The sequence below is a fragment of the Ovis canadensis genome, chromosome 17, assembly GCF_042477335.2.
Source record: "Ovis canadensis isolate MfBH-ARS-UI-01 breed Bighorn chromosome 17, ARS-UI_OviCan_v2, whole genome shotgun sequence".
Taxonomy (NCBI): Eukaryota; Metazoa; Chordata; class Mammalia; order Artiodactyla; family Bovidae; genus Ovis; species Ovis canadensis.
The window spans coordinates 28426809-28570987 of NC_091261.1; the positions used below are offsets into that span (position 1 = coordinate 28426809).

General features: G+C 43.0%; 2 protein-coding genes and 1 long non-coding RNA gene across 4 annotated transcripts; 2 read left to right on the forward strand and 1 right to left on the reverse strand.

The window, feature by feature from the left end:
- The first annotated feature begins 25737 nt into the window (after positions 1-25737).
- Positions 25738-76237, forward strand: SETD7 (SET domain containing 7, histone lysine methyltransferase). The gene is made up of 9 exons (XM_069557085.1): positions 25738-26050; positions 26757-26889; positions 36230-36359; positions 49709-49910; positions 54609-54798; positions 60482-60563; positions 62999-63116; positions 64606-64763; positions 70582-76237. The coding sequence occupies exons 1-9, from the start codon at positions 26021-26023 to the stop codon at positions 70760-70762; spliced, it is 1224 nt and encodes a 407-aa protein (XP_069413186.1). The 5' UTR covers positions 25738-26020; the 3' UTR covers positions 70763-76237.
- A 33919-nt stretch (positions 76238-110156) lies between these two features.
- RAB33B (RAB33B, member RAS oncogene family) lies at positions 110157-128864 on the reverse strand. 2 transcript variants are annotated; one of them, XM_069557087.1, is made up of 3 exons: positions 128720-128864; positions 128207-128474; positions 110157-112943 (listed from the first exon to the last, which is right to left on the reverse strand). In XM_069557087.1, exons 2-3 carry the CDS (start codon positions 128453-128455, stop codon positions 112503-112505), a joined length of 690 nt encoding a protein of 229 aa, XP_069413188.1. In that variant the 5' UTR covers positions 128456-128474; positions 128720-128864; the 3' UTR covers positions 110157-112502. The 2 variants fall into 2 exon arrangements, with proteins under 2 accessions (XP_069413188.1, XP_069413187.1); XM_069557086.1 differs by having other exon boundaries at positions 128607-128864.
- Positions 128859-133048, forward strand: LOC138422337 (uncharacterized). Its single transcript, XR_011249838.1, has 3 exons — positions 128859-129992; positions 130087-130219; positions 130773-133048. It is a non-coding gene; the product is annotated as an uncharacterized lncRNA (long non-coding RNA).
- Positions 133049-144179: the final 11131 nt, after the last annotated feature.

Here is a 144179-nt window from a genome sequence, read left to right on the forward strand (position 1 = left end):
ATTCAAAATGGGCAGTTATTGGGTTACCAGTATGAAGTGGCAGAGTCAGGCTTGGATTTTCATCTTCCAAATCCCATTTCCTCTTAAATTGCAATAAAGTACAATGTAACCTTGTTTATCACACAAGTCACAGAGATGCCATTAAAAAGGGCTTTATGGCTTTAATCTACAAAGGTTTAGGAAAAGACAGCAGCTTCCAGAGTAAACTGAGAATAGCAGAGCAAAAGATGATTGCTTCATTTTGTTCAAACCCTTGGAACTTTGTAAGAAAGAGAAGTTAGATAATGTAGCAAATAATGATCAAGAGAACACTGCTTATTAACATCTATGCTGCTAAGCTGCTAAGTCGCTTCAGTCATGTCCAACTCTGTGCGACCCCATAGACGGCAGCCCACCAGGCTCCCCCATCCCTGGGATTCTCCAGGCAAGAATACTGGAGTGGGCTGCCATTTCCTTCTCCAATGCATGAAAGTGAAAAGGGAAAGTGAAGTCGCTCAGTTGTGCCCAACTCTTAGCGATTCCATGGACTGGAGCCCACCAGGCTCCTCCGTCCACAGGATTCTCCGGGCAAGAGTACTGGAGTGGGGTGCCATCGCCTTCTCCTAACATCTATGAGATGTAGTCAAAAATTTATTCAGAGGAAAAGTCATAATCTTAAAACCTTTTAAGCTTAAGGATAAACATGGTACTTCCCTGGTGGTAGAGTGGTTAAGAGTCTACCTGCCAGCGCCGGGGAACATGGGTTCAATCCCTGGTCCAGGAAGCTTCCGCATGCTGTGGAGCAACGAAAGCCTCTGTGCCACAACTACGGAGCCTGTGGGCTCAGAGCCTGTGCTCCGCAGCAAAAGAAGCCACCGGATGAGAAGCCCGTGCACCGCAAGGAAGAACAGCCCCCAGCTGCTGCACCAACCCCCAGCATCAGCACCGTTCAGAGAATATGTTAGAAATGTACTTTCTGGAGCCCCACCCAGAAGCTACTGAGTCACAGACTGTGGGGGTGGTGCCCAACAAACCCAGGTTCCAACAAGCCCTCTGGGTGATTCTGATGCATAGGCAGGCTGGAGAAGTGCTGTAGTAGACCTCATTCGTGTCATCCAATTTAGCATCTATTGGAGCCCACTTCCTGTTGGTTGCATCACAAATGACTCCAAAGGAAAAAAATTCCATTCCTTCGCAGCCCCTCTATTGCTATAAATAGGGAACACTTGCTCACTAGCAGCTGGAGTTCCGGCCCATCCTTGTTGGAGCTCTCCATCTCCTTCAGACAGCTGCTGCAGAATGCCAATAGCCAAAAGCACAAGGATACTCAGCCGTGCTGGGGGAAATTCGACTGTCTTTTAGGTCTTGCCCAATAAAGTCACAACGCAGTTTTGAGGCCTGGAAAGCAAGAGTTGCCCCACTTTTTCTTTTTTAATGAACAAAGTTAAGGCGGAATTGATATCTTCCCTCGTGGCTCAGTGGGAAATAATTTGCCTACCGTTGCAGGAGACACGGGTTCAATCTCTGGGCTGGGAAGATCCCCTGGAGAAGAGAATGACTACCCACTCCAGTGTTCTCACCTGGAGAATTCCACGGACAGAGAAGACTGGTGGGCTAAAGTCCACCAGGTCGCAAAAGAGTCAGACACGACTTAGCAACTAAAACAACAATGAATACACAGCTGCAGACCCTAATCCTAACTACACGTGAAATATAAAGAGACAGCAGGGTCTAATGCTGAGGCAACAAAACTGGAAGAACCAGAAACCCGAATCCTTTCCCTGTCTCGGTTACTAACTCACCACATGACCTTGGGAACACGACTTGTGCATTTTATTCTTTACTATTCCTGTCTCTGGAATATGAGAGATAATAACCCCTCCATATCCCATCACAGACTGATGGGGAGATTCCTTCCAACATCTAGAAAAGAGGTTTTTAAGAAAAAAGAACCATAGGCAGAGCTGATCCTAAGGTACCACAGTCCCATCTCACCCACCTCCTCCCAAACTCAGGGAGAGATGGGGAAGAACTAGGGTTTTAGAGATCGCCTAGCTCACGCACAGGAATAACCTGAACTTCTAACTCAGCACCGACACCCCCAACCAGGCAGACTGGGCCACTTCAGAACCTTGGCTTGTCCCTCTGCTAAAGAGGGTGGGGAGAGGTAGAGAAGGCTTTGTTTGCTTGCTTTTGTTTTTTTAATATTTTGTTTTATTTTTTATTATTATTTTATTTTTGACTATGCCATGTGGCATGTGGGATCTTCCAACCAGGGATCAAGCCTGTGCCCCCTGCAGTGGAAGCTCAGAGCCTTAACCCCTGGACCACTAGGAAAGTCCCCTGACTTGCTCTTTGTAGATGGAACAGCTGCGCCAGGCCATTGAGGAACTTTACTACTCTGAGTTTGTGTGGACGACTTGACAATCTGTGGCTTTGCAGGCTACATGGAGGAGAGTGACTTCCTGCCTCACGGCCACAAAATAGGGCCCTGGACCCATTCGCACTTCCACCTAGAATTCCATGGAGACCAGATTATATTTGGCCAAGTCTCAGTTGGGGGCGTCAAGCCCCACAATTTAAATGAGTTACAACCCCATGAGTTCCTCAACCTCACCCTCACCTACAGTGTGCACTGGTCTGAGACTTCAGCTGAGCCTTAGAGAGACAGGCACCATGGTGACGGTAGCTGTTTCTTTCCCAGGATACGGGAAATCCACTGTCCATCATCAGTTCCATGGTGCTTGTGCTCTTACTGGTGGATTTTGTAGCTGTTATTCTCATGCCTGTGCTCCGAAATATCCTGGCTCCCTACAACTTGACTGAAGAGGCAACCTCTGGAGGTTCTGGTGATGACTTTGACCAAGGTGACAAGGGCTGGGAAATTATCCATACAGATGTCTTCTGCTTCCTCCATCCTGAAGTCTGCTGTATGCTGATCTTGGGGTGGGTGCCCAGTTCCTGGCCCTTGGCACTGGTGAGGGGATACAAACCAATCAGGGATTTCTCTCAAGGGGTAGAAGTAAGCAAGTGGTTTGTTCAGTAAAATATCTGCAGATCTTCTCTTCCATCCAGGTAAAAGGCAGACTTCAGGGGTGGGAAGTCTCTGGCAAGGACGTGTACATCTCTCTGTGCTGTGCTGACCCACAGACTGTTGAGCACTGGCTGCCAGGGTGCTTTGACTGAAGTACAGTTGATTTACAGTGTTATGCTTTTCAGGTAGATAGACAGATAGATGTGTATATATGCATGAATGTATTCTTTTTCAGATTCTTTTCCACTACGGTTTACTACAAGATACTGAGTACGGTTCCCTGCGCCATTCAGTAGGTCCTTGTTGTCTGTGTTATATATAGCAATGTGTATATACGTTAATCCCCAAATCATAATTTACCCCTCCCCTACTCTTTCCCCTTTGGTAACCATCAATTTATTTTCTGTGTCTGTGAGTCTATTTCTGTTTTCTAAGTTCATTTGTATCATTCTTTTAAAATTCCACATATAAGTGCTATCAGATGATATTTGTGGAGGATGCTTTTTCATAACTCTCTCTTACCCCATGGCTACCCTGATCAAATATTTTGAGCCCCAAATAGGGGTACATGCCTCACAAATGAAGGGGACCTATGGGAAATGAGGTGGGATTTCCTAAATCAGAAGGTAAAGATTATAGCCCCTATCACCACCTGGACAACCTCTCCCCCGGCAGTCTGGAAAATAGAGTTGATGCCTTTTGGCTCATACAAATTTGTCTGAATCCCTTCAAGGGTTACAAACTGCCCTTTCCAAAGTCCCAGGGGAGAAGGAAGGTGCCCTAAAGAGTCTCTCTTTTTTTTTTAATTGAAATACAGTTGATTTACAGTGTTGTATTAGTTTCAGATGTACAACAAAGTAATCCAGCCATATATACTATATATAAATTCATGTTCATATTCTTTTCACTATGGTTTATTATAATACATTGAATATAATTCCTTATTATACAGCAGGCCCTTGTTATTCTGTATATAGTAGTTTGCATCTGCTAATCCCAAATTCCCAATTTATCCCTCTCTCATCTCCTTCCCTCTTTGGTAACTATGTTTGTTCTCTGTGTCTCTGAATTGGTTTCTGTTCTGTAGATAAATTCATTCGTGTTATATTTTAGATTCCACATACAAGTAATATCAGACAGTATTTGTCTTTGTCTGACTTCACTTAGTATAACAATCTCTAGGTCCATCCATGTTTCTTCAGATGGTATGATTTCATTCTTTTTCATGGCTGAGTAGTACTCCATCGTGTGTGTGTGTGTGTGTGTGTGTGTGTGTGTGTGTGTGTAAAACTTTATCCAGTCATCTGCTGATGAATACATGGGTTGCATCCGTGTCTTGGCTATTGTAAATAGTGCTGCTATGAACTTGAGGGTGCACGTATCTTTCACATGAGAGATTTCTCTGGATATATACCCAAGAGTGGGCTTGGTGAATCATATGTCAGTTTTAGCTTTAGTTTTTTAAGGAGACTCCACACCGTTTTCCACAGTGGCTGCACCAATTTACATTCCTACCAACAGTGTAGGAGGGGTTCCCTCAAGGGTCTCTTTAAATGTATCCCTTAAGGAATATAATCAAGACTTTTTTAAGCTCTTCTGATCTCTCCTTACATTCTAATCAATGTATGAGGGAGGCCTTGGGTTTTGTCCATCTTAGAGATGAAAAAGTTGGGGCATGGGGACAAGCAACCTGCCCAGGTGGACCAGTCACAATCAGGGGAGGAATTCAAAGCTTAAAATGAAGTCCCCCCAGCAAGGTAGGCCTGGGTGGAATCCTAAGATTCAGAAGCCTGCCCCGTCTTTGTCATCTCCCCTCTCTCTGCTCCTTCTTGTTGTCTTACTTTCTTTGCAGATGTTGTCTCCTCAGCCTCATGCCTGCCCAACACCCCAGTGTCTCGGGTTTGCCCTCTCTTGCCTGAGTCCACGTCTTCTCCAGAACCAACTACATTTTTCTACACAAGGTCTTTCCTGTGCTCTTCACTCCCAGAGAGAACTTGCTTCTTCTGTATGGACTCATTTTTGCAAAGCAACAGATTGCTAGTTCAGATCCAGCAACAATAGACCACAAAGTGGACAGATGCCCAGAGACAGCGCCTCCTTCCTCTGATTGCAAGGTGGGGCCGCATTCAAATCATGCCCCGCGTACTTTGCTAAAGTGGCATGTTTTCCCTTGGAAAGATATATGCAGAAGGCCTCAAGCAAGGAACAGAAAAACGTCCCTGCAAGTCCCCCAAGTGTAACTCTTCAATGATCATAACATCGATATTTGAACACTCTCTACCAGATACCAGACATCGCAAGTCTCACCCCCACCGCAGATGCGAAAACTAAGGCTCTGAGACATTAGTAAATGGCTCAGTGGTGAGACAGCTTGAATCTGAACCCAGGTCTGCTTGACTTAAAAGCTTGGCTTCCTGATTTCTATGTTCTTCCTCATTCAGCTTGACTCTGAGACGGCTGACTCATACCAAGCTGCACTGAGAGCCAGACAGCGTCCTAACAGGCAGAGCTGGGTCATGCTTCTCTTGTCCTCCTCGTCTGCATCCCAGACTCTCAGCCCTGGGGGAAGCGGATTTCCTGCAGTTTTTCTTTCCACCCTGCCCGCACTCCCTTTAAGCTCTCTACCGTTCATGGGTGGTTTCTGATGAAAAGCTATTGACAACTCTTTATAACTATCCTTTAAGTTCTTTAAAAAGCCACACACATTCGTATCTTAAAACGAGAAAATATGGCTCAGTGGTGTAAAAAATTATGTTGGAACAAATAACATAAAAGACAGGACCTTGAGAAGGAGACCTACCAGCCTGTACAACCTGTTGCAAAGCTGTTTTACATATCGAAAAAAATCACAAATGCTCCAAGACCTGCTGTGCCCTGGAAATGCTCTCTGGAACAAGCAGCAGTGAGAGAATCTTTGTGTTCACCTTGCAAACATCACCAGAATTAAAACCCTGGCTCTGGAACTTCCCTGGCAGTTCAGTGGCTGAGACTCTGGGCTTCCAGTGCAGGGGCTGTGGGTTCGATACTTGGTTGGGGAACTAAGATCTCACATGCACAGCCGGGGAAGAAAAAAAAAGGTCCTGGCATCATAGGAGTAGAAAGTCGGACCGTGAACCAGCCCTTAACTAGGAGTCAGTCAACTACTTAATGCCGACCAAGCATGAGGAGTCATACAGCCTTTCTGGGCCTCATTTAGAGAGCTTTTTTAAGGTTCCTCTCTCCCCTACCACTCTGAAGGAACATCTCTCAGATGAAGCCTCGGAACTGCCATGTTTTAAAATTTCCCTGAGTGACCCTTCAGTTCAGTTCAGTTCAGTCACTCAGTTGTGTCCAATGCTTTGTGATCCCATGAACCCCAGCACACCAGGCCTCCCTGTCCATCACCAACTCCCGGAATCCACCCAAACCCATGTCCATCAAGTCGGTGATGCCATCCAACCATCTCATCCTCTGTCATCCCCTTATCCTCCTGCCCTCAATCTTTCCCAGGATCAGGGTCGTTTCCAGTGAGTCAGCTTTTTGCATCAGGTGGCAAAAATATTGGAGTTTCAGCTTCAACATCAGTACTTCCAATGAACACCAGGACTGATTTCCTTTAGATGGACTGGTTGGATCTCCTTGCAGTCCAAGGGACTCTCAACAGTCTTCAACACCACAGTTCAAAAGCATCAATTCTTCTGCACTCAGCTTTCTTTATAGTCCAGCCAGATTTGGGAAAAACTATTGACCCAGATAATCACAATGGTGTGATCACTCATCTAGAGCCAGACATCCTGGAATGTGAAGTCAAGTGGGCCTTAGAAAGCATCATTATGAGCAAAGCTAGTGGAGGTGATGGAATTCCAGTGGAGCTATTTCAAATCCTGAAAGATGATGCTGTGAAAGTGCTGCACTCAATATGCCAGCAAATTTGGAAAACTCAGCAGTGGCCACAGGACTGGAAAAGGTCAGTTTTCATTCCAATCCCAAAGAAAGGCAATGCCAAAGAATGCTCAGACTACCACACAATTGCACTCATCTCACACGCTAGTAAAGTAATGCTCAAAATTCTCCAAGCCAGGCTTCAGCAATACGTGAACCGTGAACTTCCTGATGTTCAAGCTGGTTTTAGAAAAGGCAGAGGAACCAGAGATCAAATTGCCAACATCCACTGGATCATGGAAAAAGCAAGAAAGTTCCAGAAAAACATCTATTTCTGCTTTATTGACTATGCCAAAGCCTTTGACTGTGTGGATCACAAGAAACTGTAGACAATTCTGAAAGAGATGGGAATACCAGACCACCTGACCTGCCTCTTGAGAAATCTGTATGCAGGTCTGGAAGCAACAGTTAGAACTGGACATGGAACAACAGACTGGTTCCAAATAGGAAAAGGAGTACGTCAAGACTGTATACTGTTACCCTGCTTATTTAACTTCTATGCAGAGTACATCATGAGAAATGCTGGACTGGAAGAAACACAATCTGGAATCAAGATTGCCGGGAGAAATATCAATAACTTCAGATATGCAGATGACACCACCCTTATGGCAGAAAATGAAGAGGAACTAAAAAGCCTCTTGATGAAAGTGAAAGAAGAGAGTGAAAAAGTTGGTTTAAAGCTCAACATTCAGAAAACGAAGATCATGGCGTCCGGTTCCATCACTTCATGGGAAATAGATGGGGAAACAGTGGAAACAGTGTCAGACCTTATTTTGGGGGGTCCAAAATCACTGCAGATGGTGACTGCAGCCATGAAATTAAAAGACGCTTACTCCCTGGAAGAAAAGTTATGACCAACCTAGATAACATATTCAAAAGCAGAGACATTACTTTACCGACTAAGGTCCGTCTAGTCAAGGCTATGGTTTTTCCAGTGGTCATGTATGGATGTGAGAGTTGGACTGTGAAGAAGGCTGAGCACCAAAGAATTGATGCTTTTGAACTGTGGTGTTGGAGGAGACTCTTGAGAGTCCCTTGGACTGCAAGGAGATCCAACCAGTCCATTCTGAAGGAGATCAGCCCTGGGATTTCTTTGGAAAAAATGATGCTAAGGCTGAAACTCCAGTACCTTGGCCACCTCATGGGAAGAGTTGACTCATTGGAAAAGACTCTGATGCTAGAGGGGATTGGGGGCAGGAGGAGAAGGGGACGACCGAGGATGAGATGGCTGGATGGCATCACTGACTTGATGGACGTGAGTCTGAGTGAACTCCGGGAGATGGTGATGGACAGGGAGGCCCGGCATGGTGCGATTCATGGGGTCACAAATAGTCGGGCACGACTGAGTGACTGAACTGAACTGACTGAAATGAGATGATCTCTAAGAGATCTTCCAACTAAGAACTTATGATAGTTTCCCTTACTCCACTAAGGGCAACTTGATAACACATCCACAGTCCTGGTACTGCCAAGTACGTTCCAAATGTCACATGAAACAAGGACACCAGTCTCTATTGCAGACCAGAGTCTGCGAGGATGGATTTGGATGACCATTTGAAATCAAGACCTAGGGAGGGGCTTGGCGACCACCCAAGAGAGAATGGGTTTTGGTTCCTGCCTGTCTGGATGGAAGGCCGTGAATAGGGTACTGGTAACGTGTACTGAACAGAATTCTGCTAGAAAGAACATCTCCCTCTTTAAACAAAGCAAATTTCTTATTTTCAAATTGATTGACCAACAGAACCAACGTGAGTTTATGTCTTTATACCTAAACCTCCCTGATGAGAAAAATCTCAGTGATAATAAAATCTTGTGAGGAAAGATTTTAGACATGTGAGACATTTCTTCTTACTCTGGGGATTTTTTTTTTTAACTTGCATTACTGTTATGAGTTGAATTATGTCTCTACCTCTCCCACCTCCACAAAAATAACAGATATGCTGAAGTCTGAATTCCAGGACCTCAGAATGTAACATCATTTAGAAACAAGATCTTTGCAGAAGTCAAATTAAAATGAAGTCATGAATGTAGGCCCTAATCCAGTATGACAGGGTCCTTACAAAAGGGAGAGATTTACACACAAAGATAGACATGCATTCTGGGAAGACCATGTAAAGCACACGCAGAGAAAATGCCTCATGCCTGGGGCGATATACCTATAAGCGAAGGCACTGGAAACCAGGAAGAGACAAAAGATTCTCCTACTCGTTTCAGAGGGAGCAGGCCCCTGCTAACACCCTGATTTCAAACTTCTAAGTCTCCAGAATTGTGAGACAATATATTTCTGTTATTTTAAGCCACTCAGTGTATGGTACTTTGTTACAGCACCCCGTGAAGATTAATACAATTACCAGCCTAGAGTTAAAAATAATAATAATATAACAATAAAGGCCACCATCTAATGCTGGGTTTTACACGCATGATCTCATTTAATCCTCTCAATAACCAATGAAGTAGATCCATCCCTGCCTGTGTGCTAAGTCACTTCAGTCGTGTCCGACTCTTTGCAATCCCATGAACTATAACCCACTAGGCTCTTCTGTCCATGGGATTCTCCAGGCAAGAATACTGGAGTGTATTGCCATGCCCTCCTCCAGGGGATCTTCCCAACCCAGGGATCGAACGCAAGTCTCTTATGTCTAACCTGCATGGGTAGGCAGGTTCTTTACCACTAGCACCACCTGGGAAGCCCAGATTCATCCCTACTTTTATTTTATTCTCATCTCCATTTAAAAAAATAAAGGACAGGTGTGACCAAGTAAGATTAAGAATTTTGCTGAAGATCAGATGGCTGTATGAAAGAATGGGACTTGAACTTGATCTCAGACTATCTGACCCCAAAGCCTTCCACATTATACTACTGCTGACCCTTCAGTAGCCTCTGTGGAAGGACTAAACCTAGAAAAGAAAGCCTAAGCAATTCCTCAACGACCGATGCTAATATTTAGGATCTGGTGTCATTGTTTTGTTTAAAGTAAAATGCCAGGCCAGATACCTACAATTAGGTAAATACCAAAGCACATTAAGTAAAAGTCTTGAATGTTCACTGGAAGGACTGATGTTGAAGCTGAAACTCCAACACTTTGGCCACCTGATGCAAAGAGCTGACTCATTTGAAAAGACCCTGATGATGGGAAAGATTGAAGGCAGGGAAAGGGGACAAGAGGATGAGATGGCTGGATGGCATCACCGACTCAATGGACATGAGTTTGGGTAAACTCCAGGAATTGGTGATGGACAGGGAGGCCTGGCATGCTGTGGTCTATGGGGTTGCAAAGAGTCAGACACTACTGAGTGACTGAATTGAACTGAACTGAAAATGGCTTTAAATTAAATCATCCGAGATTTAAATCAAGTAAACAGGGATAAAGACCCTGCTTCTATTAGTATAAATTAATCAACAATTAAATCTACATATTTATAAGAAAAGGGACAAAAAACAGTGATGTAAGAAGTGTGACTGTTTTTATTTTGTAGTTGATGAAACTGAGCTACTTCAGAGAGCGAGGCTTTGATCTCTGAGAGGCTCTGTCTACAAACTTCCAGAATTAGAGTTGATTGAAGTTGTTTCAGCTTAATAGGTCTTCCCCAAATGGAACACTTTCTTATGCAAAATAATACACAACATTTCAGAAGAACTGCCATCAAAGGAGCCCCCCTGCTTTCTGGGGCTTAATTTTCAGGCAATAAAAGCTTTGGCCTTAAAGTGGCAGCACAAGGATCAGACACAGGGAAAAACAGGCTTGAAATCACCTCGTGGTACTTTCAATGATGAAATGGTGATCTTCGGTGATGAAACCAGCCCTGAACTTACTCTTTTTTAAGCCGTATTGTCATGTTTATACTCAGATAACTCAGGCAGAAATTTTCTGAGAAAGCTCATGGACCACCAGAATGACAGCTTATGGGAACTTGGTCTTATGGGAGAACTCTCACATGCTGACTTTAGCCTCTAGAATTCAGCGTGTGGAAGACAGAATACGTGTTAGCCTCGCCAGCCCTCTGTTGGCACGCAGGCCTGCAGGAATGTTCCCTCAGACAGGCTTGGACCTGTCCACTCCTAGGAGACATGGCTTTTGTCAACATCCTGGGTCCATCAGACCCAGGACTGAGGCATCGGAATCCTCCACAACCTTCACCTACAACCCCGTTCTCCTTTGTTGGATGCGGCTTCTCTGCAAGCACTAGTATTCGAGAGAAACATCTAAACTGTATTTCTTATTCATTTTCCTTGCTTTGTTTCCTAGCTTTTAAACGTATTTTTTTTTCCCCTACTGAGCATGGTAGGTTAAATGGGCTTTTGTGGGCTAGTCTGGGAACATTGTTTTCAGTGAAAAATGCATTCTGTGTTGGAAACAAACAACATACAGAGAGAAATGTTGGGAACACGACCTCTTTTGTAGAGTGGGGACTGCCTGTCCAGTCTCATGCATCAGAGTGAAAGCCTCTAAGGGTTCTCTTTTCAAATCTGGACAGCTCTTTTTTTTTTTTTTTTTTTAAAGTCTCACTCTAGGTTGGAAAGCATGAATCTAGCCACATGTGGGAGACCCTAAGAAATAAATGGTTTTAATGTTTGTATCATCCGTTTTCTAACTGGGAGAAGGGGTTATAAATAAAGTGGGGACTTCCCTGGCGATCTAGTGGTTGAGACTCCGTGCTTTCAGTGCAGGGGGTGCAGGCTCAGTCTCCATGCCATGTGACTTGGCCCCAAAAAAATAAGAAAAGAAAAAGAAATAAAGTGATATGTCTGCCACTGCCTTCTTCCTCTTTAGGAAAACACCAGCCGTCTGAAGAGAAGGTGGTGGGAAGTGATTGAACTGCTCAAAGATAATTTTCACTTAACAAGGATAATTTACTTAGTTAATTAAATCAATCAGCAACTATATATTGAGTGTTTACAACCAGCTGGACACCTTGGTAGGTGTTCTAGAGGAAATTCTGACAAAAAGAAGAACTTCTACGGGGAGACCAACACTAGCAGTAATAGTGTAACGGAGTAACACAAAGAAGCACGAACATGCTGTTGCAAATGCTAAGAGGAAAAGGAAACAGAGGAAGACTTAAACAGGAGAGGTGTGCCCAGGCAGCTCCTTTTGGTTGAGTGGCCAGGAAGGCCTCCCTGAAGAGGGACTATTATACTAACACCAAAACCCAGCTACGAATGAGAACTGACCTATATCCTCTACCATGTGTAAAACAGATAGCTAGTGGGAACCTGCTGTATATCACAGGGAACTCAGCTTGGCGTTCTGTGATGACCTAGAGGGTGCAATGGGAAGCGGGGTTGGGAGGGAGATCCAAGAGAGAGGGGATAGATGTACATCTGTGGCTGATTCACTTCATGGTATAGCAGAAATTAACACAGTATTGTAAAGCAATTTTACTCTGATTTAAAAAAAAACAAACAAACAAAATGAAAACCAGCTGTGAGAGGCTATAGGGAAGAGAATTCCAAGTAAAGGGAACAGTGAGTGCAAAGGCCCTGTGGTAGGAAGGAACTTGATTTTTATCCCAGGAACAAGAGAGTCAGGGAAGGAAGAAGGATGTGGGAGTTGCTTGCAGATCTGACCAGGAACCACATCCTGCAGGGCCTTGCAACCAGGGTAAGCTGTTTAGATCTGATCTCAAGTGCACAGGCAACACTGGGAGACTGTAAGCAGGCCGATGGTGTGTGTGAACTGACCTGAAGGGTCACCCTCCTACTCCATGAGAAGACAGGAGAAGAAGCTGAAGCTTTAACTCACACAATGACAGTTGGGGCGTTCACGGCCAACAGGCACAGTGCACTCACCACGTGCCTGGGACTCTTTAAAAGTGCTTTACCTGCATTAGTTTGATGAATCCACTCTGTGGAATGGAAATTATTAGAAATTATTAGAATTTCTATATGACACATAAAGCCTAAAAAAAGTAAAGAAACTTGCCTCCAGCTAGTAGGTTTTTTTTTAATAACCTCCTTTTATAATTATATAAGTTAATAATAGTTACTATAAGGAAACTATTTTAAGTGAGCAAAAAGAAAAAAACGAAAACACTTGAGACACATAGCCCCGAGATAACGGCTGTGAACATTTCAGCTTATGCTTTTCCAGTCGTTGTGCTGTGCAAATACATTGTCTGGTGCTGGTGGTGGTGGTTTAGTTGAAATCACGTCCAGCTCTTTGCTGTTGCTGCTGCTGCTGCTGCTGCTGCTAAGTCGCTTCAGTCCTGTTCAACTCTGTGCGACCCCATAGACGGCAGCCCACCAGGCTCCCCCGTCCCTGGGATTCTCCAGGCAACAACACTGGAGTGGGTTGCCATTTCCTTCTCCAATGCATGAAAGTGAAAAGTGAAAGTGAAGTCACTCAGTCATGTCTGACTCTTAGTGACCCCATGGACTGCAGCCTACCAGGCTCCTCCGCCCATGGGATTTTCCAGGCAAGAGTACTGGAGTGGGTTGCCATGCCTTCCTCCAGCGGATCTCCCCTACCCACACTCATGTCTCCTGTTTGGCAAGCAGACTCTTTACCACTGAACTACCAGGGAAGCCCCAAATACATTGTCCACTGCTCTCAAAAGCATAAGACCACTTACTTCTATACAGGACATAATTCCTAGATTACAGAGCTTTTTAAAAACATTTTTATTGCTACTTTTAAGATTACTGTCCACAAATCCATTTTGAATGACAGTATGAAAAAATGTTAAATTATGATAAACAGAATCAAGTATACTATTGGATAGTCAACCATTATGAAATATTAATTAAAAATAGTGGTAATTGGGGGAAGGATAAGGTAAGAGTTTGGGATTAACATGTACACACTGCTATATATAAACTAGATAAACAACAAAGACATATGTATAGCACAGGGAACTACATTCAATATCTTATAATAATCTGCAATAGAAAAGAATTTGAAAAAGTATATATATAAATGTATATATGTATTTATATGTGTACCTGAGTCACTTTGCTCTACACCTGAGACTAAAGTAACATTGTAAATCAACTATGACCTGCTCAGTAGCTCAATTGTGTATTACTCTTTGCAGCTCCATGGACTGTAGCTCACCAGGCTCAGTCCACAGGATTCTCTGGGCAAGAATACAAGAAGATCCTCCTCCAGGGGATCTTCCCTGGTTCCCAAGTCTCGAACCTAAGTCTCCTGCATCTCCTGCGTTACAGGTGGATTCTTTACTGCTGAGCCACTGGGGAAGCCAACTGTGCTTCTACATTTTTAGAAAGTGTCTGAAAGAGTACATGTGTTTAGTCACTCGGTCGTGTCTGACTCTGCAACCTCCTGGACTGTGGCCTTCCAGGCTCCTCTGTCCATGAGCTTCTCCAGGCAAGAATACTGGAGTAGGTTGCCATTTCCTCCTCCAGAGGATCTTCCCAACTCAGGAATGGAACCCAGGCCTCCCACACTGCAGGCAGATTCTTTACTGTTTGAGCCGTCATATACCACACTGTTTTTTTTTTATAAGTTACTTATTGTTTGTTATTGGTTGTTAGGATTTCAAGTGAGTTTTTTTATTGGTTGTTAGGATATCAAGTGAGTTTTACTTTCTTCTTTTTGATGTTCTACTTTTTTAATATCTCTACAACGAGTGTTTTGCTTCTTAAAGTAATAAAGTAAGTGGTGATCTAAAATTATAGATTAAGATTGGTTTATCTTTGGGAATCCCCTGACTGTCCAGTAGTTAGGACTTGGCACTCTCACTGCTGGGGCCCCAGGTTTGATCCCTGGTCGGGGAACTAAGATCCCACAAGACACAGCCAAAAAAAAAAAAAAAAAAACCAGACTAGATCATTCTTAACTTGATGAAGTTCTCCAAAAAACATTTTTCAGTCTTCTGCCACATCCCTAGCTCAGAAGTCATCTGTCAGACATAAGTCGCTCCCAAGATGGCCATTCCCAGAAACAGGCTCTTGGTGGGCTTGTTAGAATCAGTCCCTCAATGGTAGAGAGCACCTCCGGGCAACAAGCACACATCTCAACAACACCTACGTGTCCAGACTGTACAAGGCACTAAGAGCCTAGTGCAGCAGCAGCAGCAGACATCACTTCTGCTCTCCATCTCAGCCACCATCACCAGGAAAAGAGAGTAATGTGGGCCCAAGTAGTAGGCCATCTCAGATAAATGAAGGTCACCCAGGTCACCTCCATAAAAGCATACCTCCAAAGGTGGCGGAAAGGTGCAAACCCTCAGCTATAAGGTGAGCAAGGACTAAAGATGCATGGACATGATGACCACATGATGACCACATTAACACTGCTGTATGACCCACAGGAATATTGTTAAGAGAGTAAAACCTAAGAGTCATCGTCACAAGAAAAAAAATTTTTTTGCTTTTTTTTATTGTATCTTATATATATGAGATGACAAATGCTAACTAGCCATACTGTGGTAATCATTTCATACTATATCTAAGTCAAACCACTATGCTGTACACCTTAAACTTATAAAGTGATGTACGTCAGTTATGTCTCAATAAAACTCAGAAGGGTGAGCATACCTTCAGAGATAAAGTCAAAGCTTTCCTCTGCTATCCAAGGTCAACCATGTATATGCTCCTGTGGTTTTATTCCCGTAAATCCATCTTGCAAGACACCATGAAAACTGATGTGCTTTTCCTTTACTCAGTCAACTTCTAGAATTGTTTCTCCACCACTATCCTATCACTTCCCTTTCCTCTGTATGTGGCTCTTCATGGTTTGGATATCTTGGACTCCAGTCCCAAAATCAGTACAGAAATGACTGTAGACAAGTCATTTAGAGTTTCAGGTTTCCTCATCTCTATATGGAGATAATATTCCATAAGGTCATTTCAGGATTAAATGAACTTACATGGGTCAAGGTCCTGGGACATAGCAGACTGTCTCTAAGGACTGTTCTCTTCTCACTTGTCTCCTGCCCTCCTATGCCTATCCTCTGAAGGGTCTCATCACTCTGCATGAGATGTGTGATATGATTGAAGACCCAACGGACCTTGATTTGAGCTCCAGTAAGCCATCACTTCATGGGAAATAGATGGGGAAACAGTGGCAGACTTTATTTTTGGGCTCCAAAATCACTGCAGATGGTGATTGCGGCCATGAAATTAAAAGACGCTTACTCCTTGGAAGGAAAGTTATGAGCAACCTAGATAGCATATTGAAAAACAGAGACATTACTTTTCCAACAAAGGTCCGTCTAGTCAAGGCTATGGTTTTTCCTGTGGTCATGTATGGATGTGAGAGTTGGACTGTGAAGAAAGCTGAGCACCAAAAAACTGATGCTTTTTAACTGTGGTGTTGGAGAAGACTCTTGAGAGTCCCTTGGACTGCAAGGAGATCCAACCAGTCCATTCTGAAGGAGATCAGCCCTGGGATTTCTTTGGAAGGAATGATGCTAAGGCTGAAACTCCAGTACTTTGGCCACCTGATGCGAAGAGCTGACTCATTGGAGAAGACCCTGATGCTGGGAGGGATTGGGGGCAGGAGGAGAAGGGGACGACAGAGGATGAGATGGCTGGATGGCATCACTGACTCGATGGACGTGAGTCTGAGTGAACTCCGGGAGTTGGTGATGGACAGGGAGGCCTGGTGTGCTGTGATTCATGGGGTCGCAAAGAGTCGGACACGACTGAGCGACTGAACTGAACTGAACTGAAGCTATGTTTTTTGTTGTGGGATCCTGGGCAAGTCTTTAAATCATCATGGTCTTGAGGATTATTTTGAGATATTGGGCTTCCCTAATGGCTCAGATGGTAAATAATCCGCCTACTATGCAGGAGACTTGGGTTTGATCCCTGGGTTGGGAAGATCCCCTGGAGAATGGAATGGATACCTACTCCAGTATTCTGGCCTGGAGAATTCCATGGACTGTATAGGCCATGGGGTCGCAAAGAGTCAGACATGACTGAGCAACTTTCACTTTCTTTCTTTCTTTGAGATACTAATGAGATCATAGATAACAAATTGCTTTCTATTCAACATAAAATTCTCCATATACTAGACGAGTATGGTAACAAAAGGGCTTCCCAGGTGACTCAATGGTGAAGAATCTGCCTGCCAAGCAGAAGACACAGGAGATGTGGGTTCAGTCCCTGGGTTGGGAAGATCCCCTGGAGGAGGAAACGGCAACCCACTTTAGTATCTTGCCTGGGAAATCCCATGGACTGAGGAGCCTGGTGGGCCACAATCCACGCGGTCACAACGAGTCAGTCACAACTTATTGATTAAGCAATGACAACAACATGGTAACAAGACAAATAAGCCCTTAGAAAAATGAATGTATAAATGAGATGCATCCATTTTATAACCCCAAATTTTTCAATAGGTATTTTCAGAAGGATTCTTTTGAAATAGGAAAGTTAATTACAAAATACCCAAATTATATAGGATTGGTGGGAGGGAAAAGAAATTTGACTTCCCCATCTCTCTTATATACAACTTACAAAGAAATTAGCCTGCTTTATATCACAATCTTTTGTCACTCCTGAATGGGTAGAGAAGCCCAGGAGAAGCCAGTCCAGAGATGGGGAGCACAGGCAAGGTGGAGGACATGCCCTGTCTTCCTAGCTGAGCAATAACTAGACAGCCCACCTCCATAGTGAACTGATGCCCAGCACAGGCGTGGGGCACCGCCCAGATGCCAGGTTGGGAAAAGATGATCAGGGCTTATAGAAGACCTGCCCCCACAACACAGCTGCTCAGCTAGCACTGCTCTCCAAGGAGACAGTACAGGGCCTGCCCCTGGGCTTCTCCTTTATGTTCCTCTATCTTGAGCACAAGAGTATTTGAGCTGGGCTCTTTAAGTTGGACCAAAAGATAATTCAAAAGTTAGCCACAGCATCTTTTCCTGGGACTTGACTTATGGGCTCAGCAAGGAGGATCAATAGGACCTTAAGTGACCTGAAGGGACACTCTAGAGTCAAAAGGACTGCAAGGCAGGTAGCAGTGAAGTCCATCTCAACAAGGGATGGCTTAGCATCCAGCTTCTCTGGGTGGGGATACTTATGGGTCAAGGATGTCATTTCAATGCCAGATTTCAGAAACACTTTGTCAATCTGCCCTTGCTTACAACTTAAGTTAGTGAAGCCACGTGAATATTTTCATTTCTGAATATTGAGCTCAAAAATCAGAGTCCTGTTTGCTCTCCATCTATGCTAGAGTAGATAGGACCTGCACCCTCAAGGTGGAATTCCACAACCTAAGTCATCATGGGAAAAGGCTAGTCTCTCTATTCCCACACAGAAGAGGAAAAATAGCCTTCAGTTGGGTGCCCAGGAAAAGATGGACAACTCTATCACATCCCAGGACCTCTTGACCTTAATAAGCCTGATACCTTTATTAAAAGTCCATGATAACCAAAAGAAGGTTAGGTCACTGTCAGTACCCCATGAAGCAAAAATGAGCGGCTTTTCCAAGAACTTGTAAACCAGGTCACCCTCAGAAAGTCAGACTAGCAAAATCTACATGTATGGTGGATTTGACTAGAGTTCAGTCAGAGTAAACCAACACATTAACTGAAATTGTGACTGAAGAATTTGGGGCTCAAATTCCCATCGAAGTGACTTGACCATAATACCAGGAAGGTAGACATGGAATGGTCATCTGAGTTAAATTCACCCATTCCAGTCCATTATAGTTCGCTGATTCCTAGACAAAAGAGTCCGAAATGCAGCACTTGGATGCAATCTCAAAAACAACAGAATGATCTCTGTTCGTTTCCAAGGCAAACCATTCAATATCACAGTAATCCAAGTCTATGCCCCAACCAGTAATGCTGAAGAAGCTGAAGTTGAATGGTTCTATGAAGACCTGCAAGACTTTTTAGAACTAACACCCAAAAAAGATGTCCTTTTCATTATAGGGGACTGGAATGCAAAAGTAGGAAGTCAAAAAACACCGGGAGTAACAGGCAAATTTGGCCTTAGAATGCGGAATGAAGCAGGGCAAAGGCTAATAGAGTTTTGCCAAGAGAATGCACTGGTCATAGCAAACACCCTCTTTCAACAACACAGGAGAAGACTCTACACATGGACATCACCAGATGGTCAACAGTGAAATCACATTGATTATATTCTTTGCAGCCAAAGATGGAGAAGCTCTATACAGTCAGCAAAAACAAGACTGGGAGCTGACTGTGGCTCAGATCATGAACTCCTTATTGCCAAATTCAGACTTAAATTGAAGAAAGTAGGGAAAACCACTAGACCATTCAGGTATGACCTAAATCAAATCCCTTATGATTATACAGAGAAAGTGAGAAATAGATATAAGGGACTAGATCTGATAGACAGAGTGCCTGATGAACTATGGAATGAGGTTCGTGACATTGTACAGGAGACAGGGATCAAGACCATCCCCATGGAAAAGAAATGCAAAAAAGCAAAATGGCTGTCTGGGAGGCCTTACAAATAACTGTGAAAAGAAGAGAAGTGAAAAGCAAAGGAGAAAAGGAAAGATAAAAGCATCTGAATGCAGAGTTCAAAGAATAGCAAGGAGAGATAAGAAAGCCTTCCTCAGTGATCAGTGCAAAGAAATAGAGGAAAACAACAGAATGGGAAAGACTAGAGAGCTCTTCAAGAAAATTAGAGATACCAAGGGAACATTTCATGCAAAGACGGGTTCGATAAAGGACAGAAATGGTATGGATCTAACAGAAGCAGAAGATATTAAGAAGACGTGGCAAGAATACACAGAAGAACTGTACAAAAAAGGATCTTCACGACCAAGATAATCACAATGGTATGATCACTCACCTAGAGCCAGACATCCTGGAATGTGAACTCAAGTGGGCCTTAGAAAGCATCACTACGAATAAAGCTAGTGGAGGTGATGGAATTCCAGTGGAGCTATTTCAAATCCTGAAAGATGATGCTGTGAAAGTGCTGCACTCAGTATGCCAGCAAATTTGCAAAACTCAGCAGTGGCCACAGGACTGGAAAAGGTCAGTTTTCATTCCAATCCCAAAGAAAGGCAATGCCAAAGAATGCTCAAACTACTGCACAATTGCACTCATCTCACACGCTAGTAAAGTAATGCTCAAAATTCTCTAAGCCAGGCTTTAGCAATACGTGAACCGTGAACTTCCAGATGTTCAAGCTGGTTTTAAAAAAGGCAGAGGAACCAGAGATCAAATTGGCAACATCTGCTGGATCATGGAAAAAGCAAGAGTTCCAGAAAAACATCTATTTCTGCTTTCTTGACTATGCCAAAGCCTTTGACTGTGTGGATCACAATAAACTGTGGAAAATTCTGAAGGAGATGGGACTACCAGACCACCTGACCTGCCTCTTAAGAAACCTGTATGCAGGTCAGGAAGCAACAGTTAGAACTGGACATGGAACAACAGACTGGTTCCAAATAGGAAAAGGAGTACGTCAAGGCTGTATATTATCATCCTGCTTATTTAACTTCTATGCAGAGTACATCATGAGAAACACTGGGCTAGAAGAAGCACAATCTGGAATCAAGATTGCTGGGAGAAATATCAATCACCTCAGATATGCAGATGACACCACCCTTATGGCAGAAAGTGAAGAGGAACTAAAAAGCCTCTTGATGAAAGAGGAGAGTGGGAAAGTTGGCTTAAAGCTCAACATTCATAAAACGAAGATCATGGCATCCGATCCCATCACTTCATGGGAAATAGAGGGGAAAACAGTGGAAACAGTGTCAGACCTTATTTTGCGGGGCTCCAAAATCACTGCAGATGGTGACTGCAGCCATGAAATTAAAAGACACTTACCCCTTGGAAGGAAAGTTATGACCAACCTAGATAGCATATTAAAAAGCAGAGACATTACTTTGCCAAAAAAGGTCCGTCTAGTCAAGGCTATGGTTTTTCCTGTGGTCATGTATGGATGTGAGAGCTGGACTGTGAAGAAAGCTGAGTGCCAAAGAATTGATGCTTTTGAACTGTAGTATTGGCGAAGACTCTTAAAAGTCCCTTGGACTGCAAGGAGATCCAACCAGTCCATCCTAAAGGAGATCAGTCCTGGGTGTTCCTTGGAAAAACTGATGCTAAAGCTGAAATTCCAGTACTTTGGCCACCTCATGCGAAGAGTTGACTCATTGGAAAAGACCCTGATGCTGGGAGGGACTGGGGGCAGGAGGAGAAGGGGACAACAGAGGATGAAATGGCTTGATGGCATCACCAACTCGATGGATATGAGTTTGAGTGAACTGTGGGAGTTGGTGATGGACAGGGAGGCCTGGTGTGCTGTGATTCATGGGGTCGCAAAGAGTCAGACACAACAGAGTGACTGAACTGAACTGAACTGAAACACGGAATGTGATTATAACTTTAAAAGTGTAACTCCACCTAGTTGGCCATATAGGATGTTGTGTGGGAGAAACTGGTTTGAAGAGACACATGCATATGGAAAGGAAGGCTAAACTCTCAGAAGCTGGCAGGCCCATCTAGCAAGCATGGGTGGGGTGGGTGGGCTGCCTCAGTCTTTCAGGGACTTGTGTCAGGGGTATTTCTCTGTGACCATACAACTAATTTCATTTATTCTCAATCCCGTTTAACCAAACATCTGGATAGAATTTGTCTTCTCAAGTATCTTTATTTATAGAGACTGTGCTTGCCACGGCAGCGTGAGTATTCTGGTCTGTTGCTCATAATTCAGGTATGTACATCAGTCTCTGGGGGTCTGTTTAATGTGAGCTTATTTGAGGAATTTCAGCATCTGGGCCTTGATGAATGTTGTTACGTTTGTGGTAAATAAGACAACTGGAGATGCCCTTCCATTCACTCTGTGGACAGTAATGTTAAAAGATACACAAGGTACCCATGCCCAGCAATGTTGGCATTTGCACATGACTGATTATGGGACCCAATAACCTTAACTGCAGCCCACTAAAATATTTTTTAAAAAGCAACACAATAACATGATACTTAAGAAAACCCATTTAGTTTTGATGGTCGTTATTTTTCAAATTCCTGCACCTTATTGATTTTTCTAAAGCAGTCACCTCTTTGAAATCGTTTCCAATTTTTTTTTTTAATTATGTCATTCAGTAGCTTCACAGAACCCAAGACTGACAAAGGTTTTCATAACCCATAATGCAAAGACCAAAAGAACTAGGCACACGGCAGAGGAAGACCATGTGCTCAGAGTGGACCCAGACAGGGAGACCTGGGCTTCATCTTCCCTTCCTCCATGCTCCAAAAGGTCTAAATTTAGTTTACCGTATATACTGCAATGACATTAACATGTTGCAAGAACAAGAATCAAGCCAAAGAGAGAAAAAGAAGCTTAATGTGGTGCGAGATATTTAAATGCCATGGCAACAACGATGTCTTCTCCATTACTTAATTCACTTCGTCGGGTCAGGCTGTCCTGCCCTCTCTCCCCTGCGCTCCCTGTTGCAGTGATCAAATCAGGTCACCCTGAATCTGTGAGTCCTCCTCACGACTGCAGTCATGTCTATTTCCAGCAGAATGAATTTTCTCCATCTCTTCCTTTGCTCCCGGACCTTTATTTTGGTGCCCTTGATGTTCCCAGTTGCTCTTCACTGAGCTCCACAAGCTGTAAAAGCTTCCCTTTCATCCACGTCTCCTCCCCCACACCCTTCCCCCAGGGCTGCTTTCTGCCCCTCCCTCCAGCTTCTGCAGTTGTCTCTAACACAGTTAGCCACTTGATTAGCAACTCAGTGATTCAGAAGCCAAGAACCTTAGCTCTCCGCAGAGGCCTCTGCTTCTCTTTTCAGAATCAGATCAAGTCCATGACCCCCCAGATCTCTGTACCATTCAGTATAGATGACCAGGGGCCTTGAAGATTCCATTTGCCAAGTTTAGCCCCCCGCCACGCTTCTTCTCTTTTCTTTTTCTGTGTGTGTCCCTGGAGCTCTTCACGCTCTATTTAACTTTTCCCCAGGAAAGGTGGACAGAGAAGGTTTAAGTTTAGGATTTTGATGGATGACCAACCTCCTCCTTTACAGATGGGAAAACCAAGGTCCAGAGGGTTTAACTGAGCAGCTGCATGGCTAGCCCTTGGAGGAACCAAAACAAATGGGGTGAAAACTCAAGTACAGTGGCAGATTTGGTGGGGAAAAAAGTCTTATTAAGGGGTGAGCAGTGCCAAGACAAGACTTGATGATTACCTCAGAGTTCCTTCACTCACTCTGCTCTGTCTCCCTGCCAGCAGTGCAAGCAAAAGATCAAAGCAGAGCATGCACACCGGTCATAGACCCGCCGGGACACCTGGGGAGGCTCCGCCCCCTAGGAGCTTGGAGACCCTGAAGACCGCCTGCGCCCCTCCAGCCCGGATCAGCGGGACAAGACGAGGGCTCAGAGACAGCCAGGCTAATGAACTCCACTCGAGTCCCACATCCACTAGGCTTTTTCCCTATTAGCCGGCACACACAGCGGTAAACTGACAGAAAAGTTCCCCCTCAGTGTAGGAAGATGCATAAAATACATGATGCCTGTGAAAATATATTTATTGCAAAAGTTATATCAGTCTTGTAAGAAAGCACCAGCCTTCTCTGGGGAAAGGCATGGGTGGGAAAATGAATAAAATAACTCAGTATTTTGACTGTTTGCTGCAGTGGAAGAGGGACTTCTGTTTCTCAAGCTGAGTGGGAAGAGAGGGATTTATCCTTGGATGCCTAGGAACAAGGCAGAGTAGCGTAGAAAAGTCATTCCTTGGTGTGAGCATGGGAGCAAGTCCCCAACCCAACCCCCAGGCCTGGTCGATGGTTGTTCCGAGCCAGCCATTCCTCCCCGGTCGGGCTTGTTCTGGCGCGTTGGGATCTGCTGAGTGAGGCACTGAGCCTGGCTGCTGCTGCTGCCGCCCAGCACTGTGATTAAGAGCTCAATGATTGATTTTCTAGCCCATGACCACATTGGTGGGGACAGAGTATGGCAGAGGAGGCTGGCGGGAAGCCAAGTGGAAAGAGGGTTTATGAAATGAGCTCTCAATGAAGAAAACTGTGGGAAAGAATGCAATGGAAGCAGATCTGGGGCCAGTAGATGTGGGAAAGTAGAACAACTCAAAAATGCTCTTCAAACTCGAACTAAGAACACAGCATTTTAGCAAACACAGGAAGAGGATCCAGTGTATGAGAAAGGCTCAGCGCTGTTTGTATAAAGCAGACTATTCCTCTTTGCACAACCATCACGGACAAGGCTTAACCTCCCTTCTGTACTGGGCACTGTGCTGGGTTCTGAGGCTAGAAAGAAGAATCAGTCAGTCTAGAGAAGGGGATTGAAAACACACGGAACGAGGTGTTAAAATGCAAATGGCTCTTAGGGGAGTCATCAAAACATTTTGCCTAAACTTTGGGCCCAGAGCCAGTAGGCAGGAGTGGGGCAGGGAGGGCTTGGGACTGGGCCCTGGGTGCTGCCTGCCTCCTGTGCAAACCTGAGGGAGGTTTTAGCAGGAAGACCCTGGTTGCTTCCCCCCCACTCCCACCCCCCTTACATCCAGATGAGGTCTGCTGAAGTGATGGGAGTTGGGAAAACCTCCCAGCACCAAGGGGCAGTTAGACATCCTCCTTATAAGCCTCAAGCTGTGGACACTTGCAACATGATTCCTTCCCCTCCCCCCACCACACCCCCCACCACCCACCTGGAACTTGGGTCTCAGTTGACTCGCCCTGTGTGTTTTGAGGGAAGATTTCTTTTAACCTACTATGCCCCTGTTTCAACCCCCTTTGACTAAATAAATAAATTATTTGTGTTTCCTTTAGCTTTCAGCATCTTTCCCCCCACCACCCCCGGAAAATAAACTGGAAACTGAAGAAGATGAGTATCTGTGTGTTTTTGTGCATCAGTGTTTAATATGTAAGAGAGGAGATGATATGTTTTAAAAGGGAAAATAAGAAAAAAAAAAATCATACAACTCAAAACTAGTGCTTGACCAAGCTCAGTACCTGATGGTTTTATTTTTTTAATATCAGAAATAAAATCCTATTTCTGCAGTTCATGTCTGAAAATGGTGTAATCCAAAGTGGCTCTTTCATCTTCCACTGCAGAAACTGGTTCTTTGTGTAGCTTTGGAGCCCAGGTGTCTGCCCTGGAGGACTTTAAGAAGGTTATATTTAAGCCAGAAGACTTTAGAAAAGTATAGACTAGGCTGAAGGACCTCTGATCAGTCTAGCCTGAGCTGGCAGACCTGATACCAGTGTAGCCTAAGCCTCTTATCTCCTAGGGGAGGAATTCAAGCTGTGAAAAGGTGGCTTGCCCAAGCCCTTCTGCAGGTGAGCATCACCAGGACACAACCTTCTTAACCCCTGGCTCAGGGGCCTTCCCTCTCTTTCTCAGCCAAAACAGACTGAAATTTCTGGCAGTGCTGAGACAAATGTCCCTAACATTGTGCTCTTTTTCACCGAATAAAAACTGAGTTTAAGAAGAAACACAGTACTCGATTAAAAAATATATATATACCTGGCATTTAAGCACAAAGCCCCAAAACAAGACGTGGTCTCCCGGGTACTGGAAGTACTCCGAAATCCGCAAAGTCTCATTCGTGGTTCAGAAAACAAAACAGAACAACTTTCTCTGCTCCCTCCTCTCCGCTCCCCGCCCTCGCCCGCTGCGTGCAGTAGCTGTTCTTGGCAGATGCCCAGAGCGGCACCCGGTAATTCCACGGTACATTGTGTACATTTGCATCCATTTAACCAGCTATTTACAGCCGCCCTTTACCGCCACCTGTAAGAGGCAACGCCGTAATGACACTAAGTGGCGGGGCCGGGAAGCGGGGGCCCCGTGATGTTCTACACTTCAAGAGCAGGAATCTGTGAAGGGCTGGCACTTGGAGAAACCAAGAGACGGCTGGGGACATCACACGTACTGGGCGGGAGGCGACAGGAGGAGGCGCGCCAGACGGAGGGTCCTTCCTCGGGAGCTCCACTCGGTGGCTCCTTTTCCGTTACCACCACCGCGAGGAGGGACCTGCCAGGCCTTCCGCGCGGCTTATTTCCTGCCTGATAAAGAGCCCGCTGCCATTTGGATTTGCTGAAGCTCTGAATCACTCGAGACGACACGCCTGATGGTCCCGAGGAGGGTGGGGACGCAGCGCGCTAGGGTGGGAGCCGCAGTCCGGCGGCATCCGGGCTGGATGTCACCCCCTGGCGCCTGGGAAACCTGCTCGCGGATGTGATGCTGCAACGCGGGGACACCTGCGCTCCCGTGCGTGCCGCACTCGTGCAGCTCCGGGTGGCAAACGGGATGAAGTGGGGGCGAGGGCGAGAGGAAGTTGAGGCGCTGGAGTATCAGGAACGCTGCCTGAGCTTGCCCGGCTCTTTGGAGGCTGTCCGGAGGAGCCGGGGCGGGGAGGGGAGGGCTGCTACGGCTGGCGAGCACTGAACGCGGACTTCCAAGGGGTCCCTGGCATAGTTGGAGGTCGAGCATTCTGAGCCCTCCCCACCCCCAAGGGTGGCTACCCGGAGGTCCCAAGTGCCGCGAGGAGAGCGCTCGGAGCGCACCCAACCTCGCAGAAGCAAAAGCTAAACCCGTAATGGGCCGGGGGACTGGAGGGGTGGGGCGCAGAGCCAGCGCGGACCGGGAGCGCCTTTCGTTTTAAGGAGCCTTACTTCTGGGAAGGGACAGGGAACTGTCAATCAGCGAGGGAGGGAGCGCACCGGCGCTGGGTGATGTCAGCGGATCAGCTGCTCGATAACAAAGAGGGGGTATTACAGGAGAAAGTTGCAGCGGCGGCGGCGGCGGCCACCGCGGCACCCCGGAGCCTGGGAGGCAAGGGGGCCAGTGGGCGAAGGGGAGGAGGGACGGCTGCCGACGGAGCAGCTTAAGGCCAAGGAATTGAAAGGGCTGTAGGGGGAGGCAGTGCGAGCCAGCCCCGACTGCTCCTCCTCTTCCTCCTCCTCCAAACTCGCAGGGTTCAGCCCCAGCGCTCGCTCAGCCGCCGCGAGCACCCGGAGGGACGCGAGGCAGCCGCGCGGCCCCGAGCTGGGCAGGGTCCCCAGCCGCCATGGATAGCGACGATGAGATGGTGGAGGAGGCGGTGGAAGGTACAAGCATCTCTGCGGGGCCCCGGGAGGAGGCGCCGGAGGGGGCACGGGACGCGGAAGGAGTGGCGGGCTGCGACCGGCGCGGCTGCGGGCCCCCAGCGGCCGCCACCGTCCCCTACGCGGGTGGCCGGGTTCGCGCAGGGGCCGGACGGCCACGGCCACGCCACCGGCGACGCGCACTGAGCGGCGGGGCGCAGGCCGGGAACCGGGCTCAGCGGGGCCGGGGTCCCCGGGGGGTCGGGAGAGGGGCACGGCTGCTCCATCCTGCCCGGCCACCGCCTGCATCCGCCCTCGGAGTTACAAAACCTGCCCGGCACTCCGGCCTTCCCCTTTTCGGGGATGGGGGATGGAGGTGCGCAGGAGGACAGACCCCCCCGGGCCCCCTCCCCCGCCGCCGCTGGCGATCTCGGCGGAGCAATCCTGAGCCCCTCTCCCGGCGCCAGCCCTTTCGTTCGGCTTGCCGCTGCGATCCGCGGTGACCGCGGTCGCGTCCGGGTCCGTCCCCCGGCGCAGCGCACAGGGCTGGACCAGGCACGTGGCAGCCGCGGCTCGGGCGGTCGCTCCTCCGAAAAGATGAAATCATTGCAGGGCCGGGGACAAGGCTCCGGACCCGGGGCTTGAACGCACGCCGACCTGGCCTCCGCTGCCCCGGAGCGCACTCGGCCACACCGCCCCTCCCCCTTCCTGCTTCCCCGGCGGCTGCCGCCGCCACACTGTGCAGGCGCCCCGCAAGCCCGGACCCAAATTGCTGGGTGACACTTAACTTTCTGAATTCCATGCAGTTGGCTGTGGGTGATATCACCGCCTCTGTGTCGTGTTTCTCCGCCCCTTCGCTTCCAGCGCCCCTCCCCCGACTTTTCTCGCCACTTTGTTTTGCTGAGTTTCTCCACCTCTTTTTTCTTTTTTCTTTTTTTTTTTTGGCTAGTTCTAAAAAAACGAGGTGGGGACGTTATACAATCTAGTTGTTTGTATCCTGAGACGTTATGATTTTGTAACAGTGAATACTGGAAAATACACGTTAGCGTTATTTATTTCTATGATTCTACCCTGGACGGTACGTCGTGATGTTTTGCAGTGTTGCGTGGTATTATTCCAGAATATTTTAACCAAACAGCTAAGTAAACATTTTTTAGCTTTTGGTTGAATCTGCTTTCTATCTAATTTGTATAAACAAGTTCTTAGAAATGGTAAAGAAAAACAAAGTGACAAGGCTTACAGACTCATGAGAATGCAGTTACTGCTACTTTGGGAGGAAAAAAAAACAATTTTTATATCAACATAATTGACTCCGTTTGCAATGCTCCCAAGGTCTTAGGGAGAGACTAAGTTGGATAATATTTTTGAATTCTCTAAAAGTTGTCTTCATGTAAGTGTTGAAACTTCTTTCTTTATCGTGCTTCAGAGAGTGTTGGTTTTGTTTTAAATTCACAATGCCCTGAACTATTTCTCTCTAAGTAAAGCCAATGCTGGAACTTCCTGGGGCCCAAAGACGTTGATTGGTAATCTTCTTTAAATTATTGACTACCTATGCCTTCATGTTATGAAAGATAATTGAAAAATGCTACTCTCATATTGTTAGGACTTGCTCTCATTCTTCAAAGTTTACTTAGACTCGTAAAAATAATGCAAACCCTTGATCACAGGTAGTGCTCCCAAGGTTAAACTACCTTACCCTTTGAAGCTGTTTGGAAACCTAAGACTCAGTTGTCCACAGTCCCAGGCTCCTTGCAGAATGTGAACAAGCCACTTTAGAAATACATCGATGCTTTTGAGTTTGCTCAATGGGTGGAAGCAGAGAAACTTCTTTATATAAGCAAGGAAGTTTCTGTTATATAGAATGTGGGGGTATGTTAATAGACATTATATCCAAAGTCAGAATATACTTGAGAAGGGTCACTATTTAATACTTATGCTGGCACAACTGGCTTAAACCTTGAATGTCTGGAGCAATCCAGGACACATGGTTACTCAGTAATACCAACAGTAAACAAAGTAACCCAGAGTCTTTAAGTCCTTAGAGGCGCACAAGGCTCTGACTCACACAGTGTCTAGAGCATGCATGTGTATAAGTAGGCTTTTTTCCAGCCATTCCTGGCCTTTTAAAGTGCTGTCTGTAATAGTGTCAAGATCTAACGCACGCACGGGGGACTGGTAAAAGGCTAGTCTGAGCATCTTGGTGTTGAAGAACCAGCTAACCTACCTCTGTCCATATATAGAGCATGTGTTCTCTGTAATTTCATTGTCTTAGCTATCATTCTTGCTCTAATTATTTAGTTCTTACCATGTGCAGGCTCTGTGCTAAGTGTTTCACACACACATTATGCGTTCAGTCTCATGATGTGGGTACTCATACTGTCCTAATTTTACAGAGGAGGAAACTGAGGCTTAGAGGAGTTAAGAACTGATCCAAGGACCCTCAGCCATGCAGGGGACAGGCTGGGACCCCAGAACCCTGCTCCACCATACTACATTGTCTCCCTGTGTGTGTGTGTGAATTGCTCAGTCATGTCTGACTCTTGGCAACCCCACGGACTGTAGCCTGCCAGGCTCCTCTGTCCATGGAATTCTCCAGGCAAGAATACCAGAGTGGATTGCCATTCGCTTCTCCAGATAGTCTTCCTCCACCCTTCTTATTTTTTATTTCTTAATGAGCCAGTCACATATAGGAAACAGTTGGTAGCTGAGTTTGAAAGCAACAGTTAAAGGTTGTGTCAGTGTCCTTCTTTATCAGTGTCACTCTTTAGAGACTGGTTCTGAAAGAGTTCAGTGACTTTCAGAAAAAAATATATTTGGGGAAAGAGAATTCAACTTATAGCCTCTGCCAGCGACATCCTTTTTCTTCCTCCTTGGAAATTTACTCTGGGGAAGAAACTGGTCTCTTCAGGACTGAAGTTTGAGTGTTGATCGTCGTATCTTTTAGTTGCCTCTCTGTTAGGGTGGAACTGCAGCTTAGCTGGAGTTCTAAGCTCTGGTGGAGGAATCCCTGAGGGCAGGTGGGTGGAGGGGAGGGAGTTTCTGTTTATGATGTTGGCTGTGCTTCCATGGGAAGGCTGCCCTGGGCCTCAGCAGGCCTGCAAACATCACCTGAGCTCCCGCTGTGGGTTTTATTCTTTTATATTATTATTATTTTAAAGGTTTTCTTCTCTGCACTGCACAGCATGCGGGATCTTAGTTCCTACAAGGGATCGAATCCATGCCCTTGGCATTGGAAGCGCAGAGTCTCAACCACTGGACGGCCAAGGAAGTCCCCTTGCTGTGGTTTTTTTTCTTTGAGACTCATTGGTTCAGCGAAGGGTGATGTTTAGCTTTGGGAATAGAATTTTTTTTTTATTACATCTATTTCTTTGCCTGCCAGTAGACACAAAGATGAATATAAGGTGGTCCCTAATGTAATTTGAAATAAATATATCATATCTAATCAGATGAGTGATGGTGGTTGAGAGCAAGTGGGAATTGCATGCAGCTTATGGAAGTAGCTGGGGAAGGAATTCCCCAAGAGCTGGTGTGGAATTAAGTCCAGTTAAAAGAGGCACTTTGTGAGAAAAAAGAGGTGTGGAACAAAACAACAATTCACAGGGAAAAAGAAAACAAATGACCAACAAGCATTTGAAAAGAAACAACTTCACTAAATAAATACAAATGCAAATGCTGAGATAAAGGTTTTCTCTAATTAGGTTGGCAAAATTCAATAAGACTAGTATCATCCTGCAAAGAAGGGGACTTATGTATGATTCATTAGTATCATCAAGGAATTTCAGCTAATCAAATGTTAACCCAGGTGCACCAAAACAAAAAAGGAAAAGAAAAAAGAGAGGGGGAGAGTGGAATTATTGCAGGCACATTCAGAGACAACCACTGGCTTCTACTATAACAGAAAGTCGAGGAGGAGAAAAGTGGAGGGTAACACAGGAACGGAGTCTTGTCACAGGCCCAGACCGTGAACTGTCCTAGAAGCTCTTTAGAGCTCAGAGTGGAAGGATGGGCGCTCTGCTCTGGGAGGATGAACAGGCAGTGGGGAGCAGGTGAAGCGATCATCTAGAAGGCTCTTTGAAGTAGCAGTTATGAGGGCAGGAAAAATCAGACAGGCCTGGAAGCATAAAGGCGACATGGAGGAAGCAAAAGAGGGGAAAGAGCAGCATCACTAGAACGAAGAAGCCAGAATGAAAACAAGAATCTCCGTGTCTCACTGCCCCAGTCCCCTCAAATAGTAAGAGGATTTTTTCCCCCTTAAAATATATTTATTTTTAATTGATTGATGATTGCCTTACAATATTGGTTTGATTTCTGCCATACATCAAAATGAATTAGCCATAGGTGTACACGTATCCCTTCCGTCTTAAACCTCCCCCCCCACCTCCCACCCTTTCGCACCCCTCTAGGTCATGACAGAGCCCAGGTTTGAGTTCCCTGAGTCATACAGCGAATTTCTATTTGCTCTCTGTCTTACATATGTTAATGTATATGCTCCCATGCTGTGTGTGTGCTTAGTCACTCAGTCGGGTCTGATTGTTTTCGACCCCATGAACTTGTAGCCTGCCATGGAATTCTCCAGGCAAGAATACTGCAGTGGGTTGCCATGCCCTCTTTCAGGGGATCTTCCCGATCCAGGGATTGAACCCAGGTCTTCCACATTGCTGGTGGATTCTTTACCGTCTGAGCCACCATGGGAAGTCCCATGCTTCCATGCTGCTCTCTCAAATATTAAGAGTATTTTTAACTGTCCTTCTAATCACTTATCCTACCTGTCTCTAACAAGACTGCTGATGCTTTGAACTTGGGAAGAATACAGGTGAGGTGTTCTGGTAACACCCTTTGTATGTGGGCCTCACATTAAAACTATGACCCTCACAACTAATACCTGAGCTTTTGCAAAGGATGACTTTCAAAAATCAAATTGTGTTTTTAACCACAAGCATAAGTGCTTCATCATGAAGGCACATTCTTGCACTAAACAGAATAAGTTTGCCTTTTTAATGATTATTACCTTTTTAAAAATAATTCTGTTCTACAAAACCAACAATGCATGTAAGGGTCTTTGGTTCTGAGAGGAACACACACACACTCTCTCTTTCTCTCTCTCTCTCACACACACGCACACATACACACTCAGATCTCCTGTGAGAAAGCCTGCGGCTGTAAGCAGCACAGTGTCTGATCCAGAGGGAATTTCCTCTGCTGAGAGGAACCATCACTGCATAAAATACAGCCCTCGCTCTCATCAGGTTCAGGAAAAAAACTCTGAAGGAACCCGAGGGGGAAAAAAAATTGAACTTCTGTCTGTTCAGTAGATAATGATCTTGAGAGCAAAGTGAAAAAGTAGATTTGTGAGACGGTTCCTTTTTTTCCCCTTTCTCTAACTTCTGTCAATATTTGAACACCGTGCTGCAGACAGATATACAACACAAGAGCTGGGGCTGCTCTCGCAACACACAGCTGCCGTTCAAGCGGGTTTTCCTTGTTTGGGTCTGGCCCTCAACCTCTGTTGAGTGGGAACTGGCCTGGAAGGCTGTCGGCTGACTTGGCACATTGCACAGGCTGACCCCGATCCGAGCAGGCAGGACTAGTGTTGCTCTTTGCGTTGGGTGACACGTGGACGAGACAGGCATTTGCCATCAGGATATGCTGGTGCTGTGAGAACTCTCTTAACTCTGAAGGCCTCTTCCATTTCTCTGCCTGGGACGTGAGATCACCTCTCTTTAGAGGTCACCACTTCTGCCATTGGCAGGAAAGGATACCCTGCCAGTTTGCTCTTATCCCAGGATTGAAGGAGTGGGGGAAGGAGTTCTTAGCATCCATTAGCTCCTTCAGGGTAGCTGTTAATGTGCTTCTTGGGCAATAAGATGACTTTCTCATCTGTAAGACTGGAATTCAAGGGATGGTTGTGAGGTTTAATTTTGATAATAGGAAATTACATAACTCAGTGCCTGATGCATAGTAGGTATACAGATGTTTTTTTCATCTCTGTGTTTCAGTCTCCCTCTCCGTTAAATTGACTTACTGGCAAGATAAATAGTACATGATCTAATTGTCCAAATGGCTTTGGAACAAGAGTTGTACCAGAAGCTCCTGTAGCACTAGTTGGTAGGAGATGTGAGGTCATAGCAACCCAGCCTCTTCTCTTCCTGACATTTCTTTTCTTGGAAAGTCTCTTAACTGTTATTGTTTTGGTTGTGGGTGTTGTTTTAAACATAAAGTTCTGCTGCCAGAAACACCACCCCAGGCTATTAAATATTCAGGATGGAAGTCTTGAATGATCATAAGCCGTATTAACTTTTAGCTCCTTTTCATTGATCCTGGTCATTGATCACATCCTGGTCATTGATCACATCGTCCTGCTTTTGGAAGGATGAGAAGAGAACAGACAAGCCAACCACGGGACCCTGCTGTGATCTGATAGAAGGCGATTTCAGAGATTTCTTGCAGCACGAGCACGCAACCTGAACAGCTTTGGAAAGGCAATAAAGGGTCACCCATCCCAGCCTTCTTCCTAGACACGTGGTATCATCAGAAAAATGGCCATCATTCAGCAGCCCCTCTGTTCCTTTCTCCCTAGAGACTAAGAAAGCAATGGGACTTCTCTCCACTGGCCTGCACAGAGGCAAGCATCCTTCATGGAGCGTGGTTGATGTTACCGCTTTCATCTCAGTAGGATTCAGGACTGTCCCTCAGGTGTTTTTATTGTGTTCTGTGATGCTTCCAATTTTCTCTAATATCTAAATGCCACTGCTGAGGGTGCACCTGCAATGTTTTGCTCAGAAATAGGACAGGACCATTGCAACTGAGGAAAAGTGGAAATGAATTTACATTGCGGTTTTTTTTCCCCTTAGTGTTCATATTTATCATAATACTTCTCTTGATCCAAAGTAGAATAGGGACTTCCACAGTGGTCCAGTGACTCTGTGTTCCCAACACAAGGGGCCCAGTTTTGATCCTTGGTCAGGAAACTATTACTAGATCCCACATGCTACAGCTAAGACAGCATGGCCAAATAAATTTTTTAAATATATTAAAAAAAAAAAAAAACGAGGCAGAGTCACTAATTTCATCAAACATTAGTTTTATAATGTCTGAAATATGTGACCTGTTTTATATGGAGAAAGCATTTTCAACAAATTAGTAGGTACTTCAATATAAGGCTAAAATGGTTATTCTGATAGTTATACCTAAATCAAAAGTGGGGTGCTACATTCGTAGGAATGCTAACAGCTAAATTTAATTTGATCTGAGCAACATTTCATTAAAAAAAGCTTTTAACTACACACTGAGTGGGTTTTTTATGAAAAAAGAAAAAGATTTAATTTATTTCAATGAGAAAAATGTCATCAGTAGATATTTAGAAAATAATTGTCCAAATTATATCATATGATTCAAGTGTCATTGAATCATGTCACATACAGTTTTTGAGCAAGGAAGCAAATGTGGCCTGGTTCCCTCCTAATCATTAACCTCCTGGCCCTTGGTGAAGGAAAAAAATGTGTTAAGAGAAAAGGATCCTTATTGATTGTGATTTATTTAAATAGCCATGTTTTCTTGTGATATATTCTAGGTAATTCATTCTATACAGAATGAGATATAGCAATAAAACCATCTTTGTTCATTTGTATTTTATGTTTATGTAATCAATAATACAAATAAACAGGTTTTTCTGTTCTTCATAAGAGTGCTTGCTTACTATCCCTTCTAAGGGATGATATTCTTTTATCACTTTAAAAGAAATTATTTTAGGAGAGTAAAGCATTCATTGTGGTGTTATGGTCTGTGTTCCTTTTTTTTTTTTAATGTCTGTGAGCCATCTGGAAGCCATATTTATGTGTTTAATGTCCTTGCATTGCACAGTATTTCATTATTTTATACCTTTTCATCCATGGCTCAGGTCATTAACCCAGGAAAAAGTCAGCAGATTAACTGCTGCCTTTATTTTCAACCCACCTCTGCAAAATTAGCTCAGCAAAATGACTGGGGAGACACCAAGGAGGTGACTCCTGGGTTTTGTGAAATATGTGGATAATAATAAGAAACCTAAATGTTGACTGGAAACATAAATGTTAAAATATACCAGTTGGTGACACGAGAAGAACCAGCAATTTAAAGATCACAGTGTAATCATGGCTACTGATGTTCAAAATCACTGCCTAAATGGTCATGTGGATACTTCTGGCTACCTTTAAAGGACAAACCCTCTGAACCCAATGGGCAGAAGGTATATGACAAGGTTATTACTGAACATTGAAAGCTGAAAGATTTTTATAAGGTAAAGCAGTAAGTTCAATGTTAAGCTTAAGTTCAAGCTTAGAAGGACTCTGAGTTTGTGTGTTTGTACAATGAGGTGCTGACGTTAGGGCAGTTGTAGAGACTAGGTGGGTCGAGCTCTTGTTGTCAGAAGATAACAAAGAACAGGGGGGTTTTCAGAGGGTGCTTGGCCAGCAGAGCTCCACATCAGACCGTATCAGTTCAGTTCAGTCACTCAGTCATGTCTGACTCTTTGTGACCCCATGAACTGCAGCACGCCAGGCCTCCCTGTCCATCACCAACTCCTGGAGTCCACCCAAACCCATGTCTACTGAGTCGGTGATGCCATCCAGCCATCTCATCCTCTGTCTTCCCCTTCTCCTCCTGCCCCCAATCCCTCCCAGCATCAGGGTCTTCTCCAGTGAGTCAGCTCTTCACATCAGGTAGCCAGAGTATCGGAGTTTCAGCTTCAACATCAGTCCTTCCAATGAACACCCAGGACTGATCTCCCTTAGGATGGACTGGTTGGATCTCCTTGCAGTCCAAGGGACTCTCAAGAGTCTTTTCCACAGCTCAAAAGCATCAATTCTTCTACGCTCAGCTTTCTTTATGGTCCAACTGTCACATCCATACATGACCACTGGAAAAACCACAGCCATATAATGGTGTATAAAAGTGCGTTGTGCTTGGTTCTAGAATCACATCACACATGTGCCCTCTCAACCACATTTCGGTTAAGCATGGCCATTCAGGGGCATTAATTCCAAACCTGAGGAGTACCATGCGGTTTGGTACTGAATCAACTGAAACTCACACTGCAGATGTTGTTATTGAGAATAGCTTTCAGTCCCTAGTAAAATATGAGTGTGGTTTGGGTTCTTATTCTTACATGTGTCTAAGGTGCTCTATCGTGGACCCGTCCTTTTGAAAGAGTATCTGACTGGAATTGATGGTGCTGATACAGGCTGAGAAAGCTTGGCATTCGCCCTTCCCTGAGCAAGGAAGGGACCCCCAGGCTGCTCAGGGCACTTGCTGGCAGCGCCTAAGCACAGACCTGAGGGTGGGGGAGCATGGAAGATGTTAAGGTTTGCCTCGTGTTTTCCTTTCCCAGGGCACCTGGACGACGATGGGTTGCCTCACGGCTTCTGCACAGTCACCTACTCCTCCACGGACAGATTCGAGGGCAACTTCATTCACGGAGAAAAGAATGGACGGGGCAAGTTCTTCTTCTTTGATGGCAGGTAGCACTCACGGTTTGGTTTTGTTTCATTTTGGGGGTAGGAGGTAGGTACCAAACTATTTGGAAGAATGATATGAATGAGAGGATTTCAGTATTTTAGTACAATGTATAGAAAAGGTCAGGGTAAGCCCAACATGCGTGTACTGCTTTGGGGCCCAGGGAATTCAGCCCCTGTTACAGAACTCAAGTGGCCTGCACACAGTGAAGCCAGTCTGCTGACACCAGGGGGTGGAGAAGGAAAGTGTTTTGTGCAGGGCACCAAGCAAGCAGGCCAGGGCACCTAGTGCTGCCTGTTACACTCCGGCACGGGTTTCAGGAAAGCATTTTTAAAGACAAGGTAAGGCCGGGGCATCCCAGGATATGTAATGAGCTTGTGTACAATTCTCTGATTGATGGTGAGATAACGGGCGGTGTCACGGGGGTTAGCTTTACCAACCCAGAGGCGCCAGTAAGTCTGGGGGCTACTCACTCATGGTCATCACGGGGTCCATTTCTTCCATTTGGTGAGGGATTTAGCATCTGTAAGTCAACTTGGGAAATGTGCATCAGTACTGTTTATCCAGGTACTTCAGAGGGGAGCTACCGCAGAGGATATGAGGGAGGGGTCTGTCCCGGGAAGATCCCATAGGGTCCTGCTTGGTTACCCCCCCACCATGGCTATGGCCTGAGACTCAGCTCTGCCATCTCACCTCCGAGGGTGCACTTGTCAAAGACACCCTCTGCCGTGCCAGATTCAGGGGCCCTCATCTTAAACAGGTTGGTGGGTCTTTGATGGATTTCACCTGTTTGTTCAGGTAATGCGTCTCCATAAAGTTACACAAGTGGGGATCGTTCTTCATCAGGGACCAGTGTGTGCCATCCCAGTAGTGACTGACCCACGCTCTTTTTCGAGTGCAGTGCACACTTACTCTGTTACATTCAGCCCATTCTCAGATATCATGGTCCAGTTTCTTGATTTCCTGAAAGAAGCTTCAGCCACCCCATTGCTCCTGCAGCTTCATCATTTTCTCAGCGTATTCTCTCTCCTCCTGAGATTAGTCAAGAGAATATTTAGCAGAGGTCCTCAAAGCCCCGTCATTACGGTTCACACAGTAAGATGCGTGAACATAGGCAGGGCCAGCTCCAGGCCCAATGTTGTAAACGCTTGTCTTTGGGGTGACTAGACACTGCATGTGATACCTTAATGCTGACGTTGTAATAGTGTTTCCTATGTTCTCCCTCTAGTTAAAATATTTTTCTCAGCAGGATTCTTTCACTTTGCTTTCACCTCCTGTATGAGAACACCATGAGGCAGAAGTTCTTCACCCTCTTGAGACAGGTGGGAATAGCTAGGACTAGTCTCTTTCAAAAGAGATGGGTTACACAGGCCCAGCTTGCCAGTAGTGACTTTTAAGCCATGTCATCTTCAGAAATGAGGAGTGGCTGGGTGAATTTCTCCAGCAATTAGAAGAATTCAGAGGCACGGAAGAACCGGCTCTTTTCATACCACTTGACTGAGTAATACAGAAATGGATTTTTTTTGGCTGCATGTGGGATCTTAGTTCCCTGAACAGGGATCCAACCCACGTCCCCCTGAGTGGAAGCTCAGAGTCCTAACCACTGGACTTCCAGGGAAGACCCCAGAAGTGGATTTAGCTAAAGCAGATTATAGAATTCTGTGGGACAAGACCCTGAAAGCTCAGCTTTGTACACCAGTGCTAAATCAAATCTTGGAGACAGAATTTTGGGTGAACTAGAAAAGAGTAGCTTTATTGCTTTGCCAGACAGAGGGGAACACAGTGGGCTAATGCCCTCAAAACCAAGTGTCCCAGCTTGGGGAAGACAGTGACACGTTTTATCTTAATTGTTCAAATAGGGAGTGACCAACTCATAGATATTCTTCCGATGGGTTGGCAGTGAGATAAGTAGGAGTCCATATGGTCAACCTTCAGGTCCAACTGGTCTGGGGTCTACATTGCTTGTGGGCAGCATATTGTCATTAATTGCTAACTTCTCCCACCTGGAGGGGGTTTCAGTCTCTGCAGAATGGCTCAAAGATATTGTCTGTCACCTGTATCTGTTGATGGGAAAATAGGACTTTGCCCCAAGGCTGCTCTGGACTGTTTCTCCCTGGTCTTGCATCCCCTCCCTTCCCTAATTAACAACTGCTTGAATCTGCCCCTTGAAACTCAGGGGAGGTCATGGAGGCTGAATGAAGGTTATTGCCCGTAATCAAAGAAATGGGAGCACAGAAAGGTCTTCCGCCCAGGAGCCCCACAGGGTCCTGCTCAGTATCAGACATAGCACCGCTTGCTAAATTCTTGACATTGGTAATAAGCTGAAGCTTCCACAAACCTTGAAATTCCTTCAGGAGAGAAATTGTCTAAGCTGATAGCTGAAGGGTGATCATAGACACTGGCTTGTGACCCAGCAGCATCCCATCCCTTTTCTGTAGGTGGAGTGAGTTGCTTTTTAAAAAAAATATTAATACGTCCTCAGGCTCTCAATTATCTCAAATAAGGAGGGGTGAGGAAAGCAATAAAAGCCTCAGAGAACTTTTGTAAACTTTTAACTCCAACCTTCTCTTTCCCATTGTCCCCAGCCCCACACTCAACCTCATTTTAGCAGAAACTGGCTTCCAAACTATTCATGTTCATCAGTATTCTCCTTCCTTTTTTCTGCCCTGGTGGATACCCAAAGCCTGTAGTGGCCTCTTACTGGATTTGGTATCAGTGCTTTTCTCTCTCACAACCCCTTTAAGCCATCCAGAAGGAGATTTTTCCTGCCTTGTTTCCACAGAGTTTATTTATAACTCTTTTTTGGAAAGTGTCACTGTTTACCTCATGCAGTTATACTTTTATTCATTCAACAAATATATATTTATATGAATGTCTTATTTCCACGGACTTCTCTGGCAGTCCAGGGGTTAAGACTCCTCACTTCCAGTGCACGGGGTGCAGGTTCAATCCCTGGTTAGGGACTGAGATCCCACAAGCAACAAGCGCAGCCCAAAATGAGTCTTATTTCCCCTACAGAAGTGAGGTTTCCTTGAGGGCAAAATCTGTGTCTGTTTCATCTTCCATGCTTAATAGCACTTTCTCTTAATTTGATACTAGGAAAAAAGTTCTTGCTGAATGAGCATAGGAGATGAAAAAGAGGGTAGAATTCTCACACACATAGACACACACACACAAGTATTTAAAGAATGCTTTAAATCTCTTACTTTAAAGGTCATACCTAATTAATTGATTGACTCTGGGAAAACAGTCCAGCAGGTTTGGTTAAATTTAGTGTTGGTTGTGGGCTTGCTTTGGGCTTCCCAGGTGGCTCAGTGGTAAGGAATCCACCTGCCAGCACAGGAGACTTAGGTTTGATCCCAGGGGATCTACTTGACAATGGCAACCTGCTTCAGTATTTTTGCCTGGAGAATTCCATGGACAGAAGAGCTTGATGGGCTAGAGTCTGTGGGGTCACAAAGAGTCTGACATGACAGAGTGACTGAGCACATGGGCTTGCTCTGTACTCAAGAGTTAGGCTAAGTTTCCCAACCAGTGTGCCAGGAATGAGGCCTGGGGTGCTGAGTGGGACCTTGAGACTTCCAGATGCATCCCTCCTTCTGTCAAGCTAGTCACGTCCAGCTCTGACCAGCTTCATGCAGTTCCTCCAGTGTGCCTTACTAATGCAGCGATCTGCCTATGGGTCCAGACCAGGGCAAACTGGAGCACCAGGTAAGGCTGAAGCATTAGGTCAGTAACTATCTCAGGAATAGAAAGAAATTCACTTTTTTCTTTTTTTCTTTTGGGGGCACAAATTCACTGATTTTTATACCTACCACTCAAACACCTGAAGAGACTTAGGTCCAATGGGAGACTCAAAGAATGATGGTATTAGCAAGGACCTGGAAAGCTCACCCTTGTTAGCCCTGTGCACGTGGCAGGTAATCCCTTGAGGGGAGAAGGTCAGTCTCACTGCCTTTGTGACATGGGATGAAGTCGTGTGGTGACAGGTTCTCAAAAGATCATAATCAACCTTCTTTCTTAAGCCCAATAACGATCATATTAGGAGACATCTATTAGAAGGATTTGTGAAAGAACAGATATATGGTCACGGTGGGGGAGGGAAAAGGTGGGGTGACTTGAGAGAGTAGCCCTGCAACATACGTTACCGTATGTGAAGTGGACAGTCAAGGGGAATTTGCTATATGATCCAGGGAACTGAAAGCTGGTGCAATGTGATGACTTGGAGCGGGCGATGGGGAGAGAGGTGGGAGGGTGCTTTAGGAGACGGGCTGGAGGGGCGTATGTATGCCTATGACTGATTCATGTTAATGTATGGCGGATACCATCCCAATACTGTAATAATAGAGTAATTATTCTCCAGTTAAAACTAAAATTAAAAAAGAATTTGTGGAAAAATTAGTGAGTCTTATGACTGAAATAAAATGCTATGTAATCTATTAGATCTAATGGAGAGGTGCAGGAAGTGGTCATAAAGAAGTCAGTTTCTACCTGGAGCAGCACCTTAGTTTACATTGCTTTATTAATTACTCTCCCTATTACTGCTTCCAATTTTGGGGGATCTGATGTATTGAGTAAAATAAAGTGGGCATTCAAGGTTTTTTACTAGCAGTCAGGAGGCGTTAGTCTGGAAAAATTCCTCCAAAAAGGGTGAAATTAAGGTTTGGAAAGAACCACTGAGGAAACAAAAGGTTTCTGAAAAAGTTTTTTAAAGTTGTGCAAACCTGTAGTACTAGCTTATGTCCCCATCAAAGGCTTTGTTTGCAGTTACAGGAGCCTGTGTTTGGAAAATTCCAGGGTAGTGACAGAAGAGTTAGCTTGATGCATTTTTAATCTTATATAAAACCTGAACCTGGGTGTATGATTTTTTTTTAACTTGAGGCATGATTCATATACAAAAATCTGTACATGTTTAACGTACACAACTTGAATTTGGCATAGTCTGCATTCATGAAACCATCACCACAATCTGTGCCGTAGACTGGGTGTATGATTTATGAGACGGTTTCAAACAAATAAAAACTTATACCAAGAAAGGTCTGGAATCAGTTTTTCCCGTTACACAGAATATGATAAATCTGAATAAGAATTTTAAATATGCAGATTGCCAGGAAAGATGGCCTGGAAGAATAGAAGCAGAATATTTTATTTTGATTTTAAATTACATAGATAGCAAATACTAGGTGGAAAAAAGAACTTCAAGAAATACAGAAATGTAAAAAGTGAATATCCTCAGTTGCTTCAGTCATGTTGACCCTGTGGACTGTAGCCTGCCAGGCTCCTCTGCCCATGGGAATTCACAGGCAAGAATACTGGAGTGGGTTACCATTCCCTTTTCCAGGGAATCTTCCCAACCCAGGGATTGAACCCAGGTCTACTACATTGCAGGCAGATTCTTTACCGTCTGAGACACCGGAAACTAGCTATCTGAATCAGTATAAATAGCCAACATGTACATTTTTACTGCTATCTTAGCTTCAGAGGCTTCAGAATTGTCGCCAGCTTTGAGATCTTGACAAACAGTTGACCTGTCTTTTCTTAAGTTAAATCTGGCTTATTATGTCAGAAACCTAAAGTCTGACCAACCAGATAGTTTATCCCACAAATGAGGAATGAATGAGAAAACTGACCTGATTTTTTAAACTGTCTTTTCAAGCAGCTGTTGTTTTCTAGTCTGCCCCTCCCGCCCCCACCCCCGCCCCAGCCTTTTTTTTGGGGGGGGGGGTGGGGCCACATCATGCTACTTGCAGAATCTTAGTTCCCTGACCAGGGATTAAACTCAAGCCCCACCATGAAAGCACCAAGTCCTAAACCACTGGGCTACCAAGCAGTTCCCCATTTTCCCCCCTTTCTAATGGAAAGAAGAGGATTGTCCTAAGATTAGGTAATTGGGACTCCCTAAACGACTTCACTTTCACTTTTTACTTTAATGCATTGGAGAAGGAAATGGCAACCCACACCAGTGTTCTTGCCTGGAGAATCCCAGGGATGGGGGAGCCTGGTGGGCTGCTGTCCGTTGGGTCACACAGAGTCGGACACGACTGAAGTGACTTAGCAGCAGCAGCAACATCTGCTCTGGTCCTGACACAAAGGTATATATGTGGTGAGGAGAAAGGAATCTTGAGGCTTTGTTGGTGTGGTTCTGGAGTCTCTCTGGCACCAGTAATTCGCTGGAGTTCTGTAGGGGATTACAAAATGTTTAGTATGCAAAATGCTTCAATATACACATCTCTGATTTTTATACAGTAATAATCCCAGATTCTGGGACATCTTAATGTCCCAATTGTTCTCATCTCAACCAAGATTTGTGGATGTAAAGACAATTTAGCAGAACTTCTTGAAATCTTAGAACAGTTACAAGAAAAAGATATTTCAATGTAGAGTGGCTTTGGGCTGTGTGATATTAGGACATCATGTGGTTTTTAGCCTGATTATGAAATAGAGATAAGTGAATTCATTCAGTTTTTTTTTAACATTACTAATGCTTCCTCCTGACCTGCCAATTAGATTTCAAAGTATTATTTGTTACTCCATGACTTCATCCTCCTCTGCCCAAGTCATTTTCTGATGCTGATTTGTTCCTAATGAATCTGGCTAAGAGGGCTCCTTGTAGTTAATCACTGACCAGATAACTTAAGAGAAGCTGCCCATCTGATGAGCCACTGAGAAGGGTGATATTTTCCAGGTGACAGGTCCGCAGAGGAGTTCTTTTGTTTGGTTTTCAGAAAGCACTTGGTTGCATTTCAGAGAAACTGGAGTTGGAACAGACTTCTGAAGTCATGTATCCCAACCTCCCACACAAGGCGAAAGTCCCTTCTATGATGCTTTTGTTGGAACCAGGCTCCACAAATACATTCATCTGTATTCTAAGGAACAGTTCTGACTGAGGCAAAGTGTTTTGTGATGTATGAGAAGAAAGGGAGAGGGAATGAGATGGAGAACTTGGAATACCTGCCATTTGTTCAGCACTGGGCACAGCCTTCACAACAATCTGTGAAGTAGGTTTCATAGTCCTTTTTTACTTGTGAAGAAACTAAAGCACAGAGAGGTGAAGTGACCTGCCCGAGGTGACCTCATTGGTAGAAGCTCGAGCTGAGAGTCAAGCCAAGGTGAGTTCAATTCTGAAGCCACCCCTCTCCTCCCTGAACCTGCTCCCTTCCTCTCACAGGAAGCGAGGATATAGCTCCAAACTTCCCTGGCAGACCAGTGGTTAAGGCTTCGCACTTCCACTGCAGGGAGCCCAGGTTCAATCCCTGGTCAGGGAACTAAGATCCCACATGCCAAGGGGAAAAAAAAAAGCTCTGATCCTGACAGTCCTTGTTTCACACCTTCATTTTACTTGAGGTTACTCATTAGCTTTAATTGTGGAAAATTCAAAGGAGTCCTGGGGTGAATTCAGTTACTTTCTTGTAGGAGCTTAAACAACTTGGGAGCTGGGCACATTGACGGGAGATTTTCCTGAGGAATCACCTCAGAAGAGCCCTGCCTTAGCGAGTTGGCCTCCCTAAACTTGTTTCCTCATTTGAAAAATGGGGATAATTATTATCAGCTTCTCCTAGTTGTGAAGACTGAGTGAAAAAACCTGTAATGACCTTAGGAGGGTACCTAGAAGGAGCTCTACTAGTAATTTTTTAAAAACTAGATCACCAGTCTGTTAAAAAAAGGATATAACTCAGTTTAGGATATAACCCTTTATAACGGGTTTCCCTGGTAGCCAGTCAGTAAAGAATCCACCTGCAATGCAGGAGATCTGGGTTCAGTCCCTGGGTCGGGAAGATCCCCTGGAGCAGGAAATGGCAACCCACTCCAATATTCTTGCCTGGAAAATTCCATGGACAGAGGAGCCTGGCGGGCAACAGTCCATGGGGTCGCAAAGAGTCAGACACGACTTAGCAACCAAACTCAGACACAGCCAGAGGGAAGAGATGCATTGAGCAAAGTAAGAGGAAGAGGCATGGGGCTCCCAGACCCCCTCCAAGGGCAGCACTCTCCCAGCGTCTTCACAAGCTCACCAACCCAGAAGCTCCCTGCTTTTTGCCTTTACTCTGTGTCTGCATTTTTTTCCACACAATCAGATAACACCTCCACTTCCCCACATCATTGCCTTTTGTGTGTGTGTGTGTGGTGATAATGCTTAAGATCTAACTCTCTTGGGGGTTCCCTGGTAGCCTAGTGGTTAAGATTCCAGACTTTGACTGTCAAGGCCCAGGTTCAATCCCTGGTCAGGGAACTGAGAGCCCACAGCTATGCGGCATGGGCAAGAAAAAAGATCTACTCTCTTAGCAACTTTCGAGTATAAAAGTATTGTTAATTATAGCCACTATGCTGTATATACTCAGAACCTCTAGGTTCTGGACCAGACAGAAGGAAGGGAACATGGTGCTGGAGAGAGCAGAGCTTATGCCCCCCAAACCTTCTAGAGCCCAAAATGTGAAGGAAAAGCCAAAGCTGTTTCCTCTCCTAAGAACACTTTTGTGTATTCAGATACTAAAGAGAATTCTTCAGTGAAAAATAGTTGAATAGATTGCAGATGTATCTGCCTAGGTAAACAGCCATAAAATTTTTTCATTTCTTTGTAAGTTAGGTTTTCTCATTTAACTTAATACTGGAAAGTTAAGTACAAGAGCTTTGATAAAACAGATTAAAAATGGTCTGTGTGTATATGGGAAGAAAGAAATCTCATTAAAACTGATTTTTAAATTTTCTCCATGTTTTCAAGTTATTTGACTCAAGTACTGGTACCAGATACATCAAACCATTTTTTTGTAGCTTCTTAACATACTAAAATATCTGCCAAGTGTTCAAAGAAATTTTAAGAAAATACAAGTCAAGAACATTGGGTATGGTATGATCCCATTTTTGTTAAAACAGCAACCACGCAAGGTTGGAAAATGCATAATGTATTAATGGAAAAAAGTCTTAAATGATATATGCCAAACTGAGGAAGAGTCCGGGGGGTTTCTGCTTTCCACATCTTTGTAGTGTTTGATTTGCTTTATGTTTGTTTGTTCATTTTACAATGAATATGTTTTACTTTTTTCACTTAAAGAAGCATTTATTCCATCCTTCCCCCAGAGAGGACTCTTTCTAGCTGGTTTTTTTAAAAGTAAATCTAGAGCAGTGTTGTTAATTTCTTTGTCTACTCCAGTGTCTCATAACCAGTTCCCTAGTGCTGCTGTTTTAAGCTAAGCTTCTCAGTAAAAAGCTCACCGTCATATAAATGAAAGTGCATGCCTAATAATATTAGTTGTTATTCAAGCAGCCATTATGTCCTAACATCTTCTGAGCACTTGCTATGTATTAAACCTTGTAATCCTGAATAGCCTCATGAGTAGCTGCAGTTTACAAATGGAGAAATAAACCGCAGAGTTTAAGAAACTTTCCTCACTTGCAATTGAGTGGCTACCAGATAATGCCATTTTCTCATAGTTGATTTCTTTTTTAAATGCACATACACTTCATATAAAAAAATTCTCCCTGCACTTGAGAAATACTCTTAACATGGTTATGTTCCCTCTCAATTGTCTCTTCTCAGAGCAAGACTATCCCAGTTCCACTCTTTCATTTAGGAAACAGCGCTTGAAGATATGCTGTGTTTATGTGTGAGGGGAGAAATGCATAATGCCTGATTTGTTCCTGTAAAGGGCTTACAATCTATTTAGAGAAATAGGACCCATAAGCTGATCATGGATAACACGTGGCACATCCTGTACTAGGCCATGACTAGGCTCCGGTGACTGTGGTTGCAGAGGTCAAGGTAGCCTCCTTCGGAAGCAGGGCTCCATGTGGCTGAAGGGTAGGCTCCAGGGAGGCCAGTGATGAGCACCCTTCTCTATAGCATTTACAGAATGGCACCCTTCTCTGTGCCATTTCAGCAAGAAAGATTAGAAAGTTTTCCCTCCATAGCTACTTCTCAAATATGACCAGATACTAACAATCGAGTGCAACATAATGCCACTTTCTCATAGTTTATTTCTTTTAAATAGAAAAAGACCAGAGGTTGGAGAATATTCATTCTTTTCCCAAAGTTATTTTTGTTTTGAATGATAAAAAGGCAAATATGACCCATAACTTTTTTTTTTCCTAAAGGCATCCTCAGGAATTTTTAAAGTTTAGTTACATATATTTTAAGGGAAGAACCAGGGAAAACAGAGTATAGAAGCTAAGATCCATAGAGGTGTGCTTGATGCCAGTGAATAATGTAAGCAGGGGCTTCTAGAGCAGAAGTCGGGCAAACCTTTTCTGTCCAGGGGGAGATAATATTTTAGACTTTGGGGCCACATATGGCCTCTGTTGCAACTATTCAACTCGCTGTTGTGATATGAGAGCAGCCACAGAGGATACGGAAAGGAATGTTCGTGGCCGCGTTCCAGTAAAACTGTATTTACAAAAACAGGCAGCCAGCTACGGTTTGCCAACCTCTTCGGGAGGAAAAAGTTAGAGAAAGAAGTGGTGCCTTTAACACCAGACTAAGAAGTTTTTTTATTTTATTTCCTCAGTGACAGAGGATTTCAGAGCCTTAACATTTTTTATTGCCTTGGAGATCACAGTTCCTATGATAACATGTCCCATTTTGTTATCAGATTCCACCCAAGTTATCAAAAAAATTTACCAAGGAAGCTAAGCTGTTTCCTCAGGCAGGGGCTGGAAAACAATGCAGTAAGTTTTGCTCTCCAAAATCTTGAGACTTTGCATTCGGGAATCTCAGGTTTATTGAGCTACAGGAAATAGCAGTTTGTTCTTAGGATTATGATACTAATAAGGGTGGGCTCTGCTGTAAGGGAGGGGGAGACAAGCTACTGGACATGACCAGGGGAAATATGTGCAAATCCGCATGATCGTTTAACTGATTCTTGAGACCCATGCCTTGTAGATTTCATCATAAACCTAAGAAATATTGGCAGACTAGTCTGTCAGGGGATAATTCTGCCCAAACACACACAGTAACATTTTGAATGCCACTGAGAATTCAGTCAATGGGGTTGCCAGGTTTAACAAATAAAAATCCAGGCCACCCAGTTAAAATGGTATTCCAAGTGGCTCACTGGTAAAGAATCTGCCTGCAAAACAGGAGACCTGGGTTCAATCCCTGGGTTGGGAAGATCCCCTGGAATAGGAAATGGCGACCCATCCCAAACTTCTTGCCTGGAAAATTCCATGGATAGAGGAGCCTGGCAGGCTACAGTCCATGGGGTCACAAAGAGTCAGACATGACTGACCACACACACACACACACACACACAGAAAGATAAGCAGCAAAAAATGTTTTAGTATAACTATGTCCTGTCCAATATTTGAGACATAATTATGCTAAAAAAGTTATTTGTTATTTATCTGAAACTCCACTGAGCATCCCGTATTTTATCTGGTAATTCCCCAAGTCCAAATGGATAATTAAATAGTTTTTTGTCCTGTCTGTTGCGTCATTATATCGGTTGATTAGTTATCCTTCACTACGATTGTTCTTTTCTTTTTTTTTTTTCGTGGTTGGAATCTAAGGACAGTGTAATCTCATTAATTCCAATCTCACTAATTTAGAATTTTGATTACTTATGCAAGGGCTATGCTGAAGTACACCTTCGTCTCTACAGGAATTTACTAGGCCTATTTATCATTGATCGTACAAACAAAACTGAAAGAGAATGATTTATCTCTTTGGGAGACTACAGATAGTCTAATTACATTGTAATCAGAGGGTATCGTTATTTCAACTGCGCTTTTCTTTTAATAATTATAGATCATGCTGTCATTCATTAACAGCAAGATAAGACTGTTCCGGGCAGAGTCAGGTGCAGCCGCATCCGTCCCATGGCTCCCTCCTATCCCCAGTATCTGTCTCCTGGTTTTGTGGTTGCTTGTTCATAATGCTTCCTAGATCCTCATACAACTGTACTCACTACTTGAAGGCATTGTATAAATATCTGTTAGTTGAATTAATGAATGAATGTTATCTGTGCATGTTAAAATAATCAAACTCTTTGTTGCTAAGCATCTTATGTTTTAATTGTTAAAAAAAATAATAATTTGAGTTGGTCTTTCCCTTTATTCCAAATTTCAGTTCATGAAGGAGTTTTTGGATAAAGTTAGCTTTGTTGCATAATGGCCTTTGCAAGGCTGACACTCAAAATATGTTATGAAATCCAAAAAGTATTTTATGAGGAGAGGAAAAAAAGGTTCTTATAAAATCACCATAAACACCCCTGTGAGCTTTCTTCAGTTTTGGGACTATGGATCTCAAACTTTCTATCAAGCTGCTAATGAATCCACCTACAATGCAGGAGACTCAAATAACTGGATTTGATCTCTGGATCAGGAAGATCCCCTGGAGAATGAAATGGAAACCCACTCCAGTATTCTTGCTTCGAGAATCCCATGGACAGAGGAGCCTGGCACGCTACAGTCTATGGGGTCACAAAAGAGTTGGACATGACTAAAGGGACTAAACAACAGCAATTGATGTTAGTCAGGTTTAGCCTGCCATCTTCCATCCTTTACCCCCATTGCCCATGATTACACACACACATCACACATGGACACACACACACAGGTACCTCCCCATATATCTTCCAAAGAGATGCAAGGGGATTCTTTTGATTGGGTACTAATCATGGTTGTCACCAATAAATAATGCATTAATAGTGTAAGACAGATAGGTAGACATCTACACTTTCTAAACCACGTTTGTATTATTGGAGACCACTCTATACACGCCATCTAAAGACCCTTGAGAACTCCCAGTGAATTCTGAACCACTCTTGAGGGAAGTTAAGCAGGAGTGGCGTATGTGTGGCAAGGGTAACACCAGCATTTCTGTTGCCTGGTATTGGTCAGCAACTAGCCTTGGAAACACGTGTGCTTAGTCACTCAGTCGTATCCAATTCTTTGTGACCCCATGGACTGTAGGCCACCATGCCCCTCTGTCCAAGGGGATTCTCCAGGCAAGAATACTGGAGCGGGTTGCCATGCATTCCTCCTGCGGATCTTCCCAACCCAGGGATCAAACCAGGTCTCCTGCACTGCTGGCGGGTTCTTTAGCATCTGAGCCCCCAGGGAAGCCCCAGGAAACACAACTTAGATGAGGCTTATTCGGTTTCCACTTGTGGTTTCTTTCTCTTATGTTTCTTTCAGTAGAGAAACTAGATTTAATAGAAGCTAGATTAGGAATTAAATCTTCCTCTGTTTCTAATCCTACCCATATCTCAGGAGTATTTTCCCCTAGCAGTCGCAGAGAACTCGGGAAGATGTACTGAATGCAGGTGGGCATTGGAACAGAGGTGGGCATGATACAGTTCTTTCTTTTAGGAGAGTTGAGTCGCGGTCTCACTCTCCTCTTTGGTTCTCCCTTCTTTCACAGCACCCTGGAGGGATATTATGTGGACGACGCCCTGCAGGGCCAGGGAGTTTACACTTATGAGGATGGAGGAGTTCTCCAGGGCACGTATGTAGACGGAGAGCTGAATGGACCGGCCCAGGAGTACGACACAGATGGGAGACTGATCTTCAAGGGACAATACAAAGATAACATTCGGCATGGAGTGTGCTGGATATACTACCCAGTAAGTCTTGTCACTGCTCATTTTGCTGAAAAATAGCATGTTTTAAGACAAGGCTTTGAGTCTTCCCAGTGAAGAATAAAATGTATTCTCTATGTTAGAAAATGTGAGGCTGTGAAAACTTGAGAGCCAGTAGCTGAAGCCAACAACTTAGGGGGGTTGTCCTCTCACAGTGAAACAGTTGACTTAAATTGTCCTCCGATCTGCTGTAAATTCCTCTTCAGGGTGGCTTTGGAAATGATTAGTCACAATTAAAACAAAATGGAGGAGACTTCCCTGGTGGTCGAGTGGCCAAGACTCCATGCTCCCAATGCAGGGGAACTGAGTTTGATCCCACAGTAAATATCTTTTAAAAAATTAAAACCAAACTGAGACAAACTGGCTTGATTGTACCACCAATAAAAACAGAAGTACACTGATTTTAAAAAATATTTATTTGGGATATAGAAAGAATGTTGGAATGTTTCATTGTTGCAATTTTATTCTGTCTCATATGTAAGAATGATTCGAACAATTTCACATCTTTTGGGACTTATTACACTATTGTTACTTGACTTTCCAATCCCCCTCCCCATTTTTTGGTTTATATTGCTTAAATTAAGGTGATTAAAATTAACTAGCCTTTGAATATTTGATAATATTTTATGATCTTTCTGGAGTTGACTAGAGCGGAAAGATGCAGCAAAAACCCATGGCTGGGAATTAATGCTGCAATTTGTGTTTGCATTTCAAATACCCCATCTGTTCTTAGTGAGTTTCCAGAAAATGTTTCAGAAAAGAGACCTGCAAAAAATTTTATCTAATATTTTATTTTGTCCGGAGCTTAAGTCAAAATATGTTTTTTCTTACTCTTAATACTTTCCTTTTATGATTTAAAAGTATCAATAAAAACAAAGTCGCTATTATATGTATAACAAGAAAAGTAATGCCAGGAAAATCTACTTACACATTATTGTTGCTGAAAAATAAGTTATACTCTACCCAAAGAAAAAGGTTGTGAAACATTTTTTTTTAATAATTATTAAAGCATTTACACATTCTCTTGGTAGGATCTGCAATAGCTCAGAAGTTTCTATCACAGAGGGAGAAGAGGTGGAGGTACTTACCAGATTAGGAAGCCTGACACTTCTGTTGCTTCGCCACTAGGCAGGAGAAGCTTCCTACTGCCCCGTGCTAGGGAGCTGCCCATAGCACAGTGAATCTTGAAGTCAGGCAAAGTGGCATTCTTCCTGGGGGTTGAAATGAGGGAAATGCAACGGATTACAAGATTCTCCCACTACTTGTAATTTTACTTGTAACTATGATCAATTTAAGTCCCTAGAGGAGAGCAAAGAGGCACTAAGGTGAATGGACCTGATTCACTCAATGCAGTTGCAGTCTGAAACCTAAAATGAGCAGCTGCCTTTTAGCCTTCAGCTTGAATTAGTGTCCTTTTAAACACCAGGAGAGGACTCCACCTTAGGAAGGAAGAAGCACTGGGGAGTTACAAGCTGTCAAAATTAACTTGGTTGATGACATTTTGTGTATAGTATCTGCTGGCATTGGGGCCAGGCACGAGGCTGGTGATCACATCCCACTGCTCTGATCTCCTGGTTGAGAATCAATTAAGAAGTGGGCTTCCCTGATGGCTCAGACAGTACAGAGTCTGCCTGCAATGCAGGAGATCCAGATTCAGTCCCTGGGTATGGCAACCCACTCTAGCATTCTTACCTGGAGAATTCCATGGACAGAGGAGCCCGAAGGACTACAGTCCATAAGGTCACAAAGAATCAGACTCAACTGAGCAGTTGAGAAATGGACATAGGTGTCAGGGATCAGGACTTCACTATGGCAGAGTTAGAATGCAGAGGTGTCGTGGGTTTCTACTTCTGCCCCACTGAACTAAACAGATGGGCCAGGCGCCCATAGCGCAGCTGGAAAGCTGCAGGTTTCCCTTGGGGAGTAGGGCTGCCTGGGGGAGCTTCCCCAAGGAGAAGAGAGGGTGAGAGGGGAGCAGGTGCAGCCCATGGGCACTGCCAATTCTCAGAACAGGTGAGCGAAAGTGCAGAACACGTGAGAGCTTTATCCTGTTAACCCCTGTCGGTAGAGATGGGTGTCAGATCCTGCCTTCTCACCGACCAAGTGAAGGATTCCTCTTCCCATGGTGGGGGGGCCACTCAGCAGAGGAGAGAGGGGAGCAGCTTTCCCTCTGCTCCCCCGGTACAGCCAACAAGGAAGTGTTTGTGACATGAGGTCAAAGTAGGAACAAAGCGAGGCAAAAAATAATGATCCTCCATGCAGGATTTGTAAGCTCATTCTAAGGGTAGTTTATGTCTTTCAAAAGTTTACCTTGCAACAGTGATGGAGAGTTTTAATTAAAAACTCATAACTCCTTTCCCTGCTAGCTCAGTCGGTAAAGAATCTGCCTGGAGCAATGCAAGAGACCCGAGTTCAATCCATGGGTTGGGAAGATCCCCTGGAGAAGGAAATGGCATTCTGCTCCAGTATTCTTGCCTGGAGAATCCCATGGACAGAGGAGCCTGGAGGGCTACAGTCCATGAGGTCGTGAAGTCAGACACGACTTAGCAACTAAAACCACCAGCTCCTTCCTAAAATAAAAGAAGAATCTCTGCTTTATTGTTCTAGGCAAATAAAATCACTTGCCCCCAAAACGAAGTTTAAGGCACGTAAGGGGGAAGAAAACCTGAGACCCTAGAAAGAATGCTGAATAAATAGTAATCTTGATGGTTTAATTAGTTACGGTGTGTGAGGAGCGCATGTGCTCTAACACCACTCAGCTGTCATCATCACTGAAAGTCTGAAGGCAGATCTTGCAGAAAATACATCTCTGTTCAGGCTGGGTTATTAAGAATTAACTCAGGGAGGAGGCAGAGCAATAATACATCCCTAATGTCCTCTCTATCTGGGAAAAATGCTCCCAAGTATTTTTCTTTCTATGGAAGTGCTGTGATTCATTTTTAAATTTATAACTTTTTTTTTCTCCAAAGAGCAATTAGACTACAGTGAACTGTGGAGATCCTGTACCTGGTGGTTATTTCTTCCTGCTCTCTCTCAGTAAACAGCATTTGAAATCACTCAGAAGTCATCCCACACCACTGACTCTGAGTAGCTGCTTCTAGAACCTTTCAGTTGAGGAAATAACCAAGTTTTAGAAGATGTCATGGCCTTACTAGCCTTAGGTCAAACCCACAAAGGTCTTAGATTTCTATTTATACCATGAGGCCCCCCTAGATGGGAAGGAAAAAGAAGGAAACATATCTTATACCCTAGGTTCGATTTTTAAAAATTAACTCTTTTATTTAATAATATATAATATTTATTTATGTAATTTAATAATATTTAATAATAATTAACTATTGGTTTATTTTTAGTGTCCCAATGCAATTTACAGAGTATTTATATCACCTCCTGTGTCCCTAACACTGGTACCAGGACACAGAATTCTACGATAGCCTCTGCCCTAAAGCATTTACGGACCCTTGGGAATGAAGCAAGTGACAGTAAAACAGGAAGCGCAGCTGGCTCCTCTCCTGGAAGGAGGCAGAAGGGAGCAGTAAATAAAGAAGAGTGGGAAGAGAGAAGTGATGGGCAAAGGAGGAGAATTTAGTTGTTCTTTTTTCACTTTGCATTCTAGCTCAAAAAAATTTTTAAAAGCCATGGTATAGGACTCTCAGAAAGACAGTATCTCAAAGCTCTTTTGTTTATTCCTTAGAAAACACAGACAACTCTCTGCTCATGTACACTGAACTAATTCTTAAGTATCTTTGGACTAAAGATTTTCTTAATAGACCAGAAATTCAGAATTCAATATTTGAAAAGCGAATTTCTAAGCATAGTGAGTAAGACCGTTTTGCTACAGATCCTCATCACATTTTATACTGGCCCAGAGTAACCCTTGTTACATTTCCTTTCAATGTTTATGACATATTACAAATGGGTGGCTCAGTGAGTAAAGAATCCGCCTGCAACGCAGGAGACATAGTTTCCGTCCCTGGGCGGGAACGATCTGGAGGAGGACATGGCAACCCAGTCCAGCATTCTTGCCTGGAGAATCCCAGGGACGGAGGAGCCTGGTGGGCTACAGTCCATGGGATCGCAAAGAGTCAGACACGACTGAAGGGACTGAGCATGCACACACGCACAAATACAGCATGTTTGTTTCTTAGATAAGAAACCAAGTTAGAATCAGTAACTTGTCCAGGATTATAAAGTACAGCTCCATCTCTGACTCTGTAAATCAGGTTTATACACTCCCTGTGCATATAGCCTATAGGGGGCTGGGTGGGGAGGGATGATATGCCTCATGCTGTTCATGCTCATGTGAAAAGCTGAGTTCTTAAACTGTTGTGATCCATATTAGTGCTACTAACAGTGGGCGTGCATAAGAGAAATATCTTTTTTTTTTAAGAGAAATATCTTGAACTCGTGTCATATGAGTGAGTGAGTGAAAGTCGCTCAGTCGTGTCTGCCTCTTTGGGACCCCATGGACTATACAGTCCATGGAATTCTCCAGGCCAGAATACTGGAGTGGATAGCCACTCTCCAGGGGATCTTCCCAACCCAGGGATCGGACTCAGGTCTCCTGCGTTGCAGGCAGATTCTTTACCAGCTAAGCCACCAGGGAAGCCCAAGAATACTGGTCGTGTCCTATAGATAAATACTATAATATAATATTTTCTGGTTTGGGGTTTCTCCCATCAGGATGGAGGCAGCCTTGTAGGAGAAGTCAATGAAGATGGGGAGATGACGGGAGAGAAGATAGCCTACGTGTACCCTGATGAAAGGACTGCCCTGTATGGAAAATTCATCGATGGAGAGATGATAGAAGGGAAGCTGGCTACTCTTCTGTCCGCTGAAGAAGGAAGGCCTCACTTTGAACTGATGCCTGGAAGTAAGTTGAATCTGCTTCGGATGGGTTGCTTTAATTCCAAAACAGGTTGTTACTGGGGAGAAGTTAATGTCCTTGTCTTGTCTGCTGTATCAGCTTGGCTGCTTATGAGACACCTCAGCACCTCAGTGGTTTACAATAGCAAACACAAGTCTGATAAGCAGCTGTATCCAACTGGTCCAGGTGGGACGTGGCCAGGCCAGGTGCGACTCCAGGCTTCTAATCAGCTCGGTGGTGGCGATGGTGGTTTAGTTGCTGAGTTGTGTCCGACTCTTTGCGACCCCATGGACTGAAGTCCAGCCAGGCCCTTCTGTCCATGGAATTTCCCAGGCAAGAATACTGGAGTCAGTTCAGTTCAGTTCAGTCACTCAGTCGTGTCCGACTCTTTGAGACCCCATGAATCACAATTCCACTGCAGCGAGCATGGGTTCAACCCCTGATTGGCTAAGATCTCACATGCTGAGCGATGCAAAAGGGGGGAGGGGAAGGTCTAGCATCTTCTTGGAAGACATGCTCCATGCACAAATGAACCTGTTGGTCTCCATGTTAGGAAAAGTCCTGTTTCCTTTTAGAAATACAGGATGGCACAAAGCTTTATTTCTTATTACAAAATTATTTACTGTAGAAAATCTGGAAAATATACAAAGAAAGAAATCAAGGTTTTGTATTCTGAGTGGCACAATATTAAGAAAGCTAAATTGGTCTGATTCCTGAGAAAACAATGTATGAAAGTAAAGTCAAGTGCGCAGTCGTGTCTGATTCTTTGCGACCCCATGGACTGTAGCCCACCAGACTCCTCTGTCCATGGGATTTTCCAGGCAAGAATACTGGAGTGGGTTGCTATTTCCTTCTCCAGGGGATCTTCCCGACATATATGCATTTCCAATCTAAGTTAAGGTATAAGAAGAATAAAGTAGAAAAGATAGTGCATCTAGGCATTGCTGGGCCTAGATAATATTTAGCTCTGTGGATTGGAAGGAGATTCTCCAAAGGGTGGTTGTCCAAAAATAGGAAAGCTAGCACTTTACATTTAGCTGCAACTTGGGTTGTTATAAATGTCTCCGTTTTTGTTTTTTTAAGTTAAAAACTGAGGCATTTTAAATGCAGTATGGGAATCTGGATTGGATCCTGGAACAGAAAAAGGACATTCGTGGAAAAACTGGTGAAATCTGAATAAAGTCTGGAGTTCACTCAATAGTAATGCTATGTTGGTTTCTTAATTTGGACAAATGTACCATGTAACATAAGAAATTAACATTAGGAGAACAGTGAGGGGCATCAGGAGCTCTCTGTACTATGTTTGCAACTTTTATGTAAATTTAAAATCATTCCACAATGAAGTGGTTTTTTTTTTTTAAGTGTGAAGGTAATCTTTGAACTTTAAACTCTAATATCTGCACTCTTCATGTCCATTTCAATAGGAGACAGTGTTACAATGTTTAGAAATGAGGAGACTCCGGCCAGGGGGAGATCCCAGTTGGTGATGCAGATTTTAAAGCTTCAGAACTGGCAACACTTCTAGACTCAAGAGTCTTGAACTTGAGAGTCACCTCCTTAGAGTCTTGGCTCCAGCATTTACTGTATTGTGGCTTGGGGCAGGTTACTTATCCTTTTAGAACCTGTTTCTTCCTTATAAAATACAGATATTGGCACCTACCATAAAGCCCCATCAGGGAAGTTATTGTGGTTATTACACTCTTCATGGTATAAGTATGAAACACATTTTGGAAAGTGAGAATGATCAGTCTCAGGGGAATTATGGTTTTTCTTAGAACTCCTGATGCAAATAGCAAGCACCTTCCTCAAACTCACTTAAGACCAGAAAAGGAGGGGTGGGTTTATTGGCAAGATTCCAGCAGGCCTCAGTTCTTTTAAGGCTGGGTTGAACAATTTGGGTCTCAAAAGAGTCAGAAGGCACAGTTGCTCTGGGTTGCTGGGAGGAACCAGGCCCAGTCTTTGCTCTGTGTTCCGCCCCTTTTGTTTCTGTCTCCTTCCTCTTCCACTTACAAGTACTGAGCCGCCGACTGGCCGACAGATGAGGGCTTTCGGGTCATGCGGCTTCTGGCCCAGCGGTTGGGGGAGGGGCAAACAGAATGCAAGTGTCTCACCTCAAACCCCCCTCACGCCTTCTCCTGACTCTGTGCTCTCGGGTCAACAAACTGCTTCTCTCTCTCCACGCTTCTTGCTGAGTTTCCTTGTGCCTCTGCCTGGAATTTCTTCTCTCCTCATTTCTTCTTCTCCTCTTTACATGGCAATTCCATTACCTGGCTAATGCCTACTCCGTCTCTTCTTTGGTGCAATTTATCAGCATCGCTTGAATGTTTCTTAGAAATGCAGGTTGTCAGGCCCCCTTCAGGACTATTAAATCAGAAGTTTCATCTTTTAAATTTAATTCTTTAAATGTTTATCAGAGTATAGTTGATTTACAGCGTTGTTTTAGTTTCAGGTGTACAATAAAGTGAATCAGTTATGCCCACACATGTATCCACTCATTTTTAGATTGTTTGGCCATATAGGCCATTAGAGTATTGAGTAGAGTTCCCTGTGATGTACAATAGGTCCTTACTGGGGTTTTTATTTGGAGGGGGGAGCATTCCATGCAGCTTGCAGGATCTTAGTTCCCCAACCAGGGGTTGAACCTGGGCCCTCGGCAGTGAAAATGCAGAGTCCCAACCACTGGACTGTAAGGGAAATCCTTGCCTGTTCCATCCTTATGGCTTGGCTCACCTCTTAGAAGTAATGTTCGTCAAGTGAATGGATGAATTGCAGTCCCAGATCATAGTACCAATGACAGGGGAATAGAGGGAGGAGAGGGTGCCTTCAGTCTGTCTAAGCGAGCAGAGGGAGGGACGGTCAGCGTTGGAGAAGACACATTGACTCCTTGAAAGCAGGAAGAGATATGATATGACTGCTTGTATCTGCACAGCCCCAAACATGGTGTTTTATGTGTAGCTGGCACTTAGCACATTGGTGAGGAAAGTTTTAGTCTAAGGAAAGGAGATGAGAGTTCTTAGGAGAATTTGTGCACAATAGGATGCCTGTTCCACAGAAATGTTTGGTTTGGGAATGTGAGGTTTTGGGGTTTTGTTTTTTTTTTTTCTTTTCTTATTTGAACTTCCTTTAATCGGTTGTGTGCTGGTTCTCAGCCTTTCCTGCCCTGCTTTACTGCAGGCGGGGGTGTCTGCCCCTTGCCTGGTGCATTTCCCAGGCTCCGTGCCTCCAGCTTCTGTCTGGGTTTGGCCACAGACCTGGGACAGGAGCAGGGAGAAGCCCTCAGTGTGTCCCGTAGAGTCCCCAGCAGGGGCCTGTCTCCTGATTCCATCTCCTAGCAGGACGGTTCCCCTCGGATCCAGCTTCCCTGGGCTCCTCCAGCTCCAGAGGTCCAGGAATGTCTCTGTGGCTCAGACGGTAAAGAATCTGCCTGCCAATGGAGGAGACCTGGGTTTGATCCCTGGGTGGGGAAGATCCCCTGAAGAAGGGCATGGCAACCCACTCCAGTATCCTTGCCTGGAGAATTCCATGGACAGAGGAGCCTGCCAGGCTACAGTCCATGGGGTCACAGTGTTGAACACGACTGAGTGACTAACACTGCTCCTGTGACTCAGGGTTATGGCTTTCTGCTCTTGACAGTTTCTGGGCTCTTCATTGCCTTCTTTGGCTTCTCAGCTCTTCTCTCTTCTGTGTAACCAATTCCCTGTATTAAATTCTCTCTCTTGAAAATACTCAAATGGTCTGTGACATGGACTGATCTGGATTGTGACATGGACTGATCTCAGACTTTTAGTCTGAGACATTAATTTGGGTTTTGATTGTATTAAAAAGAAAGAAAGAAAGAAAGAGGGCCCGGTAACCATTGGTAACTACTTAGGAACTGCTTAATGGATAATTTATGATGCCTTAGTGCCTAAAATATTGACTTTTCAGGAGTAAACTTATTTCTTTACTTATTAGCCTTTGGAACACCGTATGTCTTCCTCGTGCTCTGGGAGGGTTCTTGGAGGCTAATTCTTTGCAGAGAAGTAATGTTAATTCTCACAGAAGGCAATGGCACCCCACTCTAGTACCCTTGCCTGGAAAATTCCATGGATGGCAGAGCCTGGAAGGCTGCAGTCCATGGGGTCGCTGAGGGTCGGACACGACTGAGCAACTTCACTTTCACTTTTCACTTTCATGCATTGGAGAAAGAAATGGCAACCCACTCCAGTGTTCTTGCCTAGAGAATCCCAAGGACAAGGGAGCCTGGTGGGCTGCCGTCTATGAGGTCGCACAGAGTCGGACACGACTGAAGCAACTTAGCAGCTTAGCAGCAATGTTAATTCTAGAGTGGCTGTGTGCCTTCATTTCTGAAATAAATTACTAATTGGTTTCTGAACCACTTTAATAGAAATAAGATGACTTTGTTAATGCTTTATCAAAAGCAGTCTGTTCTCCTTAATTCTAGTGAGGCTGAATGTTTATTTTTAGTGAAAGAGACAATTGCCAAGGGTGGGTGGTTGGATTCTACAGACTGTGTCTAGTATGAAAAAAACCACAAGGAAAATTTAAAACTATTATCCAATCTTATCCAACCAGAGAGAGATCTCAAGTTTTCATGACAAAGCCTTTTCTCGATTAAAAATTTTAATTACACAAGCAGCTTTTAAATCATGTGAATAAAGAAAAATGTGAATCAAAAGCAAAAATGGAATTTTAGGAGATATTCCTGATGGCTGTGAAGACCTGATAACAAAACTCCAGAGCAAATCGGAAAACCAACCATTTATATTTTGCACAGCAGTTTGTAATTACTGGTGTAAACCTGCTTGTAAGAAGCATGTTATCTAGCCAGCCAGCAACTATTTCATCCTATCACATATTTTAATTAGAATTAACATTATCACCTGTACCCATGCCATCTACTAAGCATCCAATTGCTGTATTCAATGATAACCGAAAAATATCTTTTAGCAGCTCAATTCAGCATCACAAAGTTCAACAAACGAACCATCAGATTTTAATCCCCTAGTATAAGAATATTTGATGTTATAACAATATTTGTTATACTTAACGATTCTCAAATCAGGAATGATCTTAGAAGTATAACATGAGTTCTACCAATGGGTTGGATGATGCTTAGATGTAGGTCACTCATGTAATTGCAGATATTTAAAGAATGAAGGAGTGAAAGTTAATTATGCTTTGTAACATGGTATCCATCTTCATTATTATATTCCTGAACATAACGAAAGCATTTCAGGAGTAATAAAAAATTATTACTTAAGATTAACTTTTTCCATGGTATCTCTGTATTTTTTCCACTTGGATATTCAGCAAAAGAAAGAAACCCCGTATGTGCATCTTTTACTAGGTGACAAAATGGGTTGGGATTTATGTATTCACTAATAAATTATCTTAAAAATAATGAATGTTATTATAGTCACCAAGAGATGCATAATGAATATGATGGAGAATGAAGCTAAGAATTTTATTGTGTTTGCACACTCAGAATAAGTAAACTTTCTTATCATGAAAAACTATTATTTAAAAAAAGCTCTCCGTTTATACTGAAGAATTTCGTTCTAGTTGGTCTAACTTGAGTAAAACATTTCGCATTATTTAACTTATGCTGGTCCCATTGATGAGAGAAATGTTCTTGATGCACTTCCCTAACTCTGGGCCTGTACTGAAATTTTTGTTTGTTTTTTAGGTTCGGTGTACCACTTTGATAAGTCAACTTCATCTTGCATTTCTACCAATGCTCTTCTTCCAGACCCATATGAATCAGAGAGGTAATTGTTCCCTTGTGGGTTTAATGGCATCATTTATGTGAGATTAAATAACTCTTGTGGTGGGAATTATTGCTCCTTGGTGGCCCTCTACTCAGGCTGAGTTCCCTAGCAGAAAAAAAATGTATATTCTGAGAAAGAGCGTTTTTATGGTCATACAGCATCTGTCCCTGTAAGAGAGTTTCTCTGTCCATAAAGCACAGAACAGCCTGTGTGTCGGTCCCAGAATGAAGCTTCTACAAAGGGACAGCAGTTGGGTCAGGCAGCCCAATATAACCCTGCCCAGGTGTCTGCTTTCTTGGGGCTCTTGGCGTGGGAGGCTCTATTAGCCCCTTGGGAGCATTTCACACTCTTGAAAGCTCTAGTCGAGGCAGGACCAGATGTCTGCTGCTTTACTTAGCCCAGCTGAGAGGGTCTGGAGCACAAGATAATTTCTTTATTCACTACGGGAAGACAGGAGTAAATAAAATGTAAGAAGCATAAAAACATTCCGGCTTACAAACTACAATTCTATTATAAGCTCCGTTCTAGAGTGTCAAGCTCCATTCCATTTGACATGCTAGCTAAACTCTAGCTCTGGATTCCTGAAATGGCTTTCTCTCATCTCTTGACTGTGGTTCATATCCCCCAGTGACTGGCCTGTTTGTGGGTAAGAGTGCCATCTGCACTTGACTTTCTCCTGGCCTCACTCTAATCATGCCTTCCATTTCTTTTCTGTCCGCATCTGAGAAAAGGCCTCTTCCCTGGTGTAACTGACAGGGCTGACACTACAATGTCACAATGAATGAATGGCCCCTTTCTTGAGATGAGGCTCTGGCCTGTTTGCAGAGAGAAAGATTTGGTCTTTGTTAGCCCCCCAAACACAACAGTCCCCTAACCGTATGGATCTGTCTTTTTTTGTTACTGTCATTCTGATAATGCCACCTAACAGTGGCCTCAGACTACCAGCGATTTATGAAAGCAAATATTTTCTTTTGCGCTCATACTTCTGTAGATTGGCTGAGGCTCAGCCACTTTTGACTGGGTTCCACTCGGCTCAGCTGGACTAGGCTGTGATCCAGGTTTCAAGTTGGGTTCCGGTCTGTCTCACATGCCTTCATTCCAAGACTCAGGCTAAGCAAACAACAGCCCCCTGGGGCATCTTCTCCTTGTGGAGATGAATGGAAGCTCAAGGAAGCTGGCAGAAACTTGCCATGCTTCTTAACACCCGAGACCTAGCTTTGCAGTCACTTCTGCCTAGTGACAAAGCAGATCACACAGCCAGGACCAAGTCAGGCAGGGACATTATCCTCCATTTAAGCAGAAGGGCAGTCACATGACCAAGAATCAGACTGACTGTCCCAGGGAGGGAGTCGGGAGGTGGAAGCAGTAATTCAGCCTTCCAGGCCATCTAATAAGCAGGAGATCTACATAACAGAAATCCCAAATGACCATTTCCACCAGACTCTTTATCCACCACAGGGGCTGGAATAATTGAAATTATGTGATTGGGGCATGTATTCTCCGAATAAGGGGCTTTCCAGGTGGTGGAGGGGTAAAGAATCTGCCTGCCAGTGCAGGAGCCATAGGGCATGTGAGTTCGATTCCTGGATCGGGAAGATCCCCTAGAGAAGGAAATGGCAACCCAGTCCACTATTCTTACCTGGGAAATCCTGTGGACAGGGGAGCCTGGCAGGCTACAGTCCTTGGGGTCATGAAGAGTCCAACACAACTGAGCAACTTAACATGCGCGCCCTCACTCTCTTAATAAATCTTGTTCTGTAATCATGAGTTCTATCGTCTTAAAACCAGCACTTGGCAAACTTGTTCTGTAAAGGACCATGTGGTCAATGTTTTAGGCTTTGTGAGTTTCTAAGCAGCTACTTAAGTCAGCCTTTGTAACCTCGAAGCAGTCATAGATAATACTGAACAAATAGGTGTGGGTATGTCCCAATAAAATTTTATTTACAAAAACAGACAACAGCCAGATTTGATCCTTGGGCCAGAGTTAGCTAATCTGTTATAAACTCCTTTGTTGGGAAGTACTTATTGAGTATCTTTTATTAATTATTTGTCACTCTTTTATGTAGAAGGTTCATCTCAGGGTTGGTAACCTTGGGTATAGCTTTAATTAGCTTTGAGAAATGTTTTAGTCCAAGAAGACAGTGGAAATTGTCATTAATTAAAACATACAAATTTTTAAAAACCTTATATCAAGCACTTAGTTACTTTGTGGATGTATACTAATAATCCCTTTATTAGAGAGCAATGAGAGTCATAAGTATACACCATTCTCCAGTTTTCAGTGCCAAAATCTGTATTTCACTTTTTCTTTCTTCCTCATTGGATTACTATGAACTGACATTTTGGATTCTATAGCTATGCCGGTATTTGGGTGGTTAGTAAGGGATGATATCATCAAACTAAAACAAATCATTTGCTTTTTTTTTTCTTTTTAGGGTTTATGTTGCTGAATCTCTCATTTCCAGTGCTGGAGAAGGACTATTTTCAAAGGTAGCTGCGGGACCCAATACTGTTATGTCTTTTTACAATGGAGTCCGAATTACACACCAAGAGGTGAGTGGGGTAGAAGTGGGAACTCAGTTTGATTGGTTTAAGGGCTTTGTTTCACACACCCTTAATTTTCTCATTAGTCCTTTTACTTTAATGTTCACTAAGAATATAAAGGAACAAAAGACCAGGCTTTTTATAAAATTGGTCAGATATTCTATGGCCAACCTCAGACTACTGTAGTAAAGACATTGTACATTAGGTAGCTTATGAACAACGGAAACTTCTTTCTCACAGTTCTAGAAGCCAGGAAGTCAGAGATCAAGGTGCCAACAGATTCAGTGTCTGGTGAGAGCCTGCGTCCTGCTTCGTTGATGTCCCTTTTTTTGCTGTAACTACACATGGCAGGAGGGATGAGGGAGTCTCAGGGGTCTCTTATAAGAACTCTGGTCTTATTCATAAAGGCTCTACCTGCCCCCATGACCTAAACACCTTCCAAATTCCTTTTTTATATATGATAGGGGAAAGTTAATTAGTAGTAAGTTGAAGACTTCTCTGGTGGCTCATGGGCTTCCCTGTGGCTCAGACGGTGAAGAATCTGCCTGCAATGCAGGAGATCCAGGTTTGATCCCTGAGTGGGGAAGATCCCCTGAAGAAGGGATTGGCAACTGATTCCAGCATTCTTGCCTGGGAAATTCACATGGACAGAGGAGCCTGGTGGGCTATAGTCCATGGGGTCGCAAAGAGTCAGACATGACTGAGCAACTAACACTTTCACTTTTCACTTTCTGGTGGCTCAGGGGTGAAGAACCCACCTGCAAATGCAGGAGACATAGGTTCTATCCCTGATCTGGGAAGATCCCACATGCCACAGAATGACTAAACCTGGTGCCGCAACTACTGAGCCTGTGCTCTAGAGTGCAGGAGCCACAACTGCTGAGCCCATGTGCCCACCTGCTGACGTCCGCTTGCCTTAGAGCCTGTGCTCAGCAAAAAGAGATGCCACCGCAATGAGAAGCCTGCACACCGCAGCTGGAGAGAACCCCCTGCTCCCTGTAGCGGGAGAAAAGCCCTCGCAGCAGCGAAGACCCAGCACAGGCAAAAATCAATCAATCAATCAATCAATCTAATTACTTAAAAAATAAGTAGTAAGTTGAGCTGCCCTGCACTGCTCATGTATGCCCTTCCCACCATCAATGTGTGCAGTATGCACCATCAAAGTGCAAGGGATGCCTTAGGCCAGGGGTCCCCGACCTCCAGGGTCTATTGCCTGATGATCTGCAGTGGAGGTGCTGTAATAATGACAGAAATAAAGTGCACAATAAGTGTAATACACTTGAATCATCCTGAAACCATCCCCCCACTCTGACCCATGGAAAGATTGGCTTCTACAAAACTGGTCCCCGTTGCCAGAAAGGTTGGGGACCACTGCCGTGGGCTTTTGCCATATACGTGGCACTCGTGAGGTTAGGGATAAACGAGTTAATATCTTCAGTGTCCTTTGAGTTCCTGGGAGGAAGCTCGTTTCCAGCATTCACTTTCTTGTTTTCTGCAGGTTGACAGCAGGGACTGGGCTCTCAACGGGAACACCCTCTCCCTTGACGAGGAAACAGTCATTGATGTGCCTGAGCCCTACAACCATGTATCCAAGTACTGTGCCTCCTTGGGACACAAGGCAAATCACTCCTTCACTCCAAACTGCATCTATGACATGTGAGTAGGACACCAAGCTGCCGGTGCCGCGGGGCCCCGAGAATGAGGAGGGCGCCTCAGAGGTGTTATCCCGCCCCAAGAAAGGTGGCTCCCTCAGAATATCAGAGGGTCCTCTGCCAGGGGGCTGCTCATGCTTATTGCTTGAAACTCAGAAATAGAAAAGTGCTTCAAAGTGTAGACATGCTGTGGAAATACTATACTTCGTGGAAATACTATACTTTGTGGGAATACACTATACTTCATGATTGCTGTTTTATTGTGGGGTTTTTTTTTCTGTTCTTCAGCTCTCTCATTCTGGAAAATTAAGGATAGTGTCATTGGAAGTAATAGTACAAATTGAAATTGCACTGTAGAGGTTAGGGAATCCTTTTATTATGTGAAAAGAAGGAGAACTGTAAAATCCTAAAACTAGGGCGTGAGGTCTCCGTGTTAGGAAAAAAAAAAAACCCATAAAGTCAGAGTCCCTATCATTTGACAGCCAAGAGGAATGAAATACTGCCACGTGCAACAACATGGATGAGCCTTTGAAAACACGCAAGGAGCCAGTCACTAAAGACCGAGTGGTGTGTGACTCCATTTGTATGAACAGTCCGCTGTAGCCCCAGACACAGAATGCCCATCAGTGCTTGCCTAGAGCTGGGGGCCGGGGTTGGGGGAGCGAAAGTTGATAGCTAATGAGCGTGGAAGTTCCTTTTTATAATTTTATATTGGAGTATAGCTGATTAGCAGGTTGTGGTAGTTTCAATTGGGCAGCAAAGGGACTCAGCCATACATATACATGTATCCATTCTCCCCCAAAGTCCCCTCCCGTCCAGGCTGCCGCATAACCTTGAACAGAGTTCAGGTGCTATACAGCAGGTCCTTGTTGGTTATCCACTTGAAATATAGCCGTGTGCACATGGCAGTCTCCACCTCCCTAACTGTCCCTTCCCCTCACCTTTCCCCTCTGGTAACCATAAGTTCATTCTCTAAGTCTGGGAGTCCATTTCTGTTTTGTAAATAAGTTTTCATGTGTATCACCTGTTTAGATTTCATGTGTAAGTGATATCATATCATATTCCTCTTTCTCTGTCTGACTTACTTCGCTCACTATGACAATCTCTAGGCCACCCATGTTGCTACAGATGACCTTATTTCATTCTTTTCCAACAGCCCATTGTATATATGTACTGTGTCTTCTTTATTCATCACTCTGTTGATAGACATTTAGGTTGTGGGAAGTTCCTTTTGAGGCTTCCAAAGTTAGTGGCTGTGGCTGCACAACTGAAAACCACTGAATAGTACACATTAAATGGGTGCATTTTACGAAGCATGAGTTACATCTCACCACAGTCACTAGTTTTAAAACTTCAAATAATCTCTTTCAGTTTGAGCCTCCCCTTCCAATGGCACACTGAACCTCTTGGAAACCTCCATGGATAAGAACCTTACCGTTATCCACAAAGGCAGCTGTCTGGACAAACAAATACGTACTATGGAGTTAGCTGTTGGGCTCTGGTGACTAGAAAGTTCTTTCTATTGAGCCCCAGTGGGTTTCCCTGTACTCTCCAGCCCTTGGCCCTAATTATCCCTTTTCTGCTTGTGTACAATGTCAATGTCTCTTCCACATAGTAGTCCTACATACATCATAGTAGTTTTCATGCGCTCCCAAACTGTCTTCCCAAAGTCAAGCATCTCTGACTATTCCTTAAAGGGATAGCTGGCTGAGATTCCATGTCACAGCTGTCTCTAGCTCAGCCTGAGGATGACAGTTCCTCCTAGCAGCCAGGAGCCGTGTGCAGTCTTTCCTGCTCACCTGTAGTTTGCTGTGCTTGGTCCTCTTGCTCGTTAACATAAGCAGGATCAGATCGTGTGCGTTTAATCTGTAGGAGCAGTGCCAGGATTCGAGTGTCCCTTCTTGCATCCCTGAGATGGCTTTAAAATTGTTCTGGCAGTCGCTTGCTCTCCTTGGCAGCCAGCACCAAGCACTGAAGCTACAAGTTCTGTTTAAAGGGCGAGTAGAAATGGCAAAGGACATGCGTCATGTGAAATGAAACTGACACTGTTATTAACTCCAAGGCTTTCGTGGCCAATGTAAATTAGGCCAAAGCATCGTTCCAGGCTGCACACAGCTGAACGGCAACCATTTAAACCCGTGGTAACGAAGGATTATAAATGCTACCCCTTAAAACGAACAAGTTTTGTGATTTCATGGCAAGGATATGACTGTTCTCATCAAAAGTAAGAGAGCATAGGAGAAAAGAGAAGGCACCGTTTGTGCAAAATCAAGTCTCTCCTCAGAAAAAAATTATTTTTCAAGCCCAATGTGAATGATTAATTATTTGGGGTCATGGAGAGACTGTGCCAAGTCACTTCAGGTGTGTCCAACTCTGCGACCCTATGGACTGTAGCCTGCCAGGCTCCTCTGTCCATGGGATTCTCCAGGCAAGAACACTGGAGTGGATTGCCATGCCCTCCTGCAGGGGATCTGACCCAGGGCTCAAACCCGCATCTCTTATGTCTCCTGCCTTAGCAGGTGGGTTCTTTACCACGAGCACCACCTGAGAAGCCCTGGGAAAGACTCCCTGAGCAATAATCAGATAGAACGTTCAGATACCAGTGCATGGGATTCACTGGTTTCTGAAATCACTGGTACTGTTAGCACACTCTAACACAGAACAGCAACTTCTGTAAGCTGTTTTACCTGTAGTCCAGCACAGTGTGCCAGATGGACAGACAGGAACTGCTTCCCTTGCCGTAGATACAGGTTCCTCATCAACAGGGAGCCGGACTGCGTGGTCAGAGGTTTGGTCTGAGGGCTGGTCTTGCCTATTGTTTCCTGAGCGCTTCCTCCAGGCCAGTACTGTGGTACAGGCTTCTGTGCACGATGTCATTCAATCTTCCCAGTAGCTTCGTGGGGCCACCAGTATTACTGGTGAGTATTACCAGTATCCCAGATCAGGGACAAGAAACACAGGGCTCTTGTCAAAGTGAAGTGCTCTTAACCTCTGTGCTTAAGGGCTGCCTTGAAGCATCGGCACCTGAGACTGAGTTCTTTCCTTTCAGTCTATTTTCTACTCTGAAAATAATGAAAATGAGTAGGAAAATGAAAATGCAAGAGGATAATAAGAGAAATCTCAGGCTTCTTGTGGGATTTTTTTGTGTACCACAAGGTTAACTAGAGCTCCATTTCAGGAGTATTTTTTTCTTTTTTTTTGAAGTATCTGATTTACAATATTGTGTTAGTTTCAGGTGTAGGACAAAATGATTCATATATATATATGTATGTATTCTTTTTCGGATGCTTTTCCTTTGTAGGTTATTATAAGATATTGAATATAGTTCCCTATAGTGTACAGTAGGTTCTTATTGTTTCTTTTCTACATAGTAGTGTGTATCTATTAATATTAATATTAATAGTGTGTATTTATTAATATTAATCCCATACTCCTAATTTATCCCTCCTCCGTCCCCACCTTTCCCCTTTGGTAGCCATAAGTTGTTTTTTGTTTTTTTTTTTTATGTCTGTGAGTCTGTGTTTTGTAAATTAAGTTCATTTGTATCATTTTTTTCAATTCTATGTATAAGCGATATCATATGATATTTGTCTTTGTCTGACTTACTTCACTTAGTATAATAAGCTCTAGGTCTGTCCGCATGGCTGCAAATGGCAATTTTTCTTCCTTTTTTATGGCTGAGTAATATTCTGCTATAAGGAGTACTGTTTTTTTAGTGAAATATTTTAGAGACCAAGAGTTGTGATTTTCATAAGTAATTCCCACATCCCTGGTCCAGGAATATCTTTCGTGCCAGAGCACATTCGGGAATTCTGTGCATGTGGGCAATCTCGCACACCCACAGGCTTGCTTACATGCTTAGTCACTGAAGAGGGTCTTCAGTTGTGCCAGGGACATGTGGTGGTGAGGAACCTACCTGCCTGCCAGTGCAAGAGACACAGGAGATGCAGGTTCAGTCCCTGGCTCAGGAAGAGCCCCTGGAGAAGGAAATAGCAACCCACTCCAGTATTCTTGCCTGAAGAATCCCATGGACAGAGGAGCCTGGCGGGCTACAGAGGGTCACAGAGAGACAGCTATGACTGAAGTGACTGAGCAGAGCTCAGCACTTGGTCACCGCAGGAACTCTTAGAGGATAAGAATCACTAGTCTTATGATTGCAGAGGAGGAAAGTGAGACTCAGAGGTGCAGAGGTGAATTTCCAGAAGGAGGCAGGAACAACGCGTGGAACCAGGACTCACACCAGAGCCTTCAGCCCCAAATCAAGTGTGGTTGCCAGGGAGCAGGACACCCAGGACGGATAGACATTGAGGCCCCTTGAAGTGAGGGTGCGGTTGTTCCTCTTCATCCCACACAAAGTATGTCCATGCGCCGCAGACACACCTCTCCCGCCAAGTGCTTGCCGTCATGCACCATGTGCCGCCTAACCTAGGGTCTAGGACCTTTGTGATGTGTCAGTGCCCTTTGTTCAAAATGTAACTGTAAGTGAACCAGACAGACTCAGCCATATGCATACAAAAACAGAAGATTTTTTCTGGCCCTGCCTTCCATGTATCTGCAGCCCTCCAGGCTCCTCTCTCCATGGGATTCTCCAGGCAAGAATACTGGGGTGGACTGCCGTGCCCTCCTCCAGGGGATCTTCCCAACCCAGGAATCAAACCCAGGTCTCTTACATCTCCTGCATTGGCAGGCAGGTTCTTTACCACTAGCACCACTTGGGAGTCCCTTGTTAGAGGAGACGAATCTATTAATACTTATTTAGCCCCTGCTCCCCTGCAGGGAGCTGTGCAGGTGAGCCAGGCTGGGAGACTTCCGCAGATGAGCATAATCCTAGCATGAGCCCACCCTCTCCCTTCACAGCGGTGGGTCAGCGGGAAATCTGAAAGAAGCAGGATGGCAGGACTTCCCTCTTGGAAAGAAATCTTCATTTACTTTCAAAACTACAAAATAACGCTTCCTCAAGAGGTACAGGATGGAATACAGCATTTTTTGCTTTTTAAAATCCACAGGGCTCTCTCTTAAAACTCCAGAAGTGCCCTTGTCCTGAGACACAGCCAAGTAATCTGATGCCACAGGCCGGATGAGCTGAAATGCTGACAGACTACACTGAATCTGATTTCTCATTAAAGACAGATTTTGGGGGTAGATCTGGCTGTTGATTTATAAATACAGAGTGCCAAATATGCTCAAAAAGGAAGATAGGGCCATACTTTTTATTTACTTACTTCCTTATTTTGGCCATCCCAAATGGCAGGTGGGATCTTAGTTGGAACCGGGGATCCAACCCAGCCTCTTGCATTGGAAGCAGAGAGTCGTAACAGCTGGACGCCAGGGAAGTCCCAGGGCCGTGCTTTTTAAGCCGCAATGCAGCGGTAAAGAATCTGCCCGCAGTGCAGGAGGCAGGAGATGAGGGTTCAATCCCTGGATCAGGAACATCCCCTGGGGGAAGAAATGTCAACCCACTCCAGCATTCTTGCCTGGAGAATCCCAAGGACAGAGGAGACTGGCGGGCTACGGTTCATGCGGCCACAGAGAGTCAGACATGCCTGAGCGACTGAGCATGCGCACATTAGAGTCGGCTTGGGGAGGGGGAGGTGGTGTGCAAATGCAGACTCCGCTGCCGGGTCTGGGTCGGGTAGCCTGTGTCACCGTGAGCACCAGGCTCCCAGGGAACGCTGATGCTGGCTCCTCTGTGACCCTCACCCCGAGGACCTGCCCCTGGTGTCCAGGCCACCGCATGTGGGTGATTCCGTCTCAGCCCTTCTAGGCTTTGCGTCTGACCTTCTGGTCCACCCGGGAATGACTGTCTGCATCTTGATGTCTAGGTTTGTCCACCCCCGGTTCGGGCCCATCAAATGCATCCGCACCCTCCGAGCTGTGGAGGCGGACGAGGAACTCACCGTTGCCTACGGCTACGACCACAGCCCCCCAGGGAAGAGCGGGCCGGAAGCCCCCGAGTGGTACCAGGTGGAGCTGAAGGCCTTCCAGGCCACCCAGCAGAAGTGAAAGGCCTGGCTCCGGGCTTCAGGGGACCTGGAATAGAAACTTGGATCTATGCACTACGTTTATCCGACAACGGGACAACCAGGGACTGCTCATGCTGTGACATCACACCCTCTCACTCTGCGTTCGCTACGACTTTCTCGAATACTAACTAGGTCTGACTGTATTACTCATACCAGATTTAAAATTAGCTAGCCTCGCAACAACACCCTCCTGAGAGGTACTGTCGAGCACTTGACAGAAGACAGCATGATGTTCTTGGGTGGTTCAAGTCTAAATCTGTACCACTTCAGAGATGCCAAATGATTAGACTGAAAAAAGGGAAAATAAGGGGGTTTTTCAGTCATTTTTAGTCAGTGGTTTTTCCATGAGGTTTATTTCTATGGCCAATGCAAAGTGTGCTGCCACACTTGCATATGCGCCATACGAAGGGGAGAATTACTACATTTTTATTCTCTAAATGTAGTATAATTTGCCTTTTAACCTTTGATCTGTCTCTTGCAATAGAATGGCTTTGTTTTTTCCCCCCTAGCGAACAGAACCCCACTTTTTGGGTCAGTTCACCCCTTAGTCCTCTTCTCTCTCTTAGGTATCTTTCACAAGAGAAAACTTCCAAACAGATTCCGTGTCAGCGCCAGCGTGTAGGTCTCTCTGGCTCTTTCTATCAATCTGTCATTGATTCATTATTATGTCCTAATATAAAGACCTGGCTCCTAGGGCCAGGCTATTATTATAGAATTATTATTCTCGCATGTAAACAAAGATATCTTTGCTTTAAGATGTGAGAAGAAATGAATTTACTTTGTTTGCATTAAGTTATGGAAGAGTTGTAATATATACTTTAAGGAAGAAGAGAGGGAAATTAGTATTTCTAAGCAGTAACTGTGGCGATTCTGCAGTATCTTCAATAGTGCTAGTCATTTTTTTTCTCCTTAGATACACATTAAATGTACATAACATAGAGCAGTCTGGCTTGTGGCGCAGTGCATTGAATTCAAAAGTCAAATAGCCAACTTGAATTCTAATCCAGAATTTGAAAGTCCTTTGTTTCGTTTCTTTTTAAATCGCTACTGTTAAGAGAGACGTACTGATCACTAGGTACAAATCAAACCTTAACCGCTAAAACTCTTCATCATTGTAATTTCAAAGCATTTACCTGCTTCTAAGCCTTGTGAATTAAGATTAACACCTGTATAGTTTAAAAGCAACAGTATCGATAGCATTTCAGTCATTTTGCTAGCCATGTGTAATCACAACTGCAGAAATAAAGAGAAAACCCCCTATTTTTTAGTTTAGCTAATTAGGTGTGTAATTTAACTGGGATTGCTCTGAATGGAGTCTGAGAGTTTGGGGGTTATGGCAAGCGCCCTCGCCACATGCCACAGCTATGCCTTCCCTAGATGCCTCGCTGTGGAGCTGGGCATCTAGAGATTAACATTTGTTCCAAGTCGCAGCTGTCAGCGGCGGGGCACCTGTCACCAAGTCAGTCTGGTCTTGAAAGCTGAAGCCTTCCACGCTGTAGCTCCTGTAACTAGGGAAGGCTCAGGAAGCAGAAGAGAAACAGGCAGGAGGAAGTTTTCTGTTTTGTGTCAGTTACACGTGCTCTGGGAAGAACTTCACAAAAGTGCTTGACCCAGCGCTGCTCACAGCCTTCAGTTCTGGCAGTTTGCTCCAGGCACAGGATTCAGCCTTTCCCTCGGGCAGGCTTTCCCAGAGCCCCTGTGTCCCGCCCGGCAGACCGGCTAAGTGGCCTTGGTTTCAGGGAGATATGCTGCTGGTTCGCTTGTGAGAAGTTCTGAGGGCTGCCAGAAAGATCTTCCAGGAAGGGAGCTGAGAAGTTTTCAGATTAAAAGGCACCAGGATAGGATCGCTTCTATTCTGTAGAAAGAGACTGTTCAGTGAACTGTGACAGACGGACGGAGACTTGGGACTTGTATTCCGACAGGTGCTTTCATTCAGACGTGTCCCAAAGTGAGTGACTGTCTCCAGAGAAAGATGGCTTGAACTAACCCTGGTCAGTGGCGTTGGGAGTGAGGTCAGGGGGAAGCCTGGCACAGGACCGACCCCACAGCAAGGACTTCAGGCTGCCCTGGGGTGTCATTTCTATATCAATGGGCTACCCCCTTCAAATGGAATTTCCCTTTTTTTTGATAAAAGCTATTGAAGTGAATTAAATAGTAGTGATTAACCAGCACAAATCCATTTTTCAGATGAGATCGTGAATGACAACATTTTGAGTTCAGAGCCCGGCAGTGTGTCTGTGACATTCAGACACATCAGAGGAGGCAGTGCCCCATCCCGAGCCTCTCTGCATCTCCGGGCTCTTCTTTCTCCTGCCCTCCGCTTTCTTCTCTCTCTGTCATCTGTGAGAATGCCCTAGTGTGCCTACATAACAACCTACCAGCTGATTCCCCCCTCCCACCAGCTGATCCCCCCCCCACCAGCTGATCCCCCCCACCACCAGCTGATCCCTCCCTCCTGCTCCCTCTGTGTGCACCCATGGGGACCTGTCTGTCTGTCTTTCCCTCTGGGAGTACCTCTCTCCATCACTCTGCATCCATGTCTGAATCTACCGCTCCTCCTGTCCCCTGCCCTCCCCCGACACACTCCTAAATGTAAGACTTCGTCACAGGGTGGGGTCAGAGGGCGCCTTAAGATTCACTGTGTTCTGTAGGTAGACAAAACTGCCAAGGGGGTCGGGGTCCCCTAGGGAATGAACTGCTGAGGGAATAAGGGTGTTTTTTCCCTGTTTGAGCCAAAGCTGAGGGATGTATTTTTCTACTGAGTCTTGATATCCGCTGTGGAAGGAGCTGTGTCAAGCAGGTAGTTTCACGAGCAACAGCACAGAAATGTGGAAGAATCCATGTAGTGGGGATAGAGGACTAAATTTCTGGCTCCCCAAAAAGGGCCAGCGCTGAGATGGGTGTGTGATGCCATGGTCCCAGGAGACTCACTCAGAGCCATCTCTGTCCAACGCCTGCATGACTAGATTTTTCCTTAGCCGCTTTTCTATGACAAAATATTATCTTGTGTTAGAGTTAGGAATAGGAACTAATCTGTAGGAGTATGTCCCCAAATGGGCATTTGAATGGACTCAGAAAAAAAACAAAAGTAAGGACGGAATTTCTGAAAAAGGAATGATGAGATTAAAAAGCAACTGGCGTGGAAGACTTGAGTTTTGCAGTACCTATTCTTATTTTAACCTGCTTCATCCCTGGTCTCCCTGAGAAACTGAGAAGAAAATTTGTTGTTGAAGACCCCTTTGAACCTGTCTGAGGCTGTCTTTAAACTTATCTGCCCTCTGGGGGTTCTTCACACTTGAAAAACAATTTCCTCATCACCAACAACCTGAAAAAAGCCAGCGTGAAGGCCAAGTGTAACCATTGACGATATTTAGTTGTAACCATAAAATTGCAGTAACTGTGAACAGTGAGTTCAAGGGTTGTCTTCTCCGTGAGTCATATGTGGCACTTTAGTAACTTTCCTTTAATCTATGAAATTTTAAATCACTCAATGCAAACTGCATTTAAGATCTTCCAGAAAGGTATCGTTTTTCTGTTGTGCTTTGTTTTAAAACAGTTGCCTCAAGTTTCTGTCTTAAGAGTAGTGATTTAGAATCCAGACATCTTCTGTTTTAGAAAAACAAGCAAAACTGTGTTGCAAGACTGATAGTGGTAATGTTTATTTGCCGCAGATCAAAGGTTCACAAAATATATGAAATTTTTACATCTACTTGAGGTACCTTGATAGTTTTTTTTTTTTCTGTTCTTTCAGGAATTTGGAACTTCGGTGTCTGTTTTAATTTAAAAAATACTAAATTGTTAAGGTTTTATTTTGCCAAATGTGTGCAGACATATTCAAAGCAATGAAAACGATTTCAAGCCATACAACCACAGGGATGGAAACCCTTTTCACAAATTTTAATGTGTTTGTATGTAAATAGATGTTTGTATGAACTATTTTCATGGTAGAATGAATATATTTAAATGAAGTTGAATTATTCCAGTGCTATTTAAACAAATTGCAAAAATTTTTGGTGAGAATTCTCTGAGTCTATTGAGATATAATGCAGATCAATTTTGATTTTTAAAGAATCAAAAGCCTACAAATAACTCTGACGCGTGGCAACTTCCCCGCGTTGTTGCCCCCGACGTGGAGAGAGCTCGTAGGCTTCCCCAGTGCCTCAGCCGCTTCCTGGTGGAAGTTAGGTGCTCGTGGAGTTGCGTCCACCCTTTAGTGACATCGCTCCAGGCCTTCAGGGGCCGGGGAGTGACTCAGAGGCATTAGAGACACCGGTGCAGTTATCTGGAGCACAATTTCTTTGCAGGGCAGCAGAATCAGAAGCCAGACGTGGCCGGGGGAACCTTGGAACAGGTTTTCTGGCCACCGTCCACCGCCACCCTTACTGCCTAGTCACACACGTCAGGGAGGCTGCCCTCAGTGGAGTTGGGGTTCAGATCCCCCGGGTGGGGCTTCTTCGGTTTTGCCAGCAGTCCCTGCCTCCGGGCCTTCACCTCGAGAGAGGATGGAGGAGGGTCCTGCTGGCAAAGCAGGGCCCATTTCTCAGCACAGTCCACTTCCTGTCTCGGCTCTGGGCGACTATGCACCCAAGCACCGAACTTTCCACCAGAGAGAGACATCCTTGGATAACGCAGATCATTGCTTCCTCTGTCTGTGACTTGACACACCATCGTTAGAAGTCGTTTTAACATCAAGACCAGTCACCTCCCTAGGACATACCTCCCAACTGCCCTGACTCTTAACTAGAACACTCCTTTATAATGATAGTCAGCTTGAGTGGGTTTTGTTTTTTTCCACTTTGGTCCTGGATGAAATGATAAATATGATGACAGATTTTCACTGTGTATACTAGCAATATGTACACACGTACTGATGTATCTTAATATACAACTTGGTTACATTTTGGATGACTGTCATTCATCTCGATTCATGCATTGGGAAGCTACAGGGACTACGACGTGTCTACTTATCATAGAAGAGAGCTGGGTTCATGGTTCCAAGCTCCCTACTTCAAGAGTTTTTTCTCCTGCGTTTTCTGTGTTCTCTTTTTATCCTGAAACAAATCAATTAGGTTGTGAGGTATGTTTAAGGATTGGAAGCCAAGGGAATGCTTTCAGCATTTATTGCAACCAAAAGTTAACCTCATCACAGTTAATGAGCATCTTTGATTGGTCTTTTGTGGAATTTGAACTAAATCAATGAGCCTTATTCAATATCTATAATTCTATGGTTTTTTTTAAATTATGGGAAATTAATGAAAGATGTTTACATGAATAATGTTTGCCCTTACTGTGTTATGAATGAGTTTTTTGTAGTGTGTCTGGGTGCATGTGCAAGAGAGTAGGAAAAATGTTTCTGAAACAAAACTTGACAAATATTTGTAATGAGAAGTCAATTTAAAGATTGCTATAATTGCGCTATAGAAACAATGCAAGTATTAAACAAAATATACAATCACCTGTCATTGTCTTCCTTTGGTTGCCTGAGACAGGAAAGCGGTAACATTTCTCATGGCATGTCTCTCTATATATTTAAATTACTGTGCAAACTTTACATTTGAACTCGTTTCAAAATGGAATTCACCTTTTACCATTTTCAAAGCATTGTAGTAAGAACTGAGAGAGGGCTATGGAAAGATTAGAAGCATGCCATGTATTTGGCATAATACCACATACACCCATGAATCCAGAAAAATTAGCAACATCGGCCAAATATACCTGATCGACTCCATAAACGTTAGGAGTATTGAACGGAAAAGAGAAAAATCAGGGAAAAGGTAAGAAGAATGGGAAACCCATGGTTAAGATACAGGAATGTTGTCAGATGTCATGATAGATATTGGTGATCTTAGGATAGCTTTGATCCAAGGAAGCCAGGAGCCCCTTATTGCTTTAAAAAAAAAAAAGTTTTATTTTAAATTGGAGTATAGCCAATTAACAATGTTGTGATAATTTCATGCGACCAGCAAAGGGATTCAGCCAGGAGAAGAAGGGGACGACAGAGGATGAGATGGCTGGATGACATCACTGACTCGATGGACCTGAGTCTGAGTGAACTCCGGGAGTTGGTGATGGACAGGGAGGCCTGGCATGCTGCGATTCATGGAGTCGCAAACAGTCGGACACGACTGAGCGACTGAACTGAACTGATGCACGTATCGAAACTCCCCTCCCATCCAGGCTGCCACGCAACATTGAGCAGAGTTCCCTGTGCTATACCACAGGTCCTTGTTGGGTGTCCATTTTAAATGTAGCAGTGTATACATGTCCATCTCAGACTCCCTAACTCTTCTCCCTGCCCACCCCCCCAAACAACCATAAATCATTTTCTACATCTGTGCATCTGTTCCTGTTTGTAAATAAGTTCATTGGTATCATATCTTTTCAGGTTCTGCATATGGAGGATGTCATACAGTAGTTCTCCTTCTCTGACTTATTTCACTCAGTTGGAACCCCTTATTTTTGCCTAATCACAATCAACTTGCCCAAATTCTCCCCTACAACATTCCCAAAGCACAAAAGCCAGTGACAAAGGGGATAAAAATGGTACTTCGCTATCGACTGCACCATCTGCCCAGGGTCCCAAAGCAGTGAATTCCAGCAAGTTGGGCCAAGCTATGTGAGTCAGTTGGGTGTCAAACTAAAGCAATACGTGAGCACGCCTGCTTTCCCTTAGCCCCCTTGGCTGCCCATTCCTAGCTCTTATCACACTTCCTTCCATTGAAGCAACTGAGATGACTCAGTCCAAACCAGCCCTGGACCAGCTTTACCACTTGGATGAAGACACATCCATACCCTGGCTCCTTAAGGCAGAGTTTCACTCACCAACGCACAGTATTCTTCCTGTGTGTGAGGAAGAGGACTATGAGATTAAAATGAATAAAACTGGAATAAATCTAAGAAGCTAAACTCTCAAAAGTGAAGGATCAGGCAATTTTTTGTGGGTTTAAGATGGATGTGGGCTAAAGGGTTGTAGAATAAGGGATTGTGAGGAAGATTGAGACCAAATTGTTTTATGCTCAGTAATCGCCCCACATATACTGCTTATAAAATATCTGCTTTGGGGCTTTAATGTTCCAGATCACTCAGGCTGATAATTCATACTAAATTTGAAATTATTGCAGGGGTCATCTCTAGAACTAGAGTTAGATAACAGTCATTCAGAAGATTGAGGGTTGGGGTTGTTCAACTAGAAAGTTTTGCCCCAAGTATTTTAGAAAGCAGCTTATAAAAAGATGATGCAAACTCCCCTGCAATGTATTGGTGTGAAACCAAAAGCCATGATTTTTAATTTAGAGCTTCACTTCTTACAATATACATACCAAAGGATGAATGGCTCCATCTACATTGCTACCAAATTTTTACTTTTGCAAGTATCAGAATGTTTCTAGCTTTAAGAAACATAGAAACCTGCCTCAATATAGCTGATGCAATTCAGATTTACTCTTTCACATAACAAGAAGTGTTGAGTGGCCCTGGAGTTGGTTAATTCTAACAAAATTTCTGTCTTTCTGCTTTGCAATTCTTAGCAGGTCAGGTTTGCCTTTAGGGACCAGTTCACCCTACGGTCACAAAGTGGCTGTCACAGTTCCAAACATCACAGCCAGATTTTGCAATATACTGTGGGTGAAAAGGTAAGTCTCTTGTATGGTCTCTACCATGGAGGAAACCTTGGTCCTCCATGGGAGGACCCTAGGAGCATCGTTAGTATCTGAGGGAAGCATATAGCTGTGAGGGGAAGGATAGCAGGGCCTGAACAAAGCTGAGATTCTCCCAGCAAGGAAGGAAAGAGAAATAAGGGTTGGGCTGACCACCCACAGTGTCTGTCTCTTTTGCAACACAGATTTTGTCTTATTTTCTTCCGAGAAGAAAGGAGGTTAGTCTCTTCAAATAAATAAATGGGTTTTCTTTGCTTTCTTTTTTAAAAATTATTTGGCTGCACCTGGTCTTAGTTGCAGCACGTGGGATCTTTACTTGAATATGGGAACTAGTTCTCTGACCAGAAATCAAACCCGCGCTGCCTGCACTAGGAGCATGTTTTCTTGGCCACTGGACCAGTAGGGAAATCCCCAAATGGATTTTCTAATTCATCAAATCAACTCAGAATTTTCCAGTGACTAGTGTGGGAGAGGTTCTACAAAGATACATGTAGGTCAAGTTTACAAGGCAGTTTAAAATGTTTAGGTTATTCGTTTATTTCTCAAACAGCCATGTGTATAGGTACTGCTAATCACCCCATTTTAGAGAAGGAAAGACCGAGGCATAGAGATGTTACCGTAGCATCTCTATGTTGAGAGATGTTACTTAACTGCAGTTAAGTAAGCAGTCACAGAACTAACAAGGAAGCCGCAGAGGCAAAGCGTGAAGCCAGACCTCTGGGCTCCAGGCTGCTTTCCAGACCATACAGAAGGAGCTCCTTTCTCCTTCTGCCCTTCACTTCTTCATGCTCTCCACAGGGTAAAGCCAGCTTCTATCCCCTTGAACATTTACTTAGCTGCCCGATGAACTGATGTCCCAGGACCCAGGACCTACTTGGTCCAATTCATGCAATAGTGAAACCAAGTTTGGGCCCTATGGGGCTCCCAGGCAAGGAGGCCTTTTTTTATAGGCAGTACTCCAGCCTCCGTGAACTTCCCTGTGTCCCAAAGGGCAGATTCAAACCATTACTAACCAAGGGAGAAGCAGCTACTTGAGGAGAGATTAAAGGAGTCTGAGAAGCTCTTCAAGACTAGGAGACCAACCACCTGAGACCTTGCACACACCCTAATCTTGTCAGCAACCCCTCCCTTGAACTATTGCTGTAAAACTCCTCCTGGATTGGGACATGTGATTTTCAAAGACAGGAACTCACTGTATCCCCCTTCAGCTGGCAAAGCAATAAAACTATCCTTTTTTCACTTCACCTAAAGCTCTTGTTTCTGATTTGATTCAGCACTGGTGTGCAGAGAAGCTGAGCTTTTGGCATCTATACCCGGACCAGCTTCCCATGCTTTTACACACATCGCCTTCTGCCCTGATCCAGAACTTCCACATCCTCTGCCTGGATTCCTGTCGTAGCTTCTCCAGTTCAGTTCAGTTCAGTTCAGTCGCTCAGTCATGTCCCACTCTTTGCGACCCCATGAATCGCAGCACACCAGGCCTCCCTGTCCATCACCAACTCCCGGAGTTCACTCAGACTCAGGTCCACCGAGTCAGTGATGCCACCCAGCCATCTCATCCTCTGTCGTCCCCTTCTCCTCCTGCCCCCAATCCCTCCCAGCTTCAGAGTCTTTTCCAATGAGTCAGCTCTTCACATGAGGTGGCAAAAATACTGGAGTTTCAGCTTTAGCATCATTCCTTCCAAAGAAATCCCAGGGCTGATCTCCTTCAGAATGGACTGATTGGATCTCCTTGCAGTCCAAGGGACTCTCAAGAGTCTTCTCCAACACCACAATTCAAACGCATCAATTCTTCGGCGCTCAGCCTTCTTCACAGTCCAACTCTCACATCCATACATGACCCCTGGAAAAACCATAGCCTTGACTAGACGGACCTTTGTTGGCAAAGTAATGTCTCTGTTTTTCAATACACTATCTAGGTTGATCATAACTTTTCTTCCAAGGAGTAAGCGTCTTTTAATTTCATGGCTGCAGTCACCATCTGCAGTGATTTTGGAGCCCATAAAAATAGTCTGACACTGTTTCCCGTTTCCCCATCTATTTCCCATGAAGTGATGGGACCAGATGCCATGATCTTCGTTTTCTGAATGTTGAGCTTTAAACCAACTTTTTCACTCTCTTCTTTCAGTTTCATCAAGAGGCTTTTTAGTTCCTCTTCATTTTCTGCCATAAGGGTGGTGTCATCTACATATCTGAGGTTATTGATATTTCTCCCAGCAATCTTGATTCTAGCTAGTGCTTCTTCCAGTCCAGCATTTCTCGTGATGTACTCTGCATATAAGTTAAATAGGCAGGGTGACAATATACAGCCTTGGTGTACTCCTTTTCCTATGGAACCAGTCTGTTTTTCCATGTCCAGTTCTAACTGTTGCTTCCTGACCTGCATACAAATTTCTCAAGAGGCAGGTCAGGTGGTCTGGTATTCCCATCTCTTTCAGAATTTTCCACAGTTTATTGTGATCCACACAGTCAAAGGCTTCGGCATAGTCACTAAAGCAGAAATAGATGTTTTTCTGGAACTCTCTTGCTTTTTCGATGATCCAGCAGATGTTGCCAATTTGATCTCTGGTTCCTCTGCCTTTTCCAAAACCAGCTTGAACATAAGTTCACAGTTCATATATTGCTGAAGCCTGGCTTGGAGAATTTTGAGCATTACTTTACTAGCGTGTGAGGTGAGTGCAATTGTGCGGTAGTTTGAGCATTCTTTGGCATTACCTTTCTTTGGGATTGAAATGAAAACTGACCTTTTCCAGTCCTGTGGCCACTGCTGAGTTTTCCAAATTTACTGGCATATTGAGTGCAACACTTTCACAGAATCATCTTTCAGGGATTTGAAATAGCTCAACTGGAATGCCATCACCTCCACTAACTTTGTTCCTTGTGATGCTTTCTAAGGCCCACTTGACTTCACATTCCAGGATGTCTGGCTCTAGGTGAGTGATCACACCATCGTTGATTATCTTGGTCGTGAAGATCTTTTTTGTGCAGTTCTTCTGTGTATTCTTGCCACCTCTTCTTAATATCTTCTGCTTCTGTTAGGTCCATACCATTTCTGTCCTTTATTGAGCCCATCTTTGCATGAAATATTCCCTTGGTATCTCTAATTTTCTTGAAGAGATCTTTCCTCCGCCCATGGGATTTTCCAGGCAAGAGTACTGAAATGGGGTGCCATTAGTCTTTCCCATTCTGTTGTTTTCCTCTATTTCTTTGCATTGATCACTGAGGAAGGCTTTCTTATCTCTTCTTGCTATTCTTTGGAACTCTGCATTCAGATACTTATATCTTTCCTTTTCGCCTCTCTTCTTTTCACAGCTATTTGTAAGGCCTCCCCAGACAGCCATTTTGCTTTTTTGCTTTTCTTTTCCATGGGGATGGTCTTGATCCCTGTCTCCTGTACAATGTCACGAACCTCATTCCATAGTTCATCAGGCACTCTATCTATCAGATCTAGGCCCTTAAATCTATTTCTCACTTCCACTGTACTATCATAAGGGATTTGATTTAGGTCATACCTGACCGGTCTAGTGGTTTTCCCTACTTTCTTCAGTTCTCCACCCCAGCCTATTTCTCATTCCTCACCTTCACTACCTGAAGCTCCCTTAGGGATGGTTCACTATTCCCACCTCTCCGTGGTGGCAGCAGGGAGAATTATGAGGTGGGGGGGACCTGGCTCTGGAGTTAGACTGGTTTGTATCAGCTCTGCCCACAGGACAGTGGACTTTAGACTGCTGTCTAGCAAAAGTGGATAACACCTGTGGCACAGAGTTGCTCGGAGGTGGTGAAGATTGAACCTTTGCAAGCCCTGTTCTTCCCCTGACCCTCTTACTTCCTCTCCAGCCACTCTCACTGTCTTCCAGTTCAATAGGGGCCCCCAAAGCCATTTTAAGGACTTGGTTTTTAACTCAGAATGGATGAAAAGTCAACCAATGACATAAACTACTTCTGTGTTTTTTTAAAAAAAAAACAAAACAGCTTTATCCAATCTTAGTTTTCTGACGGTTCTATCAATTAAAAGATTCACAACTTGAGAGTTGCGAGTTAAGTTTTCCTCCGGGCAAGATGAGGACTGCAGCCTGGGAGATGGCACCTCAGAGAGACTGCTCCAAAGAGGCAGTGGGGGAAGGTCAATATATAAGGTTTTTGAGAAAGGGGAGTTCAAAGCAATCAAGTGCTTACTTTACAAAAGGTTTTCTGCTAGTCACAAGGAGCTGATGTCAAGAAGGGATTTAGTGATTTTCTAGATATGAGGAGATGCAAGGATTGGGGTCATGAAATCAGTTCCCGAAAATATCCAGTTATCTAAAGACCTGTTCCATCAATTTCCCCAGAGCACAGAATGCCTCGCTCTCTGCCCTGAATCCCCCTGAGGGGGGGTCAAAGGTCAGCAGGCGCAGCAGCACAGGGTTCAGTCTCCGTAGAGGCAGATGGAAGTGCCCTTGTTGTTCAGCCTCTGGCGACGAGCTTGGCAAGCGCCCATCTGTAGCTGACAGTTCCAAAAATGCTGTTGAAACTGTAATTGCGGTTAGCCCTTCAATTGGAGGGCTCCAAAGAGAAGAGTGATAAGACTGGCCTTACCTGTGTAACAGGTTCAGCTTAACTGCACACAGGGTGGGGAACAGACTAAATGGGGGGCGGGGACCCAGGTGGGAGCTGAAAGAACAAGACACAGAAGGGGCGCTGACGATGAGGAGGGCTTGACTTGAGGGTATGCCGTAAAGACAGTGGCAATAGGATTTGCTGAGATGCGAGGCTAGAGATTTTAAGGTGTTGGTTTTATTATCTCTCAGGTGATGAGGCCAACTGATCAGTGCTGTCAACTCACAGTTCCCAAGGGGAGGGGGTACCAAGCCGTGGTGTGTATGTGGCGGCGGGGGTTGGAGGAGGGGGGAGCCAGGGTGGATCAGGAGGCAGAGAGGACCAGGGAAAATGGGGACTAGAGGCTGGACCGTGGTTTCTGGGGGAAGGAACAGGCACGGAAGGTTTAGAATTAACTATTTTGAATAATTTCAGTGGGCTCTGGGGTGTGGCTTAGCGGTGAAGAATCTGCCTGCCAATGCGAAACACACATAGGGTGGGATAAGTAACCCAGATTTAGGAAGATCAAGGACTGCTTCATGGAGAAAGTGCTGAATAAGCGGAGACCTTACATGTAAGTGTGAATTATGAGGAGAAGGGACAAAAAGCAAGGGAAGAGAGAGTATTTTAGGCAGGGAACGGCATATTCAAAGTCTGAGAGGCAGAGTAAGAAAGGGAGAGACATGGAAAAAAGGCTGCTTCCTGTCTTATACGGTGGTTGTGAGATTTAGCTCTTAGAACAGTGTCTGTCACAGAGTATTCCACAAATGGGGCTTCCCAGGTGGCTCAGAGGATAAAGCGTCTGTCTGCAATGCAGAACACCCGGAAGATCCCCTGGAGAAGGAAATGGCAACCCATTCCAGTATTCTTGCCTGAAGAATCCCACGGACAGAGGAGCCTGGCGGGCCACAGTCCATGGGGTCACAGAGTCAGACACACCTTAGCAACTAAACCAGTTTGAATAATTTCAGCAGGCTCTGGAGTGTCAGGGGGCTTTCAGTTGCTCAGTACCTGGCCCTGGGGTGATGGAGGTCTGGAGTGTAAGAGCCAACAAGAAAGCTGGTTTGTAAAGCAACTAGGCTCCAATAAAAACTAATTTAAATAAATTTTTAAAATAACATATATCATAAATATATTTCCATTGAAAAATTTGGGTTCTAGGCTTCCCAGATGGTGCTAGTGGTAAAGAACACACCTCCCAGTGCAGGAAACTTAAAGAGACCCAGGTTTGATCCCTGGGTGGGGAAGAAACCCTGGAGGAGGGCGCGGCTACCCACTCCAGTATTCTTGCCTGGAGAATCCCATGGATAGAGGAGCCTGGTGGGCTACAGTCCATGGGTTCACAAAGAGTCAGGTACAACTGAAGTGGCTTAGCACGCAGGCATAATTTTTAAAAGCTACACTGTACTATATTATATGACAGTAGCATGATTTCTTTAACCTATCCCCTATTGAATATTCAAGTTGCTTAGCACTATGGAATTATAAATAACACTGCAATGAGCATCTTTATGGATTAAAAAATAAGACGAAGAAGCGGGTTGCAGGATGGGCTCTGGATGGGTTGGTTTGCATATGAAAGGACAAATTGTTTGCTAAAGGAATCGGTGGCCCAGCTCAGCAAGGCCTCAAGATGTCAACAGCATCAGAAGAGAAAGACACTCTTAACTCATTGGGAAGTAAGGAATCAAGGACGACTCTGCTCTCAGTCTGAACAACTACAAGAATGAAATAATTGCTTGTGAAAATCGCTTCTGTCACCACTGCTGATGCTGACGGTCTTGCCATGAAACACCAGCACTCTCCCAGTTTTTATTTCTATTTCCAAAACAACCCGTTAGTTTCTTCGTGATCCAGCTCCCTCTTGTGGTAAGGATTTATTCTCATACTGTTTCTGACCTGAGGCTGTAGAACAGAAAGAACTTCAGCAAGAAGATGATTTAATACATTTTAAAAACAAACATGAAAACTGAGCTGATATTTATTCCCATCATCAGGTTGAACACTGAACAGACAAATGAAGACACAATTTCCAGGGCTTTTTTTAATTTTTCAAATACACCCAAATTACGCAAGGGCTTCCCTGGTAGCTCAGATGGTAAAGAATCTGCCTGCAATGCTGGAGTCTTGGGTTTGACCATGGCAACCCACTCCAATAATCTTTCCTGGAAAATCCGCACGAATTTCCAGGAGCCTGGCGGGCTACAGTCTTTGGGGTCACAGAGTCGGACATGACTGAGTGACTAAGCACAGAATAGCACTTTTGGAACTCGCAATAAACTATGTTGAACAAAGCTTGTTTTCCTTTCAAACTAAAACAAAATCTAAAAAGCATTTTAAGGTCATATAGCTCTTTAAAAGCACTGTTTTCTGCAAAATATGGGTTGTGAGTTCATTCGTCCTAAATCAATCTTATCTTGTATTTCCCTGACATATCTTTTTATTTTTTTTTTAATGAGTCACCCCATGGTGTCATGAGAGGGTCATGGATCAGCAGGGGAAGTTATCTCCCAGCCATCCACTTGCACAAACTACACTCTTTCTGAGACCCCGTGGACTGTAGCCCACCAGGCTCCTCTGTCCATGTGATTTCCCAGGTAAGATTACTGAAGTGAGTTGCCATTTCCTCCTCAAGGGGATCTTTCCAACCCAGGGATGAAATCCGAGTCTCCTGCATTGCAGGCGGATTCTTTACCGCTGAGCCACCGGGGAGTCTACAGAGGAATATAGTTTCTCCAAAACAAGGAAATCTTAAGAAGCTTGAAATAAAAAACAGAGTCAGGACTGGGATGAATACTTTGGGGAGTATGAGTGTTCATCCCATGCTACTGAATCTGGTCACTCAAAGGAAAATTTATCCCAGGAGAACCGAGATATTAGAGAAATTTCTCAAAATGGTGCTATATAGGAGAACCATTCAAAATATAACACTCTAGTAGCATGTGATCCAGAAATCCCAGTCCTGGGCACATTCCAGGGAAGACTCTAATTTGAAAAGATACATGCACCCCAATGTTCATAGCAACACTATTTACAATAGCCAAGATGTCCATCGACAGAGGAATGGATAAGAAGATATGGTACATGTATGTAATAGAATGTTACTTAGCCATAAAAAAGAATAAGATGATGCCATTTGCAGCAACATGGATAGACCTAGAGATTCTCAGACTCAGTGAAGTACATCAGACAGAGACAGGCAAATATCATATGATATCACTTATGGGTAGGATCTTAAAAAATGATACAAGTGAACTTATTTACAAAATGCAAACAGCCTCACAGACAGAGACAACAAACCTATGGTTATCAAAGGGGAAGGGGAAGGGGCTGAAGGGAGAGATAAATTAGGAGTGTGGGATTAGCTGATACATGCTACTGAATATAGAATATATAAACAACAAGGACCTATAGAACAAGGAGATATATTCAATGTCTTATAGTAAACTATAATGGAAAATAAAGGGAAAAGAATATAGCTGAATCACTTTGCTGTACACTTGAAACTACCTCAACATTAATAATCAACAATACTTCAGTTTTTTTAAAAAGCAAATCTAGTACTCAGCCTGTGTGTGTTTGTGTGTGTATTCAGTTGCTCAGTCATGTCCAACTCTTTGCGACCCCATGGACTGTAAAGTGCCAGGCTCCTCTGTCCACGGGCTTCCCCTCCAGGAGATCTGCCCAACCCAGGGATCGAACCCGGGTCTCTTGCATTGGCAGGCTGATACTTTACCACCAAGGAACACCACTTAACTAGGGAAGACCTACAGCACCCACAGCTACGTAGGACACAGCCAGGAACTTGAAATCAGGGATTTCTAAGCAGCCAATCGCTATTTCGAAGTTCATGCACTTTGCTCCGCAGAACTACCTTGGCACAGCCACCAAGGAATAGATTCCAGCCTCAGGGCCTCTGACCCAAGAGGTGTGACAACTAGCAACAGAAGGGAGAAGGAAGCACCAGAAAAATGCAGCTGGTTTTCTAAAAGTCTCTTTCAGTTTTTCAGCACCGTGGCTGGAAACCTAAGTACTTTGAAGCCCTAGCAAACTCTGACAGCATTCTCCAACCTCAAGGGCAGAGTCACCTGGGAATTCATTATGGATGCAGTTTCCTGGACCCAGCTCTCAGAGACCCTGCATGTGGATCCAGTCCCCTGGGCAAAGCGCAGACGTCTGGCATGTCTGCTTTGCCATGCAGTCCAGTAAGTGATTCTCAGAGTGATCAGTTCAGTTGACTTCAGTCGCTCAGGCGTGTCCGACTCTTTGCGACCCCATGGACTGCAGCAGGCCAGGCTTCCCTGTCCATCACCAACTCCCGGGGCTTACTCAGATTCATATCCATCGAGTCGGTGATGCCATCCAACCACCTCATCCTCTGTCATCCCCTTCTCCTGCCTTTAATCTTTCCCTCAGGGTCTTTTCCAATGAGTCAGTTCTTCGCATCAGGTGGCCAAAAGATCAGAGCTTTGGCTTCAGCATCAGTCCTTCCAATGAATATACAGGACTGATTTCCTTTAGGATTGACAGGTTTGATCTACTTGCAGCTGAAGGAACTCTCAAGAGTCTTCTCCAACACCATAGCTCAAAAGCATCAATTCTTCTGCATTCAGCTTTCTTTGTGGTCCAATTCCCACATCTATACATGACTACTGGAAAAACCATAGCTTTGACTAAATGGACCTTTGTCGGTAAAGTGATGTCTCTGCTCTTTAATATGCTCTCTAGGTTGGTCATAGCTTTTCTTCCAAGGAGCAAGCATCATTTAATTTCATGGCTGCAGTCACCATCTACAGTGATCTTGAAACCCAAGAAAATAAAATCTGTCACTGTTTCCATTGTTTCCCCATCTGTTTGCCATAAAGTGATGGGACCAGATGCCATGATCTTAGTTTTTTGAATGCTGAGTTTTAAGCCAGCTTTTTCACTCTCCTCTTTCATTTTCATCAAGAGGGTCTTTACTTCTTCACTTCCTGCCATAAGGGTGTTGTCATCTGCATATCTGAAGTTATTGACATTTCTCCCTGAAATCTTGATTCCAGCTTGTGCTTCATCCAGCCTGGCATTTCACATGATGTACTCTGGATATAAGTTAAATAAGCAAGGTGACAATATACAGCCTTGTCATACTCCTTCCCCAATTTGGAACCAGTGCATTGTTCCATGTCCGGTTCTAACTGTTGCTTCTTGACCTGCATACACATTTCTCAAGAGGCAGGTAAGGTGGTCTGGTTTTTCCTTCTCTTTAAGAATTTTTCACAGCTTGTTGTGATCCACACAGTCAAAGACTTTGGTGTAGTCGACAAAGCAGAAGTAGACATTTTTCTGGAACTGTCTTGTTTTTTCTATAATCCAGTAGATGTTGTCAATTTGATCTCTGGTACCTCTGCCTTTTCTAAATCCAGCTTGAACATCTGGAAGTTCATGGTTCATGTACTGTTGAAGCCTAGCTTGGAGAATTTTGAGCATTACTTTGCTAGCGTGTGAGATGAGTTCAATTGTGAGATAGTTTGAACATTCTTTGGCATTGCCTTTCTTTGGGATTGGAATGAAAATTTACCTTGTCCAGTCCTGTGGCCACTGCTGAGTTTTCCAGATTTGCTGGCATATTGAGTGCAGCACTTTCACAGCATCATGTTTTAGGATTTGCATAGGATCCTGAAATGTTAGGTCCATGAATCAAGGTAAATTGGAAATTGTTAAACAGGAGATGGCAAGAGTGAACATAGACATTTTAGGAATCAATGAACTAAGATGGACCAGAATGGGGAAATTTAATTCAGATGACCATTACATCTATTACTGTGGGCAAGAATCCTTTAGAAGAAATGGAGTAGCCCTCAGAGTCAACAAAAGAGTCTGAAATGCAGTACTTGGGTGCAATCTCAAAAACAACAGAATGATCTCTGTTCATGTCCAAGGCAAACGATTCAATGTCACAGTAATCCTAGTCTATGCCCCAACCACTAACGCCAAAGAAGTTGAAGTTGAACAGTTCTATAATGACCTACAAGACCTTCTAGAACCAACACCAAGAAAAGGTGTCCTTTTCATCATAGGGGACAGGAATGCGAAAGTAGGAAGTTAAGAGCTAGCTGGAGTAAAAGGCAAGTTTGGCCTTGGAGTACAAAATGAAGCAGGGAAAAGGTTAACAGAGTTTTGCCAAGAGACCATACTAGTTATAGCAAATACCAACATTGTTTTCCAACAACACAAGAGACGACTCTACACATGGACATCACCAGATGGTCAATGTGGAAATCAGATTGATTATATTCTTTGCAGCCAAAGATGGAGAAGCTCTATACAGTCAGCAAAAACAAGACTGGGAGCTGACTGTGGTTCAGATCATGAACTCCTATTGCCAAATTCAGACTTAAATTGAAGAAAGTAGGGAATACCACTAGGCCATTCAGGTATACATAAATCAAATCCCTTATGATTATACAGTGGAAGTGACAAATAGATTCAAGGGATTAGATCTGATAGACAGAGTGCCTGAAGAACTATGGACAGAGGTTCATGACATTGTACAGGAGGCAGTGATCAAGACCATCCCCAAGAAAAAGAAATGCAAAAAGGCAAATGGTTGTCTGAGGAGGCCTTACAAATAGCTGAGAAAAGAAGAGAAGATAATGGCAAAGGAGAAAAGGAAAGATAAACCCATTGGAATGCAGAGTTCCAAAGAATAGCAAGGAGAGATAAGAAAGCCTTCCTCAGTGATCAGTGCAAAGAAATAGAGGAAAACAATAGGATGGGAAAGACTAGAGATCTCTTCAAGAAAATTAGAGACACCAAGGGAACATTTCAGGCAAAGATGGGCTCAATAAAGGACAGAAATGGTATGGACCTAACAGAAGCAGAAGATAATAAGAAGAGGTGGCAAGAATACGCAGAACTATACAAAAAAAGATCTTCATGACCCAGATAACCACAATGGTGTGATCACTCACCTAGAGCCAGACATCCTGGAATGCAAAGCCAAGTGGGCCTTAGGAAGCATCACAAGGAACAAAGCTAGTGGAGGTGATGGAATTCCAGTTGAGCTATTTCAAATCCTAAAAGATGATGCTCAGAGTGATATCTCTGTGTAATTAAGGAAAGATAAAAGTAAGTGGAATGTACCCTGCATAAAGATAATGGTAATTGTTTTCAGAACCTTAAGCTTCCCTTGAGAACTAAACACTCACTCTCTGGGAGGCACTTTAAGATCGGAGCAGAGATAACTAAAGTCACCAGAAAAAGAAAAAAATAAAAATGGTGCTCAAACCAGCAGAACTTGATTCAATAACATATCTTTAAAACCAATCAGGATGTTTTGAATTTTCTTCCAATTCCAGTATAGAAGGTTAGCAGACGTTGGTGAGGATGTAAATAAAACCTGACTGACTGAGCATGTGTGAATAGAGATTGCAGCTAGGTGATGGGTACATGCGGCTCATTAACTTACACTGTGTATGTTTTAGAATCTCCATAATAAAGAGTTAAAGGAGAAAAAAGGAACTGAAAAAGAAAATGTTATTAGTCATAAACATGTTGTCAAGGAGGACGAAATCTTCCTCTATCCTTCTAAGTTCTTCTGGCTGGTCTAAAGAGTTGACATGAGACAGTAACAGGAGAAAAATCAGTCCAACAAGTTTAATAGCATGTATACACGGGGACTTCCCAGGTGTCTCAGTAGTAAAGAATCCACCTGCCAGTGCAGGAGACTTAAGAGACACAGGTTCCGTCCCTGGCTCTGGAAGATCCCCTGGAGGAGGAAATGGCAACCCACTCCAGTATTCGTGCCTGGAAAATTCCATGGACAGAGGTGCCTGGTGGGCTGCAGTTCAGGGGGTCACAAAGAGTCAGACACAAGTGAGCGACTGAGCAGGCATGTTCATGGGAGAGACCCAGGGGGACTGAGTGACTTACCAAAAGAAATGGCTGAATCCCTGACCCTAAATATCACCCTTGCTAAAGACAAGAGGGTGGGAAGAGACAGTTAGGGAGAGTTAACTGGAAAAGCACAGTAAGCGAGTGTGAGGTTCTTACGCAGATTTAAGTCATTGCCTTCTCCGTTCATTAAAGTGTCTAGAGATCTGGTCATTCTCATCCTGGTACAGCCAGGGAAAACCCCTCCACATGGAGGTTTCTTTTATAAATCAGAGTGTTTCTTACCAAAGGGTAACGTCTACTTGGTTTTCAGAGTTTTTCCTATGTCTGATGTTTCCTAGAAAATAACCAATTTAATATGATGAATATACCAAAGAGACACGTTTGGGGGTGGCATGTCTTGTTCCCCTACAATTTCAAAATCAAGTGCCACAGAGGCAAACACATTACCTGCCCTGATCCTGTCCAAGGAATTGCCTGCCTTGAATTTCCTGAGTGTATTGGCAAATTAATCCCTATTGTGAAATGAATCTATCAGAGGGCATTAAACAGGACATGTGTATAAGTGAAAGCTCCCCTTGTTCTTCACCAAGCGCTCTTTGATTGTCAGTCCACCTTCAGGGAGAAAATATTCTGATCATGCTAGCATCACTTCACAATCCATGTGACAGTCGTATTATCCGTCACTAAACTCGGATTCAAGAGATGCAAGAAACACAAGGTTCGATCCTTGAGTCGGGAAGATCCCCTGGAGGAGGTCATGGCAACCCACTCCAGTATTCTTGCCTCGAGAATCCCATGGACAGAGGAGCCTGGCTGGCTACAGTCCATGGGTTTGCAAAGAGTCGGACACGACTTAGTGGCTGAGCATGTAAGCAAACTCAGATTCTGGGTTTGATTCTGGTCTTGTAAGCTTGATTAATTAATCTGTCCTGAAAGGTGAAGCTATTAATAGTTTGCTGACAAAATATCCAGGGTCTGAACCCAGGAAAAGCATTAAGCCAAGGAAAACTTCCCAAGGAATATCTTCTGATGTATCCACTAAGAGGCCAGCCAGGTGAAAAACACTCTAGCCAGTTTGTGATTGTTTTTCTTGATTAATTGAATGTTTACGAAAATACATACTAGGCAGGCATTGTACAAGGTGCTTTCTGTTAGCTGTCTTAATTTTCATAGTAGAAAACACTGTGGTATGTAATTACATTCACACCTGTGTATATGACATACCTATGTTGAATTCTTACTGCATAGAATCCATAATGATTGTCTGGCTATATGTAACTATATACATGTATACATATGTAATGATTGTTAAGCATTGTTCTCCTAAGTATAATTTCACTGAAACTCTCCATCTCATTAAAAAAAAAATATGAAGAGTTTACCGTTTAAGATAACATTACTAGTAAATCCACATAATCAGGCACTTGGCAACCCCTGATGCCACAATCCTTTGACAGTGAATAAATAAACAGTGAGAGTACTGCTGTTAACTTCACCATAGTATAGACTGTAGAATAAGGATATGATTTGAATCCCACACGTATAAGGCATGTGCCTGTCTGACACCCAGTGTCAATTCATGTATTAAATGTTAGCGATGCTGGGACTTCCCTGGTAGTCCAGTGGTTAAGACTCTATGCTTCCAATGCAGGGGGCTCGGGTTCAGTGCCTGAGCTAGAGCCACGTGCTGCCACTAGGAGCCAGCGCAGCCTAATAAAAATAAATAGATATTAGCAGCGCTGAGCTCCTGTGTCTATAGGGGTATCATCTTTATTCATGCAAGCACAGAATTCTCAGTGTCCTTCCCACACTCCAGTGGACTGCCTCCCACATCTCCCGGGGCATGTGCTCTTTCCACCTGATCATTCTGTTTGGTGGGACAATTTTTCCTAATATAACAGAAGACATTATTTATTATTTTATTTTTCTTTCTTCTTTTTTAGAAGGTTTCTTTCCATTTCAAAAATTTGTTTTGCTGAACTGATCTCCCTCCAGTGTCCATTCAGCTGTGATAATTGCTCAGGGACAATGGACACTGAGTTGTAACAGGACATGTGGTGACTAGGTTCAGTCATTTATGGGGCCCAGAATAATGAAAAGTATTGAAAACAGCACATTCAATTTGAGGTCCAAAGATCGAGATCCGAGCCTTTTGAATTTTGTGCTTTTTAATGCTGTCTTCCTTTTATAAATGAGTCCAATAAAAACTGGCCTACCCAGGGACTTCTCTGGTGGTCCCGTGGCTAAGACTCCACACTCTTAATGCAGAAGACCCAACTCCGTCCCTGGTTGCAGAACTAAGATCCCGAGTGTTGTGTGGTGTGACAAAGAAAGAAAGGATGTCTACCACATTTATTTAAAAAAAAAAGATTGCCCCACCTATTTCACAGGCTCTTTTTAGGAATAATACAGATGACCCTACTGATAGACTAGAATGGCTACCAAAAAGTAATTTACAAGCCATTTTCCTCCTTGCCTTCCTGTGCCTAAAATACTCATATTTTAAGAATTCCTTTGCACCTCAATGTTTACAGTAGCACTATTTACAATTGCCAAGATGTGGAAGCAAACTAAATGTCCATAAACCAATGAATGGATAAAGAGCTTGTAGTCTATGTATAAACAATGGGATACAACTCAGTCAGAAAAAGAGAATGAAAGTTTGCCATTTGCAACAACATGGATGAACTTGGAGAGTATTATGCTAAATGAAATAAGTCAGAGAAAGACAAATACTGTATAGTATCACTTATATGTGGAACCTTAAAAATAAAACACTCAAACATAACAATACAGACACAGACTTACAGATAGAGAGAACAAATGTGGTTACCAGTGGGGAGAAGGAAGGAGGGAGGGATAAAACAGGGATAGGAGGCCTAAGAGGTACAAACTACTGTGTATAAAATAAACAGGTAATAAGGATATACTATGCAGCACAGAAAATACAGCCAATATTTTGCTGGAATATAACCTTCAAATGTTTGTAACTGAGTCAACTCTTAGGTAGATTGATAAGAAGTCTGGGGTCCCCAAAGAGGAGAAAGAGGTCTGGGGCTCTCAAGGAAGAGAGAAGGACAAACCTCTTTTTTTCAAGCCCAGAGCTGATGATTGAACAACAAACAACTCATCTTGCTCAAGGATGTGTTTTTCCTTAAACTCTGTACCAATGATTATATAACAACAATGTATCCTGCTTGAGGACATGTTTCTCCTTCTTGAGAACTTCTGACTAATCCTGTCATCTTAAAGTGTGTATTATGTGAGTGGGTCTGGTAAGATCTTTCTATTGTTATTTTTAATCCCATTATCTTAAAATGTAAATTGTGGGAGTGGGTCTGGTAAGAGCTTTACAACGTTGAGACATTCTTTCGATTTACTGCCATAACCAATTGAAAAAGTATTTAGTGAGACCAGCAAGGGGGCACTCTCTGTCCTCCTTCTGATGTCTATGTCAGAAGCTTTCTCTGTCTCTTTTCATGCTTTGATAAAACTCTGCTACTCAAAAGCTCTTGAGTGATCAAGACTGGTCCCTGGTCCCGAAGCTAAATCTTCTTCTTTGGAGATCACAGATCCGACACTGTCCACCGTCAGCTATCATAACCTTTAAACATTATTATGCTGTACACTTCAAACATATGATATTATATATCAACTATACCTCAATAAAACAAAAATTAAAATGCTCTATTATGGCAATTCCAAAAGAAAAAAGGAAATAATCCTTCAAACTCTTTGAGACCCCGTGGACTGTAGCCCACCAGGCTCCTCCGTCCATGGGATTCTCCAGGCAAGAATACTGGAGTGGGTTGCCATTTCCTTCTCCAGCGGATCTTTCCGACCCAGGGATCAAACCCAAGTCTCCCACATTGCAGGCAGATGCTTTAACCTCTGAGCCACCAGGGAAGCCCTCAAAGACTTAGAGAACAGATTTACGGTTCCTAACAGGGAGGAATGGATTGGGAGTTTGGAATTAGCAGATGCAAACTGTCATATATAAAATGGAAAAGCAAAAAGGCCCTATTATATAGCACAAGGAACTGTATTCAATATTCTCTAATAAACCATGATGAAAAATAATACAAAATATATGACATGCAAATTCATGAAGCGTTCCTTATTTTTAAGGGTTGCAAGAGGGCATCAGAGGGCAGACACACTGAAACCATACTCACAGAAAACGAGTCAATCTAATCACACTAGGACCACAGCCTTGTCTAACTCAATGAAACCAAGCCATGCCTGCGGGGCAACCCAAGACAGGCGGGTCATGGTGGAGAGGTCTGACAGAATTCGGTCCACTGGAGAAGGGAATGGCAAGCCACTTCAGCATTCTTGCCTTGAGAACCCCATGAACAGTAGGAAAAGGCAAAATGATAGGATACCAAAAGAGGAACTCCCCAGGTCATTAGGTAGATGGCTAGATGGCATCACGGACTCAATGGAGATGAGTCTGGGTGAACTCCGGGAGATGGTGATGGACAGGGAGGCCTGGCGTGCTGCCATTCATGGGGTCGCAAAGAGTCGGACACGACTGAGCGACTGAACTGAACCGAACTAATATAGATAGATAGATATGTATATGGGTTTCCCAGGTTGCTCAGTGGTAAAGAATCCACCTGCTAATGCAGGAGATGCAGGTTGGATCCCACGGTCAGGAAACTCCCCTGGAGAAGGGAATGGCAACCCACTCCAGTATTCTTGCCTGGGAAATCCCATGAACAGAGGGGCCTGGTGGCCTGTAGCCCATGGGGTCACAAAAGAGTTGGATACGACTTAGTGACTAAACAATACTTAAAATAAGTAGATATGTATAACATTCATTTTGCTGCTCACCAGAAACCAACACAACACTGTAAATCAACTACATTTCAATTAAAATAAATTTAAAAACAAAAACAAAAAGAATCCCTTGCAGCTAGGGCTGGCCAGAAGACCCAGTTCTGGCCCAAGAGATACTGGCGGCAAGTGGTGAGTCAGTGAGTCAAGCCTCTGGGAAACTACGTGAAAGAGACTCTAGCAGGCGTGCTGCCTTCATCTGCTGAAGGTGAAAGTGAAGTCGCTCACTCGTGTCTGGCTCTTTGCAACCCTATGGACTGTAGCCCGCCAGACTCCTTCTTCCATGAGATTTTCCAGCCAAGAGTACTGGAGTGAGTTCCCATTTTCTTCTCCAGGAGATCGTCCTGACCCAGGGATTGAACTCAGGCCTGCAACATTGCAGGCAGATTCTTTACCCTCTGAGCCACCAGGGACTCCTAACATTCTCCACTTTTCACCCAGCAACCAGAGACGAGCTTTTCAAGTAATGATGTGGGTCATTCCATTGCCTTATTGAATCCCTTTCCATTGCATTTAGAATAAAATCCAAACTATGCACACTGGCCTGGCTCCCTCTGCATCCCCCAGTGTCAGCCAGCCCATTCCCCCGCTCCCATCCTCCAGTCGGACCTTCTGTCCCTCAGACTTGCCAAGTGTAGCCCTGGCTCGAGGCCTTGACCCCTGCTGATTCCTCTGCCCAGGGCGCTGCTCCAGGTCTTTGCGCGGCTAGTGTAACCCGTCAGCCCTTCACTCACGGGTCTGCCTTTGAGATGCCTTCTTGACCATCTTCCACTCAGCCTCTCTATCTCCCGACCCAATTTGTTTCATTGTTATCTAGTATCCCAACCCAGTTATGTTGTTTCTTTGCTTATGTTAGTTGTCTGTCTTCTATCACTAGAATAAAGGCATTCCTGAGGTACAGCCTTTTGTCTCATTTATTGCTCTGTCTTTAGCTCCTTGCCTGGTACATGAAATATAGCAGACACTCATTCAGTACTTGCTGAATAAGTGAATGGGTTTTGCCTATCCATCTCCATCTTCTATTCACTTGTCGCTGTTCAGTCGCTAAGTCGTGTCTGACTCTTTGTGACCCCATGGACTGCAGCACGCCAGGTTTCCCTAACTTTCACTGTCTTCCAGGGTTTGCTCAAATTCATGTCCACTGAGTCATGGCACTAACAATTCATAGTGGGAATAACAAGTGCCTAACACAGAACATGTATAACCACTGGATGAACTCTAGGAACGGATAATCAGGAAAGCCAGTTTGGTAGCCAAAAAAAAACCCAAAACTGTAAGGGAACAATTGTGATTGGCCAAGAATGGAATGTAGTAAAAAAATACTGTGTTACTATCATTGCCCAATATCTGTTTGGGTTTTTTGATTGTTGTTTGATTTTGCTTTTTCACTTTTGTAAAAAATTGAAGTATGGATGGTTTACAGTGTTGCCCAATATCTGTGTGGATTGCCCCAGCTCTGAGCACCACAGGGGTTCTTGGGAGGAGACATTTGGAAGTGAAGGTGACCCAGCCAGTCAAAATGAAATGCCTGCTTTTGGCAAACTCAGCATCACATGCCTGTGAGGTGTCATTCACTGTCTGTTTAAATTTCCATTCCTCTTTACTTCCCCTCCTAATAGGCCTCCTTTTTTCAAACCACTGCTCTGATTCATCTCCTTAGGATTCCCTGTACTGAGCAAATTTCAACTCAAGAGGTAGCAAAGATTTCTGGGATGAAAAGAGCCTGCAAAGTTAGACAAGCTTCGATCAATCCCCTTGTAGCATATAGTTTTATGAAAGTTACTTCTCTAAGAGAAGGAATAATACCTACCTCATAAGGGTTATTGTCAAGATTGAAGGAAATAATACTTAAAGCACCTGGCCCAGGATGGACCAGAATAATAAAGTTATAAACTGAAAACAAACAGGTGACCTTGGAGGGAATTTAATGAGGAAACGAAGGGGGAAAACGTGTGATGTTTGATTTATAACAAGAAATGTATATTTGGTCTTCATTCCCAGTTCCTGGCTCACAGATCCCCAAGCTCTAGGGATTTCCTAAGTGATAAAAACAGAGGGAGCATCTTTTGTTATCATATTTGATCTTTTGCCCTCAGTTCCTAAACAACAAAGGTAAAATTGGTGTCTTGTTATTAATAACAAGTCTCTTTTAACCACATTTACGTTTATGTCAATGCAAGGTGACTTCTGGACACCTGGAGGTCATCTAATATGGAGGCTGGTTCCCAGTGGAAATAGCCATGTGATTAGAGGGTTGGAACTTTCAGGCCCATCCCCTAACCTCCAGGGAGGAGACAGGGGCTGATTGATTCACCATCAATCACCCATGGTCCATGATTTAATCAATTGTGCTTATGTAATTAGGCCTTAATAAAATTTCCTAAACTATGGGGTTCAGAGAGCTTCAGGGTTGGCGAATCAGAATGGATCCATGTGACCAGAGGCTGGCCCATCTTGAACTCCACAGGACAGAAGCTCCTGTGTTCAAGAACACTGCAGACCTTACCCCATGTATCTCTTCATTCCCTTAAGATCCTGTCATAAACTAGAAAGTAATCTAGAAAGTAAAATGGTTTTCCTGAGTACTATGAGTGTCTCTAGCAATTTAACTGAAGCCGAGGAGGGGTCACGGGAACGTCCAGTTTATCGCCAGTTGGCCAGAAGCACAGGTAACGACCTGGACTTGCTTCTGATTGGCATGTGAAGTGGGGGCTGTCTTCAGAGACTGAGCTCCTAACCTGTGAGACCTATCTCCAGACTGAGAATGTCAGGATTTAGTTAAATTTGTAGGACAACTTGTCAGTGTCTGCTGAGAATTGGAGAATTGCTTGGTGGTGTTGGAAAACACACATTAGAAAAAGTTTCCATGGAAAACCTACAGCAGACCTCATATTCTGTGAAATGCCTGAAGCGTTTTCTTTAAGATCAGGAATAAGACATATATGTCAGCTGTCACCTCCCTATTTAATATTGCGTTGGACATCTCGGTCAGTGCAATAAGAAAAAAATAAAGGTTAAATATGTATATGAATTGGAAATAATGATAAAGGTTGTTCTCATTTGCAAGTTATTATTTATGTAAAACACCAAAAAGAATCTATAATAATTAGAATTATTGTTTTACCTGGTTCCTAGATAAAATCGATCCACAGATATCGGTTACATTTTCAAACAACAGCAAAAAACAGTTAGAAGCTGTGTAAAGATAACCTTCAAAAAAATGAAGTTCTTAGACCTATTAAGTCCTTTAAGAAAAAAATTATAAATTATGGAAAGACTAAAGAAAAATCTGGGGACTTCCCTGGTGGGTCAGTGGTTAAGAATCTGCCCTCTAATGCAGGGGGCCCAAGTTCAATCCCTGGTCAGAGAACTAAGACCCCACATGCCTTGGAGCAGCTATGCCGGTGTGCCACAACACTAAGCCCACAGCCCACAACTTGGAGAGAAGCCTGCCAGCTGCAAGGAAGGCCTCCCCCGCAGCAACTACAGACCCAATGCAGCCAAATAAATGAATAAATTTAAAAAAATAAAAAATCTAAATAAATAGAAAGACGTACCATTCCGAAGACTCAACACTGTTAAGATGTCAATTCCCTTAAGTTCAGAGCATTCCAATCAAAATCCAAACAGAGCTTTTCATAGAACTTGGCAAGCTGAATGGAAATTTTAGGTAGAAGAACAAAGGTCAAAAAATAACCAAGACTCCGCATAAAGGCAAGGGACTTGCCTCACCAAGTATCAAGATATAAAGCTCTAGAAATTAAGACAAGTAGTCTTAATTGGTCCAATAACAGCCAAATAGATGAATGGAATAAAATTAGCCCAGAAACAGATCCAAGAATATATTGAGCCCTTATTGACAAAGAGTGATCACTACAGATCATTAGAGAGAGAGTGACTACTTAATACATAGTGCCAGAAAAATTAGATATTCAATATACAAAAAATACAAAAGTGGGTTCTCACCTTTTACTGTATAAAAATCAATTTTAGGCAGATTAAAGACATCAGTGTGAAAAACAATGATAAAACACTTAGAGTAGCTTAGTGGGACGTCTTTTTTCACTTCAGGGTAAGAAAAATGGTCTTAATTAAGACACAAAAATGCACACCATAGATCAAATGACTGCTAAACTCAGTGGAATTAAAATTAACAGCACCTATTCCTTGAAAGATGCCCTAAAAAGACAGAAAAGATCCATAAATAGGAAGAAGATAATGCCACACAAATAATGGGCAAAGGAGTCATTATCCAGAATATAAGGATTATAGACCAATAATAAAAAGACAACCCAATAGAACAATAAACAAAAGATAAGAATTTCACACAAAAAATGAAGCACACATGAAAATAAATATGCTAAAAATGTCTTATTAGTAAACAGGGAAATACAAATTTAAAATAATTAAAGTCTGTTTCACTGTCATTAGATAAACAACAGCAAAAAATTTGTTGGACAGTATCAGGTGTTTTGAAGTCCTGCCTCAGGGTCTTTGCATATCCCTGACAAATACTTCCAGAGAAGGCAGGGGCACCCCACTCCAGTGCTCTTGCCTGGAAAATCCCGTGGATGGAGGAGCCTGGGAGGCTGCAGTCTATGGGGTCACTAAGAGTCGGACACAACTGAGTGACGTCACTTTGACTTTTCACTTACATGCATTGGAGAAGGAAATGGCAACCCACTCCAGTGTTCTTGCCTGGAGAATCCCAGGGATGGGGGAGACTGGTGGGCTGCCGTTTATGGGGTTGCACAGAGTCAGACATGACTGAAGTGACTTAGCAGCAGCAGCGACAACAAATACTTCCTTCAAATCTTCATGTATCTTGTTCATTCATATCTGACTCAGGTCCAGTTCAGATGTCACTCCTCCCAAAGGCTTCCTGATTGTGCTATCCAAACCATGCCCCTTGGCTTCCATCCTTCTTATTCCTCTAACCTGCTTTTCTAGTCTTCAGAACACTTATTAACATTTCACCGCATTTATCCTGTACATGCGTGTGTATATAAACACACATATATTTGCTATTATCATTTTTCAGAAACTTTTGAAAGTGGGTGGCTGACATGCTGAGTAATTTTCAAATGACAAACACCCAAGAGAAAAGGATGACTGTGTAGAAAACAAATGACATTCAAATAAAAGATACTGACCACAAAGATACATAAATTTTTATCCATAATCAAGGCTACCCATAAGCAGAAGAAATGGAATTAGTGCTTCCTTCTTTCCATCATATAGTTTTTATTTTTCAGTACACTTTGATGGCAAGTTGCTAATATCAAGGTACTTTACCCCTAAATATACTTCCATAAGTAGCTCCTCAGATTCTTCCACTTAATCTCAATATCATTATCACAACTAAGAAAATTAACAATCATTCTGTAATGCCATCTAGTATATATATATAGTCTTCATTCAAATTCCCAAGCCCTCTACATCATATCAAATATATTAAAATGCACCTACAGTACTGTTTTTCTGAGATAAAAAAGTTTTAACAGTTTAGCTACTGTTAAAGTCAGCCATTTCATTTGTAATCAATTTCTCAGCAAGCATGGTACATGGTCCTTTTGAAGGGGAATAATCTAACCTCCTTTTTTTTTAAATTATTATGATTTTTGAATATTAACATTTTGCCAATAATAGCCTAATTATTAGTTTGTAGACATTTAATTAAATGCTTCTTAGTTGTGCTTTATTTCGTATTTTGGGGTCAATCCCTTTTTTTTCTAGGTCTCAAAAATTGTCATTGGTCTTCAGAAATCTCTTTGTCCTAGGCTCCATTTAGTGGCTGCCTAAAGAGTAAAGAGCCTGTGGAGGCAGGAGTTAGAAATGGGTGACTCAGCGAAGGGCCTCCAAAACAGAGATCCATTTAAGCCTGGGAAGTCCCTCCTTCTGAGACAGCTGCCATTGCACAAGTTCCAAAGCTTGGGCTGAAGTAAGAAGTCCTGAGTTTCCAAGGGCGGCAAGGGTGAGAGAGTCCTGCCTATGCAGTCCAGTGTTAATGAGCCACCTCCGAGGAAAACAGCCTTTAAGACAGCAGCCAAATAGAGCAAATTCCCATTGGCTACCTAGTTTCACATGGTAATGTATGTTTCAGTGCTGGTTTGCTGTACGACACAGGAAGCCCAGATCTGGTGCTCTGTGACAACCTAGAGGGATGTGATGGGCAGGAAGTGGGAGGGAGGTTCAACAGGGAGGAGATATATATTATCTATGGCTGATTCGTGATGATGTATGGCAGAAACCAACACAATATTGTAAAGCAATTATCCTCCAATTAAGAATAAATAATTTTTAAATTAAAAAATAAATACCATATACACTAAAAAAAAAAAAAAAAACCAGTAACCAGATATAATCTGAGCAAGGCTCTGTGCTGGTCAGGAACTCCAGACTGGCACAACCAGTTTGGAAGAGTCTGATGGCTTTTTGTTTGTTTCATTCCATTTCTGCAGTGGAGGATATCCATTGCAGAAATCAAGAGTATCTGGTCTAAATTCAATTCATAAGGCTAAAAGAGACTCTGGCTGTAGGAAATGTGGGGACAATGGTTCACACCAGACAAAATACAATACAAATCAGAGAAGTTTGTATCAGAAACAACTTTGTCAACAGCAGAAGAAAGAAGTCTTACACTTCTAAGAGGATTTTATTGGCATATATCAATTTAATAACAACTATGTTAAGGCATAAAAGGGAGTAGGTATTATTACAGACTGTTACTGGCCCCATTTTACAGATGGGGAAACTGAGGCTGAGGGACGTGTAACACGGCTTGTAGGGTCTTGCCCAGGTTCAGCTGGCAGAACCTAATCTCACTTGCCATCACGATACAAGAGAAAAACATGAGGACCTCAGTGTTTTTAAGTTTACTAACATTAAGAAAGCCTGCTTTGATTTTGTTTTGTTTTTGTTTTTTTACCTTAGCAAAGGAGTTAAAAGCAGAGTGACTTCATTTTTACTTTCATGTAACAAAATTCCCAGAAGACACATGTTCTCGCCAAACTCTGAATGCAGTATTGCTCTAGCATCGTGCCAGGCTGGAACTGCTCATTTCACCAGGCATGACTCAACCATCATATCAGGAATATTTTTTTCCTTTTGAAAGCCCTTGGAGTCAAATCATTAACGAATCAAGAAGAATTGTTTGAATATGAGTGATTTTCAAATGGCGAGCACTTCGGGAAAGTGGGTGACTGTGGAGGAAACAAATGACATTCAAAGACTAGATGCTGACTGTGAAAATGCGGAGATTATTATAGATAATCAAGGCTACCATCAGCAGAATTAAGGCAAGTGGTTCCTTCTCATTCCCCCTGTGATATCCTAGGGAGGGATGAATTAAGGGGAGTATGCCTAGCACAAATCCCCAGCCAGTGGCTCCTGCCTCTTCCCACGTCGTTGAGAGTTAGTGCTGTTCAGTCACTAAGTCACGTCCAGCTCTTTGTGACTCCATAAACTGCAGCACAGCAGGCTTCTCTGTCCTCCACTATCTTCCAGAGTTTGCTCAAATTCATGTCCATTGAGTCGTGATGCCATCCAGCCATCTCATCCTCTGTCATCCCCTTCTCTCCCTGCCCTCAATCTTTCCCAGCTGCTGGTGCTGCTAAGTCCCTTCAGTCGTGTCCGACTGTGTGCAACCCCATAGACGGCAGCCCCCCAGGCTCCCCCCATCCATGGGATTCTCCAGGCAAGAACACTGGAGTGGGTTGCCATTTCCTTCTCCAATGCATGAAAGTGAAAGTGAAGTCACTCAGTCATGTCCAACTATTAGTTGACCCCATGGACTGCAGCCTACCAGGCTCCTCCATCCATGGGATTTTCCAGGCAAGAGTACTGGAGTGGGATGCCATTGCCTTCTCCGATCTTTCCCAGCATTAGAGTTTTTTCCCAATGATTATCTCTTTGCATCAGGTGGCCAAAAAGGATCAGAGCTTCAGAATCAGTCCATCCAATGAATATTCAGCATTGAGTTCCTTTAGAATTGACTGGTTTGATCTCCTGGCTGTCCAAAGGACTTTCAAGAGTTTTCTCCACAACACAATTCAAAAGCATCAATTACTCGGCGTTCAGCCTTCTTTCATAAAGAGACACAGCTCAAATCCACAACGTGCAGGAGGACATGCGTGCCAGCAGCTCAGGGTGTTTCACAGACGCTGATGGAAGTGTGCGCCTCAGTGGTCTTCAAACTCTTCAGACCAGACACTCTTATCAGAAAGAGTGTGTGACCAGCACTTCTGTAACTAAGCAGGACCCTCTGAGGCCTTCCCCAAATAGATTTCCCCCCATGTCCTCCGCTGACCTTCTGTCTGTATAAAAAAGCTTTAGTCAAAGGAAAACTTCATCAGAGAAGTAAGAAAATGCAGGGGGAAAAAAAAGGAAAACAGTCAAGCAAGGCGAAAAAAAATTTTTTTTTAGCCCATTAAGCCAAGCCAAGGACTTTTAGTTCCTCCTCAAGGGTTATAAACAATATTCTGAGTCATGCCCTTTGAGGTATTTTGTAGACAATGAAACCCCCCAACAGGGGGAAGAAGTCAACTGACCCCAGAGAAAGAACACAGATCCCAGATTAGTTGGAACCGGAAGGTTGATGACATTCTCTCTCACTACCAATCAGAAGGATGTCCATAAGTTGATCAAAACCCCACAATCCCCTTCTCACTCTGTCTTTAAAAATCTTGAAAGCCTTTGGGGAGTGTGAGTCTTTTAAATACTAGCTACCCTGGACTCCACGCTTGGCACCCTGCACTGAACACTGCACTTTTTTTCACCGCAGCCTTGTGTTGGTAAACTGGCTTTAGTGTGCACGTAGGCGAGCACACCCAAGATCGCTTTGGTAACACTTCCAGTGACTATCCATTGGTTCCCCTAAAACTATAGCCACAATCAAGGGACTTCCCTGGCAGTCCAACAGTTACAGCTCCATGCTCCCACTGCTGTGGGCACAGGTTCAATTCCTGGTCAGGAAACAAAGATCCTTCACACCACATGGTCAAAAAATAATAAATAAAAATGTTAAAAATAAAAAACAAAGGAATTTGCAACTGTTTAATAAGAAAACTGTACTGATAACCTTAAGTAGATTAAGAAACATACACAAAATAGAAATTTAAGAAATGAGATGAAGTATAGTTTTAAATAATTACTGTTGTTTTTCACATAGTCTTAAAGAGCCTTTTTATTCTGTCTCTCACACAGCCCTATTTAGCTGAAAATAATTTTCAGTGAAATTGGTAGGATTAAATATGCTTCATTATTTTGAAAATCTTTAATACTTCAACATAAAGCATGGCAAAAGTCTATTTAGAAACTGAGTCTACATTGATACTCACATTTTATGACTACCAAAGTTAAGAAAAAAATGAAAAACCCATGAAGATCCTTAGGTCCAAACAGAAGAACATCATTCACAGGCCTAATTAAACCTTGATGCTGAGTTCTCAATTCCACCTACCAGATATGCAAAGGTTTTTACTGGAAACCATTTACTAGATATCCATCTCCCCAATTCATTCTTGCAAACTAATTGTTTCATTTTAACAAAGAGATCCAAAGTCTAGTGTAAGTCTTAGTTTGGAAGAACTTTAAACAGAATGGAAAATTCCAACTTTCAGAATGCTCAGATAGAATTTGTAGAGGTGACACAGACTTTAGAAATAAAAGCACGTCAGAGAAAAACATTTCCAGACACCCTCTAGGAAGAAATAGTGCTTTTCTAAAAACAACTATTAAGGTAGCATATTCTTTAGTATGAAACACATTCCAGACACTCATCATTACAGAAATGGCCAGGAATTTGGATCGTATCTTTTTGTGACAGAAAATCATACAGCACATCTCAGTCCCAGTCTTTTAATAAGACTGCCATGAGGTATGCAGTGAGTCATCTGAACAAAACACTCATGGGCACTCTCTGTGATGGTTTTAAGAAAGGTCCACAGGTGTGCTGACAGGCCTCCGTGCAGAGTTGGAGTCTATGTCTCCCCACTTTCAATCCTGGCAGGTTTCTCGTGGGGTTTTTGTTTTACAGCATTCCACCAGTGCCTCTTTGATTCATCATTTTATCCTCTATATTTGTCCTTTAGGATTCCTACTATTCCCTTCCCTGCCTCCCTTTTATTCTCTTTGTTGTTGTTCAGTTACTAAGTCGTGTCCAACTCTTTGTGACGCCAGGCTTCCCTGTCCTTCACTGTCTCCCGGAGCCTGCTCAAACTCATGTTCACTGAGTCAGTGATGCCATCCAGCCATCTCATCCTCTTGCCTTCAATGTTTCCTGGCATCAGGGTCCCTTCCAATGAGTCAGCTCTTATTCTAATCCATCTTCATTCTTTCTCTTTCTTTAGATCTTCTTTCCCCAGCAGGTTTTCCTCTATCAAGACAATAGAGCAGGACTTCTGAGCTAAGTGAGAAGAGACCCTGGGCATTTGCAGGTATATCTGGGGCTGTTGCTCAGGGTACCTCTTGCCATCCTAGCAGAAGTCTGGCTACCATGAGGCCACCATGTGGGGACACCAGACAGAAGGAGATGTCTGGGGAGTGCCAACTGTTCCAGCCCCAGCTGTTAGATGCCTACAGCCTCATGAGAGACCCAAGCTAGAACTGCCTTGCTGGACAGCTCCCCAACTCCTAACTCACCAGAACAGTTGAGAGGTAACACACGAGTGTGGTTTTATTAAGTTGTGGAAACATTTGTTATATAACAACTGGAGAACACACATACTAACTCGTTGAGCAATGGATCCTGGTGGGGGACCAGACACAGGAGGTGCAGGAAAGGACGCCTCAAACAGAGCCTTGGGGTTTTGAGGAAACAAAGGGGGGAAAAAAAGTTTAGGGCAGAGGATTATAAGTTTGGATTTTGACGTATCTAGTTGCGTGTGTCACTGGTACCCTAAAAGGAAGATGGCCCACAGGAATTCAGGGGCCAAGTCAAGGCCCTGGAAGTGGGTTGGGGAATCAAGAGCCCTCTGAAGATGAGCTCATAAAGGGAAAGGGTGTTCAGCTAGAAGAGAAGAGCAAGAAGGACGAAGGCTTAGGGAGTGCCTCCTTGTCCAGTTTACGATACACGTGACCTTCTGTGATTAAGTTCCCAGAGTTTTCAGAACGTTTAAATGTGTGCAATACAGCGTCTGTGGATATACAGTGAACTAATAGACTCCACAAAGCAGATAACATTTACTAATCCTATATTTGCTCAAGAAGTTTGTGAATTGCGGGCCTGAGAAACTGGAGGCTCTCTGTCAGTAAGCCAAACCTAGAGGACACGTGATGGAATGGGACTGGCAGACATAAACGCTAGGAACACTGATGAACCATTTGTGTGTTTCAAGTATCCCGCAGAGTGAATACACCACTTCAGATAAGTATCCGGGTTTGGGGAGACCTGATTTCTTTTTGGTGGATTTTACTTTGGTCGACCCTTTCTTTAAGCAAATGACTACATGACAACAAAAGCAAAAATAAGCCAGTGGGACTCCCTGAAACTAAACAGCTTCTGTACAGCAAAGGAAACCATCAACAAATTAAAAGACAACCTGTGGAATGGCAGAAACTTTACACACCTCGTATCCAGTAAGGAGTTAATATCCAAAATACACAAGAATCTCATGCAACTCAATAGCAAAAGTAAGTAAATAGTGTAAAAGTAGAAGAGCAGCCTGAACATGCTTCCAAAGAAGAAATACCAGAGGCTGACAGGTACCTGAGAAGGTGCTCAATATCACTAATCATCAGGGAAATGCAAATCAAAACCACAATGAGATATCACCTCACATCTCTTAGGAGGATTATGTGGAGAAAAGAGAGCCTTTGTGTACTGCTGCTGGGAAAGTAAACTCTATAGCTACTGTGGACAACAGTATGGAGATATCTCAAGAAATTAAACATGGACCCACCATATGATCCAATAATCCCACTTCTGGGTATACAAAGCAAAGAAATCACTATCTCAAAAGGATCTGTACTAACATACTCATTGGATCCTTAATTCACAATAGCCAAGGCATGGAAACAATCTAAGTGCCCACTGACAAATGAATAAAGAAAATGATACTTATACTCCCATGCAGGAATATTATTGTCTTAGAAAGACGGAAATCCGGACATTTGAGACAACATGGATAAATCTGGAAGGCCTCGTGCGAAGTGAAATAAGCCAGCCAGAGGGAGATAAGTGCTGTATGGCATATTGTTCTGTCAACATCCCAGTTGAAAGTTCTTTCTTCTAGGCTACTACAGTAAACTGGCCCCCGTGTCTCCATTCTCAATGTTCCCCTTGCCAATGGAATTTTAGGCATAAATCTGATTATTTTACTTACTTCCTTGCTAAAATGCTTTCATGCTTTCTTAAGCATTTCATGTTTAAATGCTTTTTCTACCAATAGCATCGCCAACTCAATGGACGTGAGTTTGAGCAAACTCTGGGAGATAGTGAAGGACAGGGAAGCCTGGCATGCTACAGTCTATGGGGTCATAAGGAGTCAGACACGACTTAGCAACTGAACAACCCATTGTCTCAACAGTAAAGCTCAAATGATTTTGTGTGGCTTTTTCCCTTCAGTTCTCCAAAATTCCTTCTTCCCCAAACATGGAAATTTGCTAACTGATCTTTTCTTAGCTACTGGTCTTACGCTGGGCTCCTGAATCTAGCCAAGTCATCCTAGACATTTTAACTTGGGACTGACAGTCAGTTTCTCTTTGGATTTCTGCAGCATGCAAAAGCTCAGAAGCTGTCAGTGGCCATGTTTTCTGCCAAGTGAACCAGAAAAGTGGAGAAATCCAGTAACAAAGGAGAGAGAGAATGAAGGTATGGAGAGAGAGAGAATTAAGGTATGCAGCAAGTTGAGACCACAGATAGGAAACTGCTCCATCCCAGCTCTTCTTTAGACTCCAGGACAAGGATGCAGCTTGACCCAAGGTCAGACAAGTCAGACTCTGGCCATAAATGTCCCCTTGTAGACTGATGTGTGGAGAAGGCAATGGCACCCCACTCCAGTACTCTTGCCTGGAAAATCCCATGGATGGAGGAGCCTGGTAGGCTGCAGTCCATGAGGTCGCTAAGAGTCAGACATGACTGAGCAACTTCACTTTGACTTTTCACTTTCATGCATTGGAGAAGGAAGTGGCAACCCACTCCAGTATTCTTGCCTAGAGAATCCCAGGGATGGGGTCGCACAGAATCAGACACAACTGAAGTGACTTAGCAGCAGCAGCAGGCTGATGTGAACTGAGCTTCTGATACCTGCACCCACGTCAGTCCTAATTCCACTACATATGGCAACTTGGAGGTTCAACCACACCCTGCCTTGCTGGTTTCATTTCCCAGTGTTCCGACCACCCCTTCATTTCACCACACACTCACTCCTCTGCACCAGAGCCACAAGGTCATGCCATTTCTGTGCTCACTGTCTTTCCTATCTGCCTCTTTAATTACATCTACCACATGACATTGTAGAATCCCTACTGGTTTATGTATTATTTTCTAAGTTCTTCAAGGACAATCTTGTCTATCTATGCAGCTCACCGCCTAACACAACTGGAAAGTGCATAGCAGGTACTTGACAAATGTTTGACAAATCAGGTTATTTCAGCAAACGCAGTGTTAGCGTTTGCCACAGAGGCTTCCCAGGTGGCGCAGTGGTAAAGAATCAGCTTGGAAATGCAGGAGAGGCAGGAGACTCGGGTTTGATCCCTGGTTGGGAAGACTGATCGCCTGGGAGAGGAAATGGCAACCCACTCCAGTATTCTTGCCTGGACAATTCCATGGACAGAGGTGCCTGGCAGGCTACAATATCCAGGGGGTCGCAAAGAGTCGGACACGATGAGTGACTGAACGAGCACATACACAGGCTCTAGTAAGTCTGCCCCCAAAAGACCAACCTACTGTCTTATTATTCACTTAAAAAAGCAGTCTTTCATGAATAATGCAGTTTTGTGTTTGAACAGAAGAGGAACATATATGAGATAAACTGACCAGGGAAAGCAGTATGAGCTGCAGAGGCCCCAAGCCCCAGTCCACACTCTCCTAAAGCAGTTATCTGATACAGAGACTGTAATTTCACATTTGGCACATCTTCTTTCTCACTCGTTTTATAGTTATTCACTCTTCTAAATCCTCTGGCCTCTAAATCTAGAAATGTCAATCACTCCTGTGGTATCTGCCAACCGCACTGAAGTGTTTGTTCTTGAACAAGGTGGACTACTCAGCCTCACAAATCAAAAAGCTACCCTATCAGCTCATTTTAAAATTTAGGGATTTTACCTGAAACCTTCTTTAACCTCGAATGTATTTCCAAATAAATTTTCAAATGAAATGTTTTTGTTTGTTTAATATATTACACATTACCTAGAAGCCAAAGGAAAAAAAAGAAACTTTTTTTTTGTTTATTTTCTACTTAACCAAAGAAAGAAAATAAGCTACAATTTCCTTATGTCAAAGCTGGTTTATTGAACTTCATGAGGGCAAAATTACAGTGACGCTACTCCACAACAAAATTATTTAACTCTGGTTTAGATTTCATGAAATGTATTAGCAACATACTGTCAATAAAGCACTGTCATTAAGAACTAACTTTATTACAGCCTGGATTAGCTTCCTTTGGTGTTCTCCCAAACTATGACTTTTCCAAAACATATCTGAGGTTTTTAACTATAGGACACAGTTAAAATAAACTCACATTGAAGTTATAAAACTTGTGATTTGTGCTTTAAAAATTAATAATAGCCACCATTTTGGAAGTGATTTGTCAATAGTTGGTGAAGTGTTTTATAAATATTTTGGAAAATACCTAAAAGCTTCATCCCCATTCAACTGATAAGTATGTTCTTTTAAAAAATGAAAACATGTATCGAAAAAATTAAAACAACAAATCACCACCAATGGGGTACAAATATTTTTAAATTAATAAATATTAAAGTGGAAAAAATAAGTCCTTTCAGAGAACTTTAAAGGATATTTACTACTAACGCCTTACAAAAAGAAATGAAATTAAATTACTTTTAAAAAATTATTAACAACAGCACTGAAAAAACATAAATGTGCTTGGAAAGTCTGTAAACTTTCTTGCCCCACTTTAGAAAATGTTTTGATAAGCAATAAACAGATTCCCTTCTTTTTAAAAAACTGTTAACACCCACAACAATTGTAACAGCTGTCATTGTTTTACTATAAAAATAGTTACAAATTAATATCAATTTAGATAAAGTCAAACCACTTTTAATTCTAGCATAAGAAAATTGGATTAATCCCATTAAAAACAAAGACAATTTCCCTTTCCTTAAGGTCTCATGTTTAAAATAGGATAATTATTTCCTCTAATTATTATTTTCAGTTAGTTTATTTAATAGAATTATCTTGTTTTTATAACTAAATTACTCAGCCAGGACCACCATGATGATTAAGTAAAAAATTCTAAACTAGATTAGATCACATATTTCATTGGTTTCCCACATTCTGAAAATATTTTAAGTATAATCACCTTTCGGTTTAATTTCATTCAGCAATCTTTCAGAATCAGTGAATGTGCTCACTTCAGTCAGAGCTCATGGCTTACATTCCATTCACGTAATAGCTTCCTATGCAAGCTTATTATTTCCTCTGTGCAAAGTCTTACATTCAAAACCAAAGTATTTAGGGCAAAATACTTTCTGAAATATTCTTTCCACCACTGAGGGACTGACTAGGTATTTTTTAATACCTAATTTATTTTTCATACTGAGGAGGAGTAGTTTGTTGTGACCATAAAATCTAAAGATTTAAGCAGCAGTATACTATGACACAATTCTATTACAGAAATAAATGTAGACTCACAGCAATTATAGGTATGCCCTCAGAGTTACAATCCAAATTTAAGAGAAGATGAATGTGTTTAGGCATTAAGTTGACTGGGGATGGGGGGAGCATGAGATCCTATGTCAGATACACAGCTTGAAATGACTGAAAGCCAGGGACTGGAAGGTCTCTTGTGGCAGCCAGGAGCCATGTTCACTTATTTCCCCTCAACTATAACTTTCTCAAACCTTTCAGTTAGTTTTTTACTATTTAAATATATCAAAGTAAAGTATAAAGCACCTTATGATGTCATTTCATTTGCATTAAAATCTGATTTACTTCTGCATATTTTATAGAATTACTCTTTTTAAAAATAATGATAATGTGTTTATAGACCTGATTGACACTGATTACAAAGATCAAACGTCTAGAACTGTTGGGAAAGTCATTCTTTCTGGGCTGAGAACCAGAAAACATTCTAGGTCTTCTTCCACCAGATCTGCAGTCTTGGCTCTTAAAATGCACCAGAAATAATGCAGGTAATATACTAACAATACAAAGAAAGAACTCTATGGAGAGGCAAATACCAGTTTTTATCCTATTGAGAATACTTCCTATTCAAAGGACATACCAGTAAGTGTCCTAAACCCTTAACATATTTTTTCAGTTTCAGGAACACAGGATTAAACAATCACTGACTCTTAAAATCCCATTATGCTCTCAAATGAAGCCTCCTCCTTGAGCTCTCAACGCAAAGATGTTCTGATTCATCCTAATATTGCTTCATTTCAACCTCACCTGAACAACTTATTCCTTGTGGTGTCACAGTGACAAACTTGATTAAGTAGACACAAAATACAAAATTAAGCATGACAATGATAAACAGTAATGTGTCAGGATGATCCATTGTATCTGAGATTAAATTCTATGACTTATCACTGTCATACTTCGGAAGTATTTCTTTAGTCAGTATTAGATACTGTAATAAAGACTGTGATTTAGCACCAGCATGTCATTGCAGGCTTTGGTTCAGGCTTCAGCGTAATTCCGTTATCAGGGGGTTGACTAAGCATTAAGGGTTTGTGGCTCTTAAGCTTATGAGCCAAGGTCATAAATATAGCTTCCACATGGTCATTATCATTGGGGTTTTTAGCAGAGGTTTCAAACAAAGGCATACTGTGTGTGTCAGCAAATTTTTGTGCCAAGTCTGTGGGTACCTGAATGGCACTTCTCAAGTCACATTTATTTCCAACAAGAATCCGTGGTATATCGGTGGCTAGCAAATGCTGTTTGCATTCTTCTATCCAAGACGGCAGGCTATGAAAACTCGCCATGTTGGTCATATCATACACGAAGACAACAGCGTGCACATTTCTGTAGTAGTGCTGGACCATGCTTTTTCTGAATCGTTCTTGTCCCGCCGTGTCCCATAACTGGATCTGAAAGTGGAAAAAAGAAGAGAAAAACTGAAAATTTCATCCAGTTACACACATAGAAAAATTTCACTACCTTTGCACGGCCCTTTGTACTTCTTCGCTTATACTATTTTGCTCCCTTCTGCTGCTGCTGCTGCTAAGTCGCTTCAGTCATGTCCGACTCTGTGCGACTCCATGGACGGCAGCCCACCAGGCTCCCCCGTCTCTGGGATTCTCCAGGCAAGAACACTGGAGTGGGGTGCCATTTCCTTCTCCAATGCATCAAAGTGAAAAGTGAAAGTGAAGTCACTCAGTCCTACCGGACTCTTAGTGACCCCATGGATTGCAGCCCACCAGGCTCCTCCATCCATGGGATTCTCCAGGCAAGAGTACTGGAGTGGGGTGCCATTGCCTTCTCCATTGCTCCCTTCTAAAATGCCTTTTTGGTGTTATTTATGTGATTTAAATGTCATGATACTAGTCCAGTTACTTCATGATTAACACAAGCGTCAGAACAAGTACTTCAATTTAGCACTTTAATTCAGTAAGTCAAACTTGTTTGGAAAAATTATACCTCAAAAATTGATTTTAAAATGCTAAAAGAAACAGATATTAGATTTTAAAAACATGTTAAGTGTCTAATTTCCACAAATTTGGTTACAATATGCCCTTCCCTGCCTTTCACTCATGTTATTTAAAATAGTAGAATTAGGATAGATGTGAAAAGTCATGAGGTCTAGCCCCCCACATCAACATATATATACATCTGACAAAATCCAGGCCCCTTTAAAAAAATTTAAATGACTAGGAAATCACTTATCTATTCTAAACATCTCTACCATCTACCTAAACATCTCTACCAATAAAAAGATTCCAATACCTCCCAATGGAAGTACAGGGTGGCAGAGGAAGAATAATATCTAAAGCTAAATACAAGTCATGTATTATGATTCTCTTAAAACATGGGATTTATTGTGCCTGTGCTTTATTCCTAAGAAAAATTAAATGATGAGAGTACTAATCACAATGGAAAAGACTAGGGACAGAGATGCTCAGAAAGCTTTTTTTTTTTTTAAATTTTGGTTGTGCTGGGTTATCATTACACATGGGCTTTCTCTAGTTTCAGCAAGTGGGGGCTTCATGTTGTGGAACATGGGCTCTAGGTAAATGGGCTTCAGTAACTGTGGCACATGGGCTTAGCTGCTCTGACCCACGTAGGATCTTCCAAGACCAGGGATCGAACCTGTGTCTCCAGCACTGGTTGGAGGATTCTTATCTACTGTACCACCAGAGAAGTCCGTTAGATAATTTTTAACTGAAAGACTTGTATTATTTATAGATACTCCAAGTATGGAAGCCTAAATAGATGACTTCTCTTGAGAATATCAATAACCTCAGATATGCAGATGACACCATCCTCAGGGCAGAAAGCAAAGAGGAACTAAAGAGCCTCTTGATGAAAGTGAAAGACGAGAGTGAAAAAGCTGGGTTAAAACTCAACATTCAAAAAACTAAGATCATGGCATCTGGTCCCATCACTTCATGGCAAATAGATGGGAAAACAATGGAAACAGGGGCAGACTTTCTTTTCTCGGGCTCCAAAATCACTGCAGATGGGGACTGCAGTCATGAAATTAAAAGATGCTTGCTCCTTAGAAGAAAAGGTATGATCAACCTAGATAGCAGATTAAAAAGCACAGACATTACTTTGCCAACAAAGGTCTAACTAGTCAAGGCAATGGTTTTTCCAGTGGTCATGTATGGATGTGAGAGTTGGACTATAAAGAAAGCTGAGCCCCAAAGAATTGATGCTTTTGAACTGTGGTGCTGGAGAAGACTCTTGAGAGTCCCTTGGACCACAAGGAGATCAGTCAAACCAGTCAATCCTAAAGGACATCAGTCCTGAATATTCATTGGAAGGACTGATGTTGAAGCTGAAATTCCCAATACTTTGGCTACCTGATGTGAAGAACTGACTCATTAGAAAAGAAGACCCTGATGCTGGGAAAGACTGAAGGCAGGAAAAGAAGGGGACGACAAAGGATGAGATGGTTGGATAGCATCACCAACTCCATGGACATGAGTTTGAGAAAGCTCCAGGAGCTGGTGATGGATAGGGAAGCCCAGCATTCTGCAGTCTATGGAATGGCAAAGAGTCGGACATGACTGAGTGAGTGAACTGAAAACAATACCAAAGGAGGGGAAAACTGAGGGGATACTGTAGATGACCCCCAAAGTAAGTAGTATATAAAAGAGGAAGTGCTGAAACATGGCAGTAAGTGTTCCATTAAGATGTAATGAATTAATGAATACACTTTAAAAATGTGGTTAGAGATGGAAATATTGATCACCATTCTCAGGCTATCTTAATTTTTCAGTTATTTTTTTCATCTTTTTTTTATGGTAGCTCTTCTCAGTCCAAGTGTATCCATTTTTGAAATAGTCTCCCCTTCTTCCTAAGTCTCACTTTGTTCAAGATAGAAATATAAGGCATATCCTGGAGATGTTGTGGATTCAGTTCCAGACCACTGCAATTAAGCAAATATCACAATAATGCAAGTCACATGAATTTTTTGGTTTCCTACTGCATATAAAAATTACATTTACACTATATTGGTAAAGAATCCACCTGCAATGCAGGAGACCCCAGCTCAATCCTTGAGTTGGAAAGATCCCCTGGAGAAGGAAATAATGGAACATTAAAGTGAAGTGAAGTCACTCAGTCGTGTCTGACTCTTTGCGACCCCGTGAACTGTAGCCCTCTAGGCTTCTCTGTCCATGGGATTCTCCAGGCAAGAATACTGGAGTGGGTTGCCATTTCCTTCTCCAGGGGATCGTCCCAACCCAGGGATCAAACCTGGGTCTCCCGAATTGCAGGCAGATGCTTTATCCTCTGAGCCACCAGGGAATAATGGAACATTATTCAGCCATAAAAAGGAATGAAATATTGACACATGCTACAACATGGATGAAGCAGCCAGACACAGAAGAGCACACATCACAAGATTCCATGTATAGGAAACGTCCACCATAAGGCAAGTCTCCAGAGATAGACTCTCTGCCAGGGTCTGAGGGAACGGGAAGAATGAGGAGTGACTGATGATGGGTAAGTGGCTTCTTTCGGGACTGGTGAGATGCTCTGCAATTCCTAAGTGATGGTGTGACACAGGCTTGTGAATACACTAAAAACCACTGAATGGCTTATCTTCAAAGCACAACTCTTAAATATCTCAGTGTTTTAGAATGAAAAAATATCCCACTTCAAACTGTATCTTTAACATTCAGAAAGATATTTTGGATGATCTATATAAAAGCCGTCCAAAGAACTGGAACTGACTTCTTCCTCTTTTAATAACGTTTTCCCAGCTCAAGTATTCAAAATTCATTTCATCGATGAAGAATAATGATTTATAATGTTTTAACCAGAGGACATATTTAAGTTAAAAAAATTAAAAGTACACAGGAAGGTAACTGACCAAAACGTGAACAATGGTTGTCTTTCGTAGAGAACAGACCATGGACACAGCAGGGGAAGGAGAGGGTGGGGCGAATTGCGAGAGCAGGACTGAAATACACTGAAATATACACATTACCATGTGTGAGACAGAGAGCTAGTGGGAAGTCACTGTATAGTGCAGGAGCTCAGCCTAGTACACTGTGACAACCTAGAGCCGGATGGGGTGGGAGGTGGGAGGGAGGTTCAGGAGGGAGGGGACATATATATTACCCAAGGCTGATTCATACTGATAAAAGGCAGAAAAAACCACAATACTGTAAAACAATTATCCTCCAATTAAAAGTAATTTTTTAAATGGTTTTTAAGGCAAATTTTCCCCCCTTTATTTCTACTTTTCTGTTTTCCATAACAAACATACATTTGTTTTAACAAACTAAAGTTAAAAAAAAAAAAAAAAAACATGCAGAATTTAGACCTGTCTCAAAGAACTGTGAAAGTCCTCAATAAATGCAAGTGGTGATGATGAGGATATTCATCCTTAAGAAAACTGCTTAAGCTAGGACTGACCCAACAATAAGCCTCTTCCCATCAATCTTACTCAAAACATTCTGATCATATCAAGACTTCCAGGAAACAAGAAGTGTGGGATAATAACATCTCACACTTTACCGGAGAGCCTTAAAAGTATATACTATGTTAGTGAGTCACTTACAAAGAAATACCGCTGTCTCTCAGTATCCATGGGGGATTGGTTCCAGGAACCCCCACCAAAATCTAACACCAAAATCCACGGATGCTCAAGTCCTTTATATAAAATGGCATAGTATTTGCATTTAACTTACATCTGTATACATACTTTAAGTCTTCTTTAAATTACTTATAATACCTAATGCAATGTAAATGCTATGTAAACAGTTGCCAGCAGTGGGCAAATTCAGGTTTTGCTTTGGGATATTTTTTTTCCCCAAATATTCTCCCACAGATACAGAGGGTCAACTGAATTTAAAAGGAAGCTTCAAAATTTCACTCACTGAATTATGAGAACAAGTGAAAGCCTAGGACACACTGTTAGGCTGTCTGCTGCCTCTCAGGTGTGCAATGAGGTGAGGGCAAAGAGAGGACAGGACGACTGATAAAAACTGTCAGCCACGAAGGCTAGAGAGAACCATCACTGAAAGAGAGACAGATATAGCTCCCCAGTGGGGAACAAACCTTATGATAATCTAGAAAAATCTTTAGGTTTAGCTCTGAGTGCAGTGGTTCACAATGCTTAGGAAAGAAGAGAAAATGACACTTTGGAAACTAAGGAAGTGACATGCTTATGTCTGGCAGATGTTAAGTTAGGAAGTGTTTTCAGAGCAATTATTCCCAATTTAATACTTAATATCTTAGGAAAGAGAATGACTCAAATGTGCTTTTACAAGATATTCTCCCGTTTGAGACACTATAAAGACAACATAAAATATACTTTAAAAATATTTCATGAATCCCTACTTTAAATCCAAGTATCAAGTTTCAATACAAATGGCAACCTGTTTGCTAAATCTTAAGAGAAGTTTCTTACTATTCGTGAAAGCTCTTTTTAGTAGTTTTATTACCAAAATGAGAAATGATCTGGCAAACTGATTTAATACTTTTTTGCTTGACTAAAGATAAAGTATTAGCCCAAATGATCTTTCTTTCTTTGATCAGCTATCAAATTTCCTCTTCCCCTATTCTTTCAAAGACCACATTTTTATTGTAGCTCAGCTGGTAACAGCTCAGTTGGCAAAGAATCCGCCTGCGATGCAGGAGACCCCGGGTTGATTCGTGGCTTGGGAAGATCCCCTGGAGAAGGGATAGGCTATCCACTCCAGTATTCTTGGGCTTCCCTTGGAGCTCAACTGGTAAAGAATCTGCCCACAATGCGGGAGACCTGGGTTCAATACCTGGGTTGGGAAGATCCCCTGGAGAAGGGAAAGGCTACCCACTCCAGTATTCTAGCCTGGAGAATTCCACGCACTATATAGTCCATGGGGTCGCAAAGTTGGACATGACTGAGTGACTTTCACTTTCAGCTGGTAAAGAATCCGCCTGCAATGCAAGAGACCCCGGTTTGATTCCTGGGTCAGGAAGATCCCCTGGAGAAGGGATAGGCTACCCAGTCTTCTTGGATTTCCCTGGTGGCTCAGATGATAATCTGCCTGCAATGCAGGAAGATTCCCCCGGAGGAGGGCATGGTAACCCCCTCCAGTATTCTTGTCTGGAGAATTCCCAAGGACAGCAGAGCCTGGCAGGCTATACAGTCCATGGGGTTGCAAAGAGTAGGACACAACTGAGTGACTAAGCATGGCACTGTTCTTTCAAAGAACACACTTTTATTATTTTTGCTTCTAAGCAGCCTATATGAGAGATCATCTGATGATTACATAAAAGCTTCTATTAATAGCTTGATGATGTAAATCAACATCATAACTAGTATTAGTAACACTGTAACAGAACTCTTTCCTTTTAGCATACTGTACAGAGTAGTAATATGTACATCTGACAAATAGATCCACATGGCAAATTTTAAAAATAATTTTAGCTTCCCTAACAAGGAGAAGTGACACATTTTGCGTGACTAGAAATACTTTAAAGGAAGTCAGCAAGGAGAGAAAGGAAGCAAGAGCTGGGCTGTAAATTCCAGCCCAGCCACCAATCTGTGGGACCTTGATCCAGTCATTCACCTTTTCAAAAGCCTGTTTTAACCTTAAAATCAGGGCTAATTTACGTAACATAATGAGCTCATCTTCTTTTCATTAGCTGTGGTCTTAATAGTAAAGAATACACATAACTTGGAAACAGCAATCTTAGCTATCTTCCCTTCCTATTCTTTCTCTGCTTATTTACGCATTTTCCATTATTACCATCTCTCCCGAAGGTATTAGTGTTCACTCAAAGAATTGATGCTTTTGAACTGTGGTGTTGGAGAAGACTCTTGGGAGTCCCTTGGACTGCAACGAGATCAAACCAATCAATCCTAAAGGAAATCAGTCCTGAATATTCATTGGAAGGACTGATGCTGAAGCTGAAATTCCAATACTTTAGCCACCTGATGCGAAGAACTGACTCACTGAAAAAGACCCTGATGCTTGGAAAGACTGAAGGCAGGAGAAGAAGGGAACGACAGAGGATGGGATGGTTGGATGGCATCACCGACTCGATAGACATGAGTCTGAGCAAGCTCCGTCAGTTGGTGATGGACAGGGAGGCCTGGCGTGCTGCAGTCCATGAGGTTGCAGAGTCAGACACGACTGAGCTGAACTGAACTTAAACTACTCATATTTACCTGGGGGTTTTCACAGCCCAAGCATGTTCCAGGCACTATGCTGAGTCCTTATTTAATGTACATGGCCCTAATGTAACAATTACCCAGTCTTGCAGATGAGCAACTTGAGGTTTGCTAAGGTTATGTAACTCACCCGAGGACACAGAGACTATGAAGCCTTTTTTTAAATTGAAGTACAGTTTACAATTTAACTGGTTTACAAAGTTGTGTTAGTTTCAGGTGTACACCACAGTGATTCTGTTATGCTACGAAGCCTTTTTTTTTTTTTTTTAAACAAATCCACACTTTTATTTACTTTTTGTTCGACAAATTTAAACTCTTGATGGGTACAGCAACACAGGGATTCTGCATCCAAGGACCTTAACAGGAAGGTTGCTTCAGAATTTTATACAAATCATGCCACTGTCTCCACAAGTGCCACTTACCTTTCCCCACATACCTCTGCTTTTGTTAGGTTTCCCACCAGAAGTTACTGTGTTGTTTTTGCTTTGTACACATAAGTACATCTCTTGCCTAGACAGACTTCAGTTTCATCTTGAGCACAAACATCTTCAGTTTTACAAAGGGCCGTATGCTCCCTCTTGGTCCAGAGACCCTGCTTACAGCCAGCAAATCTGGCCTTGGACCACAGTCTTCCAGACATGTTATTAAGAGTTGTGCTAGAAGTCTGTTCCCAGCGGGCCTCCACAGGTTCCAAGAAAGAGCTGTACTACTACAGTCTTAAGAGCCAGGATTTAAATCTGGGCTGAGTGACTCTATTACAGATGAGTGTTGGTTTTCCCAGTCTAGCATACAACCCCAATGCTGTTTATTGTTGTTCGCTTTTCAGTCTTTATGTCCAACTCTCTGCGACCCGTGGACTGTAGCTCACCAGGCTTCACGGTTCTTCACCATCTCCCAGAGTTTGCTCAAACTCATGTCTGTTGAGTTGGTGACACCATCCAACCATCTCATCCTTCTTCGCCCTCTTCTCCTCCTGCCCTCAACCTTTCCCACCATCAGCGTCTTTTCCAGTGAGTTGGCTCTTCACCGGGTACTGTTTTCCTTGGGGGAACCACCCCTCCTCTGCCTTCGATTCACGTGAGCCCCCAGCCAGGCACATGACCCATTTCCACACCCATGTCACCCCCACAGTTTGGGGATGGGCATATGTCCCAGTCCCCAAGCAGAATCTCCCAGTCTCCATTTTAGTACTGGTGTTAGAACTGACAGAAAACGAAGCACTTTCTTACGCGTTTTCAGCTATGTGGGAAAAAAAATATATCATTTTGCTTAAGCTAATTTGAATACAGAAATCTGACACAGACTCTAAAACAAAAGATCTTAACTACTGATGAAAGATCCCTGGAAAATTAATTCCATCACATCTCACATCTGAGTACAAACACCAATGTTGTTACTTTTTAAAGAAGAGCTATAAGAATCACAGGCTTCTGATCAGGCTGGAAGAACAATGGGAGCTCTGGCCTGGTTCCCAGGATCCTTCAGATAGTGGAATGGCTTGGGTCTGTGAAAATGGAGACTGCTTATACCATACAGGACTCAAGACCAAACCACTGCAGACTCAAATATCCCAGTTTTCTGAATTAAGGAGTCATAGATTAAGATTTCTTTGTAGGGTACCCCAACTGACAGTACTCCCATTTATTGAATTCCAGTGCAGATCAAATCAAGAGGACCAATTTGGTATCTTGCTAACCACCATCACTTCTTTTTTTTTTAATTTTTTTTAAATTGGAGGCTAATTACTTTACAATATTGCACCATCACCACTTCTAAGATGAATTCTCAATTTAATTCTAGTTAGGTAAGGTGTAAGATGTCTTATAAAATATCCTTTGACTTATAAACATTAGATTACTTTTAATAAAGATTAAGACAAAACAATGGAGAAGGGTAAATAATCTGATTTCTGTTTGGGTTCAGCATTCATGGCATATCCTCTTCATTACACTCTGAAGGCAGGTTCTAGTCCACTCTCAGCATGTTAACTACACTGGGCATTTTGTCTTCATCTACCTATGTGCCCCAACTTCAACTTCATAGTCATGATTATTTCCTCCAGTTCCACACTTCTGGCTGCCAATCCAACATTTCCATTTGAATATAACACCATCTCAACAAAGAAATGATTAACACAAAATTTTTTTTACAGAGCCTCTCAAAAATCAATCTTCCATGAAAGTGAAAGTGAAGTCTGACTCTTTGCGACCCCATGGACTGTAGCCTATCAGGCTCCTCCGTCCATGGGGTTTTCCAGGCAAGAATGCTGGAGTGGGGTGCTGTTTCCTTCTCCAGGAGATCTTCCTGACCCAGGGATTGAACCTGGGTCTCCCTCATTGTAGGCAGACACTTCACCGTCTGAGTCACCAGGGAAGTCTGTATCCCTTATCTCTACTAAAGATACTACCTACCTTCAGTCAATCAGACCTACCACCTCAGTCATCTGATCCTCATCCTCCTCTTCACAAAAAGCCAGTTACCGAGGCCTTTTGGCGTTATCATCAAAATATCTCTTGTGTCATCTGTTTCTTTCCATTACCTTCCCTCATCACCCCAATTCTGGATTTTCAGAGCAGGCTACCAACTGATCTCCTGTTTCCAATACATGCAACACTTATCTGAGCCCTATATAGTTTAGAACCTGAGCTGGACACTGGAAGATGTCTATGGAATTATCAGACATGGACTCGGTCCTGAATAAAACTGAGTAAGAACTAATAAAGGAGGCAGACACACATATAGTACAAACAGCAGAGATTTAAAGACTCAGGTAAGGTGCTAAAGGAAGCTGAGAGAAAGAAGAAATAGAAAGGAGGATGAGAGGTCGGGGGCTTCCTGACAGAGACACACCGAGGCGAACCAGGAAGAATTACATGTGGTGAAATATGGAAGGGAAGTTATTCCAGGCGAGGAGTGGGAAATGCAACAGGAAAACATAGGGATAAGCGCTGGACTATAGGGTACTCAGAGGGAATTAATGGGGGGGGGAGTGGGGGAAGTTAAGTTAGAAAAGCAGTCTGGAGCAAGAGAAGAAAGGTCTTATGTTAATTTTAAAAGTTGGAACTTTTTACAATACAATGGAGAACTACTCTGGGCATCTGAGGCAGGGGAGATTACTCTCCCAAAGAGCAACATTAATCTGGCATTTTGGCAACAATGTATAAAACAAATTAATTGAAGACTGGGGTTGGGAGATTAGAACTGCTACAATAGAGCAGAGCATAAAAAAGATGAACCAAGTCCCCATTTGCTTTGCAAATAGGTTCATCTGTACCATTTTTCTAGATTCCAGATATATGTATTAATATATGTTATTTGTTTTTCTCTGACTTACTTCATACTGTATGACAGTCTTTGGGTCCATCCACATCTCAGCAAATGGCACAATTTTGTTCCTTTTTATGGCTGAGGAGTATTCCATTGTATAGGGGGTGAAAAAGATGAACTAAGATTTTGAAAGAAGAATGGACAAGAGAAATCATCCATGTAGGAAACTAACTGGATTTAGGGAGCAAAGGAGAAGGGTGAGGCCTCTGGGATGAGGAGGACAACATCAGGACCCTGTAGGTCACGACGTGGAGGAGAAACAGAAGAGGCAGATTTGAGAGGAAATTCGAACCCACCTCAGAATTTTGAGGTGAGGGAGGGCTTATTCAAACAGCCATGTCTACAAAACAATAGGGAACACAGAGGGACAGATGAGGAATGAGAGCTGGGCAAAACAAAGCTTTGGAAGTTATCTTCATAGAAGTGATACCCAAAGTCAAGAGTCTACCAAAGGAGAGTATGCAGACAGAAAACCAGTTCATCAAGGGGCAGATCCAGGCTCACTCAGGATTCATCCTCAATCGCTGCCCCATTTATCTTCCTAAAACACTTGGACTTTTCAGCACGCATACAAAATGAAATCTAGATTCTAGCTGTTCAGAAACTCTTCAGAAATGTGGCTACCAACACCTATGCAATTCTCACTTGCCACTTTTCCACGGGAACCTTTAATCCTGCTGGAGCATCTTGCTAATGTTACTCATCAAAATATCCCTCCAGTGAGAATGAGCCCTCCGCTAACATCCAGAAATAACTTGGCAGTCACCTACTGCCTGGTTTTGCTAGTCATCTTTCTGTTGTGCTTGTTGTTCAGTCACTCAGTTGTGTCCACCTCTTTGGGACCCCATGGACTGCAGCACACCAGGCTTCCCTGTCCTTTGCTATCTCCCAGAGTTTCCTCATGTCCAATGAGTCAATGATGCCATCCAATCATCTCATCCTCTGTTACCCCCTTCTCCTCTCCTGCCTTCAGTCCTCTTTTTAGGTATATAAATTTTATCCCTATGTAGGACAGCAAATCATCTATGCAGTGTATCAGGTTCAGCAAACTTTTCCTGTAAAGGGTCAGAATACTAAGTATCTTCGGCTTCACAGTTCTAACAGTCTCTGTCACAACTACTCAATTCAGCCACTGTGGTGCAAAAGCAAGCACAATATATAAACAAATGAGCCTGGTTGTGTTTCAATACAACATTATTATTTATGGACACTGAAATTTAAATTTCATGTAACTTTCACTTGTCATGAAATCTTTTTCTTTTGGTTCTTTTTTCCCCAGTCATCTGCAAATGTTGAACTCAGCTGGCAGGCCACATAGAAACAAGCAGCAGGGCACGGACGGTTTCTGGACTTACGGTGGTGATCATTTCATACTGTATGCAAATAGCAAATGACAATGTAGGACCCTTGAAACTAACATAATATTGTATATCAACGATATTGCACTTAAAAAAAAACAACAGAAAAATAAATTTGAAAACCAAACAGCAGGCTGTATTTAGCCCTCAAGTATGGTTTGCTGATTCCTGCACTGTATTATAATTATTTTTGCCTAACAAAATGTCTTCTTTCCATTAAATGTTTACTCATTAAATGTTTGCTTTACCTATGGAGGGAGAGGCCCTGATTATTTTTCTTTAGTTAATATTAACATCTTGCATTTAACATGTAAAATCTCATTCACTACAAATGACAGGTAAGCTATCCCAATATTCAAGTAGGAACTGAGGATCCCTAGTGAGAGACAGAGATCAAATCCAACACTAGGTTTTAACGATTCTGTTGGTGTCTGACATTGTCACGTGCTGATATGAAAGAAAAATAGCTGCCATGGTGAGGATACACAGAGACAGAAGGACCATAAGGATTAAATACCTTGATTTAAATACCAAATGTATTTTTATTTAAGGAATTAACTATATAATTTTATCCAACTTTCAAAATTCTCCAAACAAGATTTTACACTTTCCATTATACATATATAGTACTTAGGAACAGATTAGCAAACAGACTTTATCACATTTTATAAAACATTTTAAGTGATTCTGAAACAGCACTGCTGTAAGATACATTTTCTGAAAAATTTATAGTCCATAAAACATTTAACACAACCTCTCACTTTTACCAAACACGTAAAAATAATGTCTACTTACTAATAAATAATAAAGTAACATAGGGCTTTCCAGCTTTCACTTCAAAATGAAAAGTTAGAAGAAATGTCATTTCAGGTTAGGCTTACAATGCTCCAAAGAGATAATATGAACATCTCAGCAGCACTGAAGACATAATATAGGTTAACAAAAAAGCAGCAGCAATATATGGAATAAAGCTGTTCTGTATCACCTCATTTTTTTTTAAAGACACCAAAAAACACCTTGAACTTTTCCCCCACCAAAATACTCATATCTTTTTCTATTACAGAAATCTCTGTAATCTTTTTGACCACAATAAAAACCTCAAATCTTACAGTTGGAAGTACAAGTCAACAGATAAGGCCTTAGAGAGAAGAAAAAGAAATTCAGTGTCTCTACCAACTAGGATACCAACTCAGGGGCTCTATCAACATATGAGGTCAGACTAAAGCTCAGGAAGGACAATCACAGAGAAAAATGTTTTCTCCTTGCTCCTCTCAACCAGAAGGATCAACTCTGTGCTCCCAGATTCATCCCATCTGAGGTTCTGCTTCACTTATCACCGGCAGCACCAATCTCGGAAGCTAAGCCTTCGATGTTACACACTGGACATAGTTCATATGTTTAATATGCTGTAAGTATCTCTTAAATTTGCACCTGATTCATCTGTGATCTAAAGTATAAATGGCAACCTGGAGGCAGGTAAAGGGTTACCAAACCCCGACTCCTCGCCTGCCCCCAGTCCCTCTACTTTGCTACTATCCTGCGTCCACTGGGCTTCCCTGGTGGTTCAGAGGGTAAAGCGTCTGCCTGCAATGAGGGAGACCTAGGTTCGATCTCTGGGTCGGGAAGATCCCCTGGAGAAGGAAACGGCAACCCACTCCAGTTTTCTTGCCTGGAGAATCCCATGGACGGAGGAGCCTGGTGGGCTACCGCCCACTGGTCGCAAAGGGTCGGATACGATTGAGCGACTTCACTTTCGCTTTCTTTCACTTTCACCTTCCCTTCAGCTGTCTGCCTATGCCCTACTCTACCTCTGTTTCACTCTGGTTGTGCAGTCACAGAATTGATGGTGCCAAAGAGAAATCATGATGTTAAACCACCAGGGGAGAAGAATCTTCTTAAGATCACTGACTCTGAGCCAAGTACCTTCTATCTGTTCTCATCTAATCCTCATGTGAGCCTGATGGGGTACTATTATCCCCATTTTTCAGAGGAGAAAAATAGACTCTGAAAGATTAAGGAAACTGCCTAACCACTAGACTAGCCAACCACGCCAATTTGCCTAAGACTGAGAGGGTTCCTGGGATGTGAGACTTTACATTGAAAACTGGGTAGTGCTGATCTCTCTACGAAGGACACATAGCCCTTTCACAGGTTCAGATTTGAGCCAGGCCAGCTGGGCTTCAAAACCCAGGCACTTTCTCTCAGAACTCCTTCTGCCAAACAAAATCCCCCTCTAACCTCAGAAGTCCTATTATTTTCCTCCCCCAGAGGTTCCTGGACCTAACTTAATTCTGATGGAAAATATTCAGCCTCTTATTCTACCTTTTTCTTTGCAATGTATGCAGATCTTTCTTAACTCCCTAATACAATGCATCCAAAAGACCACCATTCCCAGCTTGAATGGGACAATGGAAAATTAAAGCTAAGATTAAAAGGCAAAAGGGCCCACAGAGGACTGATGCCTTTTCAACCCTATTTCTCCTTTCCTATCATTGGCAGTACCCACCTCTGGGGGTGGGGAGATGGGCCAGAGACTATGCTATGCTATGCTACACCGCTTCAGTCGTGCCGGACTCTTTGTGACCCCATGGACTTGTAGCCCACCAAGCTGCTCAGTCCATGGGATTCTCTAGGCATGAATACTGGAGCGGGTTGCCATGTCCTTCTCTAGGGGATCTTCCTGACCCAGGGATCGATCCCAACTCTCATAATGTCTCCAGCATTGGCAGGCGGGTTCTTTACCACTAGCACCAACGGGGAAGCCCCTAGACTGGGGAACCAAAAACTAAATTGTTCATGTCTGAAGAATGTGGGTGTGGGAATGAAGTGAGCCTATTTTTTTTTTCCCCCACAGTGGACTGAGGTAAAGATGAACATCCTAATTTAAAGCAAAAAATAAATAAATTAAAAACACAGTATAAGGAAGGCAGAGTAGTTCCTCCAGTGCACCTGTTTTAAGGGACTGTATCAGCAGGTGGCTGAACATCAGTCAGAGTGAAGAAGTGTGTCTAAGGTTTACACTACCTTAGGCCTCAATCCGGTCACTGATAGCTTATTCTCCAATGCTTCTATTCCAATCCCTGAGAATCCCAGGCTTGGCCTTGCGCTTACTACCTTCTCCACTTTTACCGTGTTCTCCAGTCTCAGGAGCCATCAATAAGACTTAAGACTTGAAAGAGGGTGGCACCGAGAATGTGGTCTGGCAACCCAATGAGGAACCAAGTACAAACTACGGAATGTTTCAGCAGGAAAACATAATTTTCTAAACAACTCAATGTCATCGGGAAACTACTGTAACAAAGCTGCCTGCAAGAGAATACCTAGGTACTTCCTCAAAGGCAACGGGCGTTTTACTTCCACAAAACCTAGGGCAGTGTTCAAATGAATGTTTAACAAATAATATTTACTAAATGAAATTCCCATGCCTGAGAAATTTCACTCTATTTCCTCTGGCCTTACTTCACTAACTCCCAACACGTGAGACCCGGCCCATAAGTCAGTCCTACACGCTGACTACGCGATGTGTGCTCCACTGACTAGCTGATGTGCAACACCGGAGACCTGACCAAATCAGAATCTTTACTTGGGGAGGGGGGGGGTGGGGTGGGCGGACAAACCCTGGTAAATCTCCTGCACAATAAAGTTTGAGAAACACTGCCTTAGAAGTTTGCTATATACAAATCCTTCCAATCTCCAACTCCCATCTTCACATCAGCGTGAGAAAAGATGAAGCGCACGCACTGCACCGGGCCCCAGCAATTAACCCACGAAGGGGTTGGCACACGTGTCATCCCGGGATAACCTTCCTCCCGACAGTCTCCCATCCGCTCACCTTGATACGCTCCCCATCAATCTCCACCGCTCGTTCTCGGAAATCCACCCCGATCGTAGCCTCGGTGCGGTCGGGGAAGCGGCCGGCGCAGAAGCGGTAGGTCAGGCACGTCTTGCCCACGTTGGAGTCGCCAATCACGATTATCTTGAAGATGCGGGAGCGAGCCGGTGGCAGAAACCCTGAGCCCCCTGACACTGCACCGCTGGATGAGAAGCTCGCCTCGAGCGACGACTCTATGTCCGAAGCCATTCTCCTGACCCGCTCCAAACTGAGGCGGAGGGAAGGAGACGCTGAGAGGCTGCGAGATTACGCCACCGCCACCCAGCGCGCCCAGCCCGCGGGTTTCGCTGCTCAGCGTCCCCGGAGCCACCGCCCTCCCGCAGGCAGCGCGCGTGCGCACCTTCCCGCCGGCCTCCGCCCGCGCAGGTGTGGCGCCCACCGGCCCAGGCTCGCTGACCCTTCCGCCCGGCCTACGGCGCCACCGCAGCGTCCGTCAGGCCGGGGCCCGTCTACCTGCGAAGGCTCTGGGCCTGTCGGGGGCGCGGAAGGCCGGCTGCTGAGAAGCCGAGCAGACCGCCCCGGGCACGGCACCCCGGCTGGCCCGGCCCCGCCACGTCCAAGGCTCCCGCCCCCGGGAGGAAGCGGCGCGAGCACTCTGGGGGCGGGGAGAGAAAGCTGAAAGGAAGGAGGTACCACCAGGCACTCTCTCGCGAGAGGGCGGGAGAGCCGCTTCGACGCTGGCGTGGGCCCGACGGGGACGTGCGAGGTCTCCGGGAGGTTCGGCGCTGCCCTTGGCTTCTCGTTTGGGCTCCCCGGACTTGAAGTGGAGGCGGGTCCCCTCGGCTTGCAGCGGGGGGCCGACTCCGCGTTCCCTGCTCCCTCCGGACTCTCGGGATCGCGGGAGATGAGACAGCGACCGGGGCTGAGGGGCGCTAGGCGCCGCCAGAAGCCCGCGCCTGGGCGTGGGAAACCCTTAGAGGCGAGCTCCGGCCGCGCGGAGCTTGAGTCTCGGCAGGAGCAGGGCTGTCAGTGAGCAAGCGGGAGTTCGAGGCCTCCTGCCGCCTTCGCACGGAGAATTTCATTAGGCGCCGAAGCAATGTTCCGATATCCGCGGGACTCAGGTGCCCAAGGCCCCCGCCCAGAAGATCACAGGAGGGCCGCTTGGTGGCATCGAACCCAGGAGCTGGTACTAGATGGCCTCTCTCATGAGAGTATATAACCTACTGTGCCCAGGTTATGTCTTCGTGCCTGGGTGATGATGATGTAGCCGTTGAATATTACGGAGCACACACAGTTGTCTTCAGCCATATATCTCAGGAAAATATTAATAGACGAGATCACCCAGACTTAAAGAGGATTCTCCGGATCACTGAGTTTTCCGAGGAAACCTACCATACACTAAGTCATAGAATAATTCCAAAATGTGCAAAAATACTGCTTTTTGTGAGGAGTTTTGTTTTCTGATAAGACTGGAGTTTTGGGGGTGTTTTCTGTTTGAGCGCATAGTTTGTAAATTCAAGGTCTATGGCGAGGAAGACATGGCATGCCTTAAACAGAATGAGGGGAACAACAGAGAACCAAAAGCCCTTTCAGTCCATAAAATGAAAATGTGGTCAGAGCAAATTAGTGGTAAAAGCTGAGCATGCCGAGCTGCAGCAATTTTCAAAAGCCTTTAATACGACAATAATTTCTGTTGCGGTAGAAAAACTTTATACAGTTACTGATATACCAAGTTATGTTAGCTAGGGGGAAGAAGGTTACATACCTGGCTGAATGTGTGTACCAGGTGAGTAAATTACATTAGTCAGTTTCCTGTTATAGAAACCAGAACATGGCCTGGAAAATCCTAATCGTTTACCTGTGACTGTATTTCCATAAAGATAAATCATCCCAGAGACTATTAGAGAGCCTTGGAAATATTCCTCTAATCAACTCTACTTATCCCAGTTAAAGGATAGCATCTGAAGATTTAATAACAAAAAACATTTGAAGACTTCAAAACTGGATAATCAGGTAATTTTAAAGGATCGTGAAAAAGCATCATTGTCTCTACACCACAAAACCCTTGCTCTGTATTTTTTGTATTCTGGTTTTTTTTGGTTTAGTCTTTTTCTTGTCTGTTTATTTAGATCCTATTCACATTTCATATCCTAGTTCAAAAGTCTCATCTCTGAGAAGCCACTCCTGATTACTTCAGCTCAGAATGTTCTTGATTTATTCTAAATCTAGTACACTTTGGGGTATCGCTCTTTGGTCTCAGCAATACTGTCTTTGCTCTTTGTTTCATGGTTATGTGTTGTGCCTTCCAACTAGAATGTCAGCTCTTGACTACTGACGGAGAGCTCATTGTTACTCAGCAAATGATGAATAAATGAGTTTAGTGAGAAGTTTCTTGTGTAAGCATTGTCAGTTTGCACCCTTTACCAGTTATACAAAGTTCAGCACCACTTAGATGGAAAAGACCCTTGACATTGTTACGAAGAGTTTTGTATTTTTAGTCTGTAGTTTGAGAGATTCCTTGTGTAAGTAAAGTGTATGTTGCTCTTTTTTTATTGAATAATTCCAGAACCTCCAGGTTTGACTCTTGAAGAAGATGCTACTGTTGGGAAGAGTGGATGGATTATGCAGCCCTGTTTTCTGAGAATTCATTTGCTCTTGGAGTTTTTCACTGCTTGCCACCGCTACCACTTGGCCTCCAAGTATAAGCGTGTAACCCTTCCGTCCTTCATATTTTACTACACAGCTGAGAAGAGACTGAATTTGGATCCTTTAATGGCACAACTGGAATATTATACATAATTTAGGATAAGATGGCTTATTTAAAAGTATTTTTCTAATAGGAGATAGAAACTGGATATTAACAAAATAAGGGTACTCTTATGTACAAAATACAACTACTTATGGTCAACTTTTATTTATTAAGAGATGCCACCACCCTGTGGCAGAGGCCATTTTTTAACTGGTCTTAACCAAGGAGTAGCTCCTAGAAAACTTCCCTGTTTAAGTTCAGGCCTGAGTACAGAGGACAAGAGAGTTTACCTGCTTGCCTTTATTGGCACTACTGACATTTTGCACCAGATAATTATTTTTTTGTAGATTTTTGAAGTATGGTTGACTTATTATGTTAGTTTCAAGTATATAGCATAGTGATTCAGTACTTTTGCAGATGAAACTCCATAATAGGTTATTACAAGATAATGGCTATAATTCACTGTGCTATACAGTATATCCTTACTGTTTATTTTATAAACATAGTAGTTTGTCCCTAACGTGTCTCTCTATCTTTTGGTAACCACAGGTTTGTTGTCTATATCTGTGAGTCTGTTTCTGTTTTGGATATACAGTCAGTTGTATTGTTAGATTCCACATATAAGTGATATCATGCAGTATTTGTCAGTAAGCCAGACAGTTCCTTGTTGTGGGCAGCTGTCCTATGCATTATAAGATATTTAGTAGCATACTTGGCTTCTACCCACTACCTGCCAGTAGTACCCCACCCCTGCTTGGAACAACCCAAATCAACTCTAGACATTGCCAAATGCCCCTGAGGGGTGTTATGTCCCTTTCCCACTTTCATTGAGAATCACTTGCCAATATAAGGGGTTTTCTGCTAATTCTGGTTTCCTGTCCATCCCATTTGACATCAGGAATCATCTCTCCCTTAAAGACAGAATTCCAGTTCCCCAGAGAAGTATAGCTTTGGTCTTGTTGGCCCCCACCAGATTACCAAATCACTGGTTAATAGTAACCCCAAATATTTTATGAGAGATACTACATTATAAATAACAAAAGGACTTTAGTTTTAGCATCTAAGTAGCAAATTGCCATCAACATTTTATAGGTAAATTTCAGAATTCTGTGTTTCAGAATTCTTCAAGTTACATCTTCATAAGCAGGATCATTGAGGATTTATGAAATTTAACTATTCTGTATATCTCCACTGTGCTTGTGGTTGGGGCAGGGGAGAAGACTTTAGAAATTCTAGATGAGTTCCAGTGTGGAGGCTGACAAGGAGCTAGGATGGAAGGTCTTGTAGTGGACAGTAAGTTAAAGGTGAGTGTGCCTGTGGTAGTGCCATTCTTCTCGATAATAAACACAAATTATGAGTAAGCAAGACTTACAAATATTTGATATATGCAAAATGCCCCAGTCATGGTGGTCTTTGCTGTTTCCTTTATTTCATTCCCTTTCTCCCGCCTCACCTTTAGAATGTTTGATTATATAGCATTCCCTGTTTTTGATATAACAAAGGCAACTGATAATTCTGAAGATGATCTAAGCAACTAGGAGATTTAAAATTAAATTTTCTCTACCTTGAAGATGATGTACTTTTTTAATGTCCACATTTATAAACATTTATTTCTAAATAACTACACAGAAAAATCTCAATTTTAAGTTATACTGTCTGATACCACAGCAGTAAAAACAAGCTATTCTTTCTTTTTCTTTTTTCTTTAAGTAGAAGGAAAAAAGAAAATTTATCTACTACACTTGGAAGCTAAAAGGAAAACCTCTAATTCTGGTTCAGGAGAAAAAAATCACAGTTGCTGATTTACAAACTATTTAGAAAGTAATGACAATGAGAACAATAAAACAACATAAGGATTCAGCTTAAGTAGTACATAAAGGAAAATTACAGATCAACGTTTTAATACTAACCAATATAGAAAAATATTAGTAAATCATATTAGTAAATGTTAGTAAAATCGTAGTAAAAATATGGTTTACCTATCACTTATATAGTACTTAATGTGTCCGACACTGTTGTGTTCTATAAAAATTAACTCGTATGAAACAACTAACATTCTCCCTTTTTTATCAATAAAGAATCTGAGGCTCGGAGAGTTAACTGTTTTCCTGAAGTTCACTCAGCTAATAAGTGATAAAGTCAATAACCAAACACAGTCCTTTGACCTCTACATTACACTGCCTTTTTTCTTAAATGAGAAAAACACGAAGTTTAAAGGCACAGCAGGCACAATAATCATAGTAGACCGCAGTGAATTGGAATCCAGAAATACAGAACAGATCATAAAAGAAAAGAGCCGGTTATTTGACATGTTCAATAAAATAAATATGGCAAAGCAAAAGTAGCAAAGATTTTAACACAGGAGAGATGATGTTAGAAATGAAAAGGAGGGACTTCCCTGGTAGTCCGGTGGTTGAAAATCGACCTTCCAGTGCAGGACACTCGGTTTCCATTCCTCATCGGGAAACTAAGATCTTACATGCTGCAGGTCAGCTAAGCCCGCGTGCCACTACTAGAGAAGCCTGTGCACCACAATGAACACCCAGTGCAGTCAAGAAAAATAAATGAAAAAGGAGATAGACTCTGATAAAGGAAACTTTAAACATAAAAGAATACAAGCCCATGTGTTCATAAAAGTATTTTGTTGAGCACCTACCACATAACATGCAGGCCCTATACATGTGGCTAAGGATATCATGTTTAGCAAAAAAGATGCAATTTGTGGAATGTGCTTGAAAGAATACTGGAGAAAAAGGAATCTTCTTTAAGAAGATTTACAGAAATCTTGAGTCTTTGGCTGACTGCTTGTGACTACACATGCTAAATCTGAGCATGTGTAGAGTAATACTGTGCAAGGCCAAGCAAAGATCAACTACCAAGAAAAGAACAATTACCAGGGAGCTATAAATGGAAAAATTCCCAGAGTTCACAATGGACTGGATGACTTCAGAGTTACCAGCTGGAGTAAATACCTCACTGAACACTGAGAAATTAAGTAGAGGCACCTGAAGGCTTATACGTTAGCAGTAGGGCTACATTAGCCCTAGATTAAAAGCTACTCTAGATGTAACCTGCTGCTTCTGCTGCTAAGCCGCTTCAGTCGTGTCCGACTCTATGCGACCCCATAGACGGCAGCCCACCAGGCTCCGTCCCTGGGATTCTCCAGGCAAGAACACTGGAGTGGGTTGCCATTTCCTTCTCCAATGCATGAAAGTGAAAAGTGAAAATGAAGTCGATCAGTCGTGTCCAACTCATCGTGACCCCATGGACTGCAGCCTACCAGGCTCCTCGGTCCATGGGATTTTCCAGGCAAGAGTACTAGAGTGGGGTGCCATCGCCTTCTCCTAGTAACATGTAAAAACAAGCCTTGAAAGGATCAAGCTGATCCAAAAATAACTTAATTCCCTCCCAAAACAAGACTCAACACTTACACACACACACACACACACACATACACACCAATCAGCAAAATAATGTTTACAATGACCAGTATACAAAAAATTACTAGATATGTGAAGCTTCAGCAAAATTTGACCCATAACCAAGACAAAAATCAGTTGACAGAACCAGAGATGACAGAGATTACAGAATTAGCAATAAGACATTTAAAAAGCTATATTAATATAATCAAGAATTTACAATTAAATATGAACATTATGATAAAAATGGAAGATATGTAGAAGAATGAAATCCAACTTCTGGGGATGAAAAATGCAATATATGAAAAAAAATTTTAAATCACTGTGGAACCTTAACAGCAAATTAGATACTGTAGAAGATTGGTGAACTTGAAGCCAGCAATAGAAACTATTCAAACTATAGCACAATTTTAAAAAAAGATTATAACACATAGTTACAAAGGCAAGAGTTTCAGTTTCATGGGGAACAATATGACACGGTCCAATGTACAGGGCTTCCCTGATAGCTCAATTGGTAAAGAATCCGCCTGCAATGCAGGACACCCCAGTTTGATTCCTGGGTTGGGAAGATCCACTGGAAAAGGGATAGGCTACCCATTCCAGTACTCTTGGGCTTCCCTTGTGGCTCAGCTGGTAAAGAATATGCCCACGATGCGGGAGACCTGGGTTTGATCTCTGGGTTGGGAAGGTCCCCTGCAGAAGGGAAAGGCTACCCACTTCAATATTCTGGGGTCGCTAAGAGTTAGACATGACTGAGCAACTTTCACTTTCACTTCAATATACAGATAATTGGAGTACCCCTGAGTGAGGGCAGTATTTGAAAAAACCATGCAACAAATATTTCCAAATTTGATGAAAATTATACTATCATAGATCTTAGAAGCTCCATGAACCCCAAGTAAGATAAACAAAAAGAAAACATCAAAGCACTTTATGATCAACTGCTGAAAACCAGTGAGAAGAGAAACTCTTAAAAGCAGCCAGAAAAAAAAAAAAAAAGAACAAAGAATTGTCACTTACTATATATCAGAAACAGAAAAAACAAGACAGTATCTCTAAAGTGCTGAAAGAAAAAAAAGTCAATCTAGAATCTGTTTATGGAGCAAACTTTTCTTTCAAAGGCAAAATAAGGACATTTTCAAATAAAAGCCAAGAGAATGTGTCACAACAGACCTATGCTATGTAAAATATTAAAGGAAGTTCTTGAGATCAAAGGCAAATGATATCAGGTGGAAATGCAGAACTACACAAGGGGATGAAAAGCACCAGAAATGGTAATCTGGATAAATTTTAAAAGACTCCTTCCTCATTTTAAAATTTCTTTCAGAGTTGACTGTTTAAAGCAAAAATAATAGCAGTATACTATGGGGATTATAACATATAGAAAGAAAATATATGCCCATAATATCACAAAGAATGAGAGGGAAAAACAGAAGTAAACATATAGATATATTATACTATGTATTATAGTATGATTAATAAAAGTAGACTATGAATGAGTTAAAGATGCATGTTGTTAAACTTAGAGCAACAACAGAAATGATGAAAGAAGAGTAGCTAAGGCAGTCAATAGAGTAATTAAATGGAATATTCTACATATGACTCAAAAGGGAAGCCAAGAAAGAGAAAAAAATTTTAAATGTAGATTGGACAAATAGAAAACAAATATCAACTATATCAATAATTAAATTCATTGTAAGTGGTCTAAACCACGCAATTAAAAAGACAAACCTCTCCAAATAAAAAAGCAAGGTCCAATTATGTATTGTTTACAAAATATGATGTACTTCTTACAAAAAAGTCATCATCAACATAAAGACACAGCTTAAGTTCAAAGTAAAATGGTAAAAGATGTGCAAATACAACAAAGCTGGAATACCTATATTATTGTCAGACAAAGTAGACTTTAGAAAAAAGAATTTGGCCTATCCTCAAGACCAGGGATAAAGAGGGATGTTTCATAATAAAAAAAGGGTCAATTCATCAAGAAGGTATAGTAACAAAGCTTCAAATTACATGAATTAAAAACTGACAACAGAAAAGAGAAATAGACAAATCCACAATTATAACAGATTTCAAAGTTTACCTCGCAGTTTTCGATAGATAAGTTGATTTTAAAAATCAGCAATGATATGGAAGACGCGAACAATTTTATCAACTAATTTGACCAAATTACTATTTACAGAATTCTACATCAAACAACGGCAGAGTACATATTTATTTCAAAATGCATATGGAACGTTCCACCAAGATACACCATAAACTTGGAGAATTTTTTTAAATTTTCAGTCAATTTAGAAATGACTGAAAGTACTAGTCAAGGTCCAATCAGGAAACAGAAACCACAGTAATTTGACCATGCAGTTTAATATAGAGAATTATAACTGTGATGAGACTGGGATAACAACAGGTTCGCTAGTAGAAAGTAAAGAGAACTCAATATTATGGGAATATCAGATAAAAGAATTACTTACTACCCCTAGGGCTAAGATAGATTCCCCATGGTGCACGTGGGCCATGCCCCAACTCCAGGCTGAGATCCAGACCTTGCAAGAGGACAAGTTGTTGTGTTGTTGTTTCGTTGCTAAGTTGTGTCCAACTCTTTTGCGACTGCATGGACTGTAGCCCACCAGTCTCCTCTGTCTGTGGGATTTCCCAGGTAAAGATCCTGGAGTGGGCTGCCATTTCCTTCTCCAGGGGGTCTTCCTAACCCAGGGATCAAAGCCGTATCTCCTGCATTAGAAGCAGACTCTTCACCACTGAGACACCAGGGAAGCCCACAGGGGACAAGGCCATGGCTTCCGACTGACAAGCAGTTCGCTTTGCTTCTGTACCAGTGAGGCACACTGGAAATCCGCCTTCTGGAATTCATTGAAAATGTACCCTCTGGGGTGCCAGAGGAAGTTGTTCACGGGTAGGAGTCTCGTGGGAGCCGCTCTGCTCCAAAATAGTACGAAGGTAGGGGATCTAGGGGAGCTGCTGAGTGCTGGAGAAATTGCCCATACTGCAGGAGCCTGGTGCTGGGGGACACGCTTGTACTGCAGGAGTCAGGCACTAGGAAGCCATTGAGAGTGCAGGAGCCAGGCAAAGGAAAAGCTGCAGGCACTGCAAGATGAGGGGTGCAGGAGAAGCTATGCGTGGGCCAAGTGCCAAGCAACAAGCAAGCAAGGATTAAGGAGGAAAATTCTTTCCAGCACTCTCTACTGACATAGCTTAACACTGTACCAACTGGCAAGGGAAGAATATTTAAAGAGCATAGTTCCAGTTTTAGCACAGGCAATGAATCTAGGAGATAAAACAGTTCTTAATACTACTGGTTAAAGAAGAAAAATCTTATCTGTCTTCTCTACAGATGCTGAAAAGGCATTTGATATTAAAATTTAACACCCATTTTTAATTTAAAAATCTTTGATAAATTAGGAAGTTGAATACATCCTTTACTAATAAAGTCAAATATTTTCTTTTAGAAGCATGGCTGGTAAGGTTCTTAGAGGGGCCCTCCTCCTATAGAATGGGTATAATCTGCCTAAGACATGCTCTATTATTCTCAAGAGTTAAGAAAGTCCTAAGGAATCTCTTCTACCACCACACATGAGGACCTATGCTGATATCAGCTGTTATGCTGATACATTGCCCTGGCCCAGTTGCCAGGTGGAAAGCCAAGCATGAGAGTCCCTACTGAAACAAGATTCCCTAAGGGAGCTGAATTCATTTCAAGTCTGTATTGCTCCCTGGCTATGAGCAGAAAAAGAAGTAAAACTTTCTGAAAGTAAACATCCCCAGTTTAGGTTAAGAGGATCCCCAAAACTAAGGTCAAGAAATGAGGTGAAGGGAGTTTTCTGGCAGTCCAGTGGTTTAAGACTCCACTCTTTCACTGCCAAGTCCCCAGGTTCTATCCCTGGTCGAGGAACTAAGATCCTAAAGCCAAGTGGCATGGCCGAAAAAAAAAAAGAGCTTACAAAGAACTACAGGCACCAAGAAGCCAACCTTTTATGAGTGAGTATATGCAGAAATAATATTCAATAGACATATAACGCCAAAGGCCATAGTAGTAGAACTGATAAAGTATAGAATATCTATGTTCCAAATGTTTAAAAAAGTGAGGGATCTTCACGCTGCTGTACTGCTGCAACCAACACAACATTGTAAAGCAATTATCTGCCTGCTATTTTTTTTTAAAGGACATAATCTGATTTCGGTATTGACCATCTGGTGATATCCATGTATAGAGTCTTCTGTTGTGTTGTTGGAAGAGGGTATTTGCTACAACCACTGCATTCTTTCGGCAAAACTCTACTAGCCTTTGCCCTGCTTCTGTACTCCAAAGCCAAATTTGCCTGTTACTCCAGGTATTTCTTGACTTCCTGCTTGAGCATTCCAGTCATCTATAATGAAAAGGACAAATTTTGGAGGTGTTAGTTCTAGAAGGTCTTGTAGGTCTTAATAGAACCGTTTAACTTCAGCTTCCTCAGCATTACTGGTCGGGGCATAGACTTGGATTACTGTAATACTGAATGGTTTGCCTTGTAAATGAACAGAGATCATTCTGTCATTTTTGAGATTGCATCCAAGTACTGCATTTTTTCTCTATTGTTGACTATGATGGCTACTCAATTTCTTCTAAGGGATTCTTGCCCAACTAAAAATAACTAAAATATGAAACTTAACTAAAATATAATAAAATATGAAAATAACTCAAAATATGAAAGAGATAATTAAGAGGTGGAGGCTGGGATGAGAGGGTCAGTCGTATAACTAGCAGTAGTCTCAGAAGAATAGAGTAGAATAAAGTGGTCTTCCCTAACATTTTACAAAACTTTTCAAATACACAGAAAAGTTAAAAGAATTGTGGAGTGAACACTCGTATATACCACCTAAATTCTAATTAATATTTTGTTACATTTGCTATATCATTTAAAGAATCTGCCTGCCAATGCAAGAGATGCAAGAGACACCAGTTTGATCCCCGGGTCAGGAAGATCCCCTGGAATAGGAAATGGCAACCCGCTCCAGTATTCTTGCCTGGAAAATTCCAAGGACAGAGGAGCCTGGTGGGCTACAGTCCATGCGGTGGCAAAGAGTCAGACACGACTGAGCGTGCACGCACACGTTCACTCTTTTCCCCATCCATCAGTGCATTTTTGTTTGTTTGTTTCTGGTGCATTTTAGAGTAAGTCGAAGACCTCACCCCTAAAAATTTCAGTGTTTCCATTTACTAGCGTTCAATATTGTTCTATAGTTCTTTTTTCCCCCCCTAGGTAAATTTTACATATAGTAAAATGCACATCTTAAATGCATCACTCAGTGAGTTTTTATAAGTGCATATATGGTTATAACTCGGAGGAGGAAATGGCAACCCACTCCAGTATTCTTGCCTGGAGGGCTATAGTCCATGGGGTCGCAAAGAGTCAGAAACAACTGAGTGACTAACACAGACACACACACAGACCTACACATACACACACACATATACAGCTATAACGCAAAACAGAACATATTCACCCCAGAAAGTTCCCTCAGGCCTCCTGTCAGTCAACCCCTACCCTCTATCTTCACTGGTTACTAGTGTCCTAATGAGATTAAAATTTTAATAGTAAATATGTAATATTTATTAAATTAATCGAATATTTATATAAAATATCATGTAATATCAAATATTATAATATATGATATTTAATAAATATATACCTTTTTTTTTGCAGAAAGGATGAAAACAGGTACTTGCTGTTTTAAGAGTCACAACATAACCAAAGCAGGATAAATAAAAAGAAATGCATAATGACACAGAGTAAACGGATGAAGAGCTCTTAAGACTTTAAAAGCAGAAGAACAATTAAAATGACAGTGGATTTCTCGGCATCAATGGAAGCCAAAAATTAATGGAATAATAGCTCTCAAGTGCTGAAGGAAAATAGGTCAGCCAGAATTGTATACTTACCCAAGCTATTGTTCAAAAACAAGAGTAAAAAGGAAATATTTAAGATAAATGAGAAATGAGAGTTTACCTCAGAGACCCGCATTAAAGGAACTCCTAAGTGATACACGGGAATCAGTGTTTGAAAGAGGTTAGGAGTATTCACTGTGGAGGCTGACCGGTGTGAGCCCCTGCTCAGCCATTGCTAGCTGTGGGGCATCAGGCGAGTGAGTTAGCATCTCTGTGCTTCAGTTTTCTCATTTGTAAAATGTTGACAGTAGCAGTATATACCTCAGGGACCTGCTATGAGAATTTAATGAGTTAGTAAAAAATAGCAATTAGAACAAAGCCTGGCATAAAGTGAGAACTTTAAAAAAAATTTACAAGGGAATTATCCTAGAATAGTCTGTGATGCAAGACAGAACTGAGAGTGAATCAAAGGTAAACAAACTTGTCAATCTAGTTCAGTTCAGTTGCTCAGCGTGTCCAGCTCTTTGCGACCCCATGGACTGCAGCATACCAGGCTAAACACTGTCTAAAAAACGTGTAATCTGTGAGGTTTAAAAAATGGACAGAACTAGTATCCTGAATAAAAAATAATAGCATGTAGGTGTTGGGAGGAAGAGTAGTAAATGGAGTTAAAATGATTCTAAGATCATTGTTTTGTTTAGAAGAAGGGTTAATATACTGTTTACATTTTGTTAAATTAGAGGTACAAGAAAACATCTAAAAAGAACAAACATAGAGTGTACCAATTCTAAATAGAGAAAAATGGAATTTTAAAACTCTGAACAAAAGTTAATTTTTAAAAAAAAATCCCCCCAAAAAAGGGCAAAAAAAAAAACCCCAGCTCAGAAAAAGTAAGGTAAACATAAAGGATGTAGAAATAAATTTAAATACATCAAGAATCAAAATAAATATATATGTATTAAAATTGCTTTCATTCCAATCCCAAAGAAAGGCAATACCAGAGAATGTTCAACCTACTGTACAACTGCACTCATTTCATATGCTAGCAAGGTTATGCTCAGCTGGTTTCAGCAGTATGTGAACCAAAACCTTCCAGACGTACAACCTAAGTTTAGAAAAGGCAGAGGAACCAGAGATCAAATTGCCAACATTAACTGGATCATGGAAAAGCAAGGGAGTTTCAGAAAAACAACTATTTCTGCTTCATTGACTATACTAAAGCCTTTGACTATGTGGATTCCAACAAACTGTGGAAAATTCTTAAAGACATGGGAATACCAGACCACTTTACCCATCTTCTGAGAAAGTTGTATTATGGGTCAAGAAGCAACAGAACAAGACATGGAACAACTGACTGGTTCAAAATTAGGAAAAGAGTATGACAAGGCTGTATATTGTCACCGTGCTTATTTAACATCTATGCAGACTACATCATGCAAAATGCCAGGCTGAATGAGAATTACAAGCTGCAATCAAGATTGCTGGGAAAATACCAACAACTTCAGATACGCAGATGATAACACTCATGTCAGAAAGTGAAGAGGAACTAAAGAGCCTCTTGATGAAGGTGAAAGAGGAGAGTGAAAAAGCTGGCTTGAAACTCAACATTCAAAAAACTAAGAACATAGCATCCGGTCCCATCACTTCATGGCAAATAGAAGAAGAAAAATTGGAAGCAGTGACAGATTTCATTTCTTGGCCCCAAAATCACTGTGGACAGTGAGTAACTGCAACCATGAAATTAAAAGACACTTGCTCCTTGGAAAGAAAGTTATGACAAATCTAGACAATGTATTCAAAAGTAGAGATATCACTTTGCTACAAAACTCCATATAGTCAAAGCTATGGTTTTTCCAGCAGTCATGTATGGAAGAGAGCTGGACCATAAAGAAGGCTGAGCACCAAAGAATTGATGCTTTTAAACTGTGGTGTTGGAGAAGACTCTTGAGCATCCCTTGGACTGCAAGGAAATTAAACCAATAAATCCTAAAGGAAATCAACCCTGCATATTCACTGGAAGAACTGTTGCTAAAGCTGAAGCTCTAGTACCTTAGCTACCTGATTCAAAGAGCCGATTCACTGGAAAAGACCCTGATACTGGGAAAGACTGAAGGCAAAAGGAGAAGGGGGCAACAGAGGATGAGATGGTTTAGACAGCATCACTGACTCATTGGAAGTGAATCTGAGCAAACTCTGGGGGATAGTAGAGGACAGAGAAGCCTGGCATGCTACAGTCCGTGGGGTTGCAACGAGTCGGACACAACTTAGTGACTCAACAACAACAATTAAAATTACCAAAGATAGAAACTGAAATTTAAAAAAAAAAATCTACCTATATGCCACATAAAAAACACTCTCAATTTCAGGGAACTGTTTCCAGGATCCCCTGAGGATACCAAAATCCATAAATGCTCAGTGCCCATATATAAAATAGAGTTGTACTTGTATTTAACCTAATACATACATTCTCCCATACACTTTAAATCATCTCCAGATTACATGTAATTTCTAATAGAATGTTAACGCTATGTAAGTAGTTGTTAGCACGTGGCAAATTCAAGTTTTGCTCTTTGGAACTTTCCGAAAATTTTTTTCCAAAGACTTTCAATCTGAGGTTGGTTGACTCCACCAATGCAGAGCCCTCAGATAGGGAGGGCTGACGGTATATATAAGGAAATGGTTTTTCAGACATAGGAAAAAACAACTGCAAAGCCCTTGAAGCAAAAACAAAGTTCAAGGAAGGCAAATATTAAAACTTTTAAAATTTGTATAGAATCAATGTGTTTTTTTTTTTCTTTTCAAGTGAAATATAGAACCCTGACCACCACATAGGCCCATTTATCTTCTCCCCTTTATGTTCTAGTTGTCATCAATTACATCTACATATGTCCCAGGTAGCACTAGTAGTAAAGAAGCCATCTGCCGATGCAGGAGACTGAAGAGACACAAGTTCAATCCCAGGGTCAGGAAGATCCCCTGGAGGAAGGCATGGCAACCGACTCTAGTATTCGTGCCTAAAGAATACCATGGACAGAGGAGCCTGGTGGGCTATGTATGGTCCATAGGGTAGCAGAGTCGGACACAATTGAAGCGACTTAGCACGTATGTCAAAAAAGCCCTTCAGACAAAGGTGTAATTTTTTGCTTTTAACATCAAATAAGTTTTATGAACTCAAGAATAATCTACCATATTTATACAAATATTTACCATTTCCTGCGCTCTTTCTTCATTCCTGATGTTCCAGGTTTTCTCCTAGTATCATTTCTCTTCTGTCTGAAGAACTTCTTTTAGCAATTCTCTCAGAACAGACCAACTGGCAACGAGTTCTTTCAGTTTTCCTTCATCTGAGAAGGCCTTTATCTCACCTTAGTTTCTGAAACATATTTTTACTGCATATACTATCATGTGTTGACCATTCTTCTACTGCAGCGCTCTAAAAATGTGCTACTTCCTTCTGGACTGCATGGTTCCTGATGAGAAACCTATAGTAATTCAAACTGATGTTACCCTGGAGTAATATGTTGCATTTCTCTGGCTGCTTTCAAGATTTTTTTTTTTGTCTTTTTCAGCATTTTGATGAAGATGTATCTGGACACAACAGATTTATGTTCATTATGTTTGGGCTTTGTTGAGCTTCTTGAATCAACAGGTTTATATCCTTTGCCAAACTTGAGACTTTTCATTCATTATGTATTCAAAAAATTTTCAACACCTTTTGCTATTATCCCACAGGTCCCTGAGATTCTATTTATTCATTGTTTATTCAATTCCCCACCCCCCCACCCACTCCCCCGTCGTTCAAGCTGGATAATCTGTATTGATGTTTTCAATTTCACTGACACTTTCCTCTGTCATCTCCTCTGCTACTGAGACCATGCGGTGAATTTTTATAATTAATTTTGGCTATTACACTTTTCAATT

Excerpts from the sequence above, each read along its gene's own strand:
- SETD7 (XM_069557085.1), top strand. The coding sequence starts at position 26,021 with ATGCTGCAACGCGGGGACACCTGCGCTCCC. Across the intron at positions 36,360-49,708 it reads TTCTTCTTCTTTGATGGCAG|CACCCTGGAGGGATATTATG; the intron begins GTAGCACTCACG and ends CTTCTTTCACAG. Across the intron at positions 60,564-62,998 it reads GACCCATATGAATCAGAGAG|GGTTTATGTTGCTGAATCTC; the intron begins GTAATTGTTCCC and ends TTTTCTTTTTAG.
- RAB33B (XM_069557087.1), bottom strand. The coding sequence starts at position 128,455 with ATGGCTTCGGACATAGAGTCGTCGCTCGAGGCGAGCTTCTCATCCAGC. Across the intron at positions 112,944-128,206 it reads TTGATGGGGAGCGTATCAAG|ATCCAGTTATGGGACACGGC; the intron begins GTGAGCGGATGG and ends TTCCACTTTCAG.